Source organism: Mya arenaria, chromosome 8 (assembly GCF_026914265.1).
Source record: "Mya arenaria isolate MELC-2E11 chromosome 8, ASM2691426v1".
In the NCBI taxonomy this organism is placed as follows: Eukaryota; Metazoa; Mollusca; class Bivalvia; order Myida; family Myidae; genus Mya; species Mya arenaria.
In genome coordinates this window covers 6,480,628-6,624,806 of record NC_069129.1, presented here as the reverse complement: position 1 = coordinate 6,624,806, position 144,179 = coordinate 6,480,628, and the positions used below count along the sequence as shown (strand labels likewise).

At 35.6% G+C, this 144,179-nt stretch overlaps 6 protein-coding genes, 1 long non-coding RNA gene and 1 other non-coding gene across 11 annotated transcripts in view; 4 read left to right on the top strand and 4 right to left on the bottom strand.

The window, feature by feature from the left end:
- LOC128242766 (uncharacterized) overlaps positions 1–5,120 on the top strand; it is a 13,846-nt gene extending 8,726 nt beyond the window's left edge. Inside the window, exons 5-8 of the long non-coding RNA XR_008262695.1 lie at positions 1–115; positions 2,337–2,461; positions 3,247–3,343; positions 3,556–5,120. The exon at positions 1–115 is cut by the window's left edge and continues 103 nt beyond it. This is a non-coding gene — a long non-coding RNA (uncharacterized LOC128242766). The remainder of the gene's footprint in view (positions 116–2,336; positions 2,462–3,246; positions 3,344–3,555) is intronic.
- A 4,542-nt stretch (positions 5,121–9,662) lies between these two features.
- Positions 9,663–31,151, bottom strand: LOC128242758 (puromycin-sensitive aminopeptidase-like). 2 transcript variants are annotated; one of them, XM_052960060.1, is made up of 21 exons: positions 31,110–31,151; positions 30,698–30,840; positions 26,796–26,951; positions 26,252–26,377; positions 25,714–25,821; positions 25,050–25,250; positions 24,381–24,477; positions 23,804–23,952; positions 23,024–23,188; positions 22,192–22,296; positions 21,783–21,938; positions 21,084–21,165; positions 20,771–20,907; positions 20,517–20,651; positions 18,313–18,532; positions 17,671–17,813; positions 17,051–17,107; positions 14,483–14,590; positions 13,560–13,712; positions 11,374–11,421; positions 9,663–10,917 (listed from the first exon to the last, which is right to left on the bottom strand). In XM_052960060.1, the coding sequence occupies exons 2-21, from the start codon at positions 30,818–30,820 to the stop codon at positions 10,777–10,779; spliced, it is 2,610 nt and encodes an 869-aa protein (XP_052816020.1). In that variant the 5' UTR covers positions 30,821–30,840; positions 31,110–31,151; the 3' UTR covers positions 9,663–10,776. The 2 variants fall into 2 exon arrangements, with proteins under 2 accessions (XP_052816020.1, XP_052816019.1); XM_052960059.1 differs by lacking the exon at positions 31,110–31,151 and having other exon boundaries at positions 30,698–31,101.
- A 1,371-nt stretch (positions 31,152–32,522) lies between these two features.
- Positions 32,523–42,894, bottom strand: LOC128242760 (uncharacterized). The gene is made up of 16 exons (XM_052960062.1): positions 42,742–42,894; positions 41,666–41,792; positions 41,099–41,198; positions 40,406–40,540; positions 40,166–40,239; positions 39,662–39,813; positions 38,915–38,975; positions 38,309–38,406; positions 37,551–37,718; positions 36,848–36,934; positions 36,366–36,527; positions 35,997–36,064; positions 35,258–35,300; positions 34,812–34,884; positions 34,452–34,525; positions 32,523–33,846 (listed from the first exon to the last, which is right to left on the bottom strand). Exons 2-16 carry the CDS (start codon positions 41,781–41,783, stop codon positions 33,178–33,180), a joined length of 2,082 nt encoding a protein of 693 aa, XP_052816022.1. The 5' UTR covers positions 41,784–41,792; positions 42,742–42,894; the 3' UTR covers positions 32,523–33,177.
- A 4,065-nt stretch (positions 42,895–46,959) lies between these two features.
- LOC128243391 (uncharacterized) lies at positions 46,960–67,012 on the bottom strand. 3 transcript variants are annotated; one of them, XM_052961148.1, is made up of 16 exons: positions 66,953–67,012; positions 63,907–64,029; positions 60,385–60,484; positions 59,945–60,079; positions 59,644–59,714; positions 58,639–58,796; positions 57,157–57,217; positions 55,223–55,323; positions 53,877–54,044; positions 53,133–53,207; positions 52,470–52,631; positions 52,174–52,241; positions 50,395–50,437; positions 50,047–50,119; positions 48,886–48,959; positions 46,960–48,142 (listed from the first exon to the last, which is right to left on the bottom strand). In XM_052961148.1, exons 2-16 carry the CDS (start codon positions 64,022–64,024, stop codon positions 47,867–47,869), a joined length of 1,683 nt encoding a protein of 560 aa, XP_052817108.1. In that variant the 5' UTR covers positions 64,025–64,029; positions 66,953–67,012; the 3' UTR covers positions 46,960–47,866. The 3 variants fall into 3 exon arrangements, with proteins under 3 accessions (XP_052817108.1, XP_052817107.1, XP_052817106.1); XM_052961147.1 differs by lacking the exon at positions 66,953–67,012 and adding an exon at positions 66,612–66,647; XM_052961146.1 differs by lacking the exon at positions 66,953–67,012 and adding an exon at positions 66,467–66,605.
- Positions 67,013–69,682: 2,670 nt separating this feature from the next.
- LOC128243661 (innexin unc-9-like) lies at positions 69,683–93,642 on the bottom strand. The gene is made up of 5 exons (XM_052961546.1): positions 93,488–93,642; positions 80,622–80,806; positions 76,928–77,131; positions 76,213–76,631; positions 69,683–74,628 (listed from the first exon to the last, which is right to left on the bottom strand). The coding sequence occupies exons 1-5, from the start codon at positions 93,490–93,492 to the stop codon at positions 74,233–74,235; spliced, it is 1,209 nt and encodes a 402-aa protein (XP_052817506.1). The 5' UTR covers positions 93,493–93,642; the 3' UTR covers positions 69,683–74,232.
- Positions 93,643–95,209: 1,567 nt separating this feature from the next.
- Positions 95,210–101,841, top strand: LOC128242272 (RNA-binding protein 25-like). The gene is made up of 3 exons (XM_052959364.1): positions 95,210–95,486; positions 96,424–96,570; positions 98,623–101,841. Exons 1-3 carry the CDS (start codon positions 95,211–95,213, stop codon positions 99,880–99,882), a joined length of 1,683 nt encoding a protein of 560 aa, XP_052815324.1. The 5' UTR covers position 95,210; the 3' UTR covers positions 99,883–101,841.
- Positions 101,842–115,336: 13,495 nt separating this feature from the next.
- On the top strand, positions 115,337–115,409 carry Trnar-ucu (transfer RNA arginine (anticodon UCU)). The gene has a single exon. It is a non-coding gene; the product is annotated as a tRNA-Arg (tRNA).
- A 1,717-nt stretch (positions 115,410–117,126) lies between these two features.
- Positions 117,127–120,307, top strand: LOC128243943 (uncharacterized). The gene is made up of 3 exons (XM_052961963.1): positions 117,127–118,299; positions 118,505–118,600; positions 119,603–120,307. Exons 1-3 carry the CDS (start codon positions 117,496–117,498, stop codon positions 120,305–120,307), a joined length of 1,605 nt encoding a protein of 534 aa, XP_052817923.1. The 5' UTR covers positions 117,127–117,495.
- Positions 120,308–144,179: the final 23,872 nt, after the last annotated feature.

Sequence of the window (144,179 nt, the reverse complement as noted above, 5' to 3'; positions counted from 1 at the left end):
TGTATTGCCGATTGATCAGGATACAACAGATTCCACAATCTGCCCAGCTGCACCTTGGCTGATGCGTGACCAATTCCCAGACAGTGCCCATTAAAATCTTCTCCAGATCCCTGAGGTATAAGAATGTATACACATATCTTTGATGCCTCGAGTGCACCGTTCAGTGTAGCTGAAATTATATTATTGACATTAAAAAGCATCTACCATAGCAGCTTGTGTAAGAAAGGTTCATCCTAACCCTCACGCAGGGTGTTTTGGATGTAATGATATCTAAAGGTGATTCTGGTGATATAGTAACTGTTATATTTTGGAAGCCAACTTATATGCATTTATACTTAGATTTTTCCTCTTCTCACCCTATGTCATGCAAACATGGCATTCCATATAGCCAGGCTAAATGCTACAGACGTATTATCTCAAATGATAATGTATTCAGTAGGTCTTTAACTATTTTGCAAAGCTATTTCGAAGAAAGAAATTTCCCTAAAGATTTTATAGAGGATGGGTTTACGCTAGTTAGAAATACAACACAGGATGATGCGTTATGCTGTGCACAACAAAAACTAATGCTAAACCAGTCATACCATTTCTAATATGTTTTACTACAATCATTACCAAATATTGGTGATATTATACATAAGTATTGGGACCTTTTGAAATTGTCTGATAAAGAAGTGTCAAATCTCTACTCAAATTTAAGCCTATTTTGGCTTATAGACGCCCTAAAATATGCAGGATTGTCTCATAAACAGTACTCTTAAATGTGTTTGTCAAATAAATGTTTAAGAGATAGATGTACACATTGTAACACTATTAATGTTAGTTCACAATTTCATAGTAGTGTCACAGGTTTAACCTATGATTTACACTTTGATTCGAATTGTACTTCTAGCGATGTAATATATCTTATCACATGTAAAAAATGTAATATTCAATATGTTGGACAAACAAATCAATTTGTGTCTCTCAGAATGAATTCACATAGATTTGATATAAAACTTTGTTTTATCAACCCTATTTCAAATGTTGCTATCCATTTTGAATCACAAGATAACGACTCATTGTCAGATTTTTCTTTTCTACCCATGGATGTTGTTCATAATAATCAAGACCACGTATGTAAGGAAACATTCTGGATCCATAAACTTAAAACAATGTTTCCCAACGGTCTAAATAATAAACTTTTATATGATATTTAACAAAACTACATGGTTGTCATAATTTATCATGTTTGCCTATTATTACGATTTTTACTACACTATTTCTAATAGGCTATTGTATCACTTAATGATCCATAATAATATTGTTAATTTATGTTTCTTTATCATATATAGAATCTATGACCCTGCTGTGCCCTTATGCTTGACAGAGTCAATTTTCAGAAATAAGTTAAAACAATAAATATACATAATTTTGACATTAAAGTAAAGATAATGCACCAGTCAATTGTAACCAAGGCCCCGCCAGATCTGGGGGAATACCGGGGATAGCGGTGGAAATGGGCATTGCTTTTACCTTTCAGGGTGCCCTGCAGTGCCGGGTGAATGTGGTGGTTTTGTCTTCTCACCAAAAATAGCGGGGAATGGTCATTACCTAGGGTCCCTGGGGTGAGGGGGCATTTGGCGGGGATTTTACCAGCAGTTCTTCCCCGCAGGGCGGAGATTTTACCCGGGCTTGGCTGGATCGAAAGTCAAAGTCCCCGCCATTCCCCGGACCTGGGGAGGCGGTGGTTACAATTGACTGGTGCATAACAGCTAAGGTCTTTATAAAAATTGAACATTGACCCTTGCAAGTGCCCCATGTTAAGGCTCATTCAATGAGCATCAAACGTGCCCTATCTCCCATAGCAACCTGCCCTTTTCAAATCCTGGCTGGAGCACTGCAGTATAATGGTTAAAGTCGTCATAAGAGGAATAGACGTATGCTTAAAAGCATGGTCCATATGTCTGGGGACCCCCAATAACACTTCTACCAAATAAAGAAAAAATCCTGGGTCAATTTGTATGTTAATGTCATCAATTTGTATGTTAATGTCATCATAAATCAGACCCATGATAAATGCTTTTAAAAATTTGTTTTTTTCTTATTCAAATGTGGATGGAAAATTATTGTGCAACTTGGAGCTTCAGTAGATGATAAATGTGCATAAATTTGGTAGTTGCAAAACAATCATAACTTGGAGTTGGACCCATTTCCCTCAACTTCTTCTCTTGATATGATTAACAATTGTTATAATACATATTCATGAAGAGAAATGAAAGATTTCATCTGTTATTTTTATGTTGACCAAGAATTTTAAGATTTAAACCTATAATCTGGTCAACTTTCACTTACAGCTGGTGTAACATGTATAAATGGTCTGGGTAATGTCCAAGGGAAACTGTCCATGGCGAGAAACTGCGGTCAGCCGGTTAATAAGTTACTCGAAAAGCCATGGTGATAAGATGCCGATCACATACAAGTAAGCATAATACTTACTAATACTGTTCATATTTGACCACTTAACTGTTTTATAAACTTAAGCCATTCAATGTATTTAAAATGTCTGAATTAACAGGATCATTATTTCCTACTATCGAATAATTCATGGAATAAATACAGTTCTGGGCTAGAAATGATGTTAAAATTTATTCATATTCCACAATTGTGAAGAAAGTTATCCTAACAATTGTGAGAGTGTGGTCTTGTATTGTGGGCGGCGACGGGACAAAACCCAATCCTGCGTCTTGGTGACCTCCAACCACACTCACATGCGACCAGGAAGGGAATTGAACCTGGTACGCCTTGAATCTGGGATATTTACGCCAAACATTTGCTCTTTCCAAGACAAAAAAATAAAACAGTTGTTAAAATGGTCAATCTGTGAGAGTGCAGCTTTAAAGGAAGTCATGTTTTTGAAACAATTCCTTTCCACTATATAATGGTGAACAATTGAACAATAGTCAAGTGATGAAGTATGCCATTGTATGTGTCTCAGTCTGGCAATAGATGTTTGTACCATTTTATTACATAATAACCATTGCTTCTAAATCCAAGATTAATCCAAGATTCTTAAATTAGTGCAAACTGTAAAATAATAAAAACACAAATTCATATCTTAAGAAGTTTGTGCGTTAATGATTATTAATAGTTTTTACATGTTGAACGCTGAAAAGCAGTGTGAGGCGTAAATATTCATGTTCTTATTGACTGCATTTGGTTATGTCTGATGTATTTTGATGTTGTATTATATAATATATCGAACAGGGGTCATGGATGGGTACTTGCTTGGTGACAGTGGTTATCCTTTCCGCCATTACCTTCTAACGCCGTACCTGAACACACGATCACCAGCACAGGAAAGGTAAGATACTCATGCCAAGTAGGGCAACTAAAAGAAATGTAACATAGGTAAATGATAAGATGTGCTAAAATTTGTTTAGATGTGTCAGTGACATTTCACTCATACTGGCTCATGTTATTGCCAATTTTGGGACCATCTAGTGTCTAGTACCTTTAACATTAATTGCATTGTATATGTATATGCCCATAATATGATTGTTGTAAAAATTTCAGATATAACAGAGCCCTGGTCAAGACTCGAGTTATTATTGAACAAACATACGGTGTGTTGAAGCGCAGGTTTCCTTGCCTTTCATATGGCCTTCGTGTACAGCCACATAGACGCTGTCAGATAATATTGACCTGCTCCTTCCTCCACAACTTCGATCTCGATAATGGATATATATTTGATCGTCTGGACGTTTTTGATGTTGATCAACCAGATCATGACTTTCAAATTCAAAATCCAGGCAATGGTCTTCTTTTCAGAGATGTTTTCGCACAAACATTCTTTTCCTGACTGATATATTCGGTTTCCTTTTTCATTAAAGTGCTGTTATTGTTATGACAGTATTTGAGTCTTTGAAGAAAGTAAGAATCATTTTGTTTTTAGCTGAACTAAATGAAGAATGGAGAACTATACTACTATGCATTATTATGTCGGCGTCGGCGTTGATTGGACATCTTGTTTAAGATTTTGCATATATGCACATTTAAAGCTGCACTCTCACAGATTGACCATTTAAGCAACTTTTTTTATTTTGTGTCTTGGAAAGAGCAAATTTTTGTCGTAAATATCTGCAAACCAATGATATAAGATTGCTGACAAAAAAATCAGATTGTAGATTTTCATATTTCGTACCAAAATTAATGTTTTATGGCTTAAACCGTTACTAATGGTTTAAGAAAAATGCATAAAATATCAATTTTTGAACTTTTATATAACAATCAGCCATCTGATTTTTTGTCAGCAGTCTTATATAAATGGTTTACATGGATTTTCTCAAAAATTGGCTTGTTCCAGGACAAAAAATCCAAAAAAGTCGTCAAAACGTTCAACCTGTGAGAGTGCAGCTTTAAGCCATTATCTCTAGTAAATACATCATTTACTGCATTGAAACTTTGGATATGTATTCCCATCTATATAACTTACCAAATTAATGAAGTAAGATAACACTTATTTGAGTATAGTGCAAATGGGCCTGTATTATTTGACTTTGAAATTCTGGTAAAAGTGTTGCATGTAGGCACACATAGGTCGATATTTCAGCAACTACTTGATGTATCGCGTTGCATTGAGATTTTATACGATGGTACTAAACCATCCAATTTACTAAAAAAACAAGTAAAATAACTCTAGTTTGCATTAAGTTTGGCATCACTCTAATCCAATTTAAAGTGATCCATGCATGTTTCGCCAAAACTTTTCAATCAAGCGACGGAATAGTAGAACGCACTGTCTCTGTGACAGCTCTTGTTAATTAATTGCTTCGAAATGTTTTCCACCAAATCTGGTTGTCAATCCCTGTTTGAGGTTCATTTGATATCATTATATACATGTCTTATTTTCAATTGGAATGCTGATAGTTTAAGAGAAATTGCATTTTCTCTTCATGTTTTTTGCTCATCTGATGATAATTTGCTAATTCCGAGGAGTGTGATGTTTCCATTGCTAGTCTTTCGAGACATATCAAATATTACTGTTCCAATGGTGTTTTATGCATAAGCCCATATCCTTGATACTTTTGTTTAAAAATATTTATTTCTGTAATAAATCTTTCTAAAATAACTGAAATTATGTAATAAAAAATACATAATAACGTAAATAATATATATATATATATATATATATATATATATATATATATATATATATATATATATATATATATATATACACACACACATCATGAAACAGAAACATTTATTTGTATTTACTGTAAACAGTTGTGTTCACATGTAAGAAAACGGTGGTATAGACATGATTTTTAATAGATGTTATCTGCTTGAAACCCATTTGCATATTCCAAAGTTATGTACCAAATCTTATTTTAATATCTTATTTTAATATCTTATTTTATGATAACAACAGATAACATTCATATTATGTTACAATTACAAATTACTCATCTGTTACCATTATGCAATTATAAATGATGATGATTAGGAGTTTAGCAATGATGAAACAGATATCTTATTTAACTTTGAATATTATTAACGAAACAACAAAACAAAAAACACGTAAGAATATATGCAGATGTGGTCATAAAGACTTTCACATAACGTCGTATAACTTTTATCACATGAATTAACTGTACATATCACCTTTTTACATAGTGTACCTTTTGCAAATGTGACAACATATTTAAAATACGGCACTTGAAAAACAGATGAAATACATGTCAAGTTTCCGTCGTCAACAATTTCACTGTTAACACTCAAGAGGTCACAATTTGGGCACAATCTTAATGAAACTTGGTCAGAATGTTACCCTCAATAAAATCTTGGACGAGTTTTCAATTCTTCTCTTCAAAAGTTCAATGTTAAGTTCATGAACTGCTTCCTCCCTTTTGATCTTTTCCGTCCAATACCTCTCTTGGGCCCTAAATGAGAGAGTACAGCATATTGAAATAAAGTTTATCTTTTTTATAGATAATACATTATGGCAAACGGTTCCTTATATTTGACTTACCGTCAGTGATACGTACCAATGAATAAGACACAAGAATACTTATTCAACATTTAAATACAGCCGCACCCTGTTGGCTCGAACTCTTTTGGCTAGAATTGCTGGTCTGATCAAACTGGATATGAAGGACCGATGTTTATATTCTGAAGGTTAGACATCCCGCCTAGCGGCCAATTTTCAACTGACCAACACAACCTGCCCCTGTGTGACGATATACATATTCAACAACCTTCAATCGATCTAGGTTTTATTTTATTATGTCTTGCCAATACGTGTGTAAAGTTTTCAAAAATATCAGTCATTCGTCAGACCTGAGGGAAAGCGGTCATACTTTTACACAGTGCAAATCTAATATTTTTGAGAAAAATGTATAATTATCGTATCTATGCAATGGATTTACATTACACAGGCAGTAAATATGCCTTGAAATGGAAATATAAATGCCTGCAGCAGTGCGGATTTAATACTTGAGAAATATCCGTGTTAACATTTTTGTAATATACTGATATTATGATTAACATATAATCAGTGAAAGTAAACATAAAGTACTAAATGGAAATAGGGCTGAATTTCCATATCTACTTTCTCAGAAATGGTTCAGTAAATACAACAGGTGCTGTTATTCCAGTACATTTAACATGTGATTTTTAGAGACAATGGGAAGAAACCAATTTCTCATACATAAAAGCTTACATCGGCAAACACTTAGTAAAGGAAGTGAAAACAAATCTTGCTGAAGGTGTCTTGATAAAAATAGACACAACTGTGTTCAACGGTGTGTTCAATTTTTACGGGATTCTGTAAGCATATTTCACAATGATCAAAGCTAAATTTACACTAGCCACAATAATGATCGATCAGGAATACTTTTTATTATTTTGACATTTTGTAATGTAGTCCGGAGCCCGGAAATTAATCATTTCTGTTTTAGTGAATTTTATAGAGTATTTGATTTTCGCTTTATCGCTATGACTTCTTTATGATGATTTCGTGTATGTAATACTAATGTTATGGTTTTAGTATTAAATGTCTAAATTTAGCTAGTAAATGATTAATTAATACGAATAAGTTGTATTCTTAATAGTTTTCTACTTTTTTGTAAGTTTGATCAACTTAACACCCCTACTCTGTAACATTAGTTATATATAATGGTTTCATCCATAGGATTTGTTAAAATGGATCATTCCATTTTGGTCACGTGATGTTAGGGTATATAAAAAGCGAAAGGCATAGAAATAGTTAGTTCGTGTCTCGACGCCGATGTGAGAACATCACGTTAATATATAGGGAAGCCTTAAAGTATCTTTTTGTACTGTTTAGGGCGGGTTCTGAACTATTGGAGGCTAGGAGAATTAAAATGAAGCATTGAGCTACAGCTTCTGGTTTCCAGGTACGGACATCCGTGAGGTTTCTTTTTGGCCTCTTAGTAAGCCTGGATCATTGCGATACAGACGGAACAGGGTCAATGGTTTGATTTCCCATAAAAGCAATACACTTAGGACTGCAGGTTTCGCTGATATATTGTGATTGGTTTATAAGCGTTTTGTATGCTGGTCCTGTTTGAAGTTATAGCATAGGTGTTGTAGTGTTTCTGTTTGTGCGTTCTTGGTTTAGGGATAATTGACATTGATTCTTGAACCATTACAATTATTTCCAATCATTTGGTTTTGTAAGCAATCATTGTTAATCACTTGTATATATTAATAATATCATACTTAATTTTTGGGACAATGCAGTCCGAGAATAGGTTTATAGTTTAATTTAAGGTAGCGTGTCCGAGCTAGCTAGGGAAGAAACGTTACAATTTCTTCTGTATCCCTGTCTCGAGTCTGACACAATAAATAATTAAAGTCAAAGGACCAGGTGGACTAAACTACACGTTACATTAAATATGTGAACCAGGACTTAACAATTAAATAACAATGATGCAGGACTCCAAATGCAGCCAATGAAAGACACTGGATTCTTTGCGGTAAGATTCTTTCAAAAGTTTGAAATTCATGCCCGTATTGTTTACCGTTTAATAAATCATATGACAAAATAAATAAATCATATGACAAAATAATAAATTATTGTATAAACATGTTTATTGTATCGTATAGTTATTACTGTAATAATGCATGTTTGATAAAAATGTGAACAAAATGGCTGTGTCTTACGCATTAAGCTTTTTACAAACGCCTTCCCATGCTGTTTTTTTTTTGCTTGCCACCTTGTGTGGCCCCTCGAAACGTTCCTGAGAGTACATCAGACTCGACTGATATAAGCTCGAGGCAATAGCTTTTCTCTGCTTCTGTCCAGTTGGGAGCTCTTGCTTCCACTGTCCATTGTGCAAGATTTTGCCATTTCTATCGTCTGTTGTCAGATTTTCCCGAACTTTATACTTTTTTACCGAAGAGCTCTCTTTTAACCGAAATGACCGAAAAGATAATCGCGTTATTTTTACTCACTTGAGTAGCTTATTGAGCACGTTCAAGAAATGGGTTTTAGCTAACCTACTCAGCTGAGAGCGTTATTTTTACTGAGCATGTTATTGAGTTAACGTACTTAAGAATTTTCGAGAATTTGGGGCCCGGAGATAAAATATATATGGTTTAAATGCGGTCAATTTTGTACTTTAAGACGTCATACTCAAAACAGGGGCCATAATTTGTATTTAGGATAATATGGAGTTATGAAACCTCACTGTATGATGGTCCTGAAAACTGTGAAGTATTAAGTGCATTGAATAAGGGTATTGGAGTTATAAGTGAAAATGCGACTTGCAACCTTTAAGCAGACACGGACACCAACGCCGAGGCAATAGTAAACCCTCCTTACTCATTGAATAGTCGAGCATAAAATGCCCCCCTGTGCGTCATGTTGTCAGGAATATTTGAACAATGGCTGCATGTACATAAATGTCGGCTGTGTTGTCATTGATATTGGATGCCTTTGAGGCAGTTTTAAGATTATAACCACATTGCGAGAATATTAGGTATAACTAGAACTGTAAGCCATAGGCTAACGAATACCCCCCACCCCTCCATGTCTAGGTTGTTTGCCCTGGAGTTAGGCCGGACAAAGCTAATTTTGCCTACAAGGGGAGATAACTCCAGTCAGGGTCATGTGACCTGTACCAAATTCACAGAGGCGAAAGTTTACAACATGGCCATTAATTTCTGAAAGTTTGATAAAGATTTGTTGAATAATAACTAAGATGAATCCCGGACAGGGCTTATTTTGCCTACTTTAACACATCAAGGGGAGATAACTCCAGTCAGGGTCATGTGACCTGTACCAAATTCACAGAGGCGAAAGTTTACAACATGGCCATTAATTTCTGAAAGTTTGATAAAGATTTGTTGAATAATAACAAAGATGAATCCCGGACAGGGCTTATTTTGCCTACTTTAACACATCAAGGGGAGATAACTCTGGTCAGGGTCATGTGACCCGTACCAATTTCACAGAGGCGCAAGTTTACATCATGGCCATTAATATCTGAAAGTTTGAAAAAGATTTGTTCAATAACGACAAAGATGAATCCCGGACAAAAAAAAAACAGACGGACAGACAGACAGACGGACAGACGGACAACCCGATTCCAGTATACCCCCCCCAAACTTTGTTTTGGGGGGTATAATTAAATTGAAATCTGAACAACTTTCATAGAGTTAGAACTTTATTGATGATTTGAAGTTAATGAACAAAATATTTAAAGAAAACATTACCATTGTTAGTTTAAATATATAAATTCTCTGGCATATATATATATATTTTTATGCAAGTCCAAATCTAAGAAAAAAATAATTTCATTCAAAATTCTCTCAAGAGTATTTCTTATAAAAAACAATACATGACAATTTGTAGAACATGCACCAAATAAGCAATAAATAATCAAATAATATTTTGCAGCTTAAATTATTCATTAACAGCCAATTTTTAAGAACTGTGAACACTATGAACTGTATTACCCCAATGCGACTATGCTAAATTGATACTTCCATGTTAAGCATCATAGGACGTGGCGATTTTCAGCCACTAGGATAATTTTTCATACCATAAACCAAATTTAGTCAAAGAAAAAAATCTTCAGCTTGACATGATCTATTACCATGATAATTTCAATAAATAATAAATGTATGATGCCAACAAAATATCATTGTCTTTTGATTTACACATGGAAAACATTACAATACTTAAAATTAGTAAAATGTGCACCATGGGCATTTGCATTATATATTTATATGTCATGAGGAGAATAAGTTTGTTAAGTCTGTTTCACAGTGTTCTTTCATGCCGGGTGATAGATTTTGAAAATTGAACTCTAAACAAATGATCAATCTGATATGGTGGGACCCGTTTGAAAATGTTATCGCTTCCCAGTTTTAACACAAGAGTGTATAAATATATCTCTAGCACTTTCAGTCTTTGATTCATAAACCACAAAAACAATGGCCATAAATGTACTTTCATACATGACTTATATTTTCTTAATAATTCTAGATGCATTAGAGATATTTCACATCAGCAAAATTGGCTGTTATAAACTATTTCCCTCTATTTTCACGACCACATTTTTTTTTTATTAATAGTGTTTCCTATTTTGTGAAAAACATGTACTTACTGAATTTGAAGAAACATACAGAAATCAACAAACTTGAAAAAACAAAAATTCATGAACTATTTTGATACCTTTACCCTAACAACTTCTGACCACATTATTGTCACAGGATCTCATAAGTACCCCCACAACACAAGTCTGATGGATTCTAGACTGGTCATCAAGCTGCAGGTCTATCTTTGAGGAAGGTCACCACACTTGCTGACTGGTTTTTCATCCAGGCGGCATTCAGGTGGACATTTTCCAGGGCTTGATTGATTGACCTTTCCGCCCCTGGAGCAGTATTTTCTTTGAAGAATGTCTAAAAAAAATGTTGTAAACATTTAACTAGTTGAAGCAATTCTTTACGCTAAACATGATAATTATTTGACCAGACTAAACTCATAATCTTCTGTTTCTTTAAGTGATGAAACAATTATCGCATAAATAAGATAAATGGTTGCTGACAATGTAATGTTGTAATAATATTAAATCTTAATATATATTTACATCTTTTGGAAATTTTCGACTTAAAATAGGATTTATCTTTATGCTCATCACAATTAATCATTTTTCATTGATGAAAATCATATTTAAGTATCGGGTATGTATAAGGGCTTATTGAAATAAGCTACTTAAGCCTGCTAAGCTGAAGAAATTTCGAGAAATTGGGGCTAGAACTAGTTTTTACTACAGACACAGACTCCAGCACAATTCTATAAGATTCTACAATAGCCCACAATGTTCACCTCACAGTAACTAGTTTTATTAAACTTACCTCAACTTCTTGTGCTTTTTCTTCAGTTACAAACCCGTCAGTCATTGACTGAAACAGAGAAAAACACAATGTTTTTATACATGTAAACCATTCAAAAATACAAAATCAGTGATTTTTTAAATTATTTTTTCCGCCTTTGCCTTGCAAATTGGGGAAAAAAGGTTGACTTTGGGAAAAATACAAAATCAGGCCAAAATAGCTAATATGATGGTGAATATACATGTTCTAACCTTTTTATTGATACACTATGCTGTGGTAGAGTAAGTACTATGCTGTGGTAGAGTTAGTACTATGCTGTGGTAGAGTAAGTACTATGCTGTGGTAGAGTAAGTACTATGCTGTGGTAGAGTAAGTACTATGCTGTGGTAGAGTAAGTACTATGCTGTGGTAGAGTAAGTACTATGCTGTGGTAGAGTAAGTACTATGCTGTGGTAGAGTAAGTACTATGCTGTGGTAGAGTTAGTACTATGCTGTGGTAGAGTAAGTACTATGCTGTGGTAGAGTAAGTACTATGCTGTGGTAGAGTAAGTACTATGCTGTGGTAGAGTAAGTACTATGCTGTGGTAGAGTAAGTACTATGCTGTGGTAGAGTAAGTACTATGCTGTGGTAGAGTAAGTACTATGCTGTGGTAGAGTAAGTACTATGCTGTGGTAGAGTAAGTACTATGCTGTGGTAGAGTAAGTACTATGCTGTGGTAGAGTAAGTACTATGCTGTGGTAGAGTTAGTACTATGCTGTGGTAGAGTAAGTACTATGCTGTGGTAGAGTAAGTACTATGCTGTGGTAGAGTAAGTACTATGCTGTGGTAGAGTAAGTACTATGCTGTGGTAGAGTAAGTACTATGCTGTGGTAGAGTAAGTACTATGCTGTGGTAGAGTAAGTACTATGCTGTGGTAGAGTTAGTACTATGCTGTGGTAGAGTAAGTACTATGCTGTGGTAGAGTAAGTACTATGCTGTGGTAGAGTAAGTATTGTCAAGATTTTGTTTATATTTCAAGAAATTCATGCTTTTTTTATTCATTAACGTAATCTACATTAATCAAATTAGGAAATTATTTTTTGGGGAGGAAAAATAGACTTTTCACAAGGGAAAACAGCCTTTAGAAGGCAGTAAATTGCACCCCCCCCCCCACCCCTAAAAAAAATCACTGGAAGTATATGCATAGTGTTTTTCTTTCAAAATCATACACTTTGAACAGTAAATTATGGAGTATAACTTATGAATTAATTAAGTCAAGACTGAGGTCACATGCTACCTACACTAGGGTTGTACTTCTATTTGTGTACAAAGTTCCATGTTATTATCTATTTTAGTGTTCTGGCCAGGCTTACAGTTAAGTTTTTCAATGCTGGCAATGACAACTTTTACAATAACAATACTATGGCTAAGACATTACCTAGAAATTGATATTTGATACAAGAAGTCTGCAGAATTGAATGTGCAAACCTGTTTGGAGCTCCAATCTTAGTCCAATGAATTATGATACAAATTGAAATGTAATAGGAGCAAAACCTTGCCGTGAATTTAGTTAATGAAGACTTTTAACTGATAATCAAACTTGACAAAAAAAATTTCACCAAGTTTCATAATGATTGGGTAATAAATAGAGATATTGTCTACATAAGACACGAGTCAATTCACCCTGCAATCAAATATCACAAAGACATTATGCCCACAAACACTGTCAATAATTTTCATCAATATTCATAAACTCACTATTTTTGAACATCAAAGGGGCATTACTCTAGATTTACTGACAAGATTTCTCCCACAATCAATCTTGACTGTCTTTATGCCCACAAACACTGTTACTCAGCTCCATGATGATTGAATAATAAGTACTTGAGATATAGTCTGCACAAGAAATAAAACTGCTTAATTTTAACAAAGAATGGACATAACTTGGTGGAGTCACTGATGCGATTCACCCCAAGATCAACCTTGACCAAGATATTATGCCAAAAGACACCTTCATCAAGTTTCATTAAGATTGGATCATAATTAGTTACCGGTATTGTGCGTACAAGGTTTCACTGATGCCGCTGACACCAAAAGATATACCTATATGTCGCCTTTTGCGACACAAAAACGCCAACAACGTTCATTGACACCTAGAATATGCAAATTTGCAGTATAACCATTTTGTTTGAAAAAAGCCCCACCCCCCCCCTCCCTTAAGCCTCACCTTGCAGAGTCTGGCTAGCAGGAATCCTCCAGTGTATCTCTTGTGAATCTCCGTCCAGTTGTCCTTGACAAACTGCCAGCCCATCTCGCGACCTTTCACAGACCCTGTCACCCCTGCTATCACAAATGTAGAGTCCTGACTTCGCACCTTGTCCTGTAATGGTACATGTAAGATTTATTTCCCACAATATTGAACAAGTAACATAAGGGAGTGATTATACACAGAGGTCAAAATTTGCACAGGCCCTCCACTGATAAAAGGTTTACTGTGCTGGTACAAAGTCTGTTATTTATATGGCAGGGCTTGTTATAAAGCGCTGGTGTAACAATTTGGGCTTGCTCATTCAAATGTTTATTTAGGATGACTGCATAAATGTAAAAGGGATAATTTAGGAGTTTGTGGACACTGCTAAACTAAACACCAAACAAAACAGTTAAAATATTCCATTGAAATAAACCAGCTGAGGCTAAATTCAATACATACCTTATTTATTCTAAGACAGGACTCGGTGAAGTCAATTTATTGGCCAATTATACAGTTAAATGAAGACACAAGGATTATACTTCTCAGATTACAATCAATCTGAGATGTTATTTGAATATTGTTCTCCTGTGTCATTAGAACTAATCATAATGTGTGTGACATACAATGAAAAGAACCCCATGGAGCTAGCCTCAATGCTTTTCTGTTCTCAACAGTTCTAAACAACTCAACAACCATGAAAGCCCATCCCCTCTCCCCCATGAGCCTTGCTTTACATGTGCATTTTGTCTCTAGCAACACAAGTTTTGTCTGAATTCTGTAAAAAGTTTTTTGAGTAATAGCTGAAGTTTTAGCGTGCCAATGATGACAACCAAGCCAAGACATTGACAACAACTTTACCTTTTATCATTTAAAGACAAGCTAAAACTTCCAGGACTTACAGACAAGGCAAACTCGAGCGTTCTCTTGATGAGTTTCTCATCTTTTGTGGAGCCCAGCAGACGAGCTATCCTCACTTTTTCCTCCTGCATGTCAGCCTCATCATACAGCTAGAAAAGAGAATAAATAAGCAACTATACGTTTCACGAGCTACCCTCACTCTTTCTTCCTGCATGTCTGCTTTCTCATACAGCTAGACACAAGAAATAAACCGACTAAGTTTGGTTTGTGAATATTAAAAACATAAGTTTATTGGAGGTTCATTTAGTTGACTAGTTGTTTTCTATTTTGTGTAGCCTAGGCCAACCTTAAAAAATTTCTTGTTTGGAGTAACCCTACCCAGATTTTTTAAGGTGGGTAGGTAGGTAGGTTTTGTTTTTTTTGTTTTTTTTCTCCAACGACAACTGGATCTTGTGTACAGTACATTCACTACATAACACTAGTTATTCAAGGCATTGTAATAAACTTTTGAACAACAAACATCTTAACTTCTGATCCTTTATTTTTTTAATTTCAAAGAATTTCAATCTACTTAAGACTGACACAGAGATGAACTCAACAAAACAAACTGACACTCAGCAAACGAAAATGTGAAACAAATTGGCAATTGTTACATATTTTAAAGTTTTATAAAGGCAATTAAGACTGAAATCCTGTCATATGAATGTGGACTAAATTTTTCTGTTGCAGTCTCTGAGGGCTTTGACGAGACCGTTATTTTTGACATTTTTTCGAAGTTGTCGTAGTAGCTCTCCGGGATTGTTTCATCATTCTCCATTAAAATATCAAATACATCGTACCATGTGTAGTCGACATTGAATTTTCTTACAAAGTTGTTTTTAATCATTTTATTTAAGTAATTTATTGTCACACAAAACGTAATTTCGTTCGGTTCACGTTCGACAAACTTGCAGTCAGCCATGTTTTCGAAACGCTCATTGCGATCAGCGATAAAAACCGAAGCTCTACGAGTGTGTCTACAAATCGAAAAGAACCGAAACAGAAGAAAAGAGCAGAAACAGAAAATAGTAGCGGAAAGGCGTTGAAAAAAAAATTTGCGGATCAAAATGCCCAAAAAAAATTTGAGTCGGCAACGATTTTTATGGGTCGGTCGCGTTACTCCAAACAAGATTTTTTTTATTTTAGGCCCTAGCAGACAAGCAGTCTTCCAGCATGTAAGCCTAATCATAAAGCTAGAAAGGAGAAATAAAGGTTCATTTAGTTGACTAGTTGAATCCCTTTTGCACAGTCCAGCACACAGGCTATCCTCAATTTTTCTGACAGCATGTGAACCTTACCATACAACTAGAACATACAAAGAAAAAAGAAATAAGCAGTTATAGCTTTGTTTATAATACTTACAAGTTTTTAATATTGACAAGTTTTCAGAGAGCCCAGCATGTGGGCTGTCCTCACAATGCATGCCTAACTCAACATACACCTTCAGTGGTCGAAATTAACACAAGCCTGCAAGCCTTGCACTGGGAAAATGTTTTCTGGGCTTGCTTAAATTCAAAAATTAATATTGCAGGGCTTGTTCAAAATTTTGCTAAGAATTCTGGCTTGTACATCCAAAAGTCTAATTTTGATGACTGCAGCTTCATTTGAGAAAACAAGTGCTCGAACTTTATACTAGTTTTTTTTTTCAGTGGCATAGAGGTCACATGTGTGAATTATTTTTCATCTTGTGGCCCCCATTTCCAACTCATCCCAATGACCAAATATGTCATGGAAATGACTAACCATCTTGTGGCCAGGACTTAGATATCTTGTGGCCGTGACTATGTTATGTTATGGCCACAACATACTTCGTTGTGGGAACAAATTAGGTAGTTGTGGCCACGAGATAAAATAAATGTCCATACATGTCATCTCTATGCCACTTAATAATTTTATGTGATGTAAAACTGTTTTCTGATACGCATTAGGTTAGTCCTAAAACTGCTGATGTCCTTTTAAGAGGCCTAGGAAACATGTCACTAGTATTGAGTTCGGACACTGCCGCTTGGGTGAGGGGTGGAAAACTGTATCACTAGCTAGATCAGTTTTTTCATTCAATTTCACAGAAATATTATTGTTTTTTCCAGGTTTGACAAAAGGCAATGTATTTTTTTTAAAAAGGGCACAGCCATAATTAGTCACTGTTAACACTATCATGAAAGGGTGCCCAGCAAGCTTCCGCTTGCATCAGTAAGTACTGCATAGAACTTTTTAAACCGACTTCCTCCCACTACAAAACTTAACTGGCATTGGTTTAATAAATTGTGTCCTTATATCAGGATTCTTTTCTGGTATTTTTAGAAAATGACCCATTTCCTTTTAGTTTCAACAAAAATTAAACTGAACTTTTACACACAACTTCTTCAATTGACTATTTTTTCTAATTTTGAGTGTTAGATTTGGCAGCAAAGCGAATCCGAGAGCCAAAAGGGCAGCAGTGTGCAACGCCTTTGGTCAATGGCCTAGAAGAAACACTTCATATGCACATAAATCTAGTCCCAAAATGATATAAAAAGATTGTGAATACGACCTTAAAAATGTTATTGAATACATCAGAAGATCAGACTTACCTTCAGCATTTTGTTGAAAATGTCTTCATCTCCATTTACCAATACTGTGACATACACCTGTAAAATGAAATGTATTGCTAAATAGTACAAAACATTCATAGCATTGATGTGAATCAACATCACAGTAGATTCCCTAAATTCTAAACAATCTATGAGTGGTGCTTCAAAACCACACTGTAAATGAAAACAAAGTCATGGATCTGCCAAGGAGCAAATAACAACGATGTCTGTTGTTTATCAGTAAAATAGGACATAACTCAATAATTATTACAGCCAAAGTTAATGTCCTTCCAGAACATGTTTCAATTGTCTTGAGCAACATGTGTACAAAGTTTCTTTTTTTCTTGAACGGATATTAAATTAAGGCAAAGTTTATGCATTTGGCATGCAACTGCATACAAGATAATGACAATACCTCGACTTTCTTTCTTTTAAAAACAGACAAGCCAAAATTCTCAACACTGCTCATCAAAAACTTGTCTTTCAACAGTAAAGTTCAACATTGTTAATACATAGCCTATTCTTACCCTGAGATGAACTGCCCACTTAAATATATTGGTAAAATAACATTCAACATCAATGTAATACAATTATCATACAAAATTAAAGAAAATACGTACAGGCGACCTGAGGTCAGCAGGAAGGACAGCCTTGCCATCACAGTGGTCGGCAAACCTCCGTCTTGCCTCGGCAACAATATCAGGGTCTCCATAGCGACCAAGACGTACCAACGCCAGCTCTCGAAGCATGGACTTCAACACACCTAGAAGATGTTAATAACAATGTCAACATTACAAATTAATTTACTTCCTCTGACAGTGGTCCCAGTAATGAGTATCTGGGTTTCCATAGCAATGTATGGTAGAAAAACCATGAATAATTTTAAACAATGTTCAAGTCATAATTCAATTTCAATTTGAAAGAAGGAAATGTTCTGAACAAAGCCAGTTTAAACTTTACCTTGTGCTACATTTGTCTAAACCCAATGATTATTTTTTCACCACTTAACTCAACATACTGTTGAATTTAAAGAGTTTTACGTTGCGTTATATTTGTAAATACCAAGTCCTCTTTTTCACAACATAACGAAACATACTGAAGAATTTAATACTCCTTGTCACAAGGTACCTGGATATCGATGGCGACAACAAATATATATATATAAATCATAACATATTAATTCATTATAATGTAGCATATAATAGAGCATTCAGCATTCAAGTTTCGTGGAAAAGGAAAGTAAAAACATGTCAAATTCATACCTTCTCCTTCCCTTTGTTCCCAACCCAGACTTTTTGCCACGGGCCCAAACAGCGCTCGTTCATAAACCTTATAAGCCTCATAGCCATCCGTATACTGCAGCATTCCCGCTATCTTTGACAAGTTGAGGGAGAGATCGGACCACACTGTGTAGTTGTCCTCATTAATGAAGCCCTCCGTTACTTTCAGGACGTCGACAGAGGAGGCGAGACCAGCACGAGCCTGGAATTATTTGTGTTGTATTAAAGTAAACTCCAGTAATAATGAATTCTGTGGGACAATCAAAATTGGTTAGTCATATCAGGAGTTTCATTACATCTGGAGTCATTATGTTCACAGTTTACGGTTATTTTCTTTAAATGGAAAAATCTTGAGATTGACATTTTTAAGTTTACATTATGTATTTTAATGTTATCAAAATTTGATATTTATATAATACACATTCAAACACCGCTAATCTGAACACCATTTTCCAAAATTATCGCTATTTCAATTTATTTTTTGGTCCTGATTTTATTCCTTCTTTGTTTATGTTTTTTTTATCAATAATCGAAATCGGGATAGATTTAACACCTGTTTATCAATCCTTGTTTCGAATTTGAACATATCATAGTTTTTACACCATACTGCAATAGCACTTGGGCATCGGCTTAAGTTGCTAAAGAATCACATATAGCATTTGTTAAAGAATTACGTTAAGCACGCTTATGTAACAAACATCGGTGTCAAATAATGAGCCACTTTTTGAGGTGGTGTAGTGTGTATATAATGGCTGGTGTACTCAATCTGAATTTCACATAAAATGTCTTTCTCATCAAATTTCGATCACCACATTACTCACTCGACCCACTACAATCAAGCACAATAGCCAGTCCCAAATACACTAATCATGCACAAATCGTAATGACTCCCTCGAGGTCATAATTTTACACTTCTTCCCGAACCTGTGTTCTAAAATAATCAAACAATTGCTAGGTGATAAAACTTTCACAAGTTGTAAGAATTGCAATGACAGTTAAAAGGAAATTTGATAAGGTGTGAAAACCTGATTATCACTGTTAAGGCATGACCGCTATAAGTTGATAGGGGCATGAGAAGATAATTATGATCATAATATGTACTGTCATATTTCAATGTTACTTGTTTAGAAATTGTGCTTTTTGTAAAAAATAATATTTACTATTTATTTATTGGTTTTTCATTTACATTTTTACATTTAATATACGACAGCTTCTGAACATGAGCGATTTCCACAACGCAATACATAATCCGTGAAGACAATTCAAAACACTGGGAAATTGAACTGAAAACTTGGGTCATTCGAAATATCAATTCCTTCAAGGTTTTAGCTCGTACCATGGCGTCCTCGAGGGATCGCTGTTTTACTGTAAATGATTTAGTTTTAATAAAAACTTTTAAAATATTATCTGTCATTTATCATAAAATTATTCAACAAACATGGATAACTGAACGCTCACTCAAACAAAATGCAATGTGTTGTTAACGCGTAACCAACATTGCAATTTTCATGACTTAATATTTTACTGCACCAATAATTCACGAGCACTGTTATTTTCTAAAATTTGTTAATGATAATCTGAAATATCGTTATTCCAAACTTTTTATTTTGGTCCTGAAGACTTTGGATTAACGGTATTAAAATATATTAGTATTTAAGACAAATCAGTTAAAAAGAAAAACATTAGCTTAGTAAATTAACCTCATTAAAATTATGGAGCATTCAAACATATAAAATATCATAGGTAAAATGTGTACAAATTTTCATCATCGGGACATTTTTTGTGTGCAAATCTTGAACAATCCTTAAGGCATGGACAGGGCATCTAAAAGTTTGAAATCTTAATTGGTCCAGGCCTATTTGGGGATGTGTGAATGACAAACATTATTTGTGTTTTTTAATTCCTATATTTTTTTACTATCTGTTTTGGACCAAAATTTAAAACAAAATGAACAAATTTCAGACTTATTTTTAAGCCATTTTCTGTTACAGAAGTGGGTCAGGCAAAGTAAAAATCAGTCCAGACTGGCAAATTGTTGGTTTTCGAGAAGCCCTGGTCATGGATCAAAGATCAAAGTTAATGCATCTTGAACTCCAGTAATGACAAGAACACATAAACAATGCCTGAACATTCTTGAAGACAGAGCTTTGCCAACACACATAACTTGATGACTTATTAATATTTACCAGAGCAAAGAGGTCATTTTCCAGGCTGAGCCTGTCTCTTGGCGGAAGTGTTTTGTCTCGTACAGCTGGGGTAAGGGCATCCAACATTTCCGATGTATAGTGTACACGGTACATGCCTACTGAGCCAGAGTTCAACTGAAATATACAAGAAATCATTAAGATTATTAGATCACACAATACAGCATTTATCAAACATAGAGGTATCTAGACCAAGATGTACAGCCTTCACAGGAGTGTTTAAATTTATTACCCACCTTGACCCATGCTCCTGGTTTCACATTCTCTAGAGTAACCGTCATGCTGGGTCCTTCCAGAAGTACAGACTTCACAGGAGTGTTGGGACTGTCTGATGTTGATATAGTGATAGGGACTAGCCATTCTGAGCTCTCTCCTGAATTAGAATCCGAAAGTAAGTCTATTGTTCATACAAATATTAACAGTTGTCTTTTCTCCCAGACAAATATTTCCATTTTGTTTCAATTTAGAAGTAGCCAAATTTTTGCCTCCCTCATTTTTTCTTAAAGAGGTTTAAGAGTAAAACGATTCAAATTGATCGGTCAGTCCTACCTGCCACGGTTTTGCCATCAGCGTTGAACTTTTCCTGCGATAGCTTCAATACTCGGTTGTTTCCATCCTGGCTCTCCGTCACCTACAGGGAACAATAAGAGAATATAAAGAGGGCACTATGGTATAAATAAAAACGTTGAAAATACCACTGCAGGCCATCTAGTAGTGCTCCATAGAAAAGTAGAAGCTGTAATGTAAAAAAACGTATGAGAAAGTAGGACAATAAGGAATTGTAGATTGTTTTACAGCTATGTTTTATTTAGACAGCTATTAAGTTCTCATCGAATTTAAACTATCCTTTATGGCTAAGTTTCATCACGGTTTGATGAAATAGGTATAAAACATTGCTTTGTTGCAAAATAGGGTGCAATTTATAAAAAGAAAAATAAAGGTCCATAATTTGCATCATATTCAAGATAAAGTTATGTCACTTTATTAATAAGTTAATTCAGTAGGTTTCGATTGTTGGGAACTTGTGTTAAGTTCCATGCAATACATGGAGTATTTGCTGAAATATCAAGATAAAAGTGCTTACATGAAAAACCTTAACCAAGGTGATTCGCTGACACTAGGGTGATAAGAAGTAAAGCTCTCATACATCCAATAGTGGATTAGGAAAGGTCGAGAGCCTGCTGCTGCTTAACATGTGTCCAAACAGTCACATAAAAATGCCTACAATTTTACTTTCTATAAACCTACCTTAATGACGGGGAATCCCATCTGTTTAGTCCATGTTGTCATCACTTTGTCCACTGGTTTCCCGCTGGCCTCTCTCAATGACCCCCACAGGTCCTCAGTGAACGTGTTCTTGTACGCATACTTTGTCAGGTAGCTGTTCATACCCTTACGGAAATCCTTAGGACAAAAAGACAAAATGATCCTTGAGTTGAGTGATAATCATCATTGATTGATTACTGCTTATTTCCTACTACTAAGTACAGCGTATTAAAACGCCAATTTGTTCAAACATGAAAAACTTAATTCCACAAAGATTCACACACATTATTAGGATTTAACGCAAATGAACAAATGTAAATATCAATGCAAAGCATCCAAATAACATGTGTTTTATAGATTTAATCAAGGTTTGTGACTTTATATATCACACCTCATCTCCAATATAGTTGTGCAGCATGCGGATGACGGACGCCCCCTTGCTGTAGGAAATCACGTCAAAGATTTCATCAACCTCATCAGGACTCCCAACTGGCACCTTAAATTCAGAATGTTTCAATAAATAATGTTATAATTATGAACCACGATTTCAAGCTTGTAACTTAATATTTAAACATTTTACAGCATTCCTCATCTGTTATGCGTTCATGTAAAAAAAACATCACATAATATCTCAATACATATGTATTTGTCACCCCTCAATTAAGTAATCTGCTCTCATACATGTACACATATTTCATCTAAATAAATGATGCTTTCTGATTGGTCTAGAGCAGTCCAAGGAGGGGGTGTAATATCCATACACCTCTTGTAATTTTATACCTCACAGGCGAGAAAAAAACAGAAACAAAAACATCCAACCTGACACAAATGCTGTTCCAAAATAAAGTTTTCGATATATTTTAATAGAGAAAAATAATTATTTTAAAACTGGTTCTGTAAGAAATTTGGGACCAAAAATAGCTGTGTATAAGTCTAGCAGAGAATACAATGAGTTTGTATTAGAAATTTAAGGTTCTTGGTGAGATATAATCTTAACACTGTTAGTAGATAGGGAAGTATGGAGTATACACTCTAAGTGGTTTCAGAACAGACTCCAGCTACTTCCCTCTAGTATCTTATAAAGCACTGAAGGTGTTATCCTGTGTGTATGTTAGCTACTAACAGTTTAACAATAATACACATGTATAAGATATAACCATCTGTGTACACACATCTTTGTGCCGTGAATAATAAATATTCTACAGATTGTTGTTGAAACTAACCTCAATAGGATGGCTGGTGTGTAGAGCGTCTAGGTCGAGGGCACGTCCCAGATCCTGGTTCACAAACTGTGTCCAGATATCAAACTCTGGGAAGCAGTGGTCCACACACAGATATTCAATCCAGGACGCAAAGCCTTCATTCAGCCACAGGTGAGTCCACCATTCCTGGAATGGATTTATTTTTCATATTGGTTTAGATTTATGATTTATGCTCACACGAGTAAATAATGTGAAGATTTTCCAAGTTTTTTCATATAATCAATTAATGATAACTAGCCCTGCCCCCTCAGCCCTGAATTTTTTACGAACTCACATGGCTTGAAGCAATTTGATAAAGGGTCCCCTAAGGAAAATTTCTGTGTTATCATTTTGAAATCTGGCCAGCCCGTTAAGTGAAAAAAGGAGATTTCAAATAAACTAATATTTATCAATCTCGGCTACATTTTCTCCCATTTTATGAATGAACAATTCTTTATAAACAGGACAGCCCAAAGTGGAATTTTGTCATAGAATTTGAGGAAAATATTTTTTATATAATTTTTAAGGTGGGAAATATGGTCAAATCCTAGACCCAAAATCAGAAAGACAGCCCTCTATAATCATTTAGCATTAGACAGTAATCATGAAACAATTACATGTAATTTTCACCATAATACCATATTTTTATCCACTTTTAGAGCCAACATGAACCCATTGCTTTACTTAAGATGACGAGTTCTAAGGTTAATGATTATTATAAAATATACAAAAAAATAAAAATGATATTCATCAGAACATTACCATGGTAACCAGATTTCCGAACCACTGATGCGCAAGCTCGTGTCCGACCACCAAAGCAACCCACTGCTTGGCTGTAGATGACGAGTTCTTGGGATCAATCAACAGTGCGGTTTCACGATAAGTGACCAGACCCCAGTTCTCCATAGCCCCTGGTGATGAAACCAAGATTGAAACTTTGCAAGACTTCACTCTATTTTTGGAAGGGGGTCAGGATCTTTCTGACCGGTAAAAATTCTTTGTTTTAAATAAAATTGGGAATTTCCATTTTTCTAACAAATAATTCATATACTTTTAAAAAAGACGGAGATAATTAAGACCTTGATCTGGTATGATCCTTATATTTCAAACGTTTTTTCCTCACATAACTTCATAGAGGTCAATTTTTTGCCAATTCATTTTGAAAGAAAATCTTTTCTTCAATTTTTCTTTCTTCAAAAGAGAAACTGAAAATTTTGATTTTATTTCCGAGAAGAAAGAATGTTTTGGCATTGGAAATGGGGCCAAAATTTGAACCAGAAAAACAAACTGATGTGAGAAATTAAGAATAACTAAATGACCTAAACAGAATGTGTTTTACCAGCAGAAAAGTCAGCAATGGCGATGAGGTCAATCTTGGGTAATGGGTAGGCAATGTTGAAATACTTGTTGTAGAATGGCAGGGTCTTCACTGCAACCTAAAACACACAAACAGTATCATTTTAATCAGTGTAAGATAATCGATACAGTATCTAAGAACACTTTATCACCTGTTTATTATATTTGTTTAAAGCTTTATTTGTCCACAAACCTTAAAATTCATCTCACCATTTAAATACAAATATCACAAGTATGCTTCAACATATAAGATCCTTAAAGGCAGTTTTTTATTTCGCAAGTCTAATAAGAAAGTGACAATAGGTTCTAATGATACATGCAGGACTCCATTTTAGGCATATAGCAGGCATTTTGGTGCAAACATTTCTTGGAATGTGTTCAACCAGGAGGGCCCAAGACCTGCTTGGTTTGACCTCAAACTGTTTTCAAAAACTGTTTATAGGTAACGAGCTGGACACCATATAGGCACATAACAGGAACTTTAGTGCACAAATTTCTCAATACATCTCCAAACACTTCTACAGATCTTCTATCACTAAACATTAAACACTGTGCTCTTACCATATCCTTCAAATTAAAAAATCCCCAACATGTTGTGTAAACATGTAACAACTTTCACTTATTTACAAACATCAGGGAAACAAAGTCTTACATCCAGCGCAAATTGTCCCTGCTCTTTCTTCCCCACGGGCGTGTAGACGCGTACAAGAACCCCATTCTCATCCTTCCCCTCAACACAGTCGTACTCTCCCACAACGTACGCCACAAGGTACGTGGACATGATCGGCGTTTTATCATACTTGACAACTTTTAGACTGCTGTCTGATGAGTCGTCAGTTTCAGAGATCACTGGCTGTAAAGGTTAATTGATTGATTTGAATAAGTGTATGAATTATGTGGGTTTTTTTTAAATCTTGCTAAATTTTAAAATATCTGTCTGAGCAAATAAAACACATTTCAAATCATACTTTTTTCTGCTGTATACATGAAATGACCAAAATGTTGGTCCCAATTTCTGTTTTCATCAAAATACATGAATATTTGAATTCAACAAAAACAATATTTGAATTCAACAAAAACGATATTTGAATTCAACAAAAACGATATTTGAATTCAACAAAAATGATATTTGAATTCAACAAAAACGATATTTGAATTCAACAAAAACGATTCTAAAGGAGACCGCAAATCCTGCCTGCCTACAAATCCCAAGTTTCGCACCAGAAACAGGAAAAACTTTATCAAAATCCTCTTTCAAATGCCACAAAAACAATTCGTTAGCATTATTGAAATAAATCTACTTCTAAAAAATATACCATATTAGACAGAGCCACTCTGTTTTTGGGGACCACCAGCGTGATGTCAAATGTCGCCTTTAAAGCGGGTTCATCCCAGCAAGGAAATGATCTGCGAGCATCTGATGCCTGGAAAGAAACATATATTGTGTAATCATATTTTATTGTATATATTCACATCATATAAACCAACTGGACAACAACATTATTTTACAACTGGGTTGTGCAACAAATTATAATAACATTAGAAAATGGCCCTCCATTCTGATAAGATTTACAGAAAAAATAATTCTTTTAAAATATATGAATGGAAAATTATAAAATGCAAAGATATTATATGTTTTTTGAGACCACCGATACATGTAGATACATATCCACTTAAAACCTCATCCATACCGCAAACATTGTAGCCGCCCCAAAACTATCTTTTCCGTCCAAGTCTTTTTGTTTGATGCGGTAAAATCCCTTTAAACGATCATTCAGTTCTCCAGTAAACGTCAGTGTCAGGTTTCCTTTGCCAGCCTATAGTTAGAAAAGAGTGAACCTCTTTAATTCTTACCTCAAATTGAGTAACAGCCCCATATCTGTCCTCGCCATCTGGTCCGGTGTACTTGCTGCGGTAGAAACCTTTCATCCGATCATTCAGCTCTCCTGTGAAGGTAAGCTTCAGGCTGCCTTTCCCAGCCTATATGTGAGAGTACATTATATATAATAAATATGACATGTACTGTTCATGTACCCACAATTTGAACTAACTTTTAGAAAATATGTGAGAGTGCATTACTTATTATAAATAACATGTACCATACAGCTAACATACAACAGCAATAACAAATATGACAGGTACTGTTCATGTACCCCGCAAAAAACAAAACCGAATGTTAGTGTTAGAAAATGTTTTCTAAACAACGCATGCTTATATCATTTTTAGTTCATTCCTCTTAAATCAAATGAATTAAAGTTAGATCCTGGCCTTGGAATTGAATATCCATTATCAAATATCAATAATTTATGATGTTGTCTTTTTGAAATTCTTTTTCTTTCGTCTTTAAATCTTATTCGCAGGTTATTCTTATTTTTTTTCACGAAAATTATTTTCATACAGGCAACTGCTCTGGAAAGGTGAAGACAGCGATTTCATTCTCCTTCTTGTACTCGATGGTTCCAGTGATCTCACTTCCACCATCTGCCTGGTACTGCACACTCTTAACTTCAATCTCGATACAGTTGACCGATATAGCTTTGGTTGGCTCAACAACCTGAAATAAAAAAACTTTTGATGAGACATCCTAAAATAAAATAACATTGGATGATCTTGACAATTTTATAGCGGATTCAACAAAATTAGATTGTCAATCATTTCCACAATTGAGTGTTCATCAATTAAGTTGTTAAGTACATAAACCTTATTTCTTTAGATTTCAGCAACTTAGCGATATTTGAATGAAAGAGAAAAAATTAAAACCCAAAAATGCCAATAAAAGTTGGCCCTATAGAAGTGTGGCACTCTGGCTCGAGATTTGCCTATTTGTTTATCTGGTCAGATAGTTATTCTAAAATGCCATTCAGACATTTTAGTCTATGGAATGACTTGTCAGATATGTCTCTGAATAATGTCAACTCATCTTCCGAATGTAATAGCAACTTACAACTTTAAATATATGAACTGTTTCGGTATGACTAAAATACGAAAATAGGTCATTTTCGCGAAAATAGCTTTTTTGACTAAAATACGAAAATAAGGTTATTTTTGATGAAAATAAGACTTTGAAAAAATATGAAAATAGAGTTAGTTTTGGCAAAAATAACATTTTTGACAAACATATAGTAAGCTTTGGGCTAAAAAGTCATTTTCGCGGAAATAAGATTTTGATAAAAATCTGAAAGTAGGGTTAGTTTTGGCGAAAATAACATTTTTTGACAATAATGTATTGAGTTTTGACTAAAATAAAGTTATTTTCGCGAAAATCAGATTTTGATAAAACTCTGAAAGTAGGGTTAGTTTTGGTGAAAATAACCTTTTTGACAAACATATGGTTAGTTCTTGGATAAAATAAAGTTATTTTCGCGAAAATAAGATTTAAAAAAAAAGAGAAAATATCTTCTTCTGTTGTCGTAAATGACAATTTTTAATAAAAAATATTAAAATACTTTTATTTGGTCTACATAACACATATGACAGGTGCATTAGTGTTTCGAAACAATTATGTTTTTAGGAAAATTGAACAATGATTACTGAAAGTATTTTAACATGTTTCTGTTGATCACACCTCCATCGGAAATGTGCAACATCAAAGCGGTTATACACACTTGTTTGTCATTAAGCGGATTAAGTTGATGACAAAGACCCATAATTATAGACCGTTATTGCTACCCATAATTATAGACCGTTATTGCTACTGAAGCAGGTACACGATAAAACTAAAGGGAACAATCAAAGATATATCCTACAACTTAAGGAGATGCCGACATATATGCCTATGACAACCTGAGCCTAAAATGTAAATCGTGGTGTGCCTGCCGAATGAGTATAACTTTTAACTAGTATAACCCGATGGCGAGGGTAAAAAAGCTCACCCAACCACCCATGCCTATGGCACGAGTAGAAGAAAGTTTGGATAGTTTTTCGCCATAAGTAACCAGATTTTTATCAAAATGTTATTTTTGCGAAAATAACTTTATTTTAGCCAAAAATTAACTACATTTTTGTAAAAAAAGATATTTTCGCCAAAACTAACCCTATTTTCAGATTTTAATCAAAATGCTTTTTCCGCAAAAATAACTATTTTATTCAAAACTAACTAAATTTTTGTCAAAAATGTTATTTTCGCCCAAACTTTCCAGATTTTTACCAAAATCTTATTTTCGCGAAAATACCTTTCGAAAAATGCTATTTTCCAGGGCTCTCACTAGGCTGGAAATTTTGGGAGAAGTGACTTCTCCCTTCAGCCAATTTAGGGAGAAGTGGGGAGACTTTAGGGAGAAGTGATACTTTTCGTAACACCTGATACAAAAACTATGCCATACCACTCACCTAAGTTTATATTCACATTAAAATTGATTGCTATAACTATATAAAATGTTCATTACATAATGTATCATTTTTGGCTCAGCAAAAGTGTATTCGTCAATGTCACATAGTTTATCTCAAAAAAGCATCTAAAATGAAACAAACAAAAAAAAGACGGCTAAGGTTTCGAAATTATCAAAATGACCTTATAAATGAACTGTCAATATAGTAGGGGAACGAATGTTGTTTTGGTACATTCGGGATAGGCTACGAATGTCACATTCAGCTATGCTGTTATTTACTTGTCTCTTGCTAAATAATTTTAAATATACTGACATTTAAAAAAAAAAGACATTTAAATCAGTGTCCTTGATAAAAAAAATTACCAATACATAATGGGAGGTTGAAAAATTAAATCGGAAAATTGTTTTGACAAAATGGCGATCTCGCCGATTTTTTTTGACATCGTAACTGTGACAGGAGAAAATCACTGTAAGTAAACATTACATAAAGCAAAAAAAATATTTTTTTGTGTTTACAAATCAATTTTTATCATGGACATTTCACTAAAACCAATCAAATATTTGGTGATACGTCATGTTATTGATTTTCTTAGCCTACTTGCCGAGATGGCTATATGACCGTCTGCTTCAAAAGCAACAATGTTTAAATGTCTTGCATTGTTTGTTCAATACATATATATTAATTACTTTTTAACTTCATTAATGCTTGACTCGATTTTTCATAATTATGTCGCCTTTTCTATCTCTTTTTAACGAACTTATATCATTTGATCAGGGTCTTCTCAATGTACATTCTTATTGGTTAGCCTTCAATAGCTCCGCCTTCTGGCGATGTTTTGGTAATTGGATGACACGGCCCAATTATCGGATTAGGAGATTACCAATTTGTACGAATGACTTAATTATTGTGATGTTTTGACTAATGGGACATTGGCCAAATACTCGCTGATTGACAGATTTACAATGTGCTAAAATTTTCGGCGAAGTGAATGTCGCTTTGATGATACAAATGGGCGAAGTCTGGGAATTTTAGGCGACCACTTCGCCCAAGTCGCCCCCTCGCGAGAGCCCTGTTTTCGCCAAAACTTACCAGATCTTAACCAAAATACCTTATTTTAGCCATAAACTTACTATAATTTTGTCGCAAATGCTATTTTCGCCTAAACTTACCAGATCTTAACAAAAGTCTTATTTTCGCGAAAATAACTTTATTTTCGCCAAAACTAACCCTATTTTCTGATTTTTACCAAAAACTTATTTCCGCGAAAATAACTTTATTTTAGCCAAAAACTAACTACATTTTTTTCAAAAATTTATTTTTCGCCAAAACTAACCTTATTTTCAGATTTTTACCAAAACTTATTTCCGCGAAAATAACTTTATTTTAGCCAAACAATAACTACCTGTTTGTCAAAAATGTTATTTTTCGCCAAAACTAACCCTATTTTCAGATTTTTACCAAAATTTATTTCCGCGAAAATAGCTTTATTTTATCCAAAACTAACTCAATTTTTGTCCAAAATGTTATTTTCGCCAAAACTAACCATATTTTCAGATTTTTACCCAAACTTATTTCCGCAAAAAAAACTTTATTATATCCAAAAACTAACTACATTATGTCAAAAATGTTATTTTCGCCAAAATTTAGATTTTTATCAAATTCTTACTTTCTGGAAAATAACTTTATTTTAGCTCAAACTAAGTACATAATTGTTAAAAAGTGTTATTTTCGCGCAAACTCACCTTATTTTCAGATTTTTATCAAAATCTTACTTTCGCGAAAATAACTTTATTTTCATCAAAATCTTACTTTCGCGAAAATAACTTTATTTTCATCAAAAAATACCTTATTTTCGTATTTTAGTCAAAAAAGCTATTTTCGCGAAAATAACCTATTTTCGTATTTTAGTCATACCCAACTGTTTCATTCAACTATTCCAACAATAACACAGACCGCTTGCAATTTTCTTACCGTCACTTGAATCGTCTCTGACCCTTCAAACGTGAAGGATTTTAAACTCGGTTTCAACGTAACATCGTAATTCACAGGAACCACATTTGTTGGGAGACGCTCGAAGGGTGTCTTTGCTGCCATTGTTGAACTTATTTGACGAGCTGAAATCGAAAGTACGCTAGAAATTGGAAAAATGGACGTTGCACAAGAAGGCAGAACCGATGGAGATTTAAGCCCTAACACCGCCCGGCAAAATGGCGACGTCCTTTGTATTGTCAAAAGTAGTTTTTTTCGCAAAAGTATGCCTCTTCTACTTGCAAAATTGAAAGCTTGAGATAAAATTGTCATTGATTGAAAGTTTTGCCAAGATGCCAAGCTTAAATAACGGAAAATATCGTGGAGTTTCCTCGAGTAAAATATATAATTTTACCGCTGTGGGAATTGCAAACAAAAGTTGGTTTGAACCGGATGAAGGTAGCACTTAACAGGTTTTACAAACCCCGGTCAGTTTTCGGTACAAGACACATGACATATCGTGATAAATGTTATCTGTACTTTTGTTTTTATACTAAATGTAGGAACCCTTTAATGACCAAATGCATGTCATAGAACATATTGGATAAGGCTGATTGGCTATTTAATTGGGCAAACTTGTAGCGGGTACGGAGGTGAGGGCGCCCCCCCTCCGTTTTACTTTTTATTTCAAAAATGGAGCCCAATTGCACAATTTCGGAATAGGAATTGTTAAGAATCCCCCCCCCCCCCCTGCCAACACTACCGAATAAATTTCGGTTCGGATGGAGGGTCGCAAGTCAAACTTGGAGTTAAGCTCCTAAGTTACGCCCCCTCTAACGACATGTCATGGATACGCCACTGGGTATAATCGAAAATGAATTCAATGTAATTTGCTCATATACATGATTTGATTGGTTCAACGTTATGATAAGACATTTATTGTCAACTTTAAGCCAACTTTGCCTAAATTTGTAAGTAGATTCAGAAATATGCCATAGGACGCATAATTGGAATTATGGCAACAACATCCAAAGGCTATTACAAATCTTACGATACTGCTTTGAAGAACCACGTTGGTGTTGTCGTGATGGTTCGAGATCTGTCTTCTTTTCTGTTTCTGGTCTAGTCTGACAGAGCAATCGTTCATGCGTATATATACATATGGGCACCCCTATCGGACCTATATATTTTATATTTCGGATATTTATCGTAAAACTATATCCATCCGATATAGTTTTGCCCATGTCTGACCGATATTTTGTCGGAAATTTATCGGGCCGAAATATCTTAAGTCATCTGTCCGTCATTGGTTCAACTTTTGTTATATGCAGATCAATTTTTCTTTTCTCTTTAAATACTTTTACAAATTTCTTTCCACTGTTACGATAGTGGACTTGACGCGTTGTACCAGACGAATAGACATACATAAAATAGCAACTTATATCCGTTTAATATTTGTTTTCATGAATTACTTTATTTGATCATATTCGAGGTGACAAAAACGAGTTTTAAATAAACGAACGTAAAACCAAATGAATTAAAATCAACGGAAGACATAGATATGTCCAAGAAGAAAGATGTTCACAACTGTATGATATCGTACCTGTACCGTTTTCGATATATTTATGATATTATAAAAAAATGTCGGTCCGATGTTGGACATCTATAATTTATGTTCGGTTCCAAAGCATATATTTAGAGTACTGTAGTTATATTATATATTATTTTTCAATTAAGCTACAGTGTACCAATCCACATACGTGTATAATTACTTAAATATCGAATCTTATCCGGCCATAATCACGTTTTCGATGCTATTATAAGATAATTCTAGTTCAATATTTTATTATTCTATTTTGTAAACATCCAGACATTAACAAACATCTCACACACATTTTTTACAACAATTTCAGCCATTCCAAGACTATGGGAATAATTTGGAGTGAGAGTGGGGGGTGGGGGTAAAATGTAAAATGCCATTGGCATTGCCGGCGATGTGGGGAAGAGGAAAGGGATCACCATCACTTAAGGCGTTTACTGATTAGATTAAGAAGTGGCCATTTCCAAACAAGACAAAATTTAGATAAACTTGACGAAAGTCAAGCAGTCTAAAACGGCCTGGGAGGTTTTGTTTAATAGTTTTACTACAATGGTATTCCAATTTTCAATTCAGTTATACACAGTTTGTTTTCACTGTAACTCCCCATAATTGCTGCCTAGAGGATATGTTATTCACATTTCTGTTATCTAATTTTCCTTAAAGTGACTAATGAAAACATCCGTATTTTCTGCATTTAAACAACTTATAGTCCAAAAAGGTGCATTTTTAGTGCATTGTTTTACCCTTTTTTCTCTGATAACGACTTATAAAGTAATCTTGGACGAATGTATACAAAGTTTTCCATGATAAATACTTATTCATGAATACAACCCCTTAATTAAATGCATATACAAAGACAAACGTCTGGAAAGCCTTTTATCGTTCACATTAAAGTCCCTTTATAAGGATCGCCAAACATGAAACATCTCAAACCAAAAATACACGCCATGAAAGAAATAACTTCAAACAGGGTAATCTGCGCGAAAACAGCCGCATTCGTTTTCTTTTTGTTTTCGGTCTGTCCTTGAGCACGTGGGGTAGACGAATTCGCCACTACATCCGGAGAGTCGTTCATATTGACGTTGACGACATCCGACGGTGCGGATGGGATCTCGTAGTGAACGACGTTTCCGGTGTTCGAGTCCGCTGGGTTTGAATCGCTCTTGTTAATCGGAAAGACAAGCGCCGTTTTCGTTACTACAGTTGAAGGTTGTTTACGCGGGGTCACGCCTAAGTTTTGAGTGTAATGCTTCCGCTGTGTGACCTCATCCGTCGGCTTTGGCGTCATCGGCAGTTTTCTTGTTGTAGCAGTTGTTGTTGTAGTAGTAGTAGTTGTAGTGGCCGGCGTCGTCGTAGTTGTAGTGGTCGGCGTCGTCGTAGTTGTGGCGGTGGTTGTAGTTGTTGTGGTGGTGGTTGGGGTGGTATTGTCTGGGAGAATATCGTTGACGGTAATTTTGCTACCAAGACGGTCCCCGACCCAGGAATCACGGGCGGCGTAAGAGCACCCGGAAGTTCCTTTTTCACAGAGGTCTGCTTCGACTCGAATTCCCGTCTGGAGGGATAAGAAAACATAAGTAAACAATAACACTTGACTGATCATTTTTGCCGTTTAAATATATTGTCATTATTATTTGGCTAAAAAATAACAACCTTAATATTTTCTACGTTTTGTTAGATTTAAGTTAATTGAAATAAAGAAAATTTTCGTTAGATATGCACAGACTACAAACTGTTTTGATATTTTGATACAAGGAACGGTAAGGCAACATAACTTAAAGGTATTTATTCCGACTTTACCGCCCCCAAAAGAGGTTAGATTGGTCGCGAGTTTTTTCTTTTAAGATTTAGTTGCATCAATGTCACACTAAAATCCGGCGCCATTTGATCTGTATTAATTTTGACTAGAGAACTCCATATATTTTTTTAAATATTAACGCGTCTTTCTATAGCTGCGGTATACCGAAATAAAGTATTAAAAGGATAAAGATATAATGGTCAAAAATGGTGTCTGATGGCAATAAAGAAATAAAGGTCGGGGCTGAATGAATAGAGTATACCGGGAAACCGGAAATAAACACACTGTTTTGTCACGCCTAAAGACTTTTGTTTCAGAAATATCATTTACGCCCTGGTAATGGATTATTAAATGAGTCTTACACTGAACAGCCTCACATTACTGGTCTTGTACTGAACGTCTCGGGGAAGTTTGATGGGAAACGATACAGTGTTGTCTGCAATAAACATCACAACCCGTTGTTAGTTACATGTATGATCAAAATGCATGAAACTCCACATTGTTTTACTTTGTACATTATTATTTGCTTGAGGTAAATTGATTGTATGAAGGTATAACATAAAAATATGCGATTCTACTTGGCACGATAATTGAATGGCTCGACATGTTCATGGCTCGAAGATCTGGTCGGTCTCAGCGTGGTCATCCACTTTGAATTTATGAACAACCATTTATTAAAAGCTAAACAAGAGGTTGTAAAATATATATATGCCACAACTCACTGTTAAGGTATTCGACCAATAAATTGGTCATATTTTGTGAGAAAACGTCGAAGAAGTTCTGTAGCCCGGGTATCTGCGGAACATAAACAATGTCTCTTATCCGTCCACAAGTTTTGAGATAATTTGTTATTATAGTATATGAATTATTGGATGTTTGGATTTTTAAGTGGGCCAATGTCATTCGAGTATTTTTTAAATGTTCTTTCCATTAATTTCACGTAGATCGATACTAACGAATGCACCAACAAACACTATAGAGGTCCAATTTTGACCTTCGATTGAATATAATTTACCGCTTAATCAAAATATTTACTTTGAAGTTAAAACAACTGTATAAGTTTAACATTAAGTAACAGTTGATATGAATGTAGTCTATTTCTGTATAGTTTTAGTTTGGAGTCGTAGAAGAGTCATGGACTTCCTCAGCCGTAGTATGGAAAACTTACCAGCACTTTGCCGATTTGTGATTGGTCAAATGTTATGTTCCCGCTGCAAAATATACATCAGCTTTGTACGATATACGTTGTATACAGTTTCTGATATTGCAGATTTGAAATTCTTAAAAACAAAACAAAATGTAGGGTACTTTGTTTTGACTATCATATAATAATGGTAGTTATATTGGCTCATAAGATGTAAATCAATTCAGTGCTAGCCTTGCTTTTTATGCAATCAGAATGCATCATTCCTACGTTGACATGGTATTAATTGTTCAATAAAATTTTCTGTAAAAATTTGTTGTGCAAGGAACATGCCGTATATATCTACAGGTCTCCCAGCAAACACATAACGTTTTGACAACGCTGTGTTAACGTTTCAACAAGCGTTGTTGCACAAGGTTGTAACGACGTTATGTATGTTGAGGTTTTCTTAGCGTAGTCACAACGTTATTTCGGTAACCGATACACAACCGTCATACAACGTCATTACAACGTTTAGACAAACATGCATCATAACGTTGTGCCATTATAACGTTGCATAAAGGTTGTGTAATTGTCGCTTAAAAACGCTGTCTCAACGTTAAGAAAACCTCCACATTCGTAACGTTGGGGCAACGTTTTACAATAGTCTGATAATGCCACAACCTTCACGCAACGTTAAACTAACGTTATTTGTTTGTAGTGAGCTGTTACAATTATCGACCGACAAATAATTGTTATTGCAAATATCAAATGAATGAGATACCTGATGTTGGAAAATCTGGCAGATAAATTGCCGCCTTCAAACTTCACCTGAATCGGGACCCTCAAGTTCTGTAAAACATTGAAAGATATAACCAAGAATTATACATAAGCACTGAATTAGCCAGTGTGTCTGGTTGGTCCTTTCTCGTGGAACAATGGTGGAATTGGCCCAATAACTTCAAATCCCGGCCGTATTCGAAAATATAGCAGTACTGGTACGCACACGGTAAAGATTTGTGAACTAAATGTATGCTATCGTTAGCTTTAAAGCATATGCAAAGTATAAACTTGCACTCTGCGCGGCTTTCTAAATGAAGCTTAAACACAATTAAGGGCGTATATATGCTTGGTCTGAAACAATTTTACTAACCACAGCAGCTGAAAACATCGGGTCCACATGTGTGGCATCCTCCGCGGTAAAGTTGACACGGCCTGCGAGTCGCAGCGCCACAGAACCGGAAGCGAATTCCAGCTTAGCGGAAGTGGCGAACAGGCGCAGTCCTACCACGCGGTTTGGCCATCGGGCTTGTGCCTGTAAGTAAAAGAATATTTTATATTAGATTCCCAAATTGCTGCATGCGTGACATGACTTGAAGGTTATTCATTGAAACTAAACCTGTCCACATACTGTTGCAAGTAAACCAATGTGATAACGGTATCGAATTTCCGGCTGGCACGAGGCATGTTGAGAAATGTATCATATCTTTTACTTGATATCCGTATATGTCATCTAAAAACATTTTGGCGGCAATCTCTATCGCATATTAATGTGTGCATACACGTATGATGAAGTAAGACATCTTTTGAATCTTGAAACTTAACGGGAAGTTTCAAAGGTATGTAGATTCAAACCTGTGTTAGAAACTTTCCTATGCATATTGAGATCTGCCCTTCATCACAAGACAGATAAGCGTACTTGTTCTTCTTGTTGGCTATCACCTGAAACCATGATATATAAACTATAAGGTCGAGGGGGTATGGAATCGCACACGTATTTACTGATGATGAGAAAATGTTTTTGGCGTCTTGACGAGTTTTTACGCAACAAAGTGGAAATGTTATGTCGACTTATCGACTTAAGTCTTATCAACTGGATATGTCGACTTTACTTTAGTCAACTAAAATAGTTCTACGCTCTTTGTCGATTTTTTAAAGTCGAAATTATGTGTTTCACCGTTTTTGTAAACAAAACTTATTTGACATTTCAGTTGACAAGACTATACAAAACTGGCGTATTTTCGTATCATTTAATACTCGGTATATCGATATAAAACAAGTTGTCCAGACCACATGAGGTGAATACAATAAACGCTTTCATAGTACTTTTGTGAATTGTAAAAAAAAATGAACAATATGTTACTAAATGTTCATGATATATTTTTAAAGTCTGTCGTATGCTGTTATGTTTTCATTGTTTAATAACCTATAAATAATACGGCTGTTTTCCATGTAAACATAATGGATTGAGATATTATCTTTGAATGTGAAAACGTATGCTTAAAGTGTTTGAGTCCCAACGTTAAAACATTTGAAGACACTTCGAAAATAATGTAACCTGTTGGTAATCAATGGCGAAATTTAGGAGGTTAAGGTCAGTAGCCAATTGCAGAATGTTATCGAACACGTGACCGTTTAATTCCACACCAACACCGGAAGTCAGCCCCGCTTCTGAGAACACTTCCTCTGTGACGTAGAGCGACCTTGACCCCTGGGTGACAGACATCTAAAAAGGAAACAATGATCAATATAACATAGCAGCACATATAAATACAAATGGAAGAACATTTGGATAGGTGAACATTGATACTGGATATAGTTTATATTGACCGATGTATGCACTCATTGACAAACTTTAAGCAGCTTCATTCAAATGACTTCTGTTTTTTTCTCTCTGAAAGTTAACTCTGCGTTATTGTATACTATTAAATTAATCTATGATTTGAGTGTTAGCTTAATCCCAGTGAGGGTACTTCGTATGGTTAATTGCTCGAATACCAACAACATTTGTTGATTTGTTCAGAACAGTGTTCAAGTTAACACCGTTGTTAACGTCATCGTTGTTAACTTCGTAAATCGCCTGTGTTCTTGAAGTTTAATGGATACAATTGTTATCTACAATATGTCTCACATGATTTAAAACATCTGTTTCAATTGCGGTGTTTTTTTATTCAGATCTTTGAGCACACCATCAAATATGCCAAGTTATAAAAATACAATAATGTAGTTAATGAAAATGTTAGCTTTAACAAAGTTTTGACCAACCGGCGAAATGTTGAAAACCAAACAAATTGACAGGTATTGTCACGTACGTACCCCGTGGTATGTTACTATATGTTGTGGCCTCACTTCCACCTTCAATACGTTATAATCAACCATAAAATCAGTGTGAAAAGTGTGTACTCGTCCTGTCGCTGTAAATACAAAACAATGAGTAATGCATATGTTTGTAGTTGCCAACTTGCCTGTATTACCAACACTACAATAACCTAAATTGGTTGATATTTTACAACCGACGGTTTAGTGTCGGGCCATAGCCAAAGCTAAGAACTATTCGAGTACCTGGTACGTACATGTATAGAGCCCTGAAATAAATTTAGGGGTCGAACTTATCTAACTACGTTTATATTGACAGTACTTTCAAATCTGCCGTACTCTTATTTTTGTACATTTATCAGCAGTCAGCATGTATTGATTTTAATCATGTGAATTGGTAGATTCGAGTCAGTAGACAAAACATAACATCGACCAGTAGGGTGGTTAAATGGTTATTAGAATGCATATATCAAAATAAAATGGTTTTGCGATATGCTATGCAAAAAAGTATATATTTTGGTAAATATATACGAATAACCTTTTACCACTACATGAGGTTAGATGCAAATGTCGCCAATAGAATGATTAAATGGCGCATGAACTTACTCCTAAGATCAGTCAATTTTCCCTTGACCTTGGACATTGAAGTCTTCACAGCCTTACAAATCTGGAAAGATTATGCAAATATATAAAAAAATCAGCTTATACTATTCTACTATTGAGACGATAGCATTGTGAAGATCGGGATTCCTGTTTGCAGTTTACAAATTCAATACCTGATAAATCATAGATATATTTGTGTAAATGTGATACAATATCTTAACATAATGTCATTCATTGGAAACTGCAGAATTTCAATAGGAGCAGCAAATTACTTATTTTTTTACAAGAAAAAATACGTTATCGAATTACTTAAGGGTTTCGCTGCACAGATGCACTTGCCATTTAATTGAGACTTTTATAACAATACGGTAACATTTTGATGCTGGTGACACCTTAAAACCATATAACTTTGGTGTCATTTGAAATGGAATTTCTTACTGATTGCTTATATGTGAAATAAATGACCGAACAAATTAATAGATATAATATTTGCAGTTTGTATTTATGTCCTTTTTATTTCTACTGAAACTTAAAAATTGACGTGAAAACACCTATTTTACAATCGACCAATGCCAAAAAAGTGTTTGTTATACTTTTTTCGGCATTTTTTTTACATTTTCGGTCTCAGTCGATAAATGCCGATAAAATCCTTTCAACGATACCAACAATTATGGGGCCATCGTGCATAAAGATCGCATAACATGTAATTAATTGTACATTGAATGCCACAAGCCGAAAAATGAAAGTTACCGCTTTCTCCAATTGGTTCTCTATGTTGCCCTTGAAGGCGGAAATGAGCATGTCGTAGAACTTCGAGAGCAGGGAACCGTGGACACGCACTCGCAGTGACGACACGCGGGCGGAGCAGTCATCCAGATCCACCTGTATGCCGCTTGATACCTCTGGGCCGGAAGTAGGTGCAATTAATATCAGTTAATCATTATTTTGTGTATAAACAAGATAAATGCGCAAACATGTCACCGATCAATTATACCTTTAAAGTATATACACATGTATATAGAGGCTTTTTGGGCAAATATTTAAAAATATTTTGGTTTTCGGTTACCCTTATTTTTGCGTTTTTTTGTATGCATATTTTGGCTACTAATACTCCTATGTAGAAAACATACGTCGCAAAAGGTTAGTTTTTTGTTAGGTAACGGCAAACAAACATAAAGCTGCTATTGTTTCCGATCGAGAACAAGAAAAAAAGTGAGTAATTTTTCAAGACATGAAACAAACAATAAGTCCTACTTGGCCTGACGTTGATGCTGATGCTCGTTGTGCCGACACTCAGATCCAGCGATCCGCTGTCCCGAATCGTTGGACTGTCGGGGCGGAAATGAAACAAATCTACATTACAAACACCGAATAGGTAACCAAAGCCTTCGTCATAGTCGGACTTGGCTTTTCATACTTAAAATCATGTCCATAACAAAACAGAATCTCAAGGAATAAAATTAAAAACATTATGACTTAAACTGTTTAACTTACAGCCAACGGCCAGGGTCATATTTGAGTCGCCAATCAGCGGACACTTTGATATCGGACAGAGTCGCACTCCACGTGAAACTGCCCGTCCCCAGGGCAACGTGTGACGTCAGGGAACCCGCGCTGTTTAGTCGAATACTTGAAAAGGAAGTAAGGTCTTAACAGATTAAAGATACATCGATATAGGATGTTATTAATCGTAACCTAGTTCAAACCATGACTTGAATTACTCTATGTATGCTTAGTAAGGCATATGGGCATTTGTCAAAGCAGAGCAAAACACCTCAATAACAGCACATTCAGTGCTTTGATTTAACCTTTTTATTTAAAATTCAAATTTTGTAAATACATAGTGAAAATTGAATGCTTTGGAACAATTTCATTGTGACTTTTAGTGACTCTACATGTATATAACAGGTGACTTATGCACCTGTCAGTTGAACCACGGCCCCCAGGTCCGGAGGTATACCGGGGATAGCCGTGGAAATGGGCCGTGTAGCCCTGCAGTACCAGGTGAATGCGGTGGTTTTGTCTTCGCGCCAAAAAAAGGCGGGGAATGGGCCTTCCATAGGGTCCCTGTGGTGCGGGGGTATTTGGCGGGGATTTTACCCGGGCTTGGCTTGACCGAAAGTCAAAGTCCACGCTATTCCCCGGACCTGGGGGAGGGGGCGTGGTTACAATTGACTGGTGCATTACCTGGATATACTCCACGTGGTGTCACCGTGGTCATCGCTGATGTCATTAAGGTTGGTCTTCAACAGGTCCTCACGTAGTTTTGCAATCTCCCAGTCGTTAACTGACAAATGGTTAGTCAATTAGATACATTTCACACTAGGATCTGATATCTGTTTATTTATAATCGTTCTTAATTTATTTGGTTTATAGTGTTGGCCGGGGGTCTGGGGGTACTCCCAAAAGAAAACAAGTTTAACAATTTCTAGTCCGAAGTGATACATTTTGGGCGTATTTTATTACTGTTTTTCTCCTATATTGTAATAAAAAGTAAACTTGGACGATTCGGGGGGGGGGGGCGTGGGCCGGTTGCGCCTCCCTCCCCATTAGGTGCGTCCCTCCCTGGATCCACCAGTGATAAGGCGGCAGACTCATATTAATCGGACTCGAGCCCGTTCATGACGTTGCTTAAGCAGAAAAAGACTAGTGTAAATGGTGTAACCACACTTCAACTAGGACGTAAGTTTGAAATTGATCAACGCTTAAAATTCGCTTTTGTCTTTGTCACAAATATTGGACATTATAACTTACTCTTGTCTAGAATTTCTTTTGTGACGATGACTTTTAATCCGGGCAACTGCTGACAAATGATGATCGGAAGTGACGTCATCAACGCAAAGACAAGAACGAACATCTTGGCTATTGCCATGGTGATTGTCTGTTAAGAGGAAAGGGCGAACATAATTCGGCAGTAATAGTATCACGTGCCAAGCTTATCAAAACAAAATACAAATGCATAAATAATTAAATATTCTTTTGGGACAGAAAGCATTGGGAATTATATGGACGGTTAATAATGTCAGAAATCTTTAATTTTTAGAACGCTGCAAGAAGATCGCGTAGTAATTTCAAGTAAGCAGTTAAACTTAATTATTTTACTCTTGTGACACTTAATTATTTATACAGTAATATACTTAACTGGCAATCAATTTAAAATAAGTAATTCAAAATACAGGTTAAAACACTACAATAAATTAATAATATAATTATTTTTTTACGAACTACATCTACTGGTGTACCGGCATACATCTAAAGGTTGTTATCGATGGGAAATGGCCGAGAAGTTCCGAATGGGACAGAAAGTTGTTCAAATGATCCATCAAAGCATTATCATTTGTGTGCCAGGTGTTATTTGACGTTACATATGCTAAGGTTCGGAGCCAAATGTGGTCTTACAAGTCTTACATTGATATACGGGAATTCCCCATTGTAAATTGAGACTCCATTTTGAATAAGAATGAAAAAATATTCAATTAATGTCTTCTAAACGGAGAATACCTTACAACTTTAAGGATATCTTAAGACTAGGATATTACGATATATATTTTTTCAGATTTTTTATACTGTTAACTTTGCAGGGAAATAAAGCTTCTATCGTAACCAACCGCAATAAAATCTCATTTTCATTGAAAAAAAGTTTAATGATAAAGAAGAAATTTAGAAAAACCTTGATTCCATACAGTATGTAAAACGCAAATATGGTTCACATGCTTTATATTCACCTTTATACAGCATTATTTAGAATCGAAATAAAATTGAAATCGTAAATATTTATAATAAACTTATCTTAGGTATATGTATACATGTATAAACATTAATCTACTCACCCGATAGTATGTTCAATTTTGTTATGTCACATTCTACTTATTTAAGTTTAACATGTACTACGTATACTCAGGTAGACAGAACAAAAGGGGTATTTCCATGTCTTGCTTCGTTTCGTTAGTTAGCCTCAACCAGGAAGTTTGAGTTGGCTAAAGATCTTAAATACAATCGTTCATTCATTTTAATCACCGTCATCGTCAGAAAACTGAAAGGGAAATTGAAAATGAATTCGTTACTCCATCGACCACGGAATATATGAAGTGGAAAATTGCCATCATTTTGGGAAGTTTAAACTTGCGTCGATCTGTTTTGAAGAAAAAATCATTTATGCTCATTACAGATATAATAAAATGGTATGTTAAAAAGCTATAAAATACTAAATAAATCCCGTCTATCAAAATGTTGAATATATAATTTTTAGGGATGCAAACGAATGGCAAAATTGATATTCGAATATTCGGTAATTCTTTCGATCGAATATTCGAATATTCGTTTACCGAAATCAATATTTTGGAAGATGTAGTAAACTACTATTATTATTCGCTTAAGTAATAGCCGGGGCAATTTGACCGTATTTGTCGTAGCGGCGGACCCCGATTTTCTCCAAATATGCCTTTGAAATTCGCAATTTTCAGGAAGAAAAAAGAATACATTATAAACAGACAAACAACACAATCAAATAATTTCAATTCCGCTGCCTTTATATGTGTAAACAATGTGAAATTAGCTGTCCCAGAGTCCTAGTCAAATAGCGTTTTGCGCCAACAGAGGGTCTTTCCATAGGACAAGCAGCCTCGTTCTGAGATTGATCTTTAAATTGACTAAATGTAACTATGGAAAACCCAAACCAACTCGGGAACTAGTAAAAAAATAAAACGAAAACATATCTGGATTTGACTCATCCAGTGTTCAACAATGGAGGAAATATATCATAAAACCTATACTATACATTTACATTTTAAAGCGCGAACGTTGTATCGAAACATGGAATACAATTTAAAGCACATATATGTAACAACATTACTGTAGCACATGGCATTCATATCATCACGGCGATTTGAGCTATGTTGCCCAGCTTAATTTGCAGCCAGGACAAAACATTGGTGTTTAAACGTTAAAGCCAATTCCTAGTCAGTTATTGTAAAAGTAAGGGGACTTTTTACAGTACCCGACGATATGTCCCTTAATGACATATGACACGTGTTTAGTGTATTGTCATTACATTCACACCTCTGGCATTAGGGGCCAGTCGTTGTAAAAACAAAACAAACAAACTTTCTTTATTGAGAATTAGTATCATTACTCTTTTTCCGAATATTCGAATACCGATTTTGACATTCGAATACCAAACGTTTGATCGAATATTCGAATATTCGAATATTCGTTTGCATCCCTAATAATTTTATATACTTGCAAAGTTGCAAATAAACTTAGCAAAATGTGCACGTATAACAGTTAAGTAAGTGGAATGCTCATAATAACGATGATCTATTTATGGTTCAATAAAATAAATATGCTGTTCTGTTCTGTTCTGTTCTGTTCCGTGCCATTGAGAGGCAACTTGTACTGACTCAACGTCGGTTTTGGCTTGTCAGTTTGAAACACTTCAAAGAGTTTCGTTTGTTACCGAGCAATTTATGCGAGCGTAATTCAAAGTTAAAATGAAGAGACATCATGAACACTAACAGGGGCGTAGCTAGCCCTCTATTCATGTGGATTCATTATTGTGCTAGGGGGGTCTCGTGTACCCTCGGAAAAGTTTGAAAACCATGGTGCAATTCTGTATTCTGGGCGTTCTGAGGTGTTTTATTTAGTACTGGAAAATGGACAGTTTTAGGATTATGTATCAAGTAAGCATACTACAACTTTGGCTGATTTTTTGTCAGAATCATGTGGATTTAGCCGCGTACTCGCATATAGGCAGCTGACTGAAAAGGTATCTATGCTGTGCGAGGAAATGAGCTTGCCCCTTCAGTAGTTGTTTCCACGTGTTGCGTAAAATAGTACGCCTAGTCACTGACGGCCGAATCGCAAATCGATGTTTTCTTTTGACGGGTCATAGATTATGCCATTGATTTGAACATATCAACGATTGGTGGCTTAAGTCAGACAACGATCATACAAAGATTCTAACATTAAATAGCTGAGTTCATTTGCAAACACTAGGATATATAAAATAAGAAGGTTAGCCTTAAAAGGACAGACCTTGACAGAAGCCAGTATTTCCTATCAAGATCAACAGTGCCCACATTGTCCATGAACAGATGAAAGCTCAATTATTTTAACTATTGTTACCACATCTTGCCGCATATTTAGCAGTAGCTTCCATGACCCCTTTAGAGAGAAACAAGCTTTCATTGTCTAGATCGGCCTCAATATGTCAAGAATGGCCCTCTTAGGACGAAACAAGAGTTAACGCGTTTAGAACGCACCCCTTTGGAGAAAATGAAGCTGTCGTGTGTCTAGATCAGCACCAAGCTTCCATGTGTCAAATGAACTGGCCCCATTTGAAAAAAAACCCAAGCATTCATACTTCTAGAAAGATCCGCTTTGGAGAAAACCTAGATACTAGATTAATTTTGGATAAAAGCTACCTATATTAAGACATTCGGAACTCCTCGGCCATTTTTTTTCTCGAAAACAAGCTCGGCTGTATGCCGGTACATCAGTTAAAGTAGTTCGTATTTTTTGAATTAAATAATTTTAAAATGTAGTGTTTTATAATTATATTTATTGATCTAAGTTTAAACTGATTGCCAGTGAAGTATATTATTGCAAACATAATTAAGATTTCCTAAAGTCATAAAGTTTAACTGTTAAATAAAATCACTACGCGATCTACTTGCAGCGGACTTAAACGTACCTCTTTTTAGTATGTAAACCGTCCAAATACATCCGAGGTTGTTTTTGAAAAAAAAATGGCCGAGGAGCTCCGAATGATATTAAGAGTGTCTCCATTTGAGAAAACTAGCCTTTACGCAACTAAATTGTCACTGTTTGGAGGAAACCAAGATTCTTTGTAACAAAGTTGTTCACATTTATAGAAAACCAAGCTTTTATACGACAAGATTGTTCCCATTTTGAGGAAACCAAGCGACTGAAATCCAGTCCAGTCATTGGATTGGTCACATTTGGAGAGAACCAAGCTTTGACACAAATAGTTTGTCCCCATTCAGTGAAAGCCAGACTTTTATGCAACAATATCAACCTTTTGAAGACAACAAGCTTGCATGTGTTTTAATTGGCTATAAATGGGAAAAAATAGGTTTTGATGCATCTAGGCCGACCCCTTTTGGAGAAAACCAAGCTTCCATTCATTTGGTTTCACTCATTGTCCCCATGGAGAAAAACTAAGCGTTCATGTGTTTATGTGTCTAAATCGTCCTCTTTGGGGGAAAAACCCAAGCCTCCATGCGACTAGATAGGTCCTTTTGGAGAAAACCAAGCTTCCATGCGACTAGATTGGTCTCTTTGGTGAAAACCAAGCTTCCATGCGACTAGATTGGCCGCTTTGGAGGACACAAAGCTTCCATTTGTTTACGGTTGTCCTCATTGGAGGAAACCAAGCTTTTTGCGACTAGTTTGGCTGCTTTGGAGGACACAAAGCTTTCATTTGTTTACGGTTGTCCTCATTGGAGGAAACCAAGCTTCCATGCGACTAGATTGGCTGCTTTGGAGGACACAAAGCTTCCATTTGTTTACGGTTGTCCTCATTGGAGGAAACCAAGCTTTTTGCGACTACTTTGGCTGCTTTGGAGGACACAAAGCTTCCATTTGTTTACGATTGTCCTCATTGAAGGAAACCAGGCTTTTTGCGACTAGTTTGGCTGCTTTGGAGGACACAAAGCTTGCATTTGTTTACGGTTGTCCTCATTGGAGGAAACCAGGCTTTTTGCGACTAGTTTGGCTGCTTTGGAGGACACAAAGCTTCAATTTGTTGAAAGTGAAAGTTGAAAGCCCACTAGAGGAAACCAAACTTTCATTTTTTTCTAGATCCCTCCCTTTAACCCTCTTCGGAGAAGTCGCAAGTTTTCATGCGTCAAGATAGGTCCTCTAGAGAAATCATGATTTCATGTACTCTAAGGTTGAATGTCAATAAAACTTTTACAGGTCATATGACACTAAAGCCGGAAAACGTTCATTCCCTTCAAATGACTTTGGAATTGTGTCGCAATTACAATCATGCAACGTGTGCATCTAACAGTGAACCCAATCTCGCAGAACTTTGCCTTTAAGACTTTTAATGATGTAAATACAACACAAAGTATTATCCACATACAAATATAAAAAATCATCAAAAATATAATATATATAGAGAGAGGGATAGAATAACAAAAAATAGATTTATTGAAAAACAAATCCCCCAGCCCTAAAAACAAATAACAATGCATAATTGATGTCATGTATTATAAAAGATACCCTTGTGAATGGATTTAGCATAATAACATGCAGAACATTTATACAAATACGAAAGTCACCTGGTAGAATGTATATGATTTATAATGAACGCAAACATTTAGACCATTAGTGTAGACGTATTCAGATAAAAAATGGATGAGCTAGTCTTTTCTCAACATAAATGCCTAAACAACGAAATTTGAAATAGCAGAACATGTCTTGTTATTTATTTCGGAAATTATTTTTTTAAACCATCTGTGGACAAATAAAATTAGTTGCAAATAAAACATTCAAATATGTCACAAAATGGCAAATCAAAAGAAAGTGCAGCTCATAGCACTTTATAAACGTATATGTAATATATTATATATAAACTTAATTGTGCAACATCGTATATCTGTACGTTGTAACATATCGGCGTTGTAATATCTTACATTAAGTGTTGTTGTTTTTTTCAATTGAAGCCAATGCTGGAAGCAACTATACAAAAACCTGTATTCGTAAATATACCATGAAGCTATTCAACCAAAATTAACAAGATTCAATATTTGGATATTCTATTTTGTGTTTTATAAATAGCACTAAGCATTTAGGTATTAAATCTTGGAAAACATACTACAGATGTGTAGTTAATAAGTAAGCCCCAAACTAATAATGTGGTTCACTAATAACGTTGCTATTGGCTTCAATGAAATGTTGATCTTATAAGATATATGCTTAGAATTTCTATCAAACTGTTCCCGGCTTATAATATTTTTCAAGGCGAGCGACGAATCCCAAACACAATTGCGCAAAAACAATGACAACAATAAGGCTGATGGATGCCGACGACTGCACGCCGACATTGACGGATTTCGTTGTGGGCGCAGTTGTCGTCGGTACCGGAAGTGTGTCCATGAAGTTTAGCAGCCCGACGGTCGCGTTGCCGACATATCCAGTATCGGCGGATGCGTTGCAGCCCTTTTCCGCTGTGGCACAGATGTCTGCAGACACACTGACTCCCATCTGTATTGAACGTGTTAGTGAATGTTTGAATTAGATAACAATTATACCAATGAGAACTTTAACAAAATGGGTCAGGCAGCAAACTTACATTACATCATTTTTTTGCCGAAAAAATGAGCTAGCAATATAAAACGATTATATACCATACGATGTTTTAATGTTGTTCTAAAGCTGCACTCTCACATATTGAACGTTTTGACAACATTTTTATTTTTTGTCTTGGAACGAGCTAATTTTTGCGAGAATCCATAGAAACCAAGACTGCTAACAAAAAGTCAGATCGCAACTTTTTAAATTTAAGTTAAAAAATATTAAGTTTTCTGCATTTTTCTTAAACCGTTAGTAACGGTTTATACCATAAAACATTCACTTTCGAACGGAAAAATGAAAATCTACGATCTGATTTTTTGTCAGCAATGTTATATCATTGATTAGCAGATATTTACGCAAAAAATGCTCTTTCCAAGACAAAAAATAAAGAAGTTGTTAAAATGGTAAATCAGTGAGAGTGCAGCTTTAAACGGTGGCGGGAGATATCGTGACATAAAGAAAGGAGCTTTTTGCGTTTTTTTCTGATAATAGGTGCTGTTAATCCGTCAATCGAAACCTCAACTCTTTGTGGCTTTAACTATTTTGGCAATGATACGTCTCTTTCATTTCAGCGATTTGTTTTCAGCATCGAAATAATCTGACTTGCACATGTGTTTTCAAACGAGTAATAAGCATCCTTCATTGCATCTTACCGAGCTTATGGATATTTTGCTGGCTTTAATTCGGGCATGTTTTGACAGGGGCAGGCGGAATGATAGTTCATGTTCTGAAAAGAAATAAAAACAAACGTTCCAGAAATAACCGAAACAAAAACTTCTTATTATAATGCATTTTTAGAAATATGTTATTTGAATAAAAAGTTAATTCAATTATTCAGTTAACATTAATACATAGACGGTTGACGTAAACGCACGCGCTTCCTACCAGGGCGTTCACTTCAGGTTCGATCCCCGGCCTTGGCGCATGGGAGTTTTGTTTGTGGTCACCAAGCCGGACAAGTGGGTTTCGTCCGGGTACTGATTAATACATTTCATATCACAATCGTTGTAAACCAAATAAGTTTGACCTAAACACATGCAGGGACAAAGCATGCCTTATTAATGGGACTCGCTCATGTTTTTGTAAAATGCACAAGTTTTTTGTATGAAGAAATCAAGTGTGGCAAATCCTTAGAAGTGTTTAAACTAAGGTATCAAAAGGAACTGGAACTCTTAAGCAAATGTTGATATTTGCTTAAATAACGTCTTTAAATACCACAATTTTCATTAGTGTTAATAACGCTAATGGTCACTTAATAAAGGCTTAATTGTTGCGTGATTCCTTGATTGGCATTATCACGTGATGCTATCAATGTATTGTTAAAGATCAAAATATCCATCATTGTTGTATTAGTCCTGATAGCCTAGTGGTGTAGGCATCGGTTCGTAAGTTTGTCTTCACTTAGGGTTCGCACCCTACTAACATCATAACCGGGAAAACTAATTTTTACGTAACGACGTATGATTAATTTTCACAACGCACTGGGAAACGCTGTAGCAGTCTTTATCAAGGTCAAGCAAAACAGGTCCCAATTTCTCCAACAATCTTTAGCCGCTTACAACAGGATCAAGCTAAGCTCACAGTTTTCTTTTTGGTATAAATGGTCAAAGGACTCACTTTAAAGGACCTTGATAAACCTTAATTAACCATTTTTTTTTAAATATCATCATGTTAAACTATAATTTGGTTTATAATATCAAGCTAATGTAAGTTATTAAGTGAAATGAAATTGTTACTTTTACTCGTTACGCTTAAGATTTTTTTCGAGGAAATTGGGCCGGTTTTTCTGTACTTTGTATTTAGCATATGTTTACCATTAAGTTTGTCCTGAAGTTTTTCTTGCATCAAAGGTCCGTAGTATTTTAAAATGTTCGGCAGAGTCTCGCTCTGAAACAACACACGTACAAAAGTAAATAAGATGGACATCTGACTTTATCCATAATTTTTATGCCATTGACTGACTTCAACGGTTAAATAGAGTTTTCACTAGGTAAAAAGTTGTTTATTTTTCATCGAAATGTTCATTAATTTAGGTGCGTTAAGTTATGTTTGTTTTTCTTGCCATAAGGCGTAAAAAATATGTTCACTAACCCGACCGACCCTACAACCCAAGTTATACTTTTATCTCCTAAATATACAAAGATACAATGAAACACCCTTACCAATGTTTCCCAGTAATCCGATTGGTCGACCGTTACATTTCCTCTGTAAATGTATACAAATACAATGGTTTAGAGCTGCACTCTCACAGATTTACCGTTTTTACAACTTTTTTATATTTTGTCTTGGAATGAGCCATTTTTGCGTAATTATCTGTTAACCAGTGATAAAAGACTGCTGACAAAAAAATCAGAGCGAAGATTTTATATTTCCGTTCAAAATGTAATGTTTTATGGCTTAAACCGTTGCTAACGGTTTGAGAAAAATGCATAAAACATCAATTTTTTAACTTGAATATCAAAATCTGTGATCTTATTTTTTGTCAGCAGCCTTATGTGAGAGTGCAGCTTTAAAGCAAACGGAGACATTTTAATGCGCAACAATCTTTTGCTTCAAATAAATCTCGTAGCTTAACAGGCCCCCCCCCGTAGACCGACTTTCGCTTCACATTATTTTCTTAATATGAGCTCAAAAATCAAAACTTAAACAGAACAGAGCAACATTGAACGAATGCTCTTGAAAAAAAGAACCCTGCTTACCCAATTCTGCTGACACAAGCAGGAATGTTTAAATGTAATGCTTTTGAACATAGGAAGCAAAATAACCCAATCCTGCTGACACAAAGCGGAACAATTTTAAATATTATGCTCTTGAACAAAGGCACGCCGCTAACCAAATCCAGCCGACACAAAACGGGGAAGTTTTAAAGTAATGCTCTTGAACAAATGAACGCCGCCTACCCAATCCTGCTGACACAAAACGGGGAAATTTTAAAGTAATGCTCTTGAACAAAGGCACGCCGCTAACCAAATCCAGCCGACACAAAACGGGGAAATTTTAAAGTAATGCTCTTGAACAAATGAACGCCGCCTACCCAATCCTGCTGACACAAAACGGGGAAATTTTAAAGTAATGCTCTTGAACAAATGAACGCCACCTACCCAATCCTGCTGACACAAAACGAGGCAATTTTAAAGTAATGCTCTTGAACAAATGAACGCCACCTTCCCAATCCTGCTGACACAAAACGGGGCAATTTTAAAGTAATGCTCTTGAACAAATGAACGCCGCCTACCCAATCCTGCTGACACAAAACGGGGCAATTTTAAAGTAATGCTCTTGAACAAATGAACGCCGCCTACCCAATCCTACTGACACAAAACGGGGCAATTTTAAAGTAATGCTCTGGAACAAATGAACGCCACCTTCCCAATCCTGCTGACACAAAACGGGGAAATTTTAGAACGGGTAAGTTTTAAAGTAATGCTTTTGAACAAATTCACGCCGCCTACCCAATCCTGCTGACTTAAAGCGGGACAATTTTAAAACGGGGAAGTTTTAAAGTAATGCTCTTGAACAAATGAACGCCACCTACCCAATCCTGCTGACACAAAACGGGGCAATTTTAAAGTAATGCTCTTGAACAAATGAACGCCATGCACCTACCCAATCCTGCTGACACAAAACGGGGAAATTTTATAGTAATGCTCTTGAACAAATAAACGCCACCTACTCAATCCTGCTGACACAAAACGGGGAAATTTTAAAGTAATTCTCCTGAACAAATAAACGCCACCTACCCAATCCTGCAGACACAAAACGGGGAAATTTTAAAGTAATGCTCTTGAACAAATAAACGCCACCTACTCAATCCTGCTGACAAAAAACGGGGAAGTTTTAAAGTAATGCTCTTGAACAGATGAACGCCACCTACCCAATCCTGCTGACACAAAACGGGGAAATTTTAAAGTAATGCTCTTGAACAAAAGAACTCCGCTTACCCAACTGCGCTGACCTTGCCGTGCATCTGTTCGTTTTCAAGTCGTAATTGAAGTGGTATGACAATATTCTGAAATTGACACAGAATGGACTTGTAGACCTGAATGACAATTCACGTTTATAAATTAAAGGACAAGCCTATTTCTATTTGTGTTTTGGAAACGATAACGCTTTTATACAACGAAACAGAAAATAACCAAACAAATAGGTAACTTATTCCAATAACAATTTGAATGTTATTAGATTAAATGAATGTTTGTTCCTGCATACGACTTTATATATTTGGATAAATACTTACAACCGCGGCTGAGAACCACGGATCCGATTTGTCAGCGCTCTCAGCGGTGAAATAAACCCGACCGTCCACGTACAAATACATGAAGTTGTCCCCGACGGACAGAGCCAGATTGGTTGCCGACACTCGGATACCGATGACTCGCCCCGGCCATCGCTCGGCCGCCTGTAGCAATATAGAATGTTATTTAAAGAAATGATTACCACATGAGTCTTTTTACCATGCTTTGTCTACTTTGTGTCTACGCATTGACTTCCACACTAGAACGTTGACAAGTAGAATAAGCTTACACGTTCTATAACAACCGTGTGGATGAATTACAACCCTCTTCACTTATACAACAAGCCATGTAATGAAAGTTGTCATTGACATTAAGCGCAACCCCTCGTTATTGATTTTTTACACTCGCGATCAATCGGAACACCTCGGCCAGTATCCAACAGAATCACGAAGCTTGCCGGAGATGGCCGATTGGTAACGATTGACTCGCGCTTAATATCTCGTGTGTAATCTAAAAGAAAACCTCGGGTTGTGGGTGTCGTAACTATTTCTTAATCTACAAGCAAGTTATTCATTATATGCTTTATCCATACTCATCAGTTTTGTCTTACAATTAATGCAAATAAGTATCATACAAATCATATATTTTAATGTAGATATTCCTACCTTATAGAAAACGTTTCCTGCGCAGAAAATTCCGGAACAGGAGAGGTTGAGCGAAAACTTTTGATTGGCCATAATCTGTGAACAAATCATATAGATAATATGTAAGCAGCCGCCATGTTAAGATTTTATACATGACGAAAGTTTGTAGGTTGTACTGATTTTTGATACTACAACTAAACGCAGCTTAAAGGGACTAGTTCACGACTTAAAGGATCAGACATCGTTGTTTTTTTATTTCGTGTGATATATGAACAACATGCTTGCAGCAATAATAAAACATCAAAATAGCTCTTTTTTAGAATAATCATTGGAAACTGTTACGAAAATTTTTTGCCGGTAAACGTTATTAACGCTATTCAGAATTGAAACGTTTAAGGCATGAAAAATTATGTTCAAATGAGTATCTGGCTGTAGCTGTTCGCTTTTTGTCGATGAAAGTAAGTAGAATAATCAATTTAAAATAAAAAATATATTCCCAACATAAAATCGGTGAACGAGTCCCTTTAGAGGTGGGATTGGCTATACAAAAGCTATGTGTACTTTTCTTTCTGTTACTAAACGTTTGTAATGTAAGGAAATAGTATGTTTTATCACAATAAAAGAAATTCCAAATCCTAGTCATTTTTTTTATATAAATTTTATCGCAAATGACTTGCTTCGCGTTAAAATTGATCATGAAAAAGAGGACTGCAATATAACAGATATTTTTTTTTTAGATTTTATATCGCAATATATCAGTTTTACCTCCTTGAAGCCAAGCTTATAATGCAGAAGGCCGCTGTCGTTAGCCGCCTGAACAACATTTCCAAATACCGCCTTAGCAAACGATATCTCGAAACCGGAAGCGGTGGTTGCCGTGGGGAAATGCTGGTCGTTGATAGGAAACTTCCGGCCATTCATTGTAAAACCTGCCTGTTAATGAAATACGAGTATATATCATATTATGTTTTGCATCTTGTCAAGACTGGACGCAATAATTACATTTTAAGGCCATAGGTCGAGGCTTCATGTGAAATGAACAGAAATGAGCTGAATATGATTTAAATTTCCATTGTTCTTGGTAAAATGAAACTAGAAATCCCATTGGCAGCTGTAAAGATTGTAAAGTGAACCTTAAAATCTTATTGTCCATTGTAGAGAAAGTCGAAGAAAAATAATGGAGTTTCGAAATAAGTATCGAATACGATCTTTTTAGCTCTGTGGTTGTTTAAATGTTGAAGAATTTTTTTCGCGAGGGATTTTCCTAGAAAAATTAAACATATTATAGTTTAAAGCTAAACACCTCGAGAAGGATGCTAGACCAATGACTCAATTTCGAAATTGAGCAGGCTGACCGATAATCATAGGTCAAGATCACCCTACGCCGTCACGGACATAATTCAAAACGTCTCCACGTGAAACGAGTTCGGTATCCGAAAAAAAGTGCAAGGTATAAAATTGATTTCGTTTTTTTCTGTCACCGTTTTGCTTAGCTTTACTATTCCCTTAGTAATCAGCGCCGACAAATCCTTTATCGGTCAACAATTAAACCAGGAACGATCTTGGTCAAATATTCAAACCAGCTTCGAACGGTAATCAACCGCTGGTTAACCACGGCAGAGTACCATTTTTGTTTAATAATAGAACCCTTTGTTTAATGAATTTAAATTTATATATCAGAAGGCCATCGTTGTTGTGTAAAGAGTTTTAAGTAAATACACTGATGATGGGATGCGAATATAAGAATGAAAATATACCGTGACGCTAACTGAAAATTCATAGACCCTACCTGCAATATACCACGATGTTCTAACTTATTCGACAGGCACGTTATAGTTAAAACAGAGATATGTAAAATCTTAATGATTTAGAAGGGCTGAGCGAGCGAGCCAGTCTTAGACATTGAGATTTTAAATGCTTTAAATTGTAACCTGTTTTCAAAGGTTGGGAAAACAAACAATGTCTTTATAAACGATTAAGCCTCGTTTGCTTATAGACTATTTCATTTGGTAGAAATGTAGGTTATAATCTAAAATTGGTTAGAGTTTTGAGCTTGGAAGATTTTATCATTAACCACAAGAATTATTAAATAACTGTTCTTTTTTACCTACCTTTAAGTAAACATAAATGGCTTTGGTCGTTACGTTCACTGCTACGACTGACGAGTCAATTGCAAACGTCTGATTGTAAAACGTGATATTTGACGTTTTCTCTGAAAACGACGTCAGATGATACATAACAGGCATTACAAGCAACTGTGTATTGGTGTAACAATCAGTTTAAAGAAATGAGGTAGCCGATATATAAATCTGTTATTTTAGTATCACTCCAAATGGTATTATGGGTCAAAAGGAACATAATTTTATACCAAAAAAAATCAAAACAAAACTAATAATTGAACGATTGAATGGTGGCCAGAATGGCAATTACACGTCTGGTTTCAGTTAAAATATGTTCTTTTTTTAGCTGTGTGAAGTTAGCTAAACATACGACATTGGACATTGGACATTCAAAATCGAATGTTGTGCCGGCACGACATTGGACATTGGACATTCAAAATCGAATGTTGTGCTGGCACGACATTGGACATTGGACATTTAAAATCGAATGTTGTGCTGGCACGACATTGGACATTGGACATTCAAAATCGAATGTTGTGCTGGTACGACATTGGTCATTGGACATTCATAAGTGAAAGTCGTGCTGGCACGACATTGGACATTCAAAATCGAATGTTGTGCTGGCACGACATTGGTCATTAGACATTCAAAAGTGAAAGTCGTGCTGGCAAGACATTGGACATTGGACATTCAAAATCAAATGTTGTGCTGGCACGACATTGGTCATTAGACATTCAAAAGTGAAAGTCGTGCTGGTATGACATTGGACATTGGACATTCAAAAATGAATGTCGATTTTGATGTCAAATGTCCAATGTCGTGCCAGCACAACATTCGATCTTGAATGTCCAATGTCCAATGTCGTATGTTTAGCTAACTTCACACAGCTTTTTTTATCTATTTTACTGCAATACTTTATTTAAAGGGACACTCTTATTCAAAATAAATGCATACGCATGTATAACATACACCAATTTTGACTGATAAACCTTTAACTACTTACTTAATAATGCATTTTTAGAAAATATTAATTTCTGATAACAAGATTGTAGCTGTGTTTTTAATAGCAGAAAGCGCAAAAAAATTAAATGATGGGTGAATGCTAAAAGATTTAATGTGGTCTACTATAGTCTCATTAGGTTGAAATACCGTATTTTAGGCTGATTTCTTTCAAATTAAACTCGGTATCCTTCATAAGAACCATTGTTTTTGACATTTATTCATCCCTTTTGGAATATTAAAACAATATTATTAATTGTGGTAAATCTTATAAAGGAGTGGTAAAAGTGCATCTTTAATAATGTTTGTTCGAACATTTAGTCTACATAAGCATGTGATCAATATGCAATGCCTTATTAAATGACGCCAACATTATATCAGGCCCAAATAAAACGAACAAACTTAAGTCACATCTCGATCTCAGACTCAACTCTTTACCCCATAACAGCAAAGGTTATTCAAAATCGTAATTCTGTTATAAGGAACTAGCTAAATCGGAGACCGGGTTCGAACCAGTGCCGCCAAAATTGCACTCCAGTGTATCCACTGTGCTACGAAGGCTTAACAATTGGAATATATGAATAATAAACTTGGTCATATCACGTGATAACATCGACTAGCCAATCACGCATAAGGAATAAATTCTACTAGGTAGACATACCTAGTAATCTTTTTTAGTGGAAAAATACGAAAAAACTGCGAAAAATAAATTAATTGTAAACTATGTGGTACTTCAGTTAGTAAGTTTCAATGCATTGTACACATCGATACCAAGTTTATGTCAGTTTTCGACAATTTTTTTTTTTCGCTAGTTCATCATTCGGAGTTCAGTCTTTAACTTAATCCTGTAAAAAGGCATTTGGGGTATATGTATAGGAGAAATTGGGAGAAGAAAAAATATTTCTTTGAAGTTGCCGTGGTCCTACCTTGCAGCTTGTTTATCTCTTGTTCAACTTTGGTTTGAAATTTAGCCACAGCTTTGCAAAACTGAAATTTGATACCACAGCTATGAACAATCTATCGACATTTCCTTCAAGCTGAACTCTCACAGATTGACCGTTTTGACAAACAATGTATCTTATTTTTAATCTTAGAATGAGCCAACTTTTGCGTTAATCTCTAGAAACCAGTGATATAAAACTGCTGACAAAAGATTAGAACGCAGTTTTTTAAAATTACGTTCGAAAATTGACGTGTTATGGCTAAAAGCTAAGTCCTTAAGAAAACAGAGTTTTTGGTAGTTATATGACTGAATTTAAGGCACTGATGCCAAAATAAGCTGTCAGTATGTGAGAGTCTAGCTTTAAGTACAGCAGTTCATTTAAATAAAGCGTTCGTTTGAACTCATTATGGAAAATATTGGTATATATTCATTCGCATGTGTAATGAGCTGGTGGAATGTCCCATTCACAACCGAATAACTTCTTCAATAAATCATTGGCCCTAATTAATATTTCTGCCTGGCTAATGCGGGTTTAATGGTTTAATAAAGAAATATAAACATAAGATAAGTGTAAAGAAGACAAGGGGTTCGCTGATGTAAATGGGGACAAGAGGTCGTCAGTGAACTGGGAAAGGAGATTCGCTAGGAAATCAGGGACAAAGGGGTTCGCTTACGAGAGGGGGGGGGGAGTGGTTCGCTAGCAAATCGGGGACAAAGAGGCTCGCTTACGAGAGGGGGGCAAGTGGTTCGCTAGCAAATCGGGGACAAAGGGGCTCGCTTACGATAGGGGGGCAAGAGGTTCGCTAGCAAATCGGGGACAAAGAGGTTCGTTCACGAACAGGGGGGACAAGAGGTTTGCTTACAAATCGGGGACAAAGGGGTTCGCTTACGAACTGAGGTAAGAAGTTTGCTTACAAATCGGAGACAATGGGGCTCGCTTACGAACTGGGACAAGAGGTTCGCTTACATATCGGGGACAAAGGGGCTCGCTCACGAAATGGTCTAAGAGATTCGCATACAAATCGGGGACAAAGGGGTTCGCTTACGAACTGAGGTAAGAAGTTCGCTTACAAATCGGAGACAAGGGGGCTCGCTTACGAACTGGGACAAGAGGTTCGCTTACATATCGGGGACAAAGGGGCTCGCTCACGAAATGGTCTAAGAGATTCGCATACAAATCGGGGACAAAGGGGCTCGCTTACGAACAGGGGGGCAAGAAGTTCGCTTAGAAATCGGGGACGAAGTGATTCGCTTACGCGTTCGGGCAAAAGGTTCTCTTACAAATCGGGGACAAAGTGGTTCGCTTACGAACAGGAGGCAAGAGGTTTGCTTAGAAATCGGGGACAAAGAAGCTCGCTTACGAACTGAGGCAAGATGTTCGCTTACAAATCGGGGAAAATGGTTTAGTTAATGAATCTGATCAAGGCTACAAGCATATAAAATTACTTATGTCTATGTTACAAACCGATTTCTTTATTTCTTTCTTGAGGTCCGCAACGATGCTGTTTGCAATCATCTCCATAAAACTGATCAAATCGCTGTCATAAAACTTTATCTTCAGTTGAGTGATGTCCGCGCCACAATCTATGATGTCTGTACCTATGCCGCCAGCTTCTGTCACCGCTTTTGGAATAGAAATGACAAATTAAACATTCCTTTCTAACACATATGCAAGAAATTGACATATAAATCGTTGTTAACGAATCTGGGACCAGCGGTTTGCTGAAAATTCGGGACAAGAGGGTTCGTTAACGAATCAATGACAAGAGTTCCTAACAGTTAACGAATCGGGGACAAGAGGTTCGTTAACGAATCCGGTACAATGGGTTCGCTTACAATTCCGGGACAAGAGGTTCGCTAACGAAAAGGGACAAGAGGTTCGTTAACGAATCCGGGACAAGATCGTTGTTAACGAATCTGGAACAAGCGGTTTGCTGAAAATTCGGGACAATGGGTTCGCTTACAATTCCGGTACAATGGGTTCGCTTACAATTCCGGGACAAGAGGTTCGCTAACAAAAAGGGACAAGAGGTTCGCCAACGAAAAGGGACAAGAGGTTCGCTAACAAAAAGGGACAAGAGGTTCGAGGTTCGCTAACGAAAATGGACAAGGTGTTCGCTAACGAAAAGGGACAAGAGGTTCGCTAACAAAAAGGGACAAGAGGTTCGCTAACGAAAAGGGACAAGAGGTTCGTTAACGAATCCGGTACAGGGGGTTCGCTTACAATTCCGGGACAAGAGGTTCGCTAACAAAAAGGGACAAGAGGTTCACTTACAATTCCGGGACAAGAGGTTCGCTAACAAAAAGGGACAATAGTTTCGCTTACAATTCCGGGACAAGAGGTTCGCTAACAAAGAGGGACAAGAGGTTCGCTAACGAAAAGGGACAAGGCGTTCGCTAACATGTTCGCTTACGATTCGGGAACAGTATATTTACCAGAAACCGCATGTTTACATAATTCTATACTAACACAACTTAGCTATGATGTTGAAAGACGTTTTGGCGCTAGTCACGTTCAATTTGCCCTTGCCTTGAAACGTTCTGGAACGAAAGATATCAACGATTTTAATATTAATGTAAAAGCATAAGAACGCATAATAAAACTTTTTACAAATTTGATGTATCAATTGGCGTTATTTAAATATCGGTTTCCAAGACAGAATGAATGATACCAACGCATAATAAAACATTTTACAAATTTGAAGCTTTGGCGTTATTCGAATGATCGGTTTCCATGACAGAATGAATGATGCTAATCGCAGACAACTTACACGCCCGCCTGGTCTTTAGAATGAAACGCCCAACTAGCGGAAATGACAAGTTTTGTGACATTGGCGTTGAAGTGCAAGACACCGTCCCCGAGCTGTATTGATGAACTAACGTGACCCACGTCCTCAACGCGCACTCTGGGGAGGAAAAAAGAAACATGCACTGTAACTTCTTGTTAACGAATCTAATGATGTCGTGTTAAACCATTCTCTTCACCGCTTGCCATAGGATGGTACATATCAGTGCTTAAGGGTATTTCTATATATTCAATTCCGGTTTCATTAGATACTTGTATAACATTTCTAAATCATGATACTACAACTTTTCTTTATTAATCGATTTTGAACAGTTTTGAAAGAAAACCAAGGCAAGTTTTTCATTATTTTCTTCAACCTTTTTCTCCAACTTTGTATGTTTTCTTATTTTTGTTCTTAGCACCTACCCCGTGACTTGCCAGTTGAAGGAACCACTGCTGTTCACCATGTCCGGAATATGAACTTTCTTCATCGATTTTATGAAGTGGTACAGGTCTAACTGCGTACCTAAAATAAGAATAAAATAAGAATGAGGAAGCTATTACTTTGTATATAATAGAGTGTATTTTAAAGTTCTATAAAAAAAACCCATAGAGCCTCCCCAAGTAAGGGAGTAACCCGAACGAGGCCTACTATTTTCTGCACAACTTTAAAAATATTTACTTCGATGTTTAGCGTATTCGATTGTATGAGTACCAATTATATTCGAGCTTTATTCATAAACGCTTACGAGTAAATGACGTTAATAACTTTTTATGTAATCCTTGAGAAACTCCTGGCCCCAATATCACAAAAAATATTCAAGTCAAATCTTATTCTCAAACTCGTCTAAATTCACCACATGAACGAATAGAATGGTTCAAAATCATGCATGCCGTGTTTCTAAATATACATCTAAATATGTGTGTCATCCTTATTACATACACAATTCGAGGGGTGAATGCGAAAAGGTTCTAAGTGACATTAAATAAAGAAGATAGAACCTTTTCAATTTCACCCCTCATAAAAATAGAGTTGGTAATTATAGTCAGCGACAAACCGTTCTATGGAATACCATCAGGCGAACATGGAATAAAACTAAATTTTCATTGATACACAATTGGGCCGCTTGTTCAGGACGTTGTTAAAGTTGATAACGTCAAAAATGACGTAGTTGTTGTCTTTGAAGCTTGAGTTCTTTCATTATGAGCTCACATATTGAAATATAAACATGTTCTCTCAAATATTGTTAGGAATACAGCAGATCACAATCCATTGTACATCCTGAACAGAAACGATTTGACAATGAACAACGTTGTTAACTTTGACAAAGTTCTGAACATCAGCCCATTAATAGATGCATACACAAATGGTACTTTGTCAAAGTTCTGAACAATCAGCCCATTAATAGATGCATACACAAATGGTACTTTGTCAAAGTTCTGAACAATCAGCCCATTAATAGATGCATACACAAATGGTACTTTATCAAAGTTCTGAACAATCAGCCCATTAATAGATGCATACACAAATGGTACTTTGTCAAAGTTCTGAACAATCAGCCCATTAATAGATGCATACACAAATGGTACTTTGACAAAGTTCTGAACAATCAGCCCATTAATAGATGCATACACAAATGGTACTTTGACAAAGTTCTGAACAATCAGCCCATTAATAGATGCATACACAAATGGTACTTTGTCAAAGTTCTGAACAATCAGCCCATTAATAGATGCATACACAAATGGTACTTTGACAAAGTTCTGAACAATCAGCCCATTAATAGATGCATACACTAATGGTACTTTGTCAAAGTTCTGAACGACCAGCCCATTAATAGATGCATACACAAATGGTACTTTGTCAAAGTTCTGAACAATCAGCCCATTAATAGATGCATACACTAATGGTACTTTGTCAAAGTTCTGAACGACCAGTCCATTAATAGATGCATACACAAATGGTACTTTGTCAAAGTTCTGAACAATCAGCCCATTAATAGATGCATACACAAATGGTACTTTGTCAAAGTTCTGAACGACCAGCCCATTAATAGATGCATACACAAATGGTACTTTGTCAAAGTTCTGAACGACCAGCCCATTAATAGATGCATACACACTAATGGTACTTTGTCAAAGTTCTGAACGACCAGCCCATTAATAGATGCATATACTAATGGCACTTTGTCAAAGTTCTGAACGACCAGCCCATTAATAGGTGCATACACACTAATGGTACTTTGACAAAGTTCTGAAAGACCAGCCCATTAATAGGTGCATACACACTAATGGTACTTTGACAAAGTTCTGAACGACCAGCCCATTAGTAGGTGCTTACACTTATGGTACTTTGTCAAAGCTCTGAACAATCAGCCCATAAATAGGTGCATACACACTAACGGTACTTTGACAAAGTTCTGAACGACCAGCCCATTAATAGGTGCTTACACTAATGGTACTTTGTCAAAGTTCTGAACGACCAGCCCATTAATAGGTGCATACACACTAATGGTACTTTGACAAAGTTCTGAACGACCAGCCCATTAATAGGTGCATACACACTAATGGTACTTTGACAAAGTTCTGAACGACCAGCCCATTAATAGGTGCATACACTAATGGTACTTATAAACGATAAATTTTTGACTTTCGTTGATAATTCGACTACCTTGTATCTATTTCGTTCCTGAATGCGATGCTGAAACTTCATTTCGTTTTAAATTCCATACATTAACTACCTTGTTCCTATGTATATCAAAACTACCTTAAAGATACACTCTTCCTCCCAAATAAAACATACCACAAATAACACAATTGTTATACTGTACCAAAAAGGATGAATAAATGTAAAAAACAATGGTTCTTATGAAGGATACCGAATTCAATTTGAAAGAAAAGTGCTGAAAACGTGGTGTTTCTACCTTATGAGACGATAGTAGATCACAGTAAATATTTGAGCCCTCACCAATCATTTTTATACTTTTTTGAGTTTTCATTAGATGCATGGTCACAATCTTGTTACAAGTAATTAATTAAAAAAAAAACCGCATTATTAAGTAAGTAGTTTAAGGATAATCACTTACAATTTATGTTTGTAATACATGTGTATGTATTGATTTTGAATAAGAGTGTCACTTTAATGTCATGCCAAAATGATTACATGTTTAGAGTAATCTGGTTGGTTGACATCGAACCCTATAAAAAACAGTTCTCATAAATCTTAATTATATAAATATCATTTATAAACAAAATAGAAAAAATAAACACGCTAAATTGTATATATAAACCGTAAAAAGAGTTACATTCGGTTATTTCGAGCCGGTATTCATAAAACATTTTAAGTCTTTCCATAACTTACGTTTATTTAGTTAAATAGTTCACTAGTATTTCGATATTATAACTTAAAATTTTCTGAAATAGTTTATATATTTAATGATGTTATTGAAGATACACACTTTAATTCATTCGGAACTCCTCGGCCATTTTCCATCGAAAACAACCTCGAATGTGAATGGACGGTTTACAATTACATGTATACATTTCACAGGCATTCCATTAAACTACTAAACAACATTTTAGAATATTAATTATTAATTAATTAATTCATACTATTTTTTAAAAGTTTACGAACTACTTCTACGGATGTACAGGCAAACATCCGAGGTTGTTTTCGGTGACCAAAAAGCCGAGGAGCTCCGAATGGTATACAGGAAGTTGGATTAACCCCAAATTCCTTGTTTATCGATATTTGCTTTTGTTTTTCAATCTGGGAGGAAGGTTTTGAGAATACAGTCTGACGCTTTAAAGACAGCATCAATTTGGTACCGCCCTCTTGAATTAGAAAACAACATCATCTACAAACACAATTTAAACACATGTCAACAGAAATGTCGTGAAATAAAATACTAAAATTGAAAAAAAGGATTTTTATCTTTTGATACTCACAAGTCTGTAGAACTTCCTGTGTAAACAAAACCTCGATTCCGGCGGGAACCGCGTGCAGTGACGTCATCGTGGAAACCAAGATGGCGGCTCCCACAAGCGCCGTAAGTATTGATGCCATTGTATCTGGTTCGCACAAGGATATATGTTACGTATTACTTCAACTGGTCGTTTTCCATTCCATACGCTAATTATGTCAAGACTCCATGTTGAATATTAACTATACTAAAACAGCCCATGCAGTGGCGGTCCGGGGGAGACATTACAAGGCGGGTAACTTTTGGGCATTACTTTGGACATGCCCCCCTCCATCCACAGTGGCAGAGTAAGTGGTTATGTCACACCTTTTTCGATCCCAACCCCCCATATCAACTTCAAAAAGCCCATAACTATAGCAAGGTTCAACTCTTAGGGGAACTGAGACTAGTACTAAATCACATAAAATATAGATCTTAATATTATTGTTTTGTAATGAATATAAGTATTGTGGTTTAGTTCAAGTGTTAAGTTCTATCAGTATTATTCATAAACCTGGGAGCATTTATGCATTTATGTCATTATTATAAGGGGTTGGGAAGGAGGTATAGGCAGAGGCGAGACCAGGATTTGGCGTTTGAGGGGGGCGTAATTTAGGAGCGTAATATTTGACTTGCCCCTTCCTCCGAATCGTTATTTGTTGGCGGGTGGGGGGAGTAGCTTAGCTTAGTAGGGGGCGTATTGTATTTTTTCTCATATACTGAAATAAACGTGAACTTGGAAGATTTATTGGGGGCTGGGCGCCGAATGCGACCCACCTGGATCCTGGATTTTGCGTGTGGCATAACCACGCACCCTGTAAAATACCCTCCCCCCTGCCAACACTTTAGACCAAATAAATTACGTTTCTAAGGCTGGGGCGCAAGTCGAAAGGGAACGCCCCTATTTAACACCCCCTCTTACGTCGTATCCTGGAGCCGCCCGTGGGCACGTGCTTTGTTTAAACGGTGGTATAAATGGTGTATATCGACCATAACGGCTGACTTAATAATGCAATCTGGGTGTCGGCTATTGATCAAACTGTGCTGAATGAATAACAATAAACATAGCAATGTGGCTTGTAAGTAACGAGAATGAATGTGTTCGCACTGAATGTCGATCGAACCCAGTCGAGTTAGTATGCCAATAAACAGTGTGGCCAAGTTTGGTTAAGAGTGGATAAGAAGTGATATGAAAGTTATTCAAGTATTACGTCGCGGACGACGCCGTCGGACAGCATAATCCCTATAAGTTTTCCATGCTATGCAGGCGACATAAAACTGATTTATTCAAGGAAGTAACTATATCCACCCAGAGTGGTTGAACATACTGATGATGAAAGTGTTACGGTAAAGCCTACTTTCAAACCAACAAAATAGCCTATCGGCCTTCAACAAGTATAACGTTTGATCGTTAGAATTGTATTTTTACAACTTAACAGACATGACGTCATAACTATGTCCACGTGGTGTAAAGACGTTATAATATCAGACAGGAAGACGTGTGCGTAACTTGTCTCTGGCAAGCCAACATGTGTACCAAGTTTCATTTGAATTATTTTGAACGGTTTAAGAGTTATAGCCAAGTTGTTTGCAGGACGACGATGCCGACGACGTGGACAACGACGCCAATGCTATGATAATATTTCGACGACGTGGGCAACGACGCCAATGCTATGATAATAGTTCGACGACGTGGACAGCGACGCCAATGCTATAATAATATTTATTTCGACGACGTGGACAACGACGCCAATGCTATGATAATATTTCGACGACGTGGACAACGACGCCAATGCTATGATAATATTTCGACGACGTGGACAACGACGCCAATGCTATGATAATATTTATTTCGACGACGTGGACAACGACTCCAATGCTATGATAATATTTATTTCGACGACGTGGACAACGACGCCAATGCTATGATAATATTTCGACGACATGGACAACGACGCCAATGCTATGATAATATTTATTTCGACGACGTGGACAACGACGCCAATGCTATGATAATATTTATTTCGACGACGTGGACAACGACGCCAATGCTATGATAATATTTCGACGACGTGGACAACGACGCCAATGCTATGATAATATTTCGACGACGTGGACAACGACACCAATGCTATGATAATATTTCGACGACGTGGACAACGACGCCAATGCTATGATAATATTTATTTCGACGACGTGGACAACGACGCCAATGCTATGATAATATTTATTTCGACGATGTGAACAACGACGCCAATGCTATGATATTATTTCGACGACGTTGACAACGACGACAATGCTATGATAATATTTATTTCGACGACGTGGACAACGACGCCAATGCTATGATAATATTTCGACGACGTGGACAACGACGCCAATGCTATGATAATATTTCGACGACGTGGACAACGACGCCAATGCTATGATAATAGTTCGACATTTTTCATCAAGAAACAGACGAGCTACAAAATGAAATGACTCGATCAATAAGCCGTTTATTATAGCACACACAACATTTCACCATAATGAATTAAGTAACTTACCTGCAATTATCTTCTTTTTATCTCACTTGTTTACGTTTTAAATCCAAATAATTGAAAGACATGAATTGTATGTAATCATTCAAAGTGGATTAACATGGGTATTTCACATGGGTATTTCCATTACGTAAACAAAACTTGAATTTACCCGGAAGTTTTGAAAGTTCTGCTCTTTAACCTTGAACTACAAAAATATAAAATGTTAATACAATGTTCATTCATCTATATTTATTACTATTTAAGTTTCATAGATTGTTGACTCCATCAGGTATCAACAAAATCATGAATATTTGTAATTATATTTTGAATTCAGGTTCAATAAGCCACATGACCCGTAAATACACGAATTAACATTTTAATACAAATGACATAGCAAGTGGAGCATTTAAGGACTGTTTGAATTTTACCAAAGTTTTTACAGGTAAAGAAGGACATGATTAGAGACAAATGAAACTTGGTACACACGAGGACTTAAAATTAGAGACTCACCCGTAACCCCTTTAGGCTTTTACAAAGCTTCAGGACCTTCAGTTGGGCCGGCAACCCCACACTTCCTGGTTTGGCTATACATACAAGGGACTGAACTCCAAACGTCTGGGAGTATGTACTTATATATGTTACTTCCCTTTAATCGTAATAAATAATTTGCCTCTCGACGCACACAAAAAATACTCATATTTAAGCTTATTTTGGATAAACAGTTGACAAAATGTGTATCCAAATTAAATCCAGTGCGTACTAATAAAAATATCTTATAGTATGAGAAATGGAACTAATTTGTGATGTTTTAACGACCCAAAAAAGTCCCTCGTTTCAATATTAAAGCTGCACTCTCACAGATTGAACGTTTTGACATTTGTTTTATTTTTTGTCTTGGAACGAGCCGTTTTTGGCGAAAATCCATGGAAACCAGTGATATAAGACTGCTGACAAGAAATATATCGCAGATTTTTATATTTAAGTTTAAAAAATCATGTTGTATGCATTTTTCTTAAACCGTTAGTAACGGTTTAAGCCATAAAACATTAATTTTGTAACGCTCTGAATTTTTGTCAGCAATCTTTTATCATTGGTTTGCAGATATTTACACACAAATTTGCTCTTTACAAGACAAAAAATAAAAAGAGTTGTAAAAACGGTAAATCTGTGAGAGTGCAGCTGGTTTTGTAATATTTGTTACCATTTGAAAAAACACACACACAAAACAACTGTATCACCGCTGTTTGAGATTTAAAAATGTTTACAGTCCAGGGAATATTAATCCTGAAAACGAGTATGAGAGACCAAGACCCAAATTATCGAAAGGACGTATCAAGCTTACGTAAATGTATTTCTGAATCTTGATTTTACTAAAGAAAAATTAGTTTATCTTGATTATCATAAAGATAATTTTCTTTTAAAGTCGAAAACCTCTCGAGTATGTACATGCTACGCAAATGATACTAAAACAAAAATAGTAAGGTTAACCTAATCCTGCTATAAGGACTTAGGATGTTTCGAGAATTTGGACCCAGACCAAAATCAGGATAAGGGGCTTAAACCATGTTTCCAAAGCCATTTATATCCATTTCATTTATCTTCTATCTAAAATGCAAAAACAGCCAAAATCAAATTTAACAAGTGTATGAAATTTGAAATTGAAAGCTCTTAATCCTGGTTTCAGGGTTAATTCTGAACTTCACCATGGGAATGGCATGTTGTTATCTGTGAACAGTGTTGTTGTGAAACTGTTACATGCATATTATCACATGGCCATATGTGGAGGCCCTGCTAATTGTTTTCATGGAAACGACGTTCTAGAACAAACATTTTCTCCATTAAAGTACAATACTCACGTCCTTTGAGTGACAACGTGAGAGTTTGCGAATCACTAAACGGACGTGTACGTGTGCATGTAGATATACGTATATACTTATAATCAAAGGTATTTACTTGGGTTTTAAAGTCGTTTGCGAAATTTCACTTTGTACTTGACCTTGTAGGCTCGCTGATTCCTCGTGCCATCGTTCATGTCATTCTAAACGTGTTACGAGTACCATGTTAAGATACCTTCATGACGTAGAAGGTTTTACGTAGCCCATTGGTACACGTAACCTCTCCATTTCGGGGTCGGACCTTTGAAATTTCGGGTGTTTATAGAACGATAACGCATGGCGTTGTATTTTCCAACTCGAACCGAACGTTAAACTGGACTGATAGTCTTATAGTATAGGTGTCCACACCGCTCGATCCTCACCACGGGAACTCTCATGGTCCGTCAGTATTGAGTTCTACCCGGGAGACGGACTTGAGCGTGATTCGATTCAGTTATCAGCTTTTGTCACAATCTAGGTTACAAAATTTTAGTAAAAACTAAACTAATTAAAGTAGGGGAACCCCCTAGTTAAGCGCGGCATTTTTCGGGTGTGTTCGTATTCATAATTCGCTTGATAAAACATTAAACGGTTTCAATGAACATAACTTCCTTATTTCTTTATTTATTAACAACTTGCATATTTAAAACAAATAATGCGTATATTTATATGTATATTGTGTTTAAAGATTTTTTATATATCGCTTTAATTGATTGAAATAACTCTTTAGTCACATTCCAATAAATACGTACACGGAAAATGTATATGACTTAAAACGGTCACTCTTTAAGACCTTATATACAAGAATTTGAAATTGGATGTAAGAACAGCTTTTTAACAATTTCGGACGTTTTTCTCCAAAACATGAAGTTTCAAGTCTCTCGAACTCTAAGAATTTCTCCACAAAAAGTACAAACACTTTAATAAAATATTAAAGAATACCTACACTGAAATTATGCTCAAGGGTGTATTCAAACAACACCCAATTAAAATCAAGAAACATTATTAAAAGAGTTTCTTTTTTGTAACATTGATACCAAGTTTTTTCACTTCAAAGAACTATTTTTCGAAGTTTTTTTACGTCCAGTTCTAGGGAGTATTTGAAGTAAACTTCCTTCAACGGTAGCTCCGACATGTTCACTGCGTTGGTACTATGTTTCTACATACTTGACTGTCCAAAATTATGAAGTTCAGCATGAGGTTCAGCATGTACACATCAGTCAATCTGGGTTGCCTGGTGACCCCATACTAATTGAAAGGGCTTGATGTGCAGTAAAAGAGCATGTAATCCGTTTCTTTGGCCTTAAATATTGTAAGATAGGTCATTTACATCCGATTTCAGTAGTAATAAAGAACAAAAACTCCGTCAAATTTATCTGTAATGTATTATCGGTAATTTATTTTACATACATAAAAGTATTGAACCAGCTAGCAATACACTCTCATATAATACCAAACTGTTAATGGGTCAACAGGTTTCAAAATTAAACCTGATCGCCAATGGTCCAATCAAATAACTAGCTTAATTTCACATCGGATACCTCAAGAGACTACATTTATACTTTTGACGTAGTTCCTACACAGTGGAAATAATTCCGAACAAACTTCAGCGTATTATTCAGAACTCCTCGGCCATTTTCTATCGACAACCTCGGATGTATATGGACGGTTTACAATGTCAGAAATATGTACACTTTAACTACGCTGCAAGTAGATCGCGTAGTGATTTCAATTAAAAAGTTAAACTTAATGACTTAACCCTTGGGAATCGAAATTTTGTTTGAAATAATACACTTCACTGGCCAATCAATTTAAACTTAGATATGCATAAAAACACTACATTTAATTAATAATAAATTCAAATTTTACGAACTACTTCTACTGGTGTACCGGCATACATCCGAGGTTGTTTACGATAGAAAATGGCCGAGGCGTTCCGAATGTAAGCGTATGCTACAAAATAATTACAAAAAAAGAAAGCTAAATAAGGCTATATTTATACTGAAAAAATAATAAAAACAAAACAAATCTCTTGATTTCTGGTATATTATTATTATATACATAGTTATGAACCCTCATATAAGTATTCAGTGGCTTATGCCCCTGTAAACGTAAGGAGTTTTTAAAACTTACATGACTTACGAAATGTTTAAAGCGGAAAATACTGAAACAAAATAAACATCAAAGATTTTCGAATCTAAAAACAACGGTATTTGTTTAATCACATATTTACCATGCTTAGTAAAGAAATATGTTGACGTAGCTTGGATATTTTGTAGACCGTGTATAAAACTATTCTATGTCTATAAAATAAACAACTGAACGAGATCAATTGAAATTCATCACATCATGTTGTTTCCCAAAATCATAAAATTGTTTACAAATTCTGCAAAAACGACTTCTGGCAAAATGTTATTTTTATTCTTCTCTTAAAGGGAAACGTCCATGTTTTTAGATAGGTGATTTTTTGTGTTTAAAACAGTTGAATATGAGTTATTAACGTATCTTTTTGAGAGAAAAAAACAACAACGCTGAACAGCAGATGGTAGAAACTCGTTATAGTAAGAATTTGTAAATCCAAGCCTAAAATAGTTCAATTCTCAATATTGTTACGAAACTCATTTCGGCAAAATAGAGCATGTTCTATCACGTAAAATTATCAATATCTTTTGAGCTCTATTTTATTGTTTACGATGTTTTCTCACTGAAACAATTATACAAGTCAACATGTTGCCTGTAGCAATGTCACTTCGTTCGGAATACTGAGATATAAAAGGATCCTGGTCAAAATCAGTTTTCATAATCATATAAGACAACCTTCTGGCAACACGAACACTGAACATTCTCCAAAAAGAACACAATATATTATATTCTATACAAAACATGAGAAGACAGATGTAGCAATGAAATATATAACATGCAGTATTTATTGACTTAAGAAACATAATTCCTTCGAGGACATCAAAATTGTGCGCGAAATAACTATCAGAGCCTTCATAACTGTGTACACCGTAGAAATTATTTTCTTTCAAAGAAGTTTATACTTTGAGCTGTTGAATTAAAAAGCAATCAAAAATAAAACAGTCATTAATATGTGCATGAAAAATATATATTATTACTTTATGGCAACTTTATCTTAATCTTCTGAAATGAAAATGTTATGACAAGAATGATGTGAATAAAACTTACATATGAATGTGTTCATCAGGCCCAATCTCATAATGATTCTTTGTTTCTTTCTGTTCATAAATATTTATATAGAAAAGTAGATTAAATGCCACCATAACTGTCAAAGTGCTTGTACTAACAACTGATAATTGTGAATCTTGAAAATAGCCGGGGTCTGTCAGAGAACCAGGGATCTATTCCCCAAAATAGAGTAAAGCGGCTTATACCCCTTTTGGAATTGTTTCAAAGTTCTCCCTGAACTTAAGGACCCCTGTTTAGGCAAATAACATATTATTTGTTTTAATATTAACGTAAAAAGTATGTACATTTTTGACAGTATGATCTACACTGCTAATCGTCACCTTAGTGCACTAACTAAATAAGTTCATATAGGGAATAGAAACAGATAATGAGTTCTTCCATTAAGGTGACGTGACAGCGTTTGAACAACAACATGGATTGTTTAGTATACATGTCCTATTAAACTTCGCAAGAAAGCATCTCGCCAAAAATGCAAAATAAAAACAAAATTCACTGGCAGTCATATTCATTGGCAAGCTTTTCTAAAATCAACATGATGGAATGAAGTTATGAAAAATGATATAAAAATATATCCAAACTCATCGAATGAAATTAGTAGAAACTAAACACAACTAATCCTTACCAGATGGCAAGTCAATTTTAAGGTTTTCAATGTGCAATATATACTGTGTGTGATGTCTGAAGATCCTAATATTATTTACGTATCATTTAAAAGGGCTTTATCAGTAGAGAGATTAACAGATTTTTTTTAGTCTTCAAATATTGCAAAACAGGTGATTTCGCGTCTGATTTTAGTTAAAATAAAACAATATATATAAACTGCATAAGTTAACTTATTAACTAAGCTTTATCATGTTTTTTTGTCATATATTTAACATATAAGTAATCAGTAGACAAAATCCTTTTTAAATTAATTAAAAATTATATGTGGTCACCAGGCATCTAAATTTAACATCATTATCAATGGCTTATTAAAATGTCCACCTTATTTGTACATTGAGTACCTTAATAACATGAGCACCGTGGAAAACAATATATCTAGTACCTCTTTAAGCAAATATGACTAAGCTATGTCTTACATTCATTTTGTTCTAGCATTTTTTTCATATTCATTTACACACTTTAAGTTAAAGCACCATTTGAAATCAAAACGATAATTGAAATGCAATTAGGCGTGAAAAATAATTTAAGATGCAAATGAGGAATGAACTACAAATGCTATTTTTGTATAAAGCCGCTTTGACGTCTCCAATGATTTAGTCTATAAATGCCACACAGCTTAACTAAACTAAACAATGCCCGTCAACGATATAATGTCGCTTTAATTTTTTTTTTCATTTCTATCATTTTAATAGTAAAACATCATATGTATGTAAAACTTTTCTATGAAAATGCCTTTTCTACGATAAATACAACCTTTCAAAATACCTATAAATAATGCCTATGAAGTTGACCGAATTAGTATAAATCATCACGAAAAATCAAAAAGGAAAATTTTGATAGTCTACGAAACTTGAGGCAGTTTAAGAAATAGCACCTCAAAATTGATACCATGTGTCATAAATCAAGAAATTGGTAAATAACGTACACTTTCTCATATATATATGAACGTTTTGTCAATGGTAAATTAAATTTTCAGAACCATTTAAATCACTAAACTTAGATATAAGTACTTCATTTTATCTATCTAAGAAGCATCATAAACTGCATCATCTAATACAATCTGTCATACAAGTTCAGGCATCCTTTAGATCATAGACCTTTATTACATCTGTCTCGTAACTTTTGACATTTAAGAAGGAGGCATACGCCTTTTATCTTTCAAAAGTTTAACATCTTAAAACAGGAGCAATATTTTTATCAAACCCACTCCGCTCATGTATCTTGCAACATTCCACACTAGCTTGACACATACACACATAATATACTGGCTAAAATCCTTTGACTTTCAAGTTTTTGTTTGATCACATGCAGCTTCAACTATGCAAAAAAAATTTATATCTACAAACACAACTGGGTTAAGCCCTTTTTTAGGTTCCAATTATATTTTAAAGAATACCAGTCATGCAAAAGATTGTAACTAAAATATACATTTTCCTTCATTAAATGCAGATCTGATGATCGATTTTCAATTAAACACTATCAAAGACAATTTCATTTCGAAATTAAAATTCATACTTTAGAACTTAACCTCATATTTCAGTTCTGTACCTCATATTTCAGACTGTACCTCATATTTCAGTACTTTACCTTAAAAAGAAAAACCTAAGGAAATGAAAAATTATACATGATGAAATGACATGATTAATTCTCATCATGTTGAAAATAAACACATTAAAACCTGATTATTTGATATGTTTGCAATATGTCATTTAAAAAACACATACAAATATTTTGCAGTAGAACGTGCCAATTCAAAATCAAACAAAAAATCTTGCAAAAATGTTCATGAAATGCTCACATTAGGATTTTTTAAAAACCAAAAAAATGAACCAATATATGATGAGATATGAAAAAAAGCTTACATTTTATGCAAACTTTTGACAAAATAATAAGGCACATAATCATTGGTCCCTTTTGACGCTATCCTCTATAAGAAAAATCACAAATTTATTATCATTGGTCCCTTTTTTATAGATTCGAGACAATTACGAACATCTTCGAAAAAATGTCATGTCGTTAAAAAAGCAAAACAGTTTGCTATTTTCATGCGTAGGTGTCACCATTGGGTTCACCGCCTTCAAGCTCTTTCCTGATCATTGGCTTGTTGCGGTAGATTTCCCACATTTTCGAGACTAGATCGGTCATCAGGATATCGTTTGTATTCCTTTCAATGATCCTGAGCAGGAAAATACCGTCGTCTCGAAGATACTGATCAGCGAATCGCTTGCAAAGCTTCTTGTCACCCGCCTGAAAGTTGTCGTTTATCTTCAGGTACTTTTTCACAATGGTGACGCGGTTGCGGCGGAAAATAGTTCTCCAGAACCACATGAGGAAGCTTGCGCAGGTAACCACGGCAACGAGGACGAACCAGAACCAGAGGAAGGTGAAGATTTTCTCGTTGAACAGATTGATTGGCAACACGCACTGGACGGTGTAATCCTGCAATACAGAACACAGAACAGTGATCAAATAATACAGACAGTCTATTATGGTTAATTGGTCAGGATACTTTTTGTCCAATGGGAAGGCAGTATACTTTAATTTTACCAATACATTATTTCGGTAAATCAGCAGTTAGCCGTATTATCAGGTGAACCTGTAAATAAAAACAGTGGCTCTCCAACTTAGTGGATCTTTCACACAATAGTAAATAGATCACCCTTTTTTGACATACATATCTAACCTTTAACAATTACAAACTATTCTTAGTCAAGTAATTAAGAATAGAAAGAAGTTAATACACGTTAACTTTTGATGACAGACTCAATTGGTTGAAAACTGTCAGTGGAAAATGAAAACTAAAATTTAACTGCTGCTAGCATTTTAAATGACCTTTATGCTAACGATATTGGTGATAAATAGGTGAAAGGCTTATTGTTCTTAGAATGTTGTATTCTAACATTTTTGCAGCATATTAAACAGAGTCACCTTCATTGAAATACAAACGGTTTTTGTGTCTGATTTATTGTTTATGTAATAAATTAAAGCGAGTCATGGCTTTCATCATGTTAACATCATGTAATCAAGACATGCATTGTCAATCCGTTACAAAATCCTAGATGTTCTTTATAGGGCCTAAAAAATGTTTGGTTAGGGTTACATCCTTTTCAAAAATAGGTAGGGTAGGTAGGCTTTTATTTTTATTTTTTATTAGGCTTTATATAAGAATGTCATTTTCATCATTGGAAAATGGTGCTAAAGTTAACTCTTGTATAAGCATTTAAGGTTTTAAACTACATATTTAAAAACCAATAAAAAATAGTATTATTTTTTTTTTTTTAGTTTTTCATTATTATTTTTTCGAACTGACTATAAAAACGGTAGGGTCGGCGCCTTTTCCGTAGGTAGGGTCGGGTAACCCGAACCAAATGTATTTTTTAGGCCTAGGTTTGTACCTTATCTTGGGTTATTTTCGTAATGTTCTACACAACGCATTGAACGAGATATTTTGCTTACAATAAAGATTTCATGAAAAAAAAAACAGTGTATGTAAACCTTTGAATGGACTGTATGCATAAATAACGAAGGTTTTACTAAGTCTAGAATATGTTCACATATATATAAGTACAGCTTAGTAGGGTTTACGCTAAGGAGTTTTAGAATGGTGCTGCACCCAGCCCCTTTTTGCAACAGCATATTTCCTGACGGATTCAATCGTGTTTAGTCCCGTTTATCGTCAAAACGTTCAGTCTTCACAATAAATGAATGCTTAAGATAATATTCCTTTAATTTTGTTATTTGTTAGAAAACCTATTATAACATTCAAATATGTACACGGTACCAGTATATACTTTACATATTTGGTAATTCAAATCTGAAAATACATGATTTCAAACAATGTTTGTCAAAATCATTATATTTAAGTTTTTGAAAGCCCAATAAAATTTGCCAACTTTCCCTTTTCCCCCATGGTATCCAGCCCCGTTTTCTACATCACCCTTTACTTTATAAAACCTGGCTAAAACCCTAATCAGGAACTTACTGGTAAAGCAAAACCAATCACGTAACAATAACACCAAATACCTGAATGTTCTGCAGCTGTCGAATCTTGAAGTCACACAGCGTCACTCTGGGGAAGCGTCTAGACTCCTTGGTAACCGCCTCGTTGGCTAAACTGTTGATCGCCTCAAATCCCCACATCTCGAAAAATCCGCCGAGGAAAGCGTTCAGCAGGAAGAAATGGCATATAACGTTGACAACATACAGAGCCTTAATTAAGAGATACAGCCCCGTCAGAAAGGTCCCCTCTCTCTTGTTGCACAGGAAGAGGAACTTGGAGGCCCGTTGACGCATGCGCACGATGATGTTGTAGTGGTATTGGCGGTTGGCCTCGAGCCAGCGGTCCAAATACAGGCAGATATGTTCAACGGTCTGGTTTCGCTTCTTCTGGTCGGCGACTTGCGTAGAGCCGGCCATTTCTACTAGTTTACCCATGTTGATGCCTGCGTGAAAATGTAAGCGTCAAGTTTAGTGAAAGAAATACTTCATCGAATGTTTATTTGTACAATGAATATAGAGTTACTGATATACATTTTTTATAAAAAAATATTTACAAATACATAATTACTTGGCCATTTACGAAAACCTTAATTTGAATCTAGTGCAGGCCTTACGCCAATGGGTTTGACGTTAAAAAGAGAGTTTTTAACAAAGGAGATCAATAGAGATTTCAAGAACGAATATCAAACAGCTACAAATGATTTATTAAAAAAATGTTTTGTAAAAGAAACTTCCATACCAGAATATCCAGCAAGCATACGCCAAATGAAACTCGGGAACTTGAAGAGGAAAGCCATGAAGAGAAGGATGAGCGGAATCCACTGGTAGTAGGTGAGTTCATTCTGATGGTGCGTGTCATTGTTGGGATGGATGGTGTCCTGCATTGGCAGGTAATACGTATTTTTTATCCAGCAGTATGATTTTGTATAGGCCACGTATGAACCTGAAAAAATTAGTATAGTGTAACCTTAGATAACAGTTTTTGGCGCGAAACGTTCAAGTACGATACATTGCACTTTACATAGGCTTGCATGTGAAATACATTACACCTCATTGGAACCTGAAATACAAGTATAATGTAGCCTATATGTAAACGGTGATATATCGGTGGCATAAAGCATTACAGAACATTATAGAAAGCGATTCGGTTTCTCGAATCCGATACCGAGCTCGTCCCTGTAGTTTTCATAGTTTTATTAGAATTGATTATATCACTTATGGGCAAATTGTTTGATTTTGCCACTCAATATTTTGTATATGAAACGTAGAAATATAAAGTTTTAGTATAATGTAGCCTTAAGGCAGAGTATACTATATGGTGCGATGTGTTATTGGGACGCTTCGTCTTTCGCCTGAACTGTCCTTAAGTCTGTGGCAAATTACTGAGATAAGCAGATAAAAGCATGTTTGTTTCATTACTGAATGCATTTCATACTGAAGATTAAGATAGCTAAATAGTAAATATGTAATTTGTATTTATATAAGACACGTTGCTTGGTATTACAGGTATGTCTTGGACTTTGTATCCTCACATTTGAAAAAAATAATATCTTCTCCTGATACAAAACAAACACAACTACAAGGGCACTTGTAAACGACATAAACACATTTGTTCGAGATGTTGTATTTTGTGTACAAACATTCAGTACATGCATGCATTTGATGCGGTCAGCTTATTTCATGTCTCTAACTTTTTTAATCATTATGAACATGACTCGCATAAGACACGGATAAACTTGTTTGTGCAGACGTTCTTAATTAATCATACTGGTACATAAGATGTCACGCTGAAAAGCATGTGTCTGTAATATAGATCAGTTATCATATGGTCCAGTCCACAACAACTGGTGACCGTGAATAAATTAGCCCTAAACATAGCTCTCCAGACATTAATGACATTGCCCTCCATACACAATATGCGTCAAAGCCTGAAGGTGTATCATATATCACAATGTGATCACTGAATATCATATCATGGCCATTTTCTAAAATGCCCTCAGTAAAGCTTTTGGCTTTTAGTGGTCAGTTTAGGGCTGTTGTTAGACCTCGAAGTATATACATGCTGGGGCGGTTCAAGGATTTGACGTTAGAGGAGGGCAAAACTAGACGTGCCCCCCCTCTATATGCGAGAAGAATACGGTTTAAATGCGGTGGGCGGGGTACCTACAATACGTCTATAAATGGTACATTTCTTAACATTATTACAGGTGTGTAGTTATATTCAGATATATACATGCTAGGGTGGTAAGGCCGGTCCTTGTAAGCCTAGAAATGGTGCATTTCAGCAAATATCTCCATAATTTACAATAATGGGCCATGAGGAAATTAAATTAAAATGCTTATAGTTTCCAACATGGCAGGTTGATAACCTATTTTTACAAATCTTATTAACCTAATTTCGTATTATAATCGTCGTTACAAAATTAGCATAACGTAAGACAAAAACTTTGCCAAATTGAAGACCTCAGTCTGAATCAATTTCAGGTCAAGATTTATAATCTGGAGATAGAACTGAATAATTCTCTCGAATAAAAGCCGTTTTGAAAGCAAAAATAAAATATTAGCATTTGTTGAGCTACTTAGACTGCGTTTAACCTATAAATGGCCTTTAAAAGACCTTTGTAATGACCATATACCTGTTGATGTTTACATTTGCCGAACTCATTCCAGTTCTGACTGCCCGTGATATACAAATATAATCAAGCGATGACCGTCAGCGACTAATGATATATATACGAATGACATCGATGAACATATAAATGACCAAAGCACAGTCGTGGTGAGTGATCTATAGTTTCAGACACCAGTTATTGTCAACAACTGTCAATTCACTTTGGTCCCAATCATGAAAACCTGCGTCCAGCTATTAATAAATATAAAATCAACGGCGACATGATGACGGTGGAAATCAATGTTATTTTGGGGGAAAGTCAAACCAAGCTGTGCTCATAAATAGCCATAGGTCAGTTGTTTGCATACATAAAAGTCGTTTTTGGTCAACGGGCAAGCCAAAACAATATATTGGTTTTTAGACTGTGGGAATCCCTCACGGTCTTAGGTATGACCACAAGTGTCCGAAATGAGTCTGTGCAGTTCGAAATCGAAATCGAATGATCGTTATTCAGTAAAATCAGTTGGTTTAAAATAGTTGGCTTGTCATTATAAAGCGACCCAAAGTTCAGTAAAAGCACCAAGGGAACCGACCGCTCTAGTGTATTTAATTAGTCCAGTACCCACTTATAACTTCATAAAACCAGCGTTACATTTAAAGAGATGTTGTTATCATGAGCTCATAAACATGTCACAAGAACAATGAAACACTAAGAAAGTACCTTTCATCACCAAGATTGTATACTAATATAAAGTAATTAAGACCACTTTAAGACGCATTACTTTGTGTGAAGTTCAAGGTCAAAGTTTATGTGTGACCTATCAATACAATGGTGATAGGAACACAGCCACGGTTTTATTAATAGTGAGTTGGCGACAAATATCATACAGTGAATTGAGCGTTCATTTTATACAAACTTTTATCCTAAATATACTTGCAAAATTGAATATTTACGTTCGACGTGGAAAACATAACTGCGATAACAATTAAATGACCGCCATACCGAAAACCGAACGGAATTATGTCCTGAATTAAATTAAGATGTTTTTGGCTAATGTTTGCGACTTGGTTCCCCGCTTGCAGTGTTTGCGCCACGATGCATCAGGGATACAAAACAAAAAACAGTTAGTTGACATTGACTAGCATAAGCCTAACTGAACTCAAGGATGTATTTCAAAATAATCAGTGACTCTTTTGTTTTGCTCCGGCAAATTGTTTTTATTTATAGATAATCAGGTATTGCACCCGAGAACCCTTCCAGGATGGTGAAAATGGAGATAAGAATGGTCAGGGGTGAGTTTACGACTAAGCAAACATGGCCATAAACACATTTGAAGTCCCATTTTGCGACTATTTATTAAACACGTATAGCGCGTCACCGAGATAAGATATGGGTAGGTAAAAAAGTGGTGGAACGTGCTATTATTTAGGACATTCATTGAGAATATATCACAACACCACTCACGAATATATCAGCCCAAAACAAGGCATGCTTCTACGAAACCACGTGTTGTCCGGTTTAACCGTTAGCGCAAATGTGAGCGAACTCGGTTCCCTACAAGGCACCCCGAGTTCCATAACCAGACTTGGAGTGTGTTTGAGTTGAGTTTGTAGTCACTATGTCGGACAATTGGGTTTCATCCGGGTACTCCGGTTTCCTCTAAAAAGAGGGCCACACTCACTCGTAATATCGTGCCAACAACAGCGTTTGCTATAGATTATAATAACCTGTTTCACAGTCATTCTAACTGAAATTGAGATGCCTAGCTCCCCTAACCCCGCCCCCTGCAGTTCCATACAGTTGACAACCAAAAGTAATTACCTGTGAAATGTGCAGGGCACCAGCACTGAATGGGGTCCCCAGCATACTGGCCGCCGCCGGTAAACAGTGCGAAGATGATGAGAAGCACCACCGTGTAAATGTGGGACAGCCTGTCCACCCAGTCGTCGTCGTCGTTACCCCGGAGCTTGTTCCATGACGTCCATCCGCCAACTATCGATGTTACTCTGAAATAAGAGAGATTTGAAATGTCATTACCGTAACTATTCGGTCATTGCCGTCAAGCATCAAAGCATTCGGAGCTCTTCGGCCATTATTATCGAAAACAACCTGGAATGGTTGCCAGTATATCAGTAGTAGCAGTAGCAGTTAGTAAATTTGTATTTTATTATTATTTAAATGAAGTGTTTTGCTTTCATTTGTAGATCTTAGTTTGAATTAATCGTTAGTGAAGTATATTATTGCAAGCATAATTAAGATTCCCATTCATAAGTGAAGTCATTAAGTTTGACTGTTAAATTGCAGCGTAATTAAAGTGTACCGATTTCTGACATTGTAAACCGGCCATGTAACCGTAAATTCACGAACCGAGGCGGTCCTGTAATAATCTTATGTTTGGGTTTCCTCCCTTTACGTATCACCGCGGCAAGTAACTCACACATTGCATGATGTGACCTTAAGTCACCTATTTGGGTTGTATTTAACTTAATAGGTCACCTAATTCAACATTAATTTATCGCCAAATGTTTAATTGGCAAATGCCCATATGTGCGTGTGATATATTTAACATGGCTATTGCAATCTTAATCTACAGTTTGGCCATTTGAATTGTAATTAGACGTAAGGGTTCGTACCAGGTAGGTTTTGAACAAAATTCGGAATCAGCAAGTTTGGTCAAAGCATAAAAATAATCAGTATCTCTTAAAACCAGGGTTTAAAAACAGGCATCTTCCTATATCTTAGCTATCTATAGTTGAACCTCCCTTTTGGTACGGTACTCAAATGGGCATTTTAGCAAGTACTGCGGACTCAATAGGGTGGTATTAACTCCTCACTGAACAAAGTATAATCCTGAGTGATCAAATAACTCATTTCTCAAAAGAGGTCTCGACTATTTTCCCCTTTAAAATGAAAACAAGCACAGTTGTTTTTATTTCAACATTCTATACGTTCTAGTTAACAAAACTGATGAAACCCTAGTCCGAAATCTGATGCAAAAGGTCGTGATCTTTCATATGTGATGTGTATAAATCACTCAATGTCAGCCTAGCATCTTGATGCGAGTACGAGCGGTTCAAGCATTGGCCCTTTTATAATGAAAGGGATCAAATGGCACCCTTTACTCTTGGGGTTAAGTTTCATCTGAAGATCCTAAAACCGAGCCCCGAAAATTGATACTCTGACAAAGTCTGTTAGGATGATGAAATAATTCATTTTGCCATATTTCATATGGATTTTATCATCAGCTTCATTTATTCCTCAGACATAGAAAGTATTATATACCAGATAAGAATTATTATTACCATAATTTTAGATGATTATAATATTATTAGTTCGGTTCCCAAAAATATTTTCCTCCCATACCAACCATTATATTCAATTTAAGTATGCATTGAATTAATAGCTGGATTTGTCTCCGAAAAATTAGAAAATCTGTAGAACGTCACGAATTTGATAAAACATATGCTCGGAAGATCCTTGTGTGGTTACACAAATCATTTGAAAACGTTGTGGTTTTCGATATCCACAAAGATCTAAAATAAATGCCCGCCATTCGAAAATGTATGATGAAATACTCCAACTGTTAGTATTTCTTTCTTTTTTTTCAAAAAAGAAGAAGAAAACATCAGCGTGAAATCGATATCCCGCCAAGGGATCACTCGTGATTCCTTTGTGAGTTTTAGGCAGACGACGCTTTATTCACGAGTGTACTCTATGGAACAAAGGGGCCACCGAGTGCAAAAAAGGGGATCGTCTGCACTGAAGTGTCCGAGGCTACCTACTCACGGAAAAGTCATTATGCCAAAAAGCCCCATGTCGGCATATTAAATGAATCCTTTATTTTGACGTTATTTTTTGTTTTTCGTGATTTTTTGTTATTTTGACATTTTAGGCGGCTCAATTCTGAAAACTTGATGTTTATATCAAATTAAAACTGATGACAGTCAAGATCATACAATTTTCATTATTGTTTCAAATGAAGTCTAAATAAGCATTGGACAACGAATACGACGGAAATATCACTCTTTATAGGGGGGAAAACAACACAAGTCTCGTGCAGATCTATTAACTATATACGCCATTAATTTCATTTTTTTAAAAACTTCAATGTGCTTTCCGGTGCATATTTACTTGACATATGCATAGATACTTGTTTACCAGACAATTATTATTGTGGTGAAGTTTTTACTTCGAATGTGATATTTCATTTACATATTATATTGAACATAAATTAATCATCCGACTTATTGGTGTCAACACCTGTCAATCAGTCATTATCATGCATGTACACCGGGAAGTTTCAAACATGCGTAAGTAATTCATATCGTAATAAAATGATAACTCATCATGTTCTGAATGTTATGTATGAAAATGTGCAAACGGTAGCGCAATATGGCGAAAAGCGCTCAAGTCCATTTGAATCGATCCATTAATTGGTAAATAATCAAGAACATATGGTTCAAAAAAAACAGGGTTCTAGTTTAAATGTAGGGCTTTAATTGTGATGACACTACCTAATACAGTACCCCGAATGCCTTATGAAGATATACATTATTAGTCCATGAATATCCGATCCATTAAATGGTACAAAATATAAATAAGTTAATAACGAACATTTCGATAAGAGAGTCCTACTAGGCTAGATTTATGTTTAGGACCTTAAATATGCTTACGATTCTGTACCCCAAATCCCTTATGACGTATAAGTCTATATGGATTGATCCGTAATTTGGTATATTACCAAGAACATGTCGTTGGCAGAGTTCAAGCTTCAAGTTTAGGGCGTAAATTGTGCTGACACTTACAAATACACTGACACAGGGTCCCATCGTCGGATACCCACGGCTGGCCCATTCCATTGCTCTGCATGTGATGAAAACCAGTCAGCCGTGTGTAACAGGCGATGCCAGGAACCATATTTTTGGATGAATGAGGCAGAAAAGTGGTTCGGTTAGGTTTACATCCTTTTCGAAAATCGGTAGGGAAGGTAGGCTTTATTTCTTCATTTTTAGTGCTTACATTTCTTGAACCAACTGACCATAAAAACGGTAAAATCAGCACCTATTTCGTGGGTAGGGTCGGGTAACCCGAACTAAATGTATTTATTTAGGCCTGATGATGTCCAAAATCTGCGTCACACTGTATATATGTTTATAATTTCCATGAATACATTACGATGTTTTACTTGGCCAAGTAAATGATATGAGTTACGAGGTTAACCACATCCTCAAAAGAAACGTCAAGAAACAATTAGCTGAACCGTAAACCAACAGTCATTAACCACTCTTACATCTCTAAGGCCCCAAAAAATGTTTGGTTAGGGTTACATCCTTTTCAAAAATAGGTAGGGTAGGTAGGCTTTTTTAAAATTAGGTTTATATAAGAATGTCATTTTCATCATAGTGGAATGGTGTTAAAGTTATCTTCAGTGTAAGCATTTAAGGTTTTTAACTTAAAACTACATATTGACAAGCAATTAAAATATATATATATAAATATATATATATATATATATATATATATTTTTTTAATTTTCATATATTCCGTAGGTAGGGTCGGTTAACCCGAACCAAATGTATTTTTTTAAGCCTAACTAGAGGGAAGTTATAAAAGGTAAACACAACTTTGGTGCATATTATTTTCCACAAAATGTCTCAGTCTGCTATGCATTGAAAGCAATTGTTCAAATTGACCGATTTTAAATGTTATTTCGTCCAAAATATAAGACATAAGTTTACGGTTAAAGCAACAAAATAAAAACGAAATGACAGCACTTAACGTCAAATTTGGTCGTCCTTCAGACGTTCGGTCCTAAAAAATGCATAAAATGGACATAATGTACTACTCCAAAATAATAAAAAGAGACCATATATTAATGCCATAGATAGACGCACACATTACGCCCAAAATATATATTCCTTCTACTGTGCTTTTAAAGACAGAGACCTTTGCATTATCTCGATTTTTTTTCGTTTGAGTTGTTATCTTTTTGCATTTCGGTTATACCGAATGCTCATTATGTCGAGGTATTTCCCGAGGTCCCAAAAACTTCGACATAGCGAGTTTTTTCTTTTATATCAGAACAGACCTTAGCTCATAGGACAGTAGCTCCATCTGTTTGAAGGATCTGAAGGTTCCTCGCAATATTTACAAAACATTTCTCTTTGACATTTCGACAGAAACAAGATTTCTCACAACATGAGAATATGAGTACTAACCTAGTAATGGCTGACATGAGAAATAGGTCCGTTGATGTAAGTGCACATTACGTTACTTTTGAGATCAAAATGTATCAAGAATGAGCCCATTTCTCAGTTCTTTTCTGACGTCATGATTGGAACTAGATTGGGAACTTGGAGAAGTAAAAGAGGTCATCCGATTTAATTGGTATTGTATTTATAACGATGAGCTATATAATTAATTTATATCACTATTTGTTTCATCGCTAATGTCAAAAGCAATGTTCTGTTCTGCTGTTCTATGTATGCTTAAGTGAAATTAACATTATGTTCTGTTCTGTTCTGTTGTCTTATCAACGCCAAACCACAAAATATCGTAATATGAAAAAAAAATATCAGTTAGACGTAAAGCGAATTGAAAATGTTACCCACAGGATATTTTTAATTATTACTAAGTAAAACGCCTTATTATGATTAAGATTATTTAAGATTAATACTGGAATTTCGTACTGAAAATCTGTCACATGGAGATTCGAAAGAGGATAATCTAAAACAGCTCCGCGTTTGTTATTTGGTTTCCGGCTTGTAGTGTAAAAGCTGTGATGTTACAGGGAAATAATTCTATGATACATACATTATGACGCATGTGTTTTATTTTAATACACGGTTAACACGAGATTAAAAGATTTTACGATCCAAAGGCTCGATTTAAATTTAACAGTACTTTTACCACAGATAATCAAAATATTTTAAGATTTATACGATTAAAAGATTATTTTTGCATATTGCAACATTATGTAAGAATATATAAGACAATTTACATGATGTTACATTGAAATCCTGTCTCGTATCTGACATCGTTAATGCGGTTATTTCACCGTATCTATGTAACGTGATAAAGGTCGATAGCTTATACAAGGATTTATAAAATAAATAAAGACATAAAGCCAAATAAGCATTTTGAGACCGTTTTGATATCGCAACAGCATATTTTTTTGCCCTTGAAAAGCATATTTTTTTCCGGAGGTCTGTGATAAGAAGTTGCCAAAACACTTACATGTATTCTTAATTTGAGGTTACAGATTTTCAGTTCGATATTTTGCATGCATTTACTTCAGAAAAATCACAATGTTCATGTCTTTAAGTGGTAAAGCATGTATTATGTGTTTGGCAGGGGCGAGTGGGTTGTTGGGATCACGTGTCACGGTGTCCAGGTATTAACCCCCAGTGTGAGTGAGCTATTACTAAGTTTCCATTGCCCGTGTTAAAGCCGTAACCCCAACATTAACCAGTGATGATATAGTAATTGTTGAAGTGTTCTGTTCATGGCCTTGTAGCGCAGTGTTACGTGGCCTTGATCAATATACATTTAAACAGGATCTTGGTCAGATTCAAACTTAGGCTTGCACTGGGGGTGTCCCTATCACGAGACAGGCTAACAGACGGCATATAGATGGCCCGCTCCCCGACCCCGGTCCCTTAAACCGATTCCTCATTCGCAAATAGACCTTGGCCGTAGCATATATATGCCGCAACGGCCCCAACCCCGTTTCCCCGGGGCCTTCGCGATCCTGACCCTAGCAGGCAGATAAAGGTTGAATTTATACAGAAAACATTTTGTTTTTGAGTTCTCCTGATCATTGAATGTCATTGAACTAACAACAACATCAGAACTCGCTAACCATATAAGTACAAAGGAGCAAATCTAGGAGTAAACGTGAGAAGGTTCTATATGCGTCTATAATTTATGTCACTTAGAACTGTTCCGCTTTCACCCGTGAGGCTCTCAAATACTAGAGTTGTTTAAAAGTGGTTCGAGTGGTAATATGCACTCTGGAACATGTCATGGAGCCAAAGTGCTGATGCTTGGAGATTAGCTACTGAGCTTTGGGAATATGATCTGGACATTTTAATAACTTGAATTGTCAGAATCATCGCGTTATTACCATTACTATGAAAATCGCTACCGTTTCGTTATTTGGTATTTTATTTATTATTTATATTGTGGGGGGGGGGGGGGGGTCAAAAACGTGACAAAATGCACCGAAATGACATTCCTTCGTGTGGCTTCTTTAGACAAAACCTCAAAAAAGTGTCATTTTTATTGCTCTGTACTTTTCATCAATAAACCAAATTTACGGAAATAATGAGTGACTAAATGTTGCATAAAATTACCCCATCTCGTCTGCATTACTTTGCTATTCACACAAAGTTGTAAAATTTTATTGAAATTGTTCGCTCTTTACAGTACGATGATGCAATGTCTGTTTACACCAGAAATAAAGGTCAGTTTTGATAACAACACTCTGTTGACTCTTGTAACAACCTGAAGATCAGATAAAGAACCATTAGCTTGTAATGTTGTCTGGCCGAATGTTTACAGTAAAACTTTGAGGCGCAATCTTTTATTTAACAACGACTTTAATACTTTCAAAACCAAAAGGTACAGTCGATCATGATAAAATGGGATGGACAAATAAACTTGTGTTGTGTTGTGTTCTGTTCTGTTTCACAATTATAATAAAGTCCAAACATAATGAACAAATTGCAATACGTTTTTCATGAGTTCATTCATATTTCAGACAGTTTAAGCTTACTTTGTTAATACCACCAGACCAGCCAGTTAAAGTCGGTCGTTTTGGACACTGGTGATTATTCAGAAAATATTAAACACCTTGAGATGCGACCTCTAAACAAAAGGACTGGTAAGCAAAAAGGAAATAGCGATACCATAGTTAAATTCATTGAGTCTGTCCTTTCAAGATAATAAACGAAAACGTTTCTCTGATGGCCACATTTTTCTATCAATCTTTTCTGTTCATATTGCTTTGCATATGTCGGTCGGTCGGTCCGCTGGTCGGTAAACCAAAACTTGTCCGAAAGATAAATCGCCAATGTCTGGACCATTTATTTGTACATGTACTCATACGTTTCTAAATTCACCTTTTTGAACCAAGAACATCTGTACATAGTCGACATTTTGACATAATGTTTCAAATTAATGTCAGTAGTTTTTTAAATCTAAGCTTCTGTATACTAATCTTTATTTCACGCAATGTTTAACAGCTGGGTTACATTAATTCTTTAATATGATATCTAATTTATGTTAGGCCTAAAAAAATGTCTGTTTCGGGTAACCCGACCCTACCTATAAAAATGCGCCGACCCTAACTCTTTTTTTTCCGTTTCTGAGCAAAAAAAATATTCATTAGCGAATAGAGGGTTACGAAGGGCGGATAAATGCAGATTTTAATCAGAATTATTGTTTATATGATAAAACAAAGTCAGGCAAAGACAGTAATGTAGGAAAGACTGCCATGTGCAAGAAAACACTCTGAACTTACGACAGATTTTGAAAAAAAATAAATCCCGACCTACCCTACCTAGAAATTTTGGGAAGATTACCCTAAACAAACAATTTTATTTTTTTTGGCCTTATTAGAAAAGAATACTTTTTCATATAAAATAGAATAATGTCAAATGAGTCTTCTGTCAGGAGTTCACGTCGCCGGTTGAAAAAAGTAGAGCCTACATGTATCATATATTTAAAAATCCATTACTTCGAAAAGTGCATTTGAAAGAGAGAAAAAATCTGCATCCTAATCCGTTGGAAGCTAAGCGATCGGATGTCTATAATAACTTTAAATGGCAAAACAATTTTTAGCTCCTTCTTATTTCAATGTAACTTTTAATGACCAACAAACCTCTTAAAAAGGACCAAAATGTAAAAATCATACAATTAATACAAAACCATCATCTTAAAGGGCAAGAATTATCCTTACATATATGTAGGAAGTAAGTTGATCTGTTGAAAGACTAAGTCGTGAGAACTGTTTAAACATATTTTCCCTATATAACTCTATACGCACTTTCGCTTCAGCGGATTTCTCCAAAGTTGGCAATGATTAAAGGGACACAATATATGTTAGTACAATCATATTTTTAATTTCCATGAATTATTTTGTTTAACTAATTTGACTTTAATAATCAAAACAAAAAAAGCATATGATAAATGTACAGATAAAAATAATTAATATAAGCGATATTTTGGCGCTTATTACCAGGGCTACGTGGCCACGTGGCTATTAATGAAAAAACACACACCATATATAAAGGCTAATATTCTTTTATCTGTACAAAAATCAGGCTTGTTTCTGTTTTGATCATAAAAGTATAATGAGTTTAACTTGATAATGCACTCAAATCATTTTTTTACATCAACTTAGGCCTAAAAAAAATACATTTGGTTCGGGTTACCCGACCCTACCTACAAAATAGGCGCCGACCCTACCGTTTTTATAGTCAGTTTGAAAAAAATAAATGAAAAACTAAAAAAAAAAAAAATAATAATAAAATTTTCGTTTTTTTTTATTGCTTTTTAATATGTAGTTTAAACCTTAAATGCTTATACAGAAGATAGCTTTAACACCATTCTCCAATGATGAAAATGATATTCTTATATAAAGCCTAATAAAAAAAAAAAAAAAAAAAAAAAAAAGCCTACCTACCCTACCTATTTTTGAAAAGGATGTAACCCTAACCAAACAATTTTTTTAGGCCTTATAATGTGCGCCTTTAAATGGTTTTACTTATGTAAGAGTATAGTAACCTTATACGTAATATTGTTCACACGAATAGGATACAATTATGGTTAATAACTTGATGCCGGCTAAACGTGTATACATTGTTGAAAGTATACCACTAGTAACATGAAGCTTCCATTTAGAATTTAGAAGTTAAACTTTCTTGCCATCAACTTGAATTTGATAACTTCAGAAAATCCTATTCAAATACATGTATAATACATTTTACTTCCAAAATTGATTGAAAATGGGTCCATCAGAGAAACATGGTACAAGGTTTTGATACTTCGAACCTATATAAATGGAAGTCCTGGTAACTGTTGTTATATTTTGAAGAACAAAAGGAAAATGACCGTGAATTAAGGTAAACTAAAAAATTGTCAATCCGTCAAACTATTCGTCTCAGTCGTAACTACTCGGGTATCTCCGGCGAGCTCGGATATTAGCCGAATGTTTCCGAATTTATCGAAATCATTCAAAATTTCGAACTCCTAATGAATTAAAATTGACCGAAAAGTTCAGTGTAACTGTATATCGTTTTGAGATGTGGCGGCCCCGGTGGAAACGTGCATGTAAACCAGCAAATGCCATCCAATTAACCCAAACAAAGAGGCCAGTCAGGTCAAATTAGAAAATACCATGGTAGTGTAGATCAATGACTATCTTCGGGTCTCAAATAACAACCTAACCGTACACGGAGGCCCGTGAAGCCGTTATCATGTGTAATCTTTACGTAATATACTTAGATATAAGGGACCGATAAAAACGCCAGACCGCTGTGCAATGATTTGAATAAACATGGTTGTTAATAGCTCATTAATTTGACATCAGGGAAAAAGGCTAAATGAGTTATACAAATGACCGAGGGGTATTCGATGCTTGACAGCGACGCGTTGTTAGCTAGTTAACACGTCCGCGTTTTACATTTTTACTTGTTACGGTGACGTTACGTCGGGTTCTATGTCTATGAGAATATCGGCGTGATATGTTAATTAGATCAACAGAAAAGCATAGTTGCTGTGCAGTCAACCACTCTATGCAAAGCTGAATTAGAGTGTGTTTAAATTATTTCAATAGATCATTTTTGCAAGGCTATACATAATATACGTAAATCTTTTATGTTTTGTACATCATGGGAGCAAAAACTAATACAAGTAAAATTGATAGAAAGAGAAGATGCATTATCGTCGCGTAAAATCAAACGTGCATGATAAATCGCCAAATTATTATATATGCTTTAATGATCTCATCTTTTAGGTTTGTTTCTTAAAAACGCTTGCATACAATTTACGATTTCGTAGACATAAAGTCACTATCATAAATTTCAGTGCACATCGATTTGGAGATGAAAAAACCCCCGCTGAGTACTGAATACTGTACTTAAGAGAATAAATACGCGCACATCTATGATTGGATTATTTTTTGTTCAAAGTCTGTCAAGGAAAGTAGGTTTAAAACCTTGATAATCTGTTGATAAATACGTTGAAGTATCAAAACGATCCAAATTATCTACGTGAAAAGCCCATGTCCTGCAATTTATGCTCATTTATCAAGATAACAAAGCAACCATGTTCTTATTTGATAACCGTAAAATGTTTTGCAAGTATATAGCCCCCACACAGCTGATTTATAAGACGCATGTACCCATATCTACGTGCACATATGCATTTATAAATGCTATACATTTTAAATTAAAAATTTTCATATCAAAATATCGTTCGAAGTCCTGTATTAATTAGCTGATAAGCCTCGCCCAAACAGATGTTCAATATGTACATGAATTCAAGTAATATGCAGATACTGCCACCCTCTCGTTATACGTGGTATGTTGGAAGACAACGTATTCAAATCATCAAGGGACAAAGTGCTTAGGTCATTAGTCATTATTAAGACAATATAGGATATGGCGTATCAAGTGGCTCAAAAGTGTTCTGTCGACAGAAAGGGCCGAAAACATGGATATAGCTGTGAATGTACATGTCCACAAGAATAATAACACGCACACTGCCTAAACTTGCTTATATACTATGATGGGATCAATGTTTTACCTTTGAACTTTACGAAATGAATAATAGTCAATTGACCATGTGAATATTTCAGTTTTTGTTTTTCAGAAAATAAAGGTCAACCCACGCCCATCGGCTGCAATATGGCTTGACCCTGTTGTTGTTGTTGTTGTTGTTGTTGAGTTTATAAAAGTCTGCCCGCGCCCTATAATGGCTGCATTATGGCGAGACCCCGTCACATCCCCATGGCCTAACCCTACCGTGTGCCTTCATATTTAAGACAGACAGACAGACAGACTGTTAAGCAAGTCCTTCTTTACCTGATATGCGCGTCGTTGCTGTCGCCGTTGCTAATTAATACTGTTTACACCAAACGTATTTCAAATAAGACTGACCGTAATGAAACAAATTTCACAGACTGGTTGCCTGTTGATTAGGCATACCATAGGTCCTATATACTTTAGGAATTTAAAGGATATAATAACATATCCATTTGAATTGATACCGTTTAAATTTGATGCCAGATACGATTCTTAACAAATTAGCGCTATATTAACATCTCTAATACCTTTATAAAAAATCGCAATATTTATTGACTCCTGTATTATCACCTTGAAATTCGAGCTACTCACAGATGTACTATGATAAATAGGCGTTTTACAGACACGCGTTAGTACAGAATGGTATCTTTCGAACAACTTAAGTATGTATGTTAATTAATGAGTATTATTGATTGAAGGAAACATTAAAATAAAATAAAATGATGCAATGAAGAAACGCCAAACATAAATAAAATATTTTATAATTTTACACTGTTATAGTAACACGGACATATAGTCCAAATACTTGTACGTGGATGGTTTTTACGATTTTTTTATGGCAAATCCTTCTTCGTCAGGGATTAGAAGAATCCCGTTTTGAAACGACTATTAATTTAGACTACACGGACCTATAGACCATAAAGGTTCGTGTATGAAGTATTTTAACCATACGCATATTTTCTTTTTGTATTGATCATAGGAGATCAACTCTCTTAACATTCGGCCCTTCTATGTTTATTGCAAATCCACACGAACAAAAGAATGAAAGGGGTCTCAGGGGTTTAAAATCTGGTGTTGGTTTAGCGCGTGCACACATCTGGATTGAATTATAAATACATGAAGTACGACTACCGTTTGAATTCGCTCGGGGATACATAACACGCATTTCTCCTGGTGAAATATGTTTTGGTATTCTGATATTTATAAAACACGCATAATTGTCAGTGTTTTAAGACTGATTTAGATTGAAGCAAAATGTCATTCATGTTAAAGTTAATAAAGTATAAAGTATATTGCGTATATAAACAGGACATGAATCTCATTAGAAATGTATCGAACACATTTATAACAAACACACACATTTTAAGCTAAGCCTACGGTTTTTAAGACAAACATTATTGAAGTTAAAAGTCCTTTAAATGGCACAACAAAAGACCTATTTCCCTAATGCTAATTCAATTTTATTGTACAAAAGACTTGGCAAGTTGTAATCCCCATGGACTCTTAAAAATTAAATCCCTCTTTCTAATGTTTTACTATGTATTTCACATGTCCTTGATATTTAATTCCTGTGAGAATTTATACAACAATCAAAACAAAAACCTGTTCAAATACGAACAAAATGAACGCACAGAAAATTCTTCAAAAATGCCAGGAAAAAAATGCAAAAAAATGTTGTTGTTTTTTAATTATTGATTTTCATCAACAAAGAAATCAAAGGCGCCAAATATCAATCATATTTCGCAAAACAATTATTGGATTCTACACAACAAAACTGCATGCATTTCATTTCCGGGAGCCCCGGGGCTTACAACAAAATAATTTATAATAACACAACATGGTTTTAACAGCAACGTTATAATAAATTGTTATACTTACGACATTATGCTTTATCAATTAAAATCCAATTTAAGATTGTCGTTTTAACTTCTTTTCACGAAATTCCAATCGAAATATCAAGAAACACACATAATCTGTTTGATCTAATTGCTAAGTCCGAAAGTCTTACTATGAGATGTGCAGTCGACACTGTACATGACATACGTAGTATTCTTAACGATGTGACGTTTTGGTGTCACGTGACCGCTTGAGTGACAGGGCATAATAGGGGCTAAGGGAAGTAACTCTTACAACCTTGTTCAAACGAGGGAGTAGGAAATACCAGCTTTAGCAAAGATGTTCAAATGAAACTTTATATGCCTTTACTGTTCAAGTGATTTATAATTTTCTCATGTACGTACACTCCGCTGAAACGTTTTGTTTATCTATCTTAATATGATCGCTTTGATTTTTACAATGTATCCCTCCATTAATCTCATGCGATTACTTTCTTTCTTTTGATTTTGATATGTATCTTGTTTCCCTTTTTTGATACCTTATTTTTTATTAGATTTGTTTGCTCTTTAATTTAACTCACTTATAGTATTCTCTTTTCTTTGTATTTAGGCCATGAATCGTTGTGACCATACTGAATATTTATATGTGTGTTTATATTTTCTATATTTTGTCAAGAAACTGTTACATAACATGTTTACGACAATAAACATTTCTGTCTGTCTGTCTGTTTGTCTTAAAATAACCGCGTCCTAGATAATATAGCATATATATATATATATAAACAAACTTTTTACGTAATATATAAAAAATTTAAGTTAATGGCAAATGTTCATCTTATTCAACTTATTGTTTTATTTCGTCACACCATGATTTTCCAATTTTAGTTGTATTAGTACCTAAACGGAAGTAACATTATTTAAATCGTACCCTTGAAGTTTAATTTGAGGAGAAATCGACTGAACGACTTGACTGAAGATGTTGTTATTTTTGAACATTGTAAAGGTTACATTTTAGATCGGTATGCAGGGTATGTTAGACATACGAACGCAAATAGAGCACCGACATTCCCATGTTGATGAAAGAACCGGATCGGCCAGTCGGGAATATCCCAACCACACTCTCGAAAATGCCCCCCCCCCCCCACACACACAATCCGCCCCCACATAGTCGTGTTGTTATGATAACACAACAACCTTCTTCATATTTGGCATTTGTAAACAAGTTCATAAACAAATCCTATTAACTTATGATATAAGTACACATATTACATATATATTAAATTGCGCAATTGCCGCCGAAGCCGACTTTTGATAAGTTTGGCCCTTCATCCGAGGCTTCTCCCCCACCCCCCCTCCCCGTCGTCAGTTTTTAAGGGGATAAAAAGGCACTGAATGAATGAGTGAGTGACGGTGAGTGAGTGAGTGAGTCGGGGAGTCACGGGAGAAAGAATAAATAAATAAATAAATAAATAAATAAATAAATAAATAAATAAATAAATAAATAAATAAATAAATAAATAAATAAATAAATAAATAAAAATAAATAAATAAATAAATAAATAAATAAAAACATATATGAATGAATGAATGAATGATGAACGATGAATGAATGAATGGATGAATGAATGAATGACGGACGGGCAACGGACGACTTGTATGAAGATGATTAGGAATGTTATATACATGTTCGTTGATGAACTTTGACACACTTCGAGTTATCTATGGAACAAAATGCAGAGTTGTCCCTTGTGTACACAATATCCAAGATGGCGTCGAATCAGGAAGAAACTCTGAGCATCGATGTAAGCGGATTTTTCAGCGCTTTCGTGAAAGCAGACAGTGACAGTGAAACGGAAGACGACGATGAAGTATCCATGTTTTGTACAGCCTGTCTGCACCCTTATAACGGGGAGGAAAAGGGTGGAACCATCGTTTTGAAGTGTAAACGGTGCGGTCAAACCGACACGATTTTGGAGGAAAAAGTGGGAAATATCAGTCCTAGACAATGGATTGGCGACGCTATGAGGAATCGATTTCTACAGGTATGCTAAAGGCAGTTGATGACTTATTTAAAACCAGTTTTCTATGTCTATATTCGTAAGTAGGTCAAAAGGTGTCAGTCAGATTACCTGTCCACATGTGGTGCTTTACAAAATCAAAGCACAGAAGGTGCGGTAAGAAGGAAGTATGCTCTGAGCCCATGATTACAAACAGTCTCAAGTCCGATTTTATTACTCAGGCAGAAAATTACTTTTATTAAATGAGAAAGAAATGTCTTGACTCCATTCATTTCACAAAAAAATAAATATAATTAATTCAGTAAATGTACAATTTTAAATAGTCATTACAACAATAAACAAATTCCATTATCAATTCTTTTAGGAAAGTTACAATGTAAAAGAAGATACTCAGACTTGAGACTGTTCATAATCATGGTTCCAGATTCTTGGACTGAGTGCTTAAAAGCCATTTTTAAAAAGTTGTATGTACAAACATTCCTAGATCATTGTTATATAGTTTCATAAAGAATTTTATTTGTATCTGGTATATTTAAAAAAAATACCAATTCTGCAAACACAAATGTGAAATACCTTCAAAAATGGGTGTATCTTGTTTGTAGCTATTTGGAATGATCATCAAATAATGTGAAGGTATTTCACATTTGTGTTTGCAGAGTGAATTATTAAATATCTTGAAGAAGAGAAAAATATATGTGTCACAGTACCGATACCTACACATGTGGTGAGGAGGTGTGTAAGCAGTCTGGTAGCTCAGTCAGTAGAGCACTCGCCCTGATAGCGAGGGGTCCCAGGTTCAAGCCCCGGTTTGGCTGCACACTTTTCTCACCCTGTGACACTTAATTAAAATTATATATATTTAGCTGTGCATATGTATATGACCAATTCAACTGTTTTATTTCACTCTGTTATTACATACAAAAAAAACCCCATGAAATTAAGAAATGTTTTATTATTTTAGGTGGTCAAAGAGCAAGAAAATCTAAAACTGAACTTAGTGGATCCAAACTTTCAAGAAGACAACTACAAAAGGATTACACTTGCCCTCCAGGAGTATACACACAACATACAGGCAGTGGCTGAGTGCATGTATGATGTCGTCAAACAGGTTTGTGTTGCTAATATGTTTGCAGTGTTCTGCCAAGGACGCGCCCTTGCGCCATTGGCGCAGAAAAAATCGGGATGGCGCAACGAAATACCTGTAGACGGGCCGATCGGCGCGCCCGTTTTTCGAAAAGCCGTTCTTACTTAATTGAATTTTTAAAGAGCCGTTTTGACTTAATCGATTTCTTTTTCAGAAGTTTTACAGCACAGCATTCATTCGATAAAACAACGATTTTCATTGGTCCGAATACATGTAACTATCCAACTGCGAGGGGTAGGATATTTTGTTTACTAAATTCAATGTCATCATCATGGCTGAGAAAAAGAAAACAAATCAAATTAGAGGGGGGAGATATAAACAAATTCAATTTCAATGAGGCCCTGGTGCATTATAGGAATGCAAAACAGGAAAATATTCCTGGGTGGGGAGGGTTACAATTTAGCGATGTGATTTGTCCGCGGATTCGCGGAATTCCGCGGATCTAATGGCCCCAAGGACCCCCCCCCCCCCAAAAAAAAAAAAAAAAAAAAATAAATAAATAAATAAAAATAAAATATTTTTTTTTTAGCTGATTAAAATAGATACTAGTGTGCTTTGGGGCCAATTTTTCTTCTACGGCAGTGTGCTTTTGACCCCAAAAGTGCCCCAATGACCGAAATGATTTCAGCCCTCCAGCTGCCAGGTCAATCACATCCCTGATAAAGCATAACAACACATTAACATGTGAAACTGTTCTTAACATATATCATTGTGTCTCATTTGTGCCATGTTTATAGTTTTTTTCTAAATGTTAAATGGATCTGTCCAATATTTGAGAATACTGATGTCATGTAGATGTTACACCATGTATAAAATGGGTAAATAAAACACTTTCATTTAAAAGTTTTCAATTTTTCCCTGGAAAAGGTCATGGCCCTTCACTTTTGAAAATGGCCCCTAATTTTCATGACTGCTGGGCCATTCGGCCCCATCTTTTTCAATCCTTGGCAGAACACTGTGTTTGTGTCCAATGTTAGGGCAAAAGTGGCAATACCTGACAAAGGGAACTCAATGAAAAGGCTATTTAACTTATTTTCAGTACTTTGTAAAGGCACAAGTGACAATAGCTGCTAATGGGAACCTCAAGGGAAAACCCCATTTACTTGACAAAGGAAACCTCAATCAAAAGGCCCTTCAACTTAACTTTAATTGCTTTGTCGGGGCACAGGTGGCAATGCCTGCCAATCAGAACCTGAAGGGAAAACCCTTTTACTTAACTTTAATTCTTTATAAGAGCACAAGTGACAATACCTGCCAATGGGAACCTCAAAGGAAAGCCCTTTTGCTTAACTTTAATACTTTGTAAAGGCACAAGTGGCAATACCTGCCAATGGGAACCTCAAAGGAAAGCCCTTTTGCTTAACTTAAATACTTTGTAAAGGCACAAGTGGCAATACCTGCCAATGGGAACCTCAAGGGAAAGCCCTTTTACTTAACTTAAATACTTTGTAAATACCTGACATTTGGAGCTAAAGGGAAAGATCCTTTGATTATAATCATGTGCAAGGGTGCAAAGGGATAAAACGTTCAAATGGATCTTTAGGGAAAGGACTTTGAATTTAACTATATAAATTAAGTTTAGTGGCACACCAGCAATACCGAACAGTGGGGGTGATTTTTAAAAAATAACAGTATTCTGTTGTTGTTTATCATTGTAGCTGCATTGCACCATTAAGTGAAAAAAGAAACATACATGTACAACAAGTCATTAACCGTTTTTTCCATATTTTTATTTTCTGTGTATTTCATTTTAATCATTCAAGTGAAGTCAAGTCAACAGCTTATTTAGTAGTTACAGGCCACTGGTCTAAAATACATAGCACACAACATACACAAAAAAGCATGAGTTGTGAGCTACACCTATATCTGGCCTCAGTATTGCAATCAATATTTAAAAAAAAAAGGAAAATAAATGAACTTTATCATTCAAGGATCTTGCATCCTTCTAAATATAAGACAAGAAGAAACTAGATATTTTCTTAACTTTCCAATAACATTGCTTTCTCTACTTTTCAGCTCAACTTTCCAGACATCGATGATAGTCTGACTGTGAGTGTTGAACGAGAAGCAGTTGAAATAGAAGCTATGAGAGCAACTAACAGACTGATAAAGATTCACAAAGCTCTTTTGGAAAATAGCAACAGTGGCCTTGAACCTCTTGAGAGTGAGACCCAGATATGTAAAAGAGGAGGGAGACGAAAAGGCGGAGTGAAAAAGGAGATTGAATACACTGAATATGACAGTGACACCAAAGCAATTATTGAAATGTCAAGAGAGCATTCTCAAACTCTTGGAAATACTGTTCTTACACTGATAAATGAGCTTATTGATAAGTATGATTTACCAAAGGATTTGATGGATAGATTAGAGGAGAGGATTATTAAACAGTATCATGAGGATAGAGAGAAAGAAAACAGGAGGGTGAAGAAAGATAGGCAGAAACAGTTTGAAGCAGGTTTGAGTAGCAAGAAAGCTAGGAAGAGACAGAAACGAGCAATGTATAAGAAGAGGGCTGCTGAAGCAGATAAGAATAAAGATGATGTTCAGAGAAAAAAGGATGAGTGCAATGATACAGCTGAAAGTGTTCTAGAAAATAAGGAAGATGCCACTGAAAATGTCAAGGATTCAGAGAATGAGAAAAGTGAGACAGATGAAAGCATACAAGAAAAGAGGGATAACGATCCTTTTGTTGAGCAATTCTTCTCAGTTTTGGAAGAGAAGTTCTCCATTAAATTTTATGAAGAAGAACTGGTTACAGGTCTGATATCTGATGTGACTGATGAAGAGATAGAAAAGAAAGAAGAATCAGAATCTGCTGATAGTGACAAAGAGAATGATTGTAAGGGTGCTGAGGGTGGAACATCACCAGAGAGAAGAATTCAGAAGAGGGAAATTTCAATGCAGTTTAAGAAAACAAGTGATGGGTTCATGGTGAATTTTTACACATTATCTGCAGCATTTATCAATGAGCTTCAAGCAATCAAAAGTAAGTCACTGGAAAGTAGAAAAGAGAAAGCATTAGCAGAGCTGCATACGCGAATTCAAAGAATGAAAGATGAAATGGAAAAGATTGAAGACGTCGTGACAGCAGAGTTGAGCAAAGCTTATGAGAGAAAGATAAAGAAGTCAGTGAAGCAGCAACAGGTGATGAATGACAGGAAGAGGCAGCTGAAAGATGCAAAGAAGTGGATAGATTTCTATGCCAGTACAGGACAGCACGACAAGATTAGAGAAATGAGAGATGAACTTCATAGAGTTGTGGGAAAGCAAAATTGAGGCATCCGATGTACAGTGTAGCTTGTCAGTTCATTGAGCCTCTGGTAATGATGTTAAATTTTGATGCCTGGTTACCACATATACTTTTTGTTTCATTTGAAAGAGTAGGAATGGCTTATTACTTATTCATGTATGTAAAAAGAAAAACCGAAAATTCGTTACAGACAAAAAAAGGTATGGTAGATGTCAAACAGCCTAATTTTATTCAAGTCCAATAGACTTGTTTGTTATATATTTTTCGGTAAAGATGTTCCAAATGATATCAAAATATATGGGGTCACCAGGCATCCTGCATTTTTGGAATGGGGCCTGGGCATTTCTGATTGAGAAAAATGTGGCATTTTGACTTAAATTGGGAATTTCAATTATGCCTAGAAATGTACAAGAGTGCTTTAATACATAAACAGGAAAGATAAAATGATGTGATAAAGTTTGTTTCTTTAATTTTGAATTGTGCAGGTCCATTCTGTATCCACAAATATTAATTATATTTTTTTTACAAAATTGAACAATGTTTTTTAGAAGTTTGGAAACAAGAAGGCAAATGTTTTTATTAACGTTGGATGCATTTAAAACAGTTATTTTGCATTTTAATTGAAATCATGTTTTGTAGTTGATTTCATTTGCGTCATTTATTTGTTGAAGCAATTTAGATTTGATTTGTTTTCACCTTTAGTACAAGTTACAAGGTCTGAGCATCATTTTTATTCAGAGAAATATCCTGTAAATTACTTTTTAGTGCAAGTGTCCCTGTTTCAAACAGTGACTGGTGTATATGTTTAACACTGATGATGCTAGCATGCTTTTGCATTAAACAATGCTGTTTAAAATATTAATGTATGTGCATAAATAATATATATGTTGAAAATAAAATATGATGTTTTCATGATGCTGCAGTAAGTTTGTTAAATCGAAATGAATTCTGCTCTAATGTACATTTTGTAATTGTAAATAAGTTGAATTGATATTTTTGTATAATTGTCAATTTTTTGATGAATTTAGGGCAATTAGAAAATGTTAAATGCATTTCATTATTTTTTTTCTGAAATATTATTTGTCAATTTCCCCTTGTATTATGTTTTATTGCAATGCGATGGTGTTCATTTATCTTTCTGTTGTTATCATGGTATGGTTATGGTTTTGTTGATTATATGTAGACTGTGATTGTTGGAATGGCACTTGAAGTGATGTTGTTTAAAATGAAACTCTTATTCAAAATCAATACATACACATGTATAACAAACATAAATTTTGACTGATTGACCTTTAACTACTTACTAAATAATGCATTTATGGATTTTTTTTACTGATAACAAGAGTGTAACCGTGTATTTAATAGCAGAAAGTACAAAAATATTAACTGATTGGTGAATGCCAAAAGATTTACTGTGGTCTACTATAGTCTCATATGGTAGAAATACCGTGTTTTATGTTCATTTCTTTCAAAGTAAACTCGGTATTTTTCGACATTTATTCATCCCTTTTGGAAGATTAAAACAATATTATTAATTGTGGTAAATTTTATTTGGGAGTAATAGTGGATCTTTAAGGGTAAAGCACTTACATTGATACCGTTTAGGGGAATGCTTTAAGGGGTTTGTTGAATTTGATCTCATTTCAGAGCAATATAATTATATTGGAAGCTAGTGACAGTATTATTGATATTATTTAAGGAGCACCTCATTTTTTTTAATATAAGTGGCCTTACAATTCATTAGACCTAATAAATGTGATATCATGATGTCAGGAGATAATGTTAGTGTTATCAGAAATTGTGGTATAGTGTTATCAAGAGGTGGTGTTGATGTTATCAGTTAGTGTGGGTTTATTTTTGATATCAGGAGATGTAAAGGTTGTCTTAAAATGTAGTATTGTTGTTGATCCAAAAGTGCTTGATTTCCGAATGTGCTATTTTGCAATCAAATTATGAAATGAAATAAAGTCATGATTATTTTCATACCAATGCTTTTTGAGTGTTCCTTTATCGTTAAATCCCGAGACAAGTTTTTTGAGGATGAAAGAGGTCTTGAGTCTCCCTCGTACTGAAGATACTGTGGGTTCGATCCCATAGAGGACTTTCTTCCCAAGAACTCTCAAAATTGACACCAGTTACAGGGCACCAGTTACGAACAGGCTCACGTCTTGATTTCAGACATGAGACTCAAGATCGCAAACCTGCATTTCATTGTAACTTTCCTTCTAGCAAAGCATTAATGGTGGACTTTGCTAAATTATATTACTAATTGGGCATTGTACCAATATACACAAGTGTGTTTGTAAATGAAAGGGAATAAAGATGTTTCTCTCCCTTCTTTTAAAAAAATGATTTTCAGAAACTGAACTGTCATTACCCCATGTTTCTACTAAGGAAACGGAGCGAAATAGAGCCTGTTTCTGTCTGTTATTGGTCCCAGTTTCTATGAGGTGTCTGATTTCGGCACAATCGAGCTAATAGAAATTAGTATAAGCGAATACGTCTTGACCCAAGTTCAAAGCTGTTTGGGTGATAAAGAAAGAACTATCGTCTTAATGTCCTTACCTAAAATATTAGATCGTAAAGTCTGGGAATATGTGATAAAGCAAACAGTAATGCAACTGCTCATAAACGCTTCTGATAAACTGCAGTGTTCGCCATTTTAGTGTATTCAGTTTATTTATCGAAATACTTGGCCTAGTGGGAAGGGGTCCGCCTACAGAGCGTGAGGTCGAAGGTTCGAGTACCACACAGGTCTGTTCTGACATGCCCGGTTACTAAACCTAGCAACTGGTTAAATGAATTGGTATTTTGGTGATTAACACCTATTGCCTCACTGCCAGGCACCCGACATGCAGGATAGGAATCGGGAGTAAAGATGTTCATAAATCAAGGTGTCACATAATTTAGAGGAATGACATAACAGTATACCAAAACTATCTATTATTAAATGAAATCTTAATTTCAACCTATTAAGTATACCTGGTAATTATAAAGCACCTCAATTACAAACCTTAGATGATTTCTTAAAATTTTCAATGTCAAATTAAAAAAAATGTATAAATGTTTTGAACATATGTAGTTTGTGTTTTTTTTGTTCAAAAAGTTAAGTGCAGTGAGAATTTTTCAGAAAATATTTACGTTTTGATTTCATATGACCAAAGAGATACTTAAATTATGAAAGTGACTTTAGTAAGGAAATGACTTTGATGCTTTATGAATTCCAGCCCTGTATAGCAAACGGTTTCGTCGTTTGTTTTGAGGAGTTAATTAAATGTTTTCACCAAAGAAGCTTGCAATTTACTCATTTATAAAATATACACATACTTTCCCTAGATGATGATTTAAACGTTTCTATCAGATTTAAGTGTCTACAAGTGCATTTACATGTGACACATTCAGTCTGCCCATACACGATACGTGAGATTTTGCATTTTGGACCAGGGCGCTTTAAAGCTGCACTCTTACTCCCAAATAAGATTTACCACAATTAATACCATTGTTTTAATATACCCAAAAGGATGGATTGATGTCAGAAACAATGGTTCTTATGAAGGATAATGAGTTTAATTTGAAAGAAAGGTACATCAGATAACACAGTATTTCCACCGTATGAGACGATAGTAGATCACAGTAAATCTTTTAGCACTCACCAATCATTTAATATTTTCGCGTTTTCAGCTCTAACATACACAGTTATAATCTTGTTATCAGTAATTGATATTTAATGTTAAAGGTTTATCACTCAAAATGTATGTTTGTTAAATATGTTTATGTATTGATTTTGAATAAGAGTGTCACTTTAAATGTAGCTAAGCAAATATTAAGACGTAAGCCTACCGCAGCGGTGAAAATAAACAGCAAGTGTATGGGTTTAAATCCCTTTTATGCGGTAATGATTGTCAATTTAGAAAATGTCAATATTTACAAAAGTATGTATTGATACACATTTATAGTCTAGCGATATCAGGAAGTACAGACGAATTAGCAAACAAACACTGATAACAGCCGGACACCAGGCAGGGGCGTAGCTAGGCTTCACTGAATGGTACGCACGAAAGGGGGAGGGTGTGGGAGGGGAATATCATTGTATACGGTTCGGGGTGCTCCTAGGGGGAAATGGAAAATGGAACTAACATGTTGAGCACTGATGTGTATTTGGAGGGATTTATAGGTTCCAGGCCGCCGACTTTGTAGTTACCAAGTGATTAATTTAGGCTCAGTAATCTATCGAACACAGAGAATCCATGCTTACTATAGCTAATCTTCCCTTTATTCTGATATCAATATTTAGCTTAGCCCTCGACTATTCTATTTTTGGCCATAATTATTTTTTTTCATTTTTCAAATTGATCTTACGCACATGCGTAAGTGAGTAATGCTGGCTACGCCCCTGCTAGAACAAGGCCCTTGTAACAGAGCAGAAAACGAATTAGCTATGTTGGATACTGAACAGACTGCATATAACTGAATGCCTTGATAAGGGTTTTTATATAGGGATGTTTTAACATGAAACATTTTTAAACAATGCTTGAATTCTTATATTGGCTGTCAAAATGTGACAAACGCTTACATGATATTGAAATGAAGAGGTTTGTTTGATTTTGTTCAAAAACGTAGATTCGCATTCAAGTACTTGTGCATGTAAATATAGAAGATGAAATTGATTTGTTGCTTAAATATACATAAGTATTATCCAAATAAGAACCAAAGCCCTACAGAAAACTAAGGTTTAGTTGGCCTCTCTCCTCCGGAAATAAGACTGAATGTTTGTATGTCTGGCAAATACCGCCATTTTAAAGATTAAAGATTTTATATGGTTTGCACACAACAAGCATTCATATTTCTATAATAAGAAAGGTTTTGTGCACGTATACTTGAACGTGAAGCTACACGTACATGTTAAAGTGTGTCACAAGTTTGCGATATTTCACTTAAACGTTTACTTGTACACTCTCATATATACTCACTGCCCCCGTGCTTCTAAACTCGAACAATGAGCTCGCACATCCAGACGTAACTTGCGTATAAAGTAGGCCACACCTACACATATTCGCACTAGTACCCACACATGGTTGATATGACTTGTGTAGAAAGGTGGCCCACACGTTCACGGACCGGTACAGGTACCCACACATTGATGACGTAAATTGCGTATAACGTAGCCCACACGTTCACGCACCGGTACAGGTACCCACACATTGATGACGTAAATTTCGTATAACGTAGCCCACACGTTCACGGACCCGTACAGGTACCCACACATTGATGACGTAAATTGCGTATAATGTAGCCCACACGTTCACGGACCCGTACAGGTACCCACACATTGATGACATAAATTGCGTATGACGTAGCCCACACGTTCACGGACCGCACAGGTACTCACAAATTTATGACGTATGTTTTGTATAATGTTCACAGGTACCCATATTTTGATGACGTACTTTCGTATAACGTAGCTCACACGAACACAGACTTGTACAAGAAGTGCTTTTTAACCTTTTGAAATCGTATCTATATAAACAGCAGTGGAAACTCATTTTAGAACTAATATTTAGGTAATCTCCTGAAAATTGCATGGTACCAATTTCATGCTTTTGCATTTTGATATGGGAAAGTGGCAACATACAGCGATTCTTGGATTAACACGTCGGGAGAAGATGGCTTAATAGCGAAACTTGGACTCAAGGATCTGGTAAAAGTGGCTTTACAGCGATACTTAGACTAACACATCATGGGAAGTGGCTAAACAGCGAAACTTGAACTCAATGATCGGGAAAAGGGGGCTTTACAGCGATACTTAGACTAACGCGTCGGTGGAAAGTGGCTAAAAAGAGAAACTTGAACTCAAGGATCGGGAAAAAGTGGCTTTACAGCGATTCTTAGACTAACGCGTCGGGGGAATTGGCTAAAAAGCGAAACTTGGACACAAAGATCGGGAAAAAGTAGCTTTACAGCGATACTTAGACTAACACGTCGGGAGAAAGTGGCCAAAAAGCGAAACTTGAACTCAAAGATCGGGAAAAAGGGGCTTTACCGCGATACTTAGACTAATACGTCGGGGGAAAGTGGCTTTATAGAGAAACTTGGACTCAAAGATCCGGTAAAAATTGGCCATTCAGCGATACTTGGACGATTAGATCGGGGAAAGTGGCTTTACAGCGAAACTTGGACTCAAAGATCGGGGAAAAGTGACTTTACAGCGAAACTTGGACTCAACAATCGGGGAAAATGGTTAAACAGCGATACTTGGACAAAAAGTGTTATACAGCGATACTTGGGTCTAAAATATAAGGGAAAATGGCTAAAACGCGATACTCGGACTATAAGATCGGAGGGGTGACTATACAGCGATACTTGTTCTCAAGGATCGGGGGGGGGGGGGGGGGGGGGGTAGCTGTTTAGCGATACTTGGACTATAAGATCAGGGGTAGTGGCTAAAACGCGATACTCGGACTATAAGATCCGAGGGGTGACTATACAGCGATACTTGGACTCAAAGATCAGGGGAAGTGGCTGTTTAGCGATACTTGGACTAAAATATCGGGGGAAGTGACTATACAGTATACAGCGAAACTATGACTAAAAGATCGGGGGAAATGGCAACACAGCGATACTTGGACTAAAAGAAACACGTTCACTAGATACAACACATGTCTTTAGATAAATAATTTAAATCAATCCTGAACAAGTGATATCTCGTACAAAAAATCATCTCCAGGTGCTTTATTCTCCTATCGAATCATACCATATCTCGTTTTTATAAATTTTAATATGAGTTTCATGAGCATCATATACGCCTTTGGGGTATAATGAACACTAACAGGTCTGGATCCCGTTGTGTCCTTTTCATATAAGACCGTATTTCATGTGGTGTAATTCGTTATCATTTATGGTACTTTTTATTAATTCATTTATGAACTTAAAGTAGACTAGTAGATGTATAATGAAAAATGTGTCCTATTAGTTCATCAATGATGCAACACCCGTTTTGAATTAACATTCACTTACATACGCAAGAAAGTATCTACATCGCAAATCCGGTATTCTTTCATTGAAACGTGCTTTTAAGCAGGCTTATATACTCTTCTAAAACTGTTTAATCAAGTGCACTGAATGATGAAAGTGGCAAACTATTTAGGAGTGTATTGCTTATTTATATAATACCACAAACTGTATGTATATGACGTATAACAGATAAGGATGTATCTGTGTGTGTTTTGCAAAATTGCACATTCAAACAACCACAACGCCTTAAATTATAGCGTCGCTGGAAATAACACAATAATTGCAACAAACTTAATAAAAAAAAACCAAGCGACAAAAATTAACCACCACGGGGACATTTCATCAGAATCCTAGAAGCATTTTCGTACCTAGAAGAAATTTCCAACCGTAGAACGAAATGTCTAAAGTATTCATATTTTAGTGGTTCACTTTTTATTTTGTTCAATGAGACGACATTATTTCTCAAGTTTGCAATACATTTATCAATACGGTAAAACAACAGACAGCCATTATTGATTTAAATCAGGTGAAACGATATATTTAATCAGTGGCTGGCCCACTAAGTCGGTCGTTGACACATTCAAATGTAGACCACTAAGAAGTTTAAGATTGATAGTATGAACTTACACAATTTAATGGCTATGCGATTATGTCGTACCAAGCCATTTATTTTGTAAGTACATACTAACAACCTTTGACCATACCTAAGTACGAACATGCTCACTCGGTCTATATGATTTATTATTTAACAACCCTCTCTATATGAGGCTAAATAGGTCTAAAAGCCTTCTAAAGAGTATGTTTTCAATTTAATTTAATTCAATTCAGTTCAATACGCTCATTTCTTACTGCAATGTAATACTTATATAACATTTTGACAGATCACTCGTTACGATCCATCATCTGCATGTTTTGTATTATAATTTATTTAATTAATAAAACGTTCCATTTCATTAACATTTTCACATAATATAGAGGTATGTACGGGTAACAATACACTGATTGATTGCCATATACTCATATACTCATGTCATATTTGGACATTTATTAGGGAATTTCCTTGAGTTTGTGTTAAGTTTGAAATTAAAACCAGGCTAAAGGTCAATTTTAATTAGTTGACATGAGGTCAGCGACCGGACACTAGAGTAAATTCAAACCCACTGCGTGTAATTAGAAAATATTTACAGGAAAGTAATGAATACAGTTGTATTTACAATCACTACGTTTAACTAATTTCATTTTGTATTATCGAATAGCATGAACATTGATCAACTCCACGTCTCATACAAATTACATGGTTTCTTTTTTGTGATAAAACATCATGTTTGAAGGGATGAAATATGATATTTTAAAAAGAGGAAATAATTGAAGTATTGTCATTTTTGACAATTTTGACGGGTTACATGCGGATGAATTGAATAAGGCTGTAGAGTAATTATTACAGTTCGTGAACTTGAAGTAGACGGGTTTTTCATTAAGCAACTTCAACTTTTAATAAAAAGAATTAATTTCACCAAAATGGAACATAAAATTGAATGTACAGTCAGTGTGTGATTTGTAGACATATTATAATATTTTATTGCGTGACTATAGTTTCTTTTAGATAAAGAATGATCGAAGGGTTCTGCACCCTTCTGCCCTCATGGCGACCAACATGGGGACCCATCTGTCTTCATTGAAGTTAAGGCTTAAGACAGTCAAATATTTTTTTTTATTTTGATTAAAACCTATAATATTTTTTAAATACATTACACTTTCCAAATGTGGCAGTTGAAACTATAACTTCAATTAAACACAATCCCTATTATTTTTGTCAAAATCATAAATTGGAAGTTCTTTACAGCCTATATGTCTTTTTCCCCCCTTAACACCCAGCCCTGTCCTTTTTCAAATCTGGCTAAAACCAACCTATTACATGTATCGTGTTAAGAGTGTTTACTAAAACTAAAACTGAAATAAACGAGGGGAATGTGTGTCAGGAAGAAAGTCAATAAAACAATGCCTAGATTTTCGCTAATACTAATTATACATATACTATCTCAAGATGTAAATGTAGTCAAATCAGGCAGAAAATTGCATGCAAAAATGTAAGCCAGCGGGCCTTTCTTTATCACATTTCATGATTTAGATACATACTGATATCACTTCGGTGATATAAACAAAACATCGGCCTCTAGACAATGTTCCGTATTGCCTGGGGTACCGGCGACCAATCTTTAAACCATTATTTACGCATCCACCTTTTGTCCGAAATTTACAGCTATGTCGGTGTTTGTGACAGTCAGTTGACAATGCCTAATAGCCCCTCATGGCGGCGACATAATTAGCTGTATATACCAAATTAGGTCATTTTCCCACACCAGGTGTTACGTTTCATACATAAATATTGGCCGTTTGCGTAAGTGTGTCTGTCCGAAACGCAATGTTACACCGAAACACAAACACTTGGTACGGAAAAGCTGGTTCAAATAGACATTTCTATGATATCATCGTAAATCGTAAGGAAAATCCTTTGTAATACATTTTCGACGTAGATATTGCCATAACCATATTGTGATTTCATTTTTAAAGTTTTAAAAATAAACGTTTTAAAACTGGGACTTAATTTATTGTCATTTTATTGGATTTCGGTTCATGATGTACTTCTTGACAGCGTTCCCCCATTTTTATTTTGAAACTATTTACTATAAGATATTGCTGAATTTTGGACAGTCGAACATAATGCATTCTTGTGCACCAGCGCGATAATGCTATGCGTACAGCATAGATAAGATTTATCATTATCAAACCTCTGATAAATGAGAGTAACATAATGCAACATGCGATATCTATTTCTGATTATATAAAAATCTGTTTCTAGACTGTTTTCATTAAAATACTTGTTTAATAATTTATAACAATTTGTGTTAATCTTTTGGGTCCTTTTGATCCCTAATACCTTTGTTCAAATATCAAAGCCTTCCTGCTTAATCATTCTGTTGTTCTTTTACAAGACAACATATGCGATTGTTTATCAATTGACACATGTTGCTTTATATGCATGCCTCTTGGCCATGTCGAAACATGTTGTTGCATTAGTTTGCACTAAATTCCTTATGTTTGTACTAATATAGTAAGCTTTGTTGTTTTACTTGTTACTAGTGTTTTGCTCGGTCTTGAATTGGCAGCTGGCAGCTGTATCGTCAGGACCACCTAAGCCCTAAAAAGTGCATTTGGTTCGGGTTACCCGACCCTACCTGCAAAAAGGCACCGACCATACCGTTTTTATTGTCAGTTGGGAAAATATTTGAAAAAAAAACTAAATTAAAAAATAATCTAATAGTAACCCTAACCTAACCAGTTTTGGCCTTAGAGAATATTTCACTTTTTGCGTAATTATACATCTATGGGGACAACTCACTACGTTCTAAATATATGTTGTTTATCCATTTAGTGTATACATGTTGAGAGACGGTTAAAAGGACTTCCCCATGTTCATTGAATTTTGTTATTGTTGAAAACTCCCACATGGACAATTTTGAATCAATAAACATTAAAAATCTTCCGCGTACAAAAAATCGACAGAAAAATCCTCCGCATAAAACATGTGGTAGGCCCTCGCAAACGGCACTAAACAGTCGCATGTAGCAAGAGTAGAAGCAGAAAAGGAGAAACGTAGAACAAATAAACATGATCAATACAGAACGCAACTGGATATGATTGATTGTGAAGAATTATTTTGAAAATATATTACAAGTTTACATGTAGGTAATTACAACGTGTTATAAATCATATTTATTTAATTGAAACGTCAACACACGGTACTGACACGTCGCACGTGCTGCTCACATTCAAAATGAGGTTCACATTCAATTTAAAATTCAAATTCAGTGCGCCCAATTATTAAAACAGAGAGTTTAAGTTGTCGGCAAAAAGATTCGGACATTGAAGTTCATTTTAAAATCTGATTTAATGACTTTTATTGAAATACTTGGTTATACCAGATTGCAACGACGACATTGGCCGTTAATAGCACATAGTGAAATCTGATTAGGAAATCTCTTAAGCAAACATATCAAGCAACAAGAAGTTATTATGTTCCTTGTTAAATTAAAGAATGAAGGTCAATAGGTCAATGAACTCTGCTGACCGCGGTCACTTTTATGTTCAACCTCAGACAAAGTATCCCATTTGTCATCGTTTTATTTCCAAAATAGCCGACTTTGACTTATCTGTCATCAACAATCATAATCTTGGTTTGTTTTGTGGTTGTCGGACCCTGAAGCATTTTTCTTTACCCTTTGGTTGACCACTGGCATAATACATTTCGAATATAAACATGTATATCTTAATATTTTCAGGAAATGAATGTGATGATAACACATTTTGATAAAGTTTATATTACAGAAAACATTTTAAAAGGGTCGGACAGAATATCCTATATGTCAAAGTGCACATTTTCTTTTAAAGTGATTGCCACTCTGTTAACGTTATGTTTTGTAAAAAGTTTTCAAAAGTACATGTATAAGACTGCCGGTTCATTTTCAGCCCGAGTTCTGCATAACCAATGCCAAAATCGAGAAGTTTCTGCGAACCGTGTACGACCCTGTCGAGTACCGAGTCCTCCCTATAAAGCCCATGGATACCGCCTACTACCCTCTCGAGTCCCGAGTATTCCATATGAAGCTCATGAATACCGCGTACTATCCCCTGGAGTCCCGAGTATTCCCTATGAAGCCCATGAATACCGCGTATTACCCTCTCGAGTCCCGAGTATACCATATGAAGCCCATGAATACCGCGTACTATCCCCTGGAGTCCCGAGTATTCCCTATGAAGCTCATGGATACCGCGTACTATCCCCTGGAGTCCCGAGTATTGCCTATGAAGCCCATGAATACCGCGTATTACCCTCTCGAGTCCCGAGTATTCCATATGAAGCCCATGAATACCGCGTACTATCCCCTGGAGTCCCGAGTATTCCCTATGAAGCTCATGAATACCGCGTACTATCCCCTGGAGTCCCGAGTATTCCCTATGAAGCCCATGAATACCGCGTACTATCCCCTGGAGTCCCGAGTATTCCCTATGAAGCCCATGAATACCGCGTACTATCCCCTGGAGTCCCGAGTATTCCCTATGAAGCCCATGAATACCGCGTATTACCCTCTCGAGTCCCGAGTATTCCCTATGAAGCCCATGAATACCACGTACTATCCCCTGGAGTCCCGAGTATTGCCTATGAAGCCCATGAATACCGCGTACTATCCCCTGGAGTCCCGAGTATTCCATATAAAGCCCATGAATACCGCGTACTATCCCCTGGAGTCCCGAGTATTGCCTATGAAGCCCATGAATACCGCGTACTATCCTCTCGAGTCCCGAGTATTCCCTATGAAGCCCATGAATACCACGTACTATCCCCTGGAGTCCCGAGTATTGCCTATGAAGCTCATGGATACCGCGTACTATCCCCTGGAGTCCCGAGTATTGCCTATGAAGCCCATGAATACCGCGTATTACCCTCTCGAGTCCCGAGTATTCCCTATGAAGCCCATGAATACCACGTACTATCCCCTGGAGTCCCGAGTATTCCCTATGAAGCCCATGAATACCACGTACTATCCCCTGGAGTCCCGAGTATTGCCTATGAAGCCCATGAATACCGCGTACTATCCCCTGGAGTCCCGAGTATTGCCTATGAAGCTCATGAATACCGCGTACTATCCCCTGGAGTCCCGAGTATTGCCTATGAAGCTCATGAATACCGCGTACTATCCCCTGGAGTCCCGAGTATTGCCTATGAAGCTCATGAATACCGCGTACTATCCCCTGGAGTCCCGAGTATTGCCTATGAAGCTCATGAATACCACGTACTATCCCCTCGAGTCCCGAGTATTGCCTATGAAGCTCATGAATACCACGTACTATCCCCTCGAGTCCCGAGTATTGCCTATGAAGCTCATGAATACCGCGTACTATCCCCTGGAGTCCCGAGTATTGCCTATGAAGCTCATGAATACCGCGTACTATCCCCTGGAGTCCCGAGTATTGCCTATGAAGCTCATGAATACCGCGTACTATCCCCTGGAGTCCCGAGTATTGCCTATGAAGCTCATGAATACCGCGTACTATCCCCTTGAGTCCCGAGTATTGCCTATGAAGCCCATGAATACCGCGTACTATCCCCTGGAGTCCCGAGTATTGCCTATGAAGCCCATGAATACCACGTACTATCCCCTGGAGTCCCGAGTATTGCCTATGAAGCCCATGAATACCACGTACTATCCCCTGGAGTCCCGAGTATTGCCTATGAAGCCCATGAATACCACGTACTATCCCCTGGAGTCCCGAGTATTCCCTATGAAGCCCATGAATACCGCGTACTATCCCCTGGAGTCCCGAGTATTGCCTATGAAGCCCATGAATACCGCGTACTATCCCCTGGAGTCCCGAGTATTGCCTATGAAGCTCATGGATACCGCGTACTATCCCCTGGAGTCCCGAGTATTCCCTATGAAGCCCATGAATACCGCGTATTACCCTCTCGAGTCCCGAGTATTCCATATGAAGCTCATGAATACCGCGTACCACCCCTCTTGAGTCCCGAGAAGTCCATATAAAGCCCATGAATGCCGCGTTCAAGGGGGGGGGGGGGGTGCACTCACCGCAATAAGGCAAGAAACAGGACGGATAGTGCTCTAGGTATATTCAATCATATTTTGGACAAAAAACGATAATGATAAACGTGACATGACATAAGACTACTCAACGTTTCTTGAGAAATTCACATAATATTACTATTCAACAAAATGACCCTCGCTATATACGCCACACATTACAATGCCCTTGAACAACGTACATGGCAACAGTTTAATTAGTTAACGCTAGGAAGACGATTTGCATAATACTAATTACTATCCTGTCAAATTTGATAAAAATCGTCTGTCATTTGACATCCGTTATCACGGTAAAGCTTAAAGGGACTTGTCCACGTTTTATAAGGTTCAGGCATTGATAAAATAAATGTCTTCTGAAATGTGAAGAAAACGCTGGTTTCGATGATGAAATACTATCAAGAGTTAAATATGAGATTTATTGTAATTAATTATTGAAAAAAACATGACAGAGAATGCTATATTTTCCCAAAAAGCGTTAGTAAAGTTTTTGAAAGTTTGGATGAATTAAGGCTTGCATTTAGTTACACACTATTGTACAGTAGTAGTCCAGGGGCGTAGCTAGGCCTACAAAAATGGTAGACCCGATGGTTCTCTGTAAGATTGGGGACTTTTATAAGTGCATCACACACACTTAATCATGTTTTCACTGATAACAATAAAATCAAGCAATACACCCAGAACGTAGTTTAAATAAACACCAAACTTTGGTTAAAATAAAACAAGCTTTTGCGTTGTTCAAAGTGTTTGAGAAGCTACTAGTTTGTATTGCCTTTTTGGATTGATTTATTATTTTTGTCATTTTCCAAAAAAAGTTATAGGCTCAGGCCTACAAGGCCTATATGTAGCTACGCCACTGAGTACTGTAAACATTGTGTTTGCTCATAGACGTAAGTTTAATAACTCGATTTCAACAAAGTTTAAAAATATTCTTTCTGACATGTACTCTGTGAACTTATCCCTTTAAAGCAAACGCCAAAATGACGTCATGGTCGAAAAACGGACGTTACATTATTAAATTTAGCATGAACATTCCGTGGCCCGGGGGTTCGTATGAATAATGTTGTATATCTAATTTGATATAATAGCGAATATTATTAAATAAAGAGTTTACTGAGATGTGATTAATTTTCTCAACTGAGAACAAAGTATTTTACTAGTAAGTCCAACAAAGGATATTTATCATCTTCTTGGTTTAAGTATACGCAAAACAGCATATAAAACTTGCGCCTGTCAGCTGTTTGTGTTTGTTATGTACTTTCAATTATTATTTTAATTTCAATGTTTAATGATGCGTTTGCAAAAAAATAGTACCGTGTAGGATGATATAAACACATGACTTTACTGAGCAGCGCTTATTCATATATTTATAAATGTATCATAACTATGCAAGGTCATAATGCACACATATCACTTCATATAGTATATAATTACTGTGTGTTTTAAATGCTTAAAATATAAATAGTTACTGTGTGTTTTAAATGCTTAATAAGCATTTAAAACACAGTACTGTTATTATATATATGCTAGATCTACAGTATATGTGCATTTATATGACCGTGCATTCATCAAAATACAAAAGTAAATTTGGATGATTTTAGGGGGGTACTTGAAATGATAAGAAAGTTCACATTTTACATAAGGCGCAGTTTGTCACTGAAATAAACTACACCTACTCTTAAATATAATAAATATTATAAAACCTTGATAGAATCTTTAAATTAAATTAAAAAATCGCGCCACTTTTCGTATGACTTAGTGCTGTTTTATAATATTTTGAATCTCTAAATTCTACGCGGAACATTCTTCAGCGGTCCCCGTAGCGCAGTGGATAGCGCGCTGGACTTCTAATCCAGAGGTCGCGGGTTCGAATCCCGCCGGGGATGATTTTTTCTTTTTTAATTAATTCATTTTGTTGTTATTTTTTTAATAGTCTTCATTTTTTAACACACCATATATTTTGAATTAATTGGGAAAACAGTTAAATCATTTGCATATTTCTTATACATGTATTTTACTTGTTTCATAAATATCAATAATTTTATTCGTTGACAAAGTGGAGGCATTACAGTTAAATATGAAAATCAAGGGTACAAAACCAAAACTATGAAAAAAGCTGGAGCAATTGATTAATAAGAGAGTAATATTTATTAATAAATGAAATTTCATCAAGTTATCGACCCCAATTATGACCCTGTATTGTAATGAGAAATATTTTGAGTAAGGGGAGTAACCGCGATAACTTACCCTTTTTTACATTCCGTATTTGTCTTTCTTTGCATTCGGTTTACAATAGTACCTTGTTACATAAACATGCCTGATTCAATTCATAATGATTTAATACCGTTCGCAAACCGTGCGCACCAACCTGTTAAAAAAAGCTGACGCAATGTGGGCCTAATGGTTTGGTTATATATATTCTCGGGGGCAATTTGACCCCGCGGACAAAGGGCTTGGTTCACGAAAGTACATGAATGGCACCGGTTTTCACCATATTGTAAATTTCCCATCCCAGCATCATTTTCACTGTTTTTACAAAGAATAATTATCATGTGTTCTTGCAATATATATATTTTTTAAAAATATTGTGTTTTTGCGTTAATAATTTCAGCCTAAAGAAACCATACTTTTAACAAAATGGTCGTTTTTGTGCCGTGTTTGTGCCGTTTTTTTAGATTTTGAATGTGGCGGCATTTCTCACCAGTCATAATATTTTTACAACAACCTCTGCCCTACACCCCAAATGCAATATGAAAAGTTCGTAACTGGTGAATGCTGCCGCCACATTAAAAAAAAAGAAAATTATCGCATCCGTTGGTCGATTTTAACTTTTTCTGGAGGGCAAATCAGGCATGTGGAATTGTTATGCTTTTGAATTGTTTGCAGTTTTCCACGCATGTGCTGTATATTTGAAATAAACATATATTATATTGTCAAAGAAATGATACTTAAACAGTTAAGAAAACAACATCAACGAAAAAACACTCTCCCGACATATGACGATTCCATAGCATATTTTATTTCCCACTATTTTTCTTTGCGGTAAAAAGAAAAAGGCGTCTGTTAGCAGCTTTCAATGTCACAACGATGTAAATAAAGTAGACAGTTCGTTTATAAGGTAATATTTTAAACACCTTAATTAAATACTTCTATAACATACATTCAACCTACTGGCCTTTTGATTTTGCTCCATAAATTGTTAAATGTGCCTTTTTTAAACGAATAAATATATAAGTACGTCTGTTGCTGTGTGCTATTAATAACACGAGTTATTTTGTTCGCACGAGGTGATCATATTTTTAATTATTTAAACTTTACATGTATTGAAAATGTACAAATATGATTATTACAACATTAAATATATATTTTGAAATTAATAACACTTGATTGCTGATTAAGTTACGTTTTTAATCTAATTTAAGGATCTGATAAACTCTACTTGGTACCAATGGGGTATTGGTGTAATGGATAGAGCGCCTGACTTCAAAGTCGGTGTACGGTGGTTCGAGACTCAACAGGGTAACTTTTTTTTAATTCTTCATTTGTAAAACATTCCAGTGTGTTGTATGTAAAACACGGACAAATCCAAAAAATAGACGTAAAATAAATTCAGAACTTAAGCAACTGATACTTAAGCGCCTGCCAATTGAATTGAAGGACACTGATGTACTCTGCAACAAATGCCGTATAAAGCACTTTTACAAGCTATCACCTGTTGAAAATTTCGATAATAAACTCATTGACCAAAGTGACAATGAGGAATATCAACCTCCAGTATCAAAGAAAACCTCATTTGCTAGCCCTCCATCCGTTAGACTGAATATCCCCTCAACACCCAAATCTCATTCACGGTGCTTTATTTGTAAGAGACCTGGACCCAAGCTTATAGTTGTGCCATCAGAGGCAAGATTCACAGCTTTTGTTCAGCGGAATGTAATCATCAAAAGTGGCACAAGATGCTGTCCGGTCCACATGGATGAATCCCAAATAAAAGATGAAGCCCTCCAATCTGTCAAGGCATCTGAATCTGCATTTGTAAACCGTGCAACTGTGTTGGAACTATTGAACAAGTTGAGGGCATCATGTAACAAGACCCAAAAACGATTTGACTTCAACACGCTGAACAATGAGGAATATGTTGATCTCACCGGACTTAACAAGGAGGCCATTCGGGATATTTGTGCTGGTGTGGAGGGACATATCCGTAACACCCCTGTCAGAGATATTCTCACAACAGTCGGAATTTTTTTCTTTAAATTAAAATCAGGACTTTCAAATACTATTCTGTCAATTATATTTGGTATTTCCAAATCAAGTGTTCGAAGAGCAATCGCTACAACAAGACAAACTTTAAAGGAAAACTTTGTACCTCTCAATTTAGGATTTAACCATATTTCAAGGCAAAAAGTAATTAATCAACACACACGCCAACTCGCCCGATCGTTGTTTGTTGATGAAGCTGGAGACAGTTCACGTCTGATTTTAGTGTTGGATGGAACATACATATATATCCAAAAAAGCCAAAACCATCATTTCCAACGCAGGTCATACAGCATGCACAAGGGGAGGCCACTTGTTAAGCCAATGGTGATTGTAACAACAAGTGGCCATTACATGTCTGTACTTGGCCCTTACCTGTCTGATGGAAAGAACAATGATGCAAAAATCCTCAACCATATCATCAATACAAACGTTGAGGATATCAAATCGTATGTCCATCCTGGTGACATATTTGTGGTGGACAGAGGGTTTAGGGATTCCCTGCAGCTATTAGAGGTAGGGCAGATGTATCAACATATTTATCAATAGTTTTCATTATGATATTTTGTTTAAAAAGATATATCTATAGGAAAGAAAAAAAAGTGATTTGCCCTTTGAATCTATGATTTCCAGTTCATATAATGAGCAGCAAAAGTTTATATTTCTTTAATAATATAAATAATCAATATAATGTTTATTAAACATACATATCTTTTTTTAGGATCTGGGAATACAGTCAAAGATGCCTTCATTTTTGCCAAAAGGCGAGACCCAGTTCCAAACCGAGGTCGCCAACACTAGCAGGCTTGTCACGAAGGTATCAATCTTCTTTTATTATTTCAGGATCCAAATTCATTGCACATGCTTTATAATCGTAAGTAAGGTCCAAGTCCAGCACCATAATGACACTTCTAATAAATATGGTATGATATATATTAAAGCTGCACTCTTACAGATTGACCGTTTTGACAACTTCTTTTTTATTTATTTTTTATTTTCTTTTAATTGAGCCAATTTTTGAGTTAATGTCGCGAAAGTAGAGATATGATACTGCTGACAAAAAATCAGATCCCAGTTTTTCATATTTAAGTTTGAAAAATGAGGTTAAAAACTTTACTAAAGCTTTAAAAAAAAATCCGCTTTCCAAACAATTGAGATCTGTTACATTGTAAGTTATATGGCCCAATTGAAGGCATTCATGCCAAAATCAGCTGATTCTGAGACAATAATTTAAAAAAACTTATTAATCTGTGAAGGTGCAGCTTTAAAGCTGCACCCTCACAGATAAACCAGTCAGTCATCGCCTTGTTGACAAAATGTTCTCATATTAAATGTTTTTAAAGGGACTATACACCAGATTGGCACCAAAAAAAGTGTTTTCAGTATCGAATCTCAGGACAATTATTTAATGAAATGTTGCACTCTTTGATATCATAATTGTAAAAAAATAATAAACAAAATGTAAAAAAAAATTGAGTCGGACACCGGGTTCGAACCGGGGTCGCCAAAATTGCAGTCCAGTGTTGTATCCACTGTGCTACGAATGTTTACGCTATATGGTTTGAATATTTAAGACATATACCTAACTTGGTAATATCACGTGATAACATAGAAGAGCCAATCACGCATAAGAGAGGAATTCTACTAGGTAGACATACCTAATAAACTTTTTTAATGGAAAAATACGAAAAAACTGTGAGTTTTAATGCATTGTACACATCAATACCAAGTTTAAGTCAGTTTTCGACAATTTTCTTTTTATTTCGCTATTTCATCATACAGTGTATAGCCCTTTTAAAAACATACTTTTAAACTTCAGATCAGATGGGTGGTTGAGTCTGCCAACGCACGGCTCAAGAGATGGAAATACTTAGACAGAGTATTACCTAACAGCCAGGTTCCATTTATTGGCGACTTTGTGCAAATAATTTGTGCCGTTTGCAACAAATATCTTCCGCCACTTTCATCTTCATGCTCTGATGATGACAGACTCGCGCAACATATGCTGCAGTTAGCAACTCAAGAGAACTCTCTGAAAACTGAGATTGAGGAGAGCAATCTCGACAAAAGTCGAGCCGTGTGGGTTCCAGTTTCTGACACTGATCTTGAAGACTTCCCTCGTCTCACTGAGGACATACTACGGACCCTCACATGTGGTGTCTATCAGTTGAAGCTTTGCCCTGGATACATCCAAGAACACCTTGAGGGCGATGAAGACATTCGTGTACACAAAGAAAGAAGTGGGCTAATTCGTGTGCGTTTACAAAGTCGTCATGTCTCGGCGAAACAATACAATCTTTGGATTAAATTCAACAATTATGAAATTCTTGGTTGGTATTGCAAATGTAGATCTGGTTCAAGGATAGTTGGAATGTGTGCACACTGTGCAGCAGTGATTTGGTACTTGGGTTATGGAAAGCACAGATTTTTGGGTGCTCTTGGTGTTCGTGACTGGAGTGAATATGTTGATGATGCTAGTGTTGTTCCACCAACAGTTGATAGTTCAGACTCGAACAGCGATTAAATGGCGCAGCATTTAAACAGCCAACAAACATATGCTAATGTTCTTTTGAAGGATAAACTTTATGACATAGTGGTTCATGTTTCAACAGTTGTTATTTTGCATCAGAAATGCTTAATGGTAATTTATATGAATAGACTATACAAAGTCCATATTGGGAATTGTTAAGTTGTTTTTATGTCCAGTTAGCTTGTCATTTTTAATGAATTAGAACTTTAAAATATGTTTTCTCTAAAAGGTACTCTAAATATTCATTACCAATATAATTCAAATGCTTTAATTTGTTGTTTATATAATTATATTTACACAGAGTAAAATGAAAACTATGAAACAAATTTTTAAAACATGTATTACAACAGCTTTTGTCATACTCACAAAAATCCATATATGAACTGTAAATTCATATTGTTCCATTGTTACGATAGCAACCATCATACAGCTATGTTGAAAATGACATGAAATATTATCACTTTATCTGAAGTAACAATTTATAATATATCAATGCAAAATATCAATATAAAATTACATATTTGATTAATTTAACATATATAAAGAATGATTTTACTGCAATTGTATCCATGGTAACATCCTAATTCTTAATTGAATTAAGTACAGAAATCAGGTATATAACATTTTTTTATATATGTTGCAATAATGCTTTAGAAGTAAAATATATCATCATTCATGTTCAGGGTATTGTCATTTATATATTTTAACTGGAAAATATCCCTTGATTGATATGTTGCCATGGCAACCGAAATGTTGATAGAATCATCATATTACATTTCATTCTTTAACTGCCATTGGTTGTTCTACCAAAATTCACGGGAATCAAGCACATTACAGATGGGGCCATTTTTTACCTTTCGTGAACCAAGCCCTTTGTCCCATTGGCTAATGTGTGAACACGCAAATATCCACGGGGTTAATTTAGCAACAGGGGCAAATTTGCACAAAATCTGGAGGTTGGGTAAATTTGCCCTCATGTGTGTTTCATCTCATATAAACGCAACAATTAATTTGCACCCGTGGGTATTTTAATAATGAAATACCATGTTAATGTTGCATTATTAATAAATTGTTTTCAAGCAGCTATCCGACTGGTTTTGATTTTTCGTTCAGACTCATATACTATCAAAATGGAGTGCCAAACCTTTAGATACATTTTATTAAAAGCTATCGCACGCACTACAATAGTAGCTGTCGCTTTGGAAATAATCAATTTTAAACACATTTTTGAGTTTTTAAATTGTTCTAAGAATGAAACAAACCTAAATACGTACAGCTTAAGTACCGATTTCTGACAGTATGCGAGTGAAAAGACACTCATTTCTTTATTATATTTAACGAAACTCAGCGAATTGGCGTATACGTAAACGTATCATGATGCTCTAACTACTGAAGAGGCGTGCATATATCGCCGCAAAGAATCCTAACAGTTTGACGTATTGATTTCACTTCCATCGACCAATTCAGTATGTCTTAAATTACACCTGCTAGAACGATCGTGGTGATTTATAAGAAATAAAGATTTATAAATACACATTCAATTCTTTCCAATTCGTCGATCGATTATGATTTTTTCATTTCATTCGATTATCGATTTATTTAACAGTTATCGAACGTTGCTTCCCACATTGACATGCACAAACCCACATATAGAACGATCTGTTCTTATGACATGTACTTGCCCTCATACAGAACGATCTATGCGCCTTGTCGAATACTTGTCCATATACAGATCGTTAAGTGTACATTGACATGTATTTGCCCACATAGAGACATATCTGTGCGCCTTATGTACAGTTTGGCATGTACTAACACACACAGAGAAAATTATACACACGTTGACATTTGTATTCCTACCTTCAGAACGTTCTGGGATGCACTTATTCACCCACAGAACGTTCTGGGATGCATTTATTCACCCACAGAACGTTCTGGGATGCACTTATTCACCCACAGAACATTCTGGGATGCACTTATTCACCCTCAGAACGTTCTGGGATGCACTTATTCACCCACAAAACGTTCTGGGATGCACTTATTCACCCACAGAACGTTCTGGGATGCACTTATTCATCCACAGAACGTTCTGGGATGCACTTATTCACACACAGAACGTTCTGGGATGCACTTATTCACCCACAGAATGTTCTGGGATGCACTTATTCACCCACAGAACGTTCATTACACTTCAGCATGTATTACGCTTCCTACATGACGTTCTGTACACATTGGCATGTACTTATCCTACAATATAGCGTTCTGTACATCTTGAAATTTGCTAACCCACGTACAAAACGTTCTCGTTGTATCTTACCTACCTACCAACAGAATGCTCGGTGCACATTGGCATGTACTTTTCCACATACAGTACACTATGTAAACCTATCATGTACTTATCCACCCACTTAACGTTCTGTACACATTGGCAATTTCTACCCCGCTTCCTGAACGTTCTCTTGCCTTGTACTTGCCTTCATAATGTTCTGTACACATAGGCATGTAATAATACACCTACACAACGTTGTGTACATATACATATTGTTATGTACTTATGACCCCCAAAGCGGTCAGTACACTTTGGCATGTACTAACATCCACCTACAGAATGTTATGTACACATTCAAATGTACATACCCAGCTGCAAAACATTCTGTGAACCTTAGCATGTACTTAAAAACCTTTATAACGTTATGTACAACTTGACATCTACTGACCAACCGACAGAGCATGGTGTACACATTCACATGTACTCGCACGCGCACGCACACACACGCGCACACACGCACGCACGCACGCACGCACGCACGAACGCACACACACACACACACACACACTGTTCTGTACAGCTTGGCATTTACTAGTTACAGAACGTTCTCACTTAATCACCCACACAACGTTCTGTACATACTTGCATTTACTTTCTCAAGTAATGAGCGTTCTCTTGGCATGTACTTAACCACCCACGCAACGTTCTGTACATACTTACATTTACTTCCCCAAGTAATGAGCGTTCTCTTGGCATGTACTTAATCAGCCACGCAATGTTCTGTACATAATGGCATTTACTTCCCCAAGTAATGAACGTTCTCTTGGCATGTGCTTAATAACCCACACAACGTTCTGTACATACTGGCATTTACTTCCCCAAGTAATGAGCGTTCTCTTGGCATGTACTTAATCACCCACGTAACGTTCTGTACATATTAACATTTACTTCCCTAGGTAATGAGCGTTCTCTTGGCATGTGCTTAATCACCCACGCAACTTTCTGTACATAATGGCATTTAATTCCCGGAGTAATGAGCGTTTTCTTGGCATGTACTTAATCACCCACACAACGTTCTGTACATAATGGCATTTACTTACCCAATTAATGAGCGTTCTCTTGGCATGTACTTAATCACCCACGCAATGTTCTGTACATAATGGCATTTACTTCCCCAAGTAATGAGCGTTCTCTTGTCATGTACTTAATCACCCACGCAATGTTCTGTACATAATGGCATTTACTTCCCCAAGTAATGAGCGTTCTCTTGTCATGTACTTAATCACCCACGCAATGTTCTGTACATACTGACATTTAATTCCCCAAGTAATGAGAGTTCTCTTGGCATGTACTTAATCACCCACGCAATGTTCTGTACATACTGACATTTACTTCCCTAGGTAATGAGCGTTCTCTTGGCATGTGCTTAATCACCCACGCAACTTTCTGTACATAATGGCATTTAATTCCCGGAGTAATGAGCGTTTTCTTGGCATGTACTTAATCACCCACACAACGTTCTGTACATAATGGCATTTACTTACCCAATTAATGAGCGTTCTCTTGGCATGTACTTAATCACCCACGCAATGTTCTGTACATAATGGCATTTACTTCCCCAAGTAATGAGCGTTCTCTTGTCATGTACTTAATCACCCACGCAATGTTCTGTACATAATGGCATTTACTTCCCCAAGTAATGAGCGTTCTCTTGTCATGTACTTAATCACCCACGCAATGTTCTGTACATAATGGCATTTACTTCCCCAATTAATGAGCGTTCTCTTGGCATGTACTTAATCACCCACGCAATGTTCTGTACATACTGACATTTAATTCCCCAAGTAATGAGAGTTCTCTTGGCATGTACTTAATCACCCACGCAATGTTCTGTACATACTGACATTTACTTCCCCAAGTAATGAGCGTTCTCTTGGCATGTACTTAATCACCAACGCAACGTTCTGTACATAATGGCATTTACTTCCCCAAGTAATGAGCGTTCTCTTGGCATGTACTTCATCACCCACGCAACATTCTGTACATACTGGCATTTACTTCCCCAAGTAATGAGCGTTCTCTTGGCATGTACTTAATCACCCACACAACGTTCTGTACATACTTGCATTTACTTCCCCAAGTAATGAGCGTTCTCTTGGCATGTACTTAATCACCCACGTAACGTTCTGTACATACTGGCATTTACTTCCCCAAGTAATGAGCCTTCTCTTGGCATGTGCTTAATCACCCACGCAACGTTCTGTACATACTGGCATTTACTTCCCCAAGTAATGAGCGTTCTCTTGGCATGTACTTAATAACCCACGCAACGTTCTGTACATACTGGCATTTACTTACCCAATTAATGAGCGTTCTCTTGGCATGTGCTTAATAACCCACACAACGTTCTGTACACACTTGCATTTACTTCCCCAAGTAATGAGCCTTCTCTTGGCATGTGCTTAATCACCCACGTAACGTTCTGTACATACTGGCATTTACTTACCCAATTAATGAGCGTTCTCTTGGCATGTGCTTAATAACCCACACAACGTTCTGTACATACTGGCATTTACTTCCCCAAGTAATGAGCGTTCTCTTGGCATGTACTTAATCACCCACGCAATGTTCTGTACATACTAACATTTACTTCCCCAAGTAATGAGCGTTCTCTTGGCATGTGCTTAATCACCCACGCAACTTTCTGTACATACTGGCATTTAATTCCCCTAGTAATGAGCGTTCTCTTGGCATGTGCTTAATCACCCACGCAATGTTCTGTACATACTAACATTTACTTCCCCAAGTAATGAGCGTTTTCTTGGCATGTACTTAATCACTCACACAACGTTCTGTACATAATGGCATTTACTTCCCCAAGTAATGAGCGTTCTCTTGTCATGTACTTAATCACCCACGCAACGTTCTGTACATAATGGCATTTACTTCCCCAATTAATGAGCGTTCTCTTGGCATGTACTTAATCACCCACGCAATGTTCTGTACATACTGACATTTAATTCCTCAAGTAATGAGCGTTCTCTTGGCATGTACTTAATCAGCCACGCAACGTTCTGTACATAATGGCATTTACTTCCCCAAGTAATGAGAGTTCTCTTGGCATGTACTTAATCACCCACGCAACGTTCTGTACATAATTGCATTTACTTCCCCAAGTAATGAGCGTTCTCTTGGCATGTACTTAATAACCCACACAACGTTCTGTACATACTGGCATTTACTTCCCCAAGTAATGAGCTTTCTCTACGTTCTGTACATACTGGCATTTACTTCCCCAAGTTATGAGCGTTCTCTTGGCATGTACTTAATCACCCACGCAACGTTCTGTACATAATGGCATTTACTTCCCCAAGTAATGAGCTTTCTCTACGTTCTGTACATACTGGCATTTACTTCCCCAAGTTATGAGCGTTCTCTTGACATGTACTTAATCACCCACACAACGTTCTGTACATAATGGCATTTACTTTCCCAAGTAATGAGCGTTCTCTTGGCATGTACTTAATCACCCACGCAACGTTCTGTACATACTGGCATTTACTTCCCCAAGTAATGAGCGTTCTCTTGTCATGTACTTAATCACCCACGCAACGTTCTGTACATACTGGCATTTACTTCCCCAAGTAATGAGCGTTCTCTTGGCATGTACTTAATCACCCACGCAACGTTCTGTACATACTGGCATTTACTTCCCCAAGTAATGAGCGTTCTCTTGTCATGTACTTAATCACCCACGCAACGTTCTGTACATACTGGCATTTACTTCCCCAAGTAATGAGCGTTCTCTTGGCATGTACTTAATCACCCACGCAACGTTCTGTACATACTGGCATTTACTTCCCCAAGTAATGAGCGTTCTCTTGGCATGTACTTAATAACCCACACAACGTTCTGTACATACTGGCATTTACTTCCCCAAGTAATGAGCGTTCTCTTGTCATGTACTTAATCACCCACGCAATGTTCTGTACATAATGGCATTTACTTTCCCAAGTAATGAGCGTTCTCTTGGCATGTACTTAATCACCCACGCAACGTTCTGTACATACTAACATTTACTTCCCCAAGTAATGAGCGTTCTCGTGGCATGTACTTAATCACCCACGCAATGTTCTGTACATAATGGCATTTACTTTCCCAATTAATGAGCGTTCTCTTGGCATGTACTTAATAACCCACACAACGTTCTGTACATACTAACATTTACTTCCCCAAGTAATGAGCGTTCTCTTGGCATGTACTTAATCACCCACGCAATGTTCTGTACATAATGGCATTTACTTTCCCAAGTAATGAGCGTTTTCTTGGCATGTAATTAATCACCCACGCAATGTTCTGTACATAATGGCATTTACTTTCCCAAGTAATGAGCGTTCTCTTGGCATGTACTTAATCACCCACGCAATGTTCTGTACATAATGACATTTACTTTCCCAAGTAATGAGCGTTTTCTTGGCATGTACTTAATCACCCACGCAATGTTCTGTACATACTGACATTTAATTCCCCAAATAATGAACGAACCCACGTACATAAACTTCTCTTAAAATGTATTTACCCACTCACAGAACATTCTGTACCTTTTTGCATTTACTAATCCACATACAGAATGTATTAACCTACCTACAGAACGTTATGTACACCTCTGCATGTAATTACCAGCCTGCCGAATATTCTGTACACATTGGCATGTATGTACCTTCCTACACCTTGTTATGTACTTACACAAATGCAGAACATTCATTACACCATGACATGTACTACCTCCTTTACAGAACGTTCAGTACACCTAGATATATAACACACCTTGATATGTACTAACACACCTAAAACACGTAATATGTACATGGACATGTATTTAGCCCACTGCAGTTTGTACACCTTAGAATGAACTAACCCTCCTACAGAACGTAATGCTCACGTTGACAATTGACATGTACTTAACCACCTCCAGAACGTGTAAAATAATACTGGTGAAATATCTTGAAGGCATAACACGTCTATTTGTACCATAGCCGCTCATATAAGATAGGTTTATCCCGATTCCCGTGGGAACAAATAGTATCGGAAAGACAGATAAATAAATACTTGCAGCACATGTTTTCAAAGTTTTCGATTAATTGAATTCATACAAATATACTTATTAAGCTCAAATAAACATACATGTTAAAAGTCAAAATACAGTGTACTCCTAACTGTCTTCATTGCATAGGTATAAGGACATTTCCTTGGTGACGGCATTCTAATCTACCACTATAACCCATAGCCTGCGTTATAAAGAGTAATGTTTTAGTAACGATTATATTATCAGCAAGTGAAGCTATTGACATGTGTTGGCGATTTATGTGAATACATATATTGGACGAAATCGCCTTCATTTGAAAATAAATTTTAAAAAGTCGGCAGAAAAAGAACTGTGTAAGTGGCTCACGACGGCGCAGATTTTTTTTTGTCAGGACACCAACGTACAGATCGCTTATAAGAGCTATAAGAAATACACTTGCCCATTTCAAAACACCTCCGGACGATTTTCTATAATATTGGTCCTGCGAATTTTCAGATTTGTCTAGGTTATTACTCAGAACACATTATTACTTCTTTAAACTTGATGTTTTTAACGCAAACGGTTTATATCTTCGTCAAATTTTATTTCTAGGAAAAATGAATCAAGGCATTCATACCCATCAATCAAAATGAGGACACACAATCGATGGCATTCAGGGTTTTGATGGAAAATCACAGGAATATAATGGATTAAGTCATATTTACATAAGGAGAGCCCAATAAATATCAGTAGCATACGTTCAATATATCTACAAAAGGCAACTTGAGCTATCACAACGAGTGTTATTGCTTGACTGGCGTTGTTTTAATTAAACTTAATATTTCATAGTGTAAGTGATTTTTCCCTCGATATTATCTTTAAAAATTGAAACCTACACATACTAAAAACACAGATAGCATATCCATTGTTTTGAGCTATTCTGTCTCTGAAAATACAGCAAAGAAGATATACTGCAAAAATCGTTTATGATTACCAGAAAAGTGTACATACAGGATAATAAAATACATTACTATACTTACACCAATGAAACTATTGTTTTTATTCCTTTACAAGTTCAAAAGTGTCTTTACAAATTGTTTTTACCATCTTTCAAAGCAAAATAAAACATGATATACGATAAACACTATTCAGTACTTCTGCCAAAGTCTGTAAACAAACTGGTTGTACCTGTTTTGTACAGTATAAATGTTTTGTTATGTGTACTTTCAATGCTGCCCTTGCATATGTGATGGTTGTGATCACACATGCGTTGTCAATACTAGTCCATTGGCAATAGCTACGTCAGATTTGTTTTTTTCCATGCAAGAATATGTGTTATTTTTATTTAGCCAGTAAATGAAACCGTCCGCCATGAATATTGCTCAATTCATCCAAGCCATCCTTTAGATAACATGCTACATACATTTGACCTGCGACATCCTTTCCGTATGTTCCCCTATTCTCCTTTTTGCTTGGTGGAAATGGTTTCGCAAACACCGTCATATCTTCTTTCCCATTCTTTGCAGTGCCCATCAGCATCCCAAGTGCAACTAGATTGTCTTCATCTGGGGAATAAGACAGAATCATGGCACCACTGTCACCGGGTTCACAAAATACATGTTTATTGCTTGCCCTATTTTCAATCAAAATTGTGTTCATTCCGTGTGCTTGTTTTGAGAATAAATTTTGGACAGCTATTTTGCCAAGTCCAATTTCTTCAGATGCAGCACCAACAAGGTGAACTAACGCTCCAGCTAACAAGATGTCGTTTGTGGACGGATCGAAAGTTACACATGTCTTCGACGTTCTTTCTTCTGTTAAAAACTCATATTTACAGGCATTTATAAGGTCAGAGTAAACCTCAGCAGCTGCGATGTCTACACCTTCATCATTAGTTTTCAATATATGACCAATTATCTGCCCTCCAACATTCAGTTCCGAGTTCGAGCAAAATACAACTAGATGTCGGGAAAACAGCGCAAATACCTTTTTGTTGTCGTCCGTACCATTTTCGTCTTGATATGCAAAACCGGCAAGAGTTCCAAATGAATTGGCATCGCTACAATTTATAATATCGCCTGATTTGACTTTGACGAAATATTGCAGTCCTCTCGGCACGTATTTAAAATCAAGATCACCGTCTTCAAATCCTAAATCCTTTAATTTTGATATTAGCTTCCCTTCAATGTTTACTCTGTCCTCTACCTCCTCGTCAATCAAAACCAGGAGTGTTCCGAATCTGTCGCCACATCCGACAATATGATCAGTTTCCGAAATCTGCTCGAGGACCTGTAAAAGTTTAATAATGTCCAAGAAGTCATATTCATTTTATTAAAAGACTTGAATCTGTAAACTAAGTAATGACTGAAACATACAGTTCAAACAATGCGCATAAATGATTATTTATTTTTAACACCAACAATTCGATCATTATGTACTGCCATTGATACTATGTTTATATTAGAATAATAGAATAACATATTATTACTACCAGCATTTCCTTAAAATATTGACACCTCATCTTCCATTCCTTTAATGAACTGCCTTTCGGCAATTGCGTTTATCAATCGACGAACGCAACTTCCTCGGATCGCAATTCATCGCATAACAATATACATGAAAAATATTGATCTTGTTATTATTTGTATTGTGTCAGCAGGTCCCGTAAAATATTAATCAACATTTTAGAAAGTGTAAGTTATACTATTTTAAACGTATTGTTACCAAAAATGTTCCAATTTTATGTTTAAAAGTGATTTCAAGTGGTTGATTTTCCCCGCGTTATTGTGACGTCATTTGCAAAAAAATGTTACCGGTTACAGTCGGGTTCTTCTATTTACAGAATTGGTTAGAATGGATTGCTGAAAGGTTATCCACAATGAAATGAAGTTTTTTCTAACAATTTTAATGTCCTATTGGTGTAAATATAAGGAATGGATTGCGGGATTGATGTTATTATCGGGAATATGAACGAAATTGATCTGGTCAAAGCACGGGTGGTTCGGACTCCACCAACTTTACCAGCCCGATTGCGTTCATACCCCGATAATGATATCAATACCGCAATTCATTCCTTAACTGGTTTCATTTATTTTAGAAAATGTAATCTGCATTTATGTCATTAAAAAATTCAAAATGTCATTACTTAATATGATTATTAAATAAAACATTTACGAACATTGTATTGTTAACCTATTGTTTTTGATTTCTATGTCTATAATTATAAACAATCAAGTAACGTTAACGCGGTCATTTCACGGTATTAATTTTGTGATGATTGATACATTTGTTCCAATAATGATTTGTCTACTGAAGTTCCATAAACATCATTTTATATTCAACTCAAATGATGACAGATGTAAAATAAAATATATACAACATCAGATTACTATACAATTATTAAGGGATTGAAATCATTCTTGATATAAAAATTTGTAAGCGTTCAGCATAAATTATTAAGTTGCTCTTTAAGCATTGAAGAAACTGGTATATTTGCGGTTTGTAAGTCACTCGTTTTTGTCATCTGTCCCTGAACAACTTAGTATTTAAATCCGAAAGATATACCTTTTTATCCGGTTTTTGTGGCACCGGGGGAAATTCTGGCAAATCTTCATTGGGTATATGGTTCCTGGAATATAACGCTCGACTTTCTTCTAAGAGTTCCTTAAGTTTTCGTTCATAAACTTTTCTGTCATTTGTGTGCTTCATTGTTTCTTGTCCTAAAACATTTCATAAAAATGTCCAATAAGAATAAACATCTATATATTTATTATATATTCAACATAACATGCAAGAAATGGTTTAAAGGTAAGAAAGAGTGCTTTTTACATTATCAAAAATGTACGAACATGTGTCGTTAATCTTAGTTATATGTATAATAACACGCACTTCGACTTCTCTACTCGTACATTCAGTTATACGTGTATTAAAAACTGTAACGTGAATCAGACCGATACGGGAAAATGTTAAGATGTATACCCTGCTCAATTCCGGCGAAAGATAATCGTTGAATACATTCAATAGTAGGCCACTGACCATCTTTCATTGAATCAAAAAGTATCTTCATTGTATTTATTCTTTTAGCTAACATCCTGTATGTCCATCGTTTAAGCAGTATCGAAATATCTTTCTGTATCGCCGCATCAGCCCTTTCACATGAGTAGGCGATTAATGGGTAAAAATCGGTTCCGTTATGCTTACATTGCTTTCTGTTGCATACAACAACAAAAATAAACTCCCGTTCCGATTCGTATCTTTTCGCATAACGAAAAGCTTGTTTTTCTGTATCAATATGGGATATGATAACAATCGGTGCAATCTGATTTTGTGAGCAAATACTCTCAAAAGCTCCGGCTTCCATTTTAGCGAAACTTGTTGACAGCTTTGTATCACCAAATGCAACGAAGACAGGCACACTGTTTGAATTAGAAAGAAACGACTCCTCGATTTGTAAGTTTTCTGGAATGAATCGTAGGCCAAACGTTGGAAGAACTTCGTGATACTGCACCAATATTTCTTTGACTTGCTTGAGATGATTGAAGAAACCTGTCAAATCACAGGAAGGGGGTTGGCCAATAAAGACTTTGGGCTCGTCTACTTCCACTGCATAATGAAAACATGATAGTGTATAGTTCGATATTCGACTACGTGGGTACCCTTATATGGCAAATAACTTTAAACCAAGAATAAATACAACAACTCGCTGTATTTTAACAAAAGAATTACCTTGTCCCATGTACAAACAAGCACATCAATATATAATTCTTACTTTTGTCTTAAGTGTTTAAAAGCTTCAACGTGATCGCCATTGTTAACTATTTAAGGCAATTACTAACTTTTCTTGAAAGGAGTATTATATATCAGCAGGAAAAATTGCAAGGACAGTACTCTAGAAAGACGAGCATGATATGAAAATATCGTTTTTGGCCTGGAAATGACACCCAGGTATTTTAGAATCGGGGAGGAATTGATAATGTAACTTGAAAATGTTCTTCTTAGTCTAATTTTCATAGTCAGAAATATATATATACACCCTACGCAATAAATAATATCTCAACCCAAGTAACCCGCATATTTTGCTTCCCCATTTCCTGCATTGCACCAATACGCTTTACATGAAAAGGTTTTCAGGCCATTCACTACGATTGACATCTTACATATTTGATTGACTAGCTTTAAATATCTGATAAATATACAAGTTTGACGTACAAATGCAGCTCAGTTGATATAGCCTTAGTTCTTTCAAGGGAAATTTCAAAACGATATAGTATTGTCGTAAGTGCTAACGTAATAACTTTGTTCAAATTTTGGCAAGTACGTATGATGTATTCTTCCTCAAAATGGAACATTATTGTTTTCATTTCTGCATCGAGTTCTTCGATATTTTCTGAATTGTATTGAGAAATATCTTCTAAATTGTGTTGAGAAATATCTTCTGAATTGTGTTGAGAAATATCTTCTAAATTGTGTTGAGAAATATCTTTTGAATTGTTAAGAAATATCTTCTAAATTGTGTTGAGAAATATCTTCTAAATTGTGTTGAGAAATATACTATATTGAATATGCTTTTGAAATAAAATGGCAATTTAAGTATGATATATCAATTGTAACAATAACTGTTTGAAGAACACTCGTTATATGTACTAAATTACATTTTTTTGAAATTAAAACAATGATGTTTATTTTACGAAAGACAAACATCCATTCTATAATACATTTATGTATTTTGTGGATCATTTAGAAGTTCTTGAACAAATAATGCTGATGGATGGGTGATACAAAAATAAAGAATGCACTACAATGAGTATTTATCTCGAAGATTCATTTAAACATTACATGAAACTTTCGATTACATTAAATTATCTGATTAGTATATGTAGCATTAGATTATCTTACCGCTGACAGTAATATGTTGTTCGGATCTGAAATACAAGTGTCAGAACATGTTTGAGTACTTTTACATCAAGCAAACAGTGGTTCAGAAAAAGATGTTTAAGAGTTTTTGTTATAGATTATAATTGACATGTGTTTAAGTACAAACATTTTATGAAAATTCACCAATTAATTTTTATTAATGCAGCTATCTTATAAATAATAACAGTAGATGCACGAAAGTATTTTTAAATTCAATATGGCATGAATATATGACCAAATTACACCGCTACCATTTGCTTAATACAAGTGGAAAGATAGAATGTGTTAGCAAAAAAGGAGGGTATCAACATTGGATTAGAACATATTTTTAAGTATCAGAGTTTGTTTCGTGATATATGGACCCCCCCCCCCCCCCTCATTGTAGGAAAACAGTCTGATTCGCTGAACAGAGGTAATAATGATATTAAACGTATATGGTTCAGGAATGTTTATTTCTTCGTTACCAAAGTTCAAACTGGCCTTAAAATCTGATACTGGAGGAGTTTTTTAAAGATTTTTTTATCCCCCGCCGAATCGAAGATTTCGGGAGGGGGATATTGTTTTGGCGTTGTCCGTCCGTCCTTCCGTCCTTCCGTCCGTCCGTCCGGTACCATATCTTGGTAGGCATTGATCAGAAAATGTTCAAACTTGGTCAGAATGTTCCCCTTGATCATATCTCCAACATTGTTTAAAAGTGGGTCACATGGGGTCAAAAACTAGGTCACTAGGTCAAATTTTAGAAAAATCTTTAGAACATACTAGAGACATTATGCATTGTCAAATATTCATGAAACTTTATCAGAATGTTTTCCTATATAAACTCTTGGTCGTAAATAAAACTGGATCACATATGATCCAAAATTATGTCACTAGGTCAAATCTTAGAAAAATATTGTCCAGATCCATATCATGGTAATGATTGGTCAAATTATGTTCAAAATTGGTCATGATGTATCCCTTGAAGAAATATGGACCACTTAAAAAACTAGGTCACTAGGTCAAATTTTAGAAAAATCTTTGAAACACATTAGAGGCAATATGTATGGTCTTATATTCATGAAATTTGATCAGAATGTTATCCTTGATGAACTCTTGGACATGCTTTAAACTGGGTCACATGTGATAAGAAATTAGGTCACTTGGTCAAATATTTCAAAAATCTTGTCCGAAACTATTGTATGGTGGTAATTAGTCTGATTAAGTTTAAACATGGTCAGAATGTTCTCTTAGGTTAAATTTCGACTGCGTTTTAAAAGTGGGTCATATGTGTCAAAAACTAGGTCACTAGGTCATATCTTACAAAAATCTTGGGAACACTTTAGAGGCAATACATCAGGGGTGGTATTCAATATTCAACTTAAGTAAATCTTATTGCCATACATGATTGACTTCATTCACTCTATTGGTCAGTTATAAATAACAAGTAATCCGATTAGCTACATTGTTCTTAGATCCATTTAAGATCAAAACAGAATACCACCCCTGCTCTAATTTCCATAAAACTTAATCAGAATGCCTCGATGAAATTTTGGAATAGTTTGAAACTAGTAGGTCATGTGGGGTCAAAAATGAGGTCACTGAGTCAAATCTTAAAAAACATTGTGGACACTCTAGAGGCTATAAGTTTTGCATATCTGGACAAATCTTCACGAAACTTAATCAGAATGTTTGCCTTGATGAAATCTTAGATTAGTTCGGAACTGGGTAACATGGAGTCATAAACTAGGTTTCTTGGTCAATTCTAAATGTTAAATTATATACAATATTTTTTGTTATTTCAAACAGTTGCAATCAAACTCAAACTCATATATATATATTTCATCAACAATTGATTTCCATTCCTTGACTTAGCCCAATCAGGCGGGGGATATCAATTCAACGAATTGCTTGTTTCTTTTTCATGTTTGTTTTTGTCCTTTATTCACGCTTTATTTCCGAGTGTTCAGTGAAAATATCACCATCAGCGATTACAAAGGGCCAAATATATCACTGACGAAACATAAGTTTTCATATTAACATGTATTTACCGCAAAAGTAGTAGACCATCCCCGCCTTTGGACAAAGTTGTAACCGAGTATAATGTCATTATTGGTATTTTCGCAAACACACAGCAGCTTTAAATTTCAACCTGTTTATACCAACGTTTGTGAAAGTTGCATTACATAATTCTACTGTTTAAGTATATTGTATGTCCTTTTCTTTATACAACAAGAGAGAATACAACAATTTTGACATAATAATTCTTTGGAGAACATATATGCAGTATATTTATATAATTAGTCTTATTAATTGATTTTTTTATGTTCTAACTGATGCAAATGTTAATGTATGATCGTACATCAATTTACTGAAATCAAACCTGTTTTGCGAGTTAAAATAATATATTATGTTTTATAAGTAAACTTTAGTAGGTATTAGTTTGTACATTTTCTGCAAAAAACTGATTAATACAAAAATATATGTATCAAAAATGCCTGTACGAGAGCATGTAAGTGAAGATGAATATAGGAAGAAACAGAGAAGCCGATCGAGCCTGTATTTTTCTCCTTCATGTTTTCGAATATTAAAATATATTTTGTTTTTATTTCATTTGTTAAACTATCATATAAATTACATTCAAAATGCATACACACTGCTTTCTGTCAAAATTTAGTATTAATAAGAAGAGAATACTTCGAGAAAGTGAAAGTTTGAAGATGCCCTCGACATGTATTTATTCTCAACTATTGAATTATCAACAACATGGTCCAAGTTTCAGGCGTGTTCTTTAGGAATCACAAATATCCACTGATAACATATATAACATAATATTGCCAAATAAATGAAATATTCCAGTTATACCAGGATTTAGGTATAAATTGTTGCCTCAGAATATCCAGAAACATGTCCGTTCTATTAAAGGATCATAGTCGTAAGTTTAATAATGTCAAACCTGTATAAACATCATAAATGATAAGCATTTTTGTTTTGTATTTCCTTGACTTTATGTTAAATTAAAATACTGGCTAAAAAAATTCTTACAAATGAGATCTTTTTTTAAATAAACGCATACCCTGTGTATCCGTAACTAGGCGACTTTGTAGGCACTGGATGCTTTTTGGACCTGCAAATGATCCAAAAGTGAATTAAAACAGAACGCTTAGGTAGTTCAAGCTTCAGGTTATATTATTAGCCTTTTTTTCAAATATATTATGCATTGGAATAACGAAGGGTTGAGCTCATGAATGTGAAATTGTTGCATGCCTGACATGCATTTACAATGTTTTGTTTTATTATCAAATTTCCAATCAATTACTTGAGAAACCTCTTTAGAACAATCTGCAATTCATCTGTATTTTCTATGCCACTTCCGAAGTTAAATCTAGGAATAATTTATTAAGAATAACACCATTGTCGTTTTGGCTGCATTTTTGGTGCAAGGTTAGACCAAAAGAGACCTTTTAATACAATGGAAATTGTAAAATAGCAAGGAGTAACATTTATGGTATTCAGGTCCTTATCCTTCGAGCAATCTTATGAACATTGTAACAAGATCAATCAAAGTACCCTTTTTTGGTATGATTTATGTAATAATTTCATTTTTACGTGTTAATTGGCGTTTAACGGAAACTTTCTTAATGATAATCACGATAATCTATTTGTTTGATTTGTATAATTGTTCATAAAAAAGTTATTTGGCTTAATGGAATAGGCAATAAAATAGGAAACTTAAGCTTCATGAGTAAAATTTTAGCGCTGATTTAAAAACATACGGCCACAATGACCAGTCTCTTAAAGTGTAACACATAGAGGATATTTGTTTATTTAAGTGTAAGATCGTTTTTAATATCACGAGTGTCATAGAAAAACATATTGAAAAAAATAGTTTTCTTTAATCACGAGTGAAATAAAATATGATATTACACTGAAATAAACAAATGTTCTGTTTCCTTCATACTTATTTTCGGAGTTTTATAGATATCTCAATTCATTTGGTCAATTACCCCCTTTTTGAAAAGGGTGTTATTAACGCCGCTACCCGTTGGACAGACCTCTCACAAAATGTTTCTATTTCCGGTTTGTTGAGAAAATGTGCTCTGATAATATTCTTTTTTATAGTTTATTATTCCCTCGTTTTGTAGTGCAAATAATTTATGAACAGTAATCAATGAAGTTTTATTAGTGCATCCATGTTCCAAAAATAATGAAACACTTTTATATATTTAATGGGTCATGAATACATAACCGAATGTACGCCGTCATTTATTGAATGAAAATTTATTTGACAGGTCGAACGTGTTTGCAAAACAAATGCAAAAACATAATTGGATATTCAACATTTAGACTGTGTATAATGGTACGTCGGTATTCCTTCATCCTACTGTCAGAGACCAGTCTTTTTTGCTTGAAGATAGGTCGTTTTCCATGTAAGGCGTTAAGACCACGGTAGGTTTTTGAAAAAAATTGAGGCATGGGTAGGGTAAAATATATCAGTTAATCTATAAAATATTGTGTGAATTTCATATTACGTATTACAGCGACAAACAGTTCAAAATACAGTTTACGGATGACATAACATTCTATTAATGTTAGACCAGTTGTTTTCGTCTGTAATTTGTTTGGTACGAAAGCAAATATTCAAACTTTCAGCTTCAATCAAGAAAAGTTTAAAAAGAGGGCTAACCATATTTCTTATACAAGCTTTGTCGTTTATTTACAAATATGTATTTATCTAAACTTGTATAACCTTTTTAAATTTGGAATAGTTTTTTTGCCAAAAGTAGTTCTAAAAGATGATCTTTTCTTTCCTTATTATATATTTTCGAGATTTTATTTTCACTGACAAAACTCGACATTTCATCGAAAAGCATGAAAGAAAATAGGGTTATTAGTACTGCGTTTGGATCCGGGAGGTTGTATTCGACTCGAGTGTTTTTTTTTGCAGACTCGGATTTCACGAGGCGCAAGCCGAATGCAATCAAAATCTGCAAAATTCCACAAGAGTCGAATACATAGAGAATATTTGTTTGTTTCAGTGTAAGATCGTATTTTATTTCACGAGTGTCATAGCCAAGCGAAGCCACGAATGAAAATGTAGTTTTTCTATGATCACGAGTGAAATTAAATACGATCTTACACTGAAATAAACAAATTTTCTGTTTCTTTTATGCTTATTTTCTGAGTTTTATTAGTTTTTTTTAAATTTATTTTTGAATTACCTCCTTTTTTGAAAAGGGTGGTTTTTACGCCGCTACTTGTGGGGCGCCCCCTCATGCAAAATTATAGCTGTCAACTTCTCTATTTTCGGTTTGCTGAGAAATAGTTCTCTGCTATCATTCTTATAGCCTATTATTCGCTCGTTTTTTAGTGCAAAGCTTTTATGAACAGTAAGCAATGAAGTTTTATAAGTGCACATATGTTCCAAAAAATAATGAAAACACTTTTATATAAAGTTGGGCATGAATACATAACCAAATTACTACGCCGCTATGTAATGAATGGAAATTTGGAAAGTCAAATGTGTTAGCAAAACAAATGCGGATACTCATTGGATTCTTCTTAGTTTAAGACTGCATGTGTTTCATAGTAAATTAATATTCAATCATCTTACTGTCAGAGACCAGTCTGCTTCGCTTGAAAACAGGTTTGTTTTCCAGATAAAGAGCGAATGCTACGCTAGTTTGTTGATAAATCTTGAGGTGTGGGTGGGGTAAAAAATATCGGAAAATATGAAATTGTTGTGTGAATTTTCCAGGAAGCTCATTTTAGGTACTACAACGGCAAACAGTTCAAAATACATTTGAACGATGATATAAAATTCTATTTATGTTCGAATAGTTGTTCTTGTCTGTAATGGTTTGGTATGAAAGCAAATGTTCGAACATTCAGATTCAAAGATCAGGAAAATGTTTGAAAAACGGGATAACCGGTAATAAACGGTAAGTTGTTAATTTCCAAATATATATTTATTTAAATTTATAAAACATTTCTTTAATTTAAACATTTTTTTGACCACATTTATAGGTTCAAAGTCCAGTGATCTGTTTTATCAAGGCAAGTAACTACAAAGGAATTTAAAAGTAGTTCTAAAAGTTGATATTTTCACGCCTTATTTTGCAGTGAAAATATCAAATTGATATTTTCACTGTTGTTATTTCACCGTTTAAACCCCATATTTCATCGTAAATCATAAAAGAAGACCCTTTTATTATATACATTACTGGTTAGATCACATAAAATCCACATGTTTTCATAATAAATGTCATTTTAACGACGCACTATTTTGTATTATGACGTCATTTTAACATCGCGCAACGAAACTTGTTATGACGTGACGTCACAAGAGTGGAATGCGGCCGTATTGCACTGGAGTGGAATACGGACTACCGTATTTTGCGATATGTATTGCGTGTGGATTTATGATGGATATATAATAAACACAGATATAACTAACTTGTACATACTTTGTAGGGTAGACAGCGTCACGGCCGTACTCTTTATCATCACTTGGCATTTTCCTACAAGGCCTATTAAGGAAAATACAAATATTTGCTATAGAAATAAAGCATTAGTTTAAAAAGCCAAGGTTTAGATTAATAATTTCAATTACGGTCACCACACTTTTGAACGTAAATTTACTCATAGCTTTAAACAACAAAAACTGGCAGAATAATTACGCTAAAATATCGTACAAACGATACAGTATTGAGAATATGCTGACTTTCTGAAAGACATTTACAGCTGTTGGTAGTTTGTGTAAGTATTCATTCAGATAATATTCATGTTTTGATTGTCAAAAAGTTAACACAACAATTTTGGTCTGGTGCAAATCCCATTTATAACTCAATCTGCGATGGATTATAAAACTGACAGTGATTGCTCACACGGTCATGGCAAAAATCAGATCTTGCAGTACCTCTGACTTTTACAAATATTGTGATTGAATTTTATTTCCAAAATATATAATACACCAGGAAGTAGTTTCCAATCCATCAACATTTACTAAAATCATAAATCTGAACATACGTACATACGTACATACTAACAGACGTACATAGGTACGTACGTTTTTCAACAATGTATAATTAAAAGTGTCTAAAATAAGAAGTTAAATGGGACATAAAGCTGATAAAGTATAAAAAAAAACGGTAAGAAAATGGCTTATTCATGACCTCAAAGTTTAAAAATACACAAGTATTAATCGGAATATTAACAACTACAAAGACTAATGGATTTGCAAGCGAAACTGAGTATATAATGGTTGAAATTTGATATCATCGAGGATCACTAGTACCAAAAACAATTGATGTTAGGTTGAGTTAATAAATATGCAAGTTAAAGTATGTTTTTTTCGTCCATCCAGTAGCTCCCACATCGAAAACATATCAAGAAAGCTCAGTTAAACCGTCCAGTTACTAACATGTATGCCATCGAAGATGCTACTCATTTATACCGCACTACTAACAGTCTTACACACACACACGAAACATACCCAAACGCCATGAAGTAGATAACACCCCTGAAATAGAGAAAATGTTTTTCGTGAAAACCCTTGCATCAATATGACACCCAAATGACGAAGGTATAAATTATTCAAGGATTTTGTTTTAGTTTTCAATACATATCGTAAATTATATGGCCAAATCCCGTCAATGATTGATTGTGATAGTTTTCGTAATATAGGGAAAACAACATACGACTCATATCCTGGACCTATGGTTACCAACGTTGACATTAGTTTAAACATATTTATTTTACAACGATTGTGAAACAAGTTATTACAACATTATATTAATCACTCTCGTTGGCACGATTTTACGCGAGAGTGTGGTCTTGTGTTGTGGGGGAAACCGGAGAACCCGGAGGAAACGCACTTGTCCGGCTTGGTGACCACAAACCAAACTCACAACCAAACTCAAACGTTGACATGAAGGTTGGGCCTGACAAGTAGATGACCCCTATTGACTTTGGGGGTCGTCGGGCCAAAAGTCAAGGTCACAGTGACCTCTAACGCAAAAAGTCAACAAATCTTCTTCCAGTGATATCACAACAATGACTGGACCTATGATCATCACACTTGACATGAAAGTTGGGCCTGACCAGTAAATGGCCTCTATTTATTTTAAGAGTCATAAGGTCAAAGATCAAGGTCACAGTGACCTTGAATCCGAAAATGTTGTTCGAGTACTAACTAGACAATGCCTACACCCATGGCCCTCAAACTTGACTTGGGGGTTGCACCTGACCTGTAGATGATTCCTTATAATTTAAGGGTCATCGGGCAAAGGTCAAGGTCACAGTGACATTGAACGAAAAAAGCTTGTTTGTTTGATAACTTGACAATGCCTGCATCCATGACCCTTAAACTTGACATTTAGGTTTGTGTTGACCAGCGGATGACTCCTTTGGATTTTGATGTCATAGAGTCAAAGGTCATGGTGATAACTCATATTTATCATTATAATTTCATCATATTTACTTTTTTTCCTGCTGATAAAAGGATACATATTTCATTCAACTGTCCAAAAAATCCTAACAACATGGCGCTTAGGGGGACATAATTTTTGACAAACATCTCTTGTTAGTTATAATATTTTAAAATATTGAGTTTAGTTAATGTATAACATATTTAGAAATAGTTAAAAATAACACAAACACACATACCAGAATAGTCTGCGGTAAATGCCACCATAACTCCTGGATTAAAGGAAAAACATGAATCTGAGAAACCAATATAACGCATGAAAAATAATTTAGGAAAAAAAATGATTTTATAACATAACTTATGGCGCAGGAGTGATTTAACCCCATGCAATATTTTTCATATATAACAAATGTAATGACTATGCAAATTAGGTAACCGCATCACAGAAAAATGTATTAATACGCACTGTAAAAAAAGTAAACAAACATGGCGTCGGCCGTATTTTTCGTCGACGACAAAGTGTCAATAGATTGCAAAGGGACTGGTTATGTTACCGAAATTGTTTTCCGTGTCTTTGGAACATTGTACATGGTAAAATAGTCGACACTGAGTTTGAAGTAGAGCTTGAACATGAGCGTTTAACACTTTTGCTTGAAAATGGTCCAGCGTTCCGTGTTATCAAACAACAGAGGAATCATCAAACAAATCGATTTTCCATTGCTGCTGATGCCGAAGTTAATACATTTATTACAAAGCAAACAGAAGCACCCTCGTAAAAACTGTTTATGATCTCAAGATAAAAAGGCATTCTTTGACCAGCCAGAAATTAATGAATCCCGGGAAATCCATAACATCCCGACTCAAGAACTGTCAACTCTGCTATGTCGCTTTATAATTAGAGTACAAAAGCAAAATGGCGATGATAACGAGCCTTCCTGTCTCAAGGGGATGATCTCTAGTTTCGATAGGCAGTTGAAGGGGTACGGGGGGAGTTTTAATACTGGGCAAGGTTTTGTGAAAGTTCTAGAGACACTAGCGATAAAGTAACGGAAGTTGAAAGGTGAGGGTAACGGTAATTTGCCAAAAGCGATTCACTGACTGACGACGACATTGAACGGTTTTGGCAGACTAATCAACTCGGACCAGCTACACCAGACAGTATTTTGCAAACACTGTGGCTTTATAATGACGTCAACTTTGGTCTTAGGGATTTCAGGAGCACAGGGATATGTGTTGGGGGAACGTAAAACTGAAAAGTGAGGACAGTGGTCATGAAGTTTTGGAGTATTCCGTGAGGCAAACAAAAACAAGGTTCGGGGAAAATCCAAGGGACTACTAGTCAGGCCTAAAATATGGGCCAACACCAGAAATCCGGAAAAATGTCCTCTGAAATTGTTCAAAATAAATGAGGCCAAACGGTTACTCAGATCCAGATCATCGATTTTACATTGTTGCAACATCTGTTCACTGATCTGGGCCCGGGAGTACTTGGTTCAAAAGAAATCCTGTCGTTTACAAACTCAGCTCCACGATGAAACGAATGTTAAAGAAGACCGGGCTCAATGCAAACAAACGACTCTCTAATCACAGCGCCAGAATAAACCTCGTCCATAATTTGAATGACAACAATGTTCCTGCGAACCAGACATGCAACTATCGGGACACGAGAACATTGCATCTATTAATAACTACAGCCACATCAGTCCAATTAAGACAGGGAACTACCCAACATCCTGTTCCTCAGTGAAAATACCCCGTCTACTTCCATGCAGAATTCTAAGCCTAGCAATGCTCAAGCTCACACAGTCACTGAATATGCATCAAATCACACTTTTTCTGGTGGATTTTACAACATTGAGGTTATATTCCTGTGCACATTCATCAAAATGACATAAATCCATGTGGTAATCCCATGAATCAACCAACTAAAAAGCTACATTGAAACCGACATTGTCACTGACTAACGGTGTTTTCAAACTTCGTCTGCCAAATGACTTGATTACTGATGACTTCACGCATTTATGACATTACTATTATAATTGGTTTGTTTGGTTTAAACTTGATTGAAATACGTATATTTGTTTTTGTAAAAAAGTGAAACTTTTGAAAATCTGTTGATAATTAAGACACGGTTTATGTTTTTTATTGTAAATAAAATGTTTTATGTGGGACTATTTTCTTTCCTGCAGCCTAATAACACACAATGTAAATTCTTTGC

What these genes read in the sequence shown, in the direction of transcription:
- LOC128242758 (XM_052960059.1), bottom strand. Translation starts at nt 31,027, where the DNA reads ATGACAATTTTATCTCAAGCTTTCAATTTTGCAAGTAGAAGAGGCATA. An exon ending in CAGAGACGATTCAAGTGACG is followed by an intron (nt 26,952 to 30,697) that starts GTAAGAAAATTG and finishes TTTTTATTTCAG; the next exon opens with GTTGTTGAGCCAACCAAAGC. An exon ending in TGATGGCAAAACCGTGGCAG is followed by an intron (nt 20,908 to 21,083) that starts GTAGGACTGACC and finishes ATTCTAATTCAG; the next exon opens with GAGAGAGCTCAGAATGGCTA.
- LOC128242760 (XM_052960062.1), bottom strand. Translation starts at nt 41,783, where the DNA reads ATGGCAATAGCCAAGATGTTCGTTCTTGTCTTTGCGTTGATGACGTCA. An exon ending in ACCACGTGGAGTATATCCAG is followed by an intron (nt 40,541 to 41,098) that starts GTAATGCACCAG and finishes TTCCTTTTCAAG; the next exon opens with TATTCGACTAAACAGCGCGG. An exon ending in AAAATTGACTGATCTTAGGA is followed by an intron (nt 38,407 to 38,914) that starts GTAAGTTCATGC and finishes TTGTATTTACAG; the next exon opens with CGACAGGACGAGTACACACT.
- LOC128243391 (XM_052961148.1), bottom strand. Translation starts at nt 64,024, where the DNA reads ATGGCATCAATACTTACGGCGCTTGTGGGAGCCGCCATCTTGGTTTCC. An exon ending in ACAGGAAGTTCTACAGACTT is followed by an intron (nt 60,485 to 63,906) that starts GTGAGTATCAAA and finishes TTCTTATTTTAG; the next exon opens with GTACGCAGTTAGACCTGTAC. An exon ending in AGAAAGAAATAAAGAAATCG is followed by an intron (nt 57,218 to 58,638) that starts GTTTGTAACATA and finishes ATCAAATTTCAG; the next exon opens with TTTTGCAAAGCTGTGGCTAA.
- LOC128243661 (XM_052961546.1), bottom strand. An exon ending in TATGCTTGCTGGATATTCTG is followed by an intron (nt 76,632 to 76,927) that starts GTATGGAAGTTT and finishes ATTTTCACGCAG; the next exon opens with GCATCAACATGGGTAAACTA. An exon ending in GACAGCTGCAGAACATTCAG is followed by an intron (nt 74,629 to 76,212) that starts GTATTTGGTGTT and finishes TCTGTATTGCAG; the next exon opens with GATTACACCGTCCAGTGCGT.
- LOC128242272 (XM_052959364.1), top strand. Translation starts at nt 95,211, where the DNA reads ATGGCGTCGAATCAGGAAGAAACTCTGAGCATCGATGTAAGCGGATTT. An exon ending in TGAGGAATCGATTTCTACAG is followed by an intron (nt 95,487 to 96,423) that starts GTATGCTAAAGG and finishes TTATTATTTTAG; the next exon opens with GTGGTCAAAGAGCAAGAAAA. An exon ending in TGTATGATGTCGTCAAACAG is followed by an intron (nt 96,571 to 98,622) that starts GTTTGTGTTGCT and finishes TCTACTTTTCAG; the next exon opens with CTCAACTTTCCAGACATCGA.
- LOC128243943 (XM_052961963.1), top strand. Translation starts at nt 117,496, where the DNA reads ATGGATGAATCCCAAATAAAAGATGAAGCCCTCCAATCTGTCAAGGCA. An exon ending in ATTCCCTGCAGCTATTAGAG is followed by an intron (nt 118,300 to 118,504) that starts GTAGGGCAGATG and finishes ATCTTTTTTTAG; the next exon opens with GATCTGGGAATACAGTCAAA. An exon ending in CTAGCAGGCTTGTCACGAAG is followed by an intron (nt 118,601 to 119,602) that starts GTATCAATCTTC and finishes TTTAAACTTCAG; the next exon opens with ATCAGATGGGTGGTTGAGTC.